This window comes from Callospermophilus lateralis, chromosome 20 (assembly GCF_048772815.1).
Source record: "Callospermophilus lateralis isolate mCalLat2 chromosome 20, mCalLat2.hap1, whole genome shotgun sequence".
Lineage (NCBI taxonomy): Eukaryota > Metazoa > Chordata > Mammalia > Rodentia > Sciuridae > Callospermophilus > Callospermophilus lateralis.
In genome coordinates this window covers 9,774,356-9,918,534 of record NC_135324.1, presented here as the reverse complement: position 1 = coordinate 9,918,534, position 144,179 = coordinate 9,774,356, and positions in this window count along the sequence as shown.

Genomic DNA, 144,179 nt, shown 5'->3' with positions numbered 1-144,179 from the left:
TACAAGAGGACCCACTCCCTCCCTAAAGAATGTCCCCTTTTCCCCTTTCCTATCCCTTCTAATGAACTCATCCCTGTTACTCTGAGTGGCATGACTGAAATCTTTTTTGGCATGATTGCAAGAATTAGGGTTTGAAGAGGGGAGTGTCTCTGTGCTACCTTAGTTTCACAGCAGGCTTCTGCTCTGTATTAGAAACGTACTGAAAAGTAGCTTGTTTTACTGTTTTCCTGGGTGTCTCTCTCTCTCTCTCTCTCTCTCTCTCTCTCACACACACACACACACACACACACACACACACACACACACACATATCTATATCTTTCTGTTTAATCTGGATGAATTTAAATTTTTTTCCTAATTAAAAACATGTTCTTGGGCTGGGCATGTGTCTCAAGGGGTAACATGCTCTTCTGGTGTGTGCGAGCCGCTGAGTTCGATCCTCAGCACCACATAAAAATAAAATGAAGATGTTGTGTTCACCTAAAACTGAAAAATAAATATTAAAAAAATTCTCTCTCTCTCTCCCTCTCTCTTCTCTTTCTCTCTCTCTTAAACAAAAACAAAACAAAACAAAAACATGTTCTTGGAATGTTCCAAGTTCCTAGTTCATTTATTAGATCCCATCTGATATCTAAATACTGACTGCAGTGGTTCTTGTCCTTCATCATTTATTAGTGTGAAGTATCTGCATTTTTTTTTCTCCCTCTCTTTTTCTTCTCTGGTTACTGGGCTCAAACCCAGGGATTCACAGAAGTATCTGTATTTTAAACAAGGCCTCAAGTGAAGCTGCTAGTTGGAGGACCATACTTGGACTACCACTGCCCTAAAGAACACTTTACATTTATAAAGGGTGAAATTTGAGGTCCAGGCATCCAGGAGACCAGTACATAAAATCAAAGGGTATCCATCCAATGTTCTCCTTAGCCTTAATTCTGAGACTAAGGAAGGCCATTCAGCACAGAAGTGACTCACATTCTATTTCAAATTCCCCATTCAAACATAATAGAATTTTATTTTACCAATCACGTTTTACCTAAAAGTGCTCTATTTTTTTATACATGGAGATGAAGCAAATTTTATTTTGAAAATTTTATGGAACATTACAGAGGTGTTACAAAGCAACACTGGAATTACCATGACAGTGACTCAGCTTCTTATTAAAGAAAAGAAAATGCAAAACGTTTGTCACACATCTCCAGATTTGGGTGATTTATTTTGAATGCCAAAGCAAGTGTTTTTATTTAGAAGCGTTTGGATTTCTTTCATTCTGAGACAGGACAGACAGTCCAGGCAGCAGTTTTGGTTTATTCCTTAACTTGACATGTAAGATGTCTAAGTTAAGATGTATGAAGATAGAACTGAAATAAATTACGTGTCCAAAAGCCATATCGATTTTTTTTTCTTCAGGAAAACTTTATCCTAGCATCAGTTTAGACGAAAGAGAAAATGAGAGAGACTAGGAAAATATAGTGGCTTTGGAACTATAAATTTTCATCACTCTTTTACTGTAGATCATGGAGTATTTTTGGTCCTTTTTATTTTTCTATGTTAGTTCTATCCCCATTATTATTTAACTGTGTGAATGTGAGAAAATGAATTGCAATGATTCTGCAATTCAGTTTTCATTTGTCAATCAATGTTGAAATTGAATTATATTTAGTTTTTAAGTTCCAATCTGTTGTTAATATTTATTCATCTAAAAATGATTGAAGTTAATGTTCTGGTATCCTATTGTTCTGACACATTTTGTTGAAATTTGTAAAGAAAATTTAAACATTGCTCTTATTCTCACAGAATTTATAATCTCACTTAAGTTTACAAGTTTGCTCCTTCTGAATATATTCTTCAGATTCCTAAGCCAAAATAATATCTTTTTACGCGAGTACAGGTAAATGCTGTCATATTCTTACCAACTGTCTCTCTGGAGCAAAGAGGTGATAAAAGCAAAGGAAGAAACATACATTTGTAGTGTTTGTTGATTTCAATGGAATAAATACCCCTGCCATGGCCATATGTTCAGTAGAACATCATTACATAGCATCTGCACTATTATAAATAGGTTATTCCAAGAGCTGAGTAATAGAAAAATATGGTAAAATAAGAAGTAATGAGTTTTGAGTATGTTACTATTTTTCCAATATAATTAGTTGTAACAAATACAAAGCTGTTTATATAACAATTAAACATATTTTGATTAACATGCAATAGTTATACATGGCCTACAGTGTGCTATTTCACCACATGTGTACACTGTGTACTGAAAAAATCAGAGTGATTAGCCTTATTCACAATAGCCAAGATATAGAATCCACCATCAATCAATGAATGGATAAAGAAGATGTGGCACATATACACAATAACATATTATTCATCCATTAAAAAAAATGAAGTCCTGTCATTTACAGCAAAATGAATGGAACTGGAGGACATTATATAAAGTGAAATAACTATTTTTCATAATTATTATGTCCAAGCCTGGCTCAAAAAAATTCTGAAAATTTAATTCTTGGTTCTCAAGAGCTTGTATGAGCTGACTCCTGCACACCAGTGGCATGTCTTCCATGAAGATACTAGATAAAATGTACAAGGATTTTATTGAGGCCTGCCCATGACTGAAAATGTGCCAATCTGACCCTGAGTGACAGACAGAGGAGCAGAAGGTCATGTTTTCAGAAATAGGACTAGCCTGGTATTCCTGCTGTGCTCAGTCACTACCTGTGGAGCAGCCCATGGTAAGTGCCAATTAAAATAGCTGCAAGGAGGTACTTCAGAAGAGGCTGGGGCCCTTGGCCAACTCTGTTTCCTGCACTTCCGCCCCACCAGGCACAATCCTATGGCCACCAAACCCTCAGTGTTGCAGTGTCCCATGCCTTCCACACCTGGTTCAGCTTATGTCATCACCACAGGTGTTTTTTTTTTTTTTTTAATATGCACATATGATCATGTATTTTTGCTTCTCAAATCACTGAGTAGCTTCTGGATGGTTTCAGAATAGATATTGAGTTAGGATCTTGCTAAGTTACTTAGGTTCTCACTAAGTTGCTGAGCCTGGCCTTGAATTTGTGATCCTTCTACCTCAGCCTCCCAAGTTGCTGGGATTACAGTTGTGCACCACCATGCCTAGCCTGATTGTGGTTTTAGAAGTGCAGTTTAGAGTCTCATGGGACAAAGATACAAGTGGGTAGTACGTTTAAGAAAGAATGAAGCATTGTTAACCAGAATATTTATGGTGATAACCTAGTCATTTAATTAAACTTTGGTTAAGGAATAGATTTATATAAATCACACACACACATATATGTACATGTATATGCATATGTGTGTGTGTGTGTATTACACACATATGAATGCATGGATATATATTAAGTTATGTCTATATCTGTATCTTATATATTTTACATCAGGATAAAATAAACATATGCAGTCACTTGTTATTTTTGAGTCTACTAATTGGGATTTTCACATCATTTTTAGTTGTCTCACTTTAATTTTATAGCATATTTTGGTCACTGGATTTTTTTTTTCCTTTCCTAAGTGTTAATATTTATTTATATTCTCATGTAAGTGATAGTTTGTTTTTTTTAACATTTATGTGTGCTATTTTTTCCCACTTTACTTACTGAGTTAGGTAAAGACTGGTTAAGAGGAAGTGTGTAGAAGACACTATAGAGTATGGCTAGCAGCATGGACAGTGCAGAGAGCCTGTGTGTTTGCCTTGTGACTCATTATTGCATGACTTTTGGGAAGTTATTTTAACTTTTTATGCCATAGTTTGCTGCAAAGTAGAGAGGTAAAAATGATACTTTACAAATTTACGAAGATTCAATAGGTTAGAGTTTGAAAAGTTGTTTTATGAAAAGGACCTGGCACCTAATAAACGTTATACAAATACATATTAGCCATCATCATCATCCACACCATCATCACAAAAGAGAAATAATAATCACACTTTGCTATTGTTATGATTTGGATATGAGGTGTCCCCCAAAAGCTCACATCTGAGACAGTGCAAGAAGGTTCAAGGAGAAATGGTTGGATTGTAAGAGTCTTAACCCAATCAGTTATTTAATCCTGATAGGGATTAACTGAGGGGTAACTGAAGTGGTAGGGTGTAGCTGGAGGAGGAAAAAATTGGGGTGTGGCTTTGGGTATTATATTTGAATCTGAGAGTGGAGTTTCTCTCTCTGCTTCTGGATCACCATGTGAGCTGCTTACGTCTTCCACCCTCACCCAGCCTTACCCCAAGCCCTGAGGAATGAAGCCAGCTTTCTATGGACTAAGACCTCTGAAACCCTGGCCCTCAAATAAACTCTTCCTCCTCTGCAATTGTGCTGCTCAGGTCCTTTAGTCACAGCAGCAAAAAAGCTGACTAAAACAGCTATGGACCTACTGGGGCTGGACTAACTGGAGTGTGTCAGGCAGGGAAAGTTTCTAGGCAAAAGTGACACCAGAGTTGAGATCTTGAACCATCATATCACAGCAAGATTGTTGATGGGATCTATTGTAGCCTCAGTGCCTAATACAGCATTGCGCATGGAGAACATAAATGAGTACCTGTCAATTGTTAATCATCCAATGGGCTACTGGATGAGACAGGGCCAGGAGAAAATATAAATGAGTCCTAAGCAGTAAGGCAAAAAAAAAAAAAAAAAAAAAGCAAGAGACAAACATTGTCATTATTCTGTCCTACTAAAGCATGACATTTTACTTCATTATTTTCAATAAATTTTCTTTCATTTGCTAGATACATTGTTAGACATTAATTGGTGCCATACACCAATTAGAAGCCAAATTGCACAATGCCACCTCCTAAGAAAACTAATTTTTCACATGGATAATTGCCATCAGGCTGGATTTGTTCTTTTTAGCACAATTACTTGGCCTGCATTAGCAATTCAAATAATATTTCATAATTTCTTTGCCTGTGCAAGCATGTAAATTAACAAAGGGGAGAAAAGGTTTAATGTTTGATTGAAAAAATATATACTTTTAATGGATTTGGACTATAGTTTTGTTATTTAATAGTTTATACCAGTTTGGCCAAAAACTTTGTTTTAGATTTCAAAGCAAGCTCAATAATTAAGAATAAAATATTTAATTTATTTTTTCCATTGCCTTTTTTTGTGGACACACCAAAATAGAAAAGGGTATGTTCTTTGAATTTAGATAATGCAAGTATAAACGATGATTCCCCGGTACTTCAAAATATAATCTTTCATACAGTGTTAGGTTAGTGAATTCACATTTTAGAATCAATCTTCCATAGTTTGCTCTCCCCTGCTTAGTTAAAGGGGCTTAGTGTGGAATTACTTGCATGGAAAAGAAAAAGTAGATAGGATCTAAAATTGCTGATTCATGACTTCAACTGCTTCTACTTCTTAAACTATATCAAAAAGAGGTTGGAAAAATCATAATAGACCATTGTCCCTACTGACTTTAAACTTTTAACTTTATACAAGATGCAACAATGCATTATCTTTAAGTGAGTGAAACTGAGGTGCTTATTCATCTGATGTAGTAAGGTTGTATAACAAGGAAACAATTGTGAATCTGAAGATATTGGATGGCGTGCCTTCTTCTTTAGTCAAATGTCCTAAGTTTTTATTCCAACTCTATAATGTGTTAACTTGATGGCCTTATAAAACATTGTGCAAATGAGACCTGGAAACCTGGTACTGTTAGTCATTATCATTATTACTCTTGTAGGTCAGCTGCATGAAAGCCTTCAAGAAAGCAAAATGGTTGTACATCTCCAATACCTTCAAGTAATTGTGATTAAAACAGGAGCATCTACTCAGAGTAAAGAGTAGTGTACAGTTTAGTGAGTCTTGCCACAACATGAACCTTGCCACACAACTCAGGGGATATATGGAATTATTCCTGCCATGTCTTATTTGAGAAAACCTGAGCCCATAAACTTATAAGTAATCATTAGTTTTTAGTTTTATAGTGCCCAAATTAAACTTTCATGAGGTAGTTTATTGGCTTACCTAGCTAAGAATAATACAGGAGCAAATCACCTGGTCACAGAAGAGTGGAGGGCACAAATATATTATAAGGTCTGGAAATGATTACTCAGTTCAGTTAGGACTTTCCTTCTGTCTTTGATATTTTCTGTATCACAGAGGAACCTTTCCCATTAAGGAAAGAATCTCTTTCAGCATCCATCACTTCCTACTTCCATTTCCTCCCTAATTCCATTTCCCCAGTCCAAACATCATTTGTTTTTTCCTAAGTTGTAGGATGTAATTCCACAGATGCAACTCTCTTCACAATAATCCTTTGTAAGCAGCACTGCCATGTTATTCTTCGTAAATACCAATTTCTTACCTGACAGTCTTTAGTTACCATAAAACTAAGAAGAGCCTTTTATCTTTGCATTCAGAAACCCCTGTAGTATGACCTAGTTTACATTCTCTACACTTAACTTTTCCCAGTTCCTGTGTCTTCTGAAACTGGTCTAATCACTGGGACCTCCTGTAGCTCAAGATTTTCTGTCTTAAATTTCCCCCAAGTTACTCTCCTTTCCCCACTCAAATATAATTTCTCTAATTTCCTCTTAACATAAAGAAAAAGCAGACTTTGGTACAAAATATCTTCTTGCTGGTATAGTAAATTCAGCTGAAGATTCTTGTACTCAAGATATTTTATAGTCTGTAGGCAGTAATCATCAAACTTGTATTTATTCCATTTTATAATTATAATAATTTTTCCAGTTAGCTTAACTGGTTCTTTTGTGGGTTTTTTTGTATAAAAATTCTTAATGTAGAGTTTCTTAAAAATTCTCAACCTAGAATTTCTATAAAACACATACTTTCCTATCATATTTTTAAACCCAAAGAGTTTTATAGTTTATTTTTATGATACATTTCCTAAAACATACTTATTATGTATGGCCAATATAAGTGTCTATAAAGGTAGGTAGTGTTATTTTACTTGGAATATATTTATTTTGTTTATATATTCAGTAGCTATTTTAATTAGTATCTTAGAGTAGCAGGCTGGGCACAAAGGGCCATGACATGAGGAAGACAGACAAAATTTCTTCCTGGAAGAGGGGGAAAAAGACAAGAAACAAAGATATAATTTTCTCTGATCTTTTAAGCTGACCTAATACTTTTCTGAGTTAATACAACTTATAAATTTTTTCCAGCTAATTTAATTTGGATGTGGTTACTTGCAACCAAAAGAATTCTGTCTTTCCTCAGTTATAAAATGTCAAAGATAATGATGATCCTATACATCTCAAGAGGTTTTGTTAAACCTCCCTCATTGGCCTTTGATAGAACATTGCCAAACTCAACTTCCTTTTACTGTATTATTCACTTGTTATTAAGTAGCTCTAATGTAAATTCAGGATATGTGTTTTCAAAGTATAGAAATGATCATATGAGTAGCTTCCTGATAAGTGATGAGAATCATCTTTAAGTATTATAATCCTTGGTCCTTTCAATGCAAGGATATCAGTTTGGGCTGGCCTAGGAGGGTGTCATCCTTATTGTTCTATAGTCATCTGATTTAAATTTCCATGCCAAGCCAATCCCATCTCTCTTGGAATTTCTAGGTCTCCATCCATGTGGCACTTGCCTTAGGTCTCGTACTACTGGTGTAGTATGGGTCCATCTGAGGCAGGCCAACCTCACCTTTCCCTTCCCGGGTGTTATTAGACAACTTTATGTTTGTTCTCCAGTCCCTTCCAGGGCCAGATGAGGTACCAAACCACCCAGGTACTTCTTCATCCTGTTACCCAGAATTTATTGATCATGGAACCCACCCCTTTCCCCCCACTAAGTAAACATACTAACATAGAAGTTGGGGAATGATGTATCATACAGACTCTATTTTATAGTTATTGGCTTTGTTTTTCAACTTAATTCCCATGCTTAGTAAGGGCAAGGCACACATCACATTTCTCTTTTGGTGTTTGACAGAACTTATTTCATTGGATAAATGTAGCATGTAATCAGTTGATTGTAGTTGATTATTGAAAGCATGAAAAAGTGTTTATTGATTAAACAGTTGGGTTAAGGGATGACTTTGACTTTGTAGTTTAAATCAAACTTTAACATTAATTAGACGTAGTACTTTAGAGAAATGACCCAATATTTCTGATCCTTGCTTAGTTATCTGTTCATTAGAGAACTCACTCATATAGCCACAGTGTTTTGGGGAACATTGAAAAAGTTACATGGCAGAAGCCTTGATAAATATTTCTTTCCTCACCTTTTTAAAGAATAGTTTTCACTGTAAAAAAAAATGAATTTGGTGAGAAGCATTCGTACTTGGTAGATTTCAGGACTAATTAGTGGGAAATTTTCTGTTGTTTTAAATGAAAATATAACCTGTTCACATGAGTGATTGAATATAAAAACTACAGAAGAATTTGTTAAGTATGCTAATCCTTAGAAGCTATCCAGATGTTCTGAACCCAAAAGTCTGTTAATCAACCTCTAGTGTAAACAAATTACCTAATGGTATTATATAATGGCCCTTATCTTGCTTTGGGACCTCCTTGCTCTATGTGGTGGAATGACTATATCTCCATTTACCTCATTGATTTCCCATGTGTGAATGTAATCATAGTTTATTTCTTTAACAATATAACCATTAAATAGTAGAAGACAGTCTTTGGATTAAGCATGGTATAAGAACATAGGCATTTATTTCCTCTGGTTAGTGCTGACACTTTAATAACACCAGGACATTAAATAAAGATAGATCTACTTGATCAATGAGAAAGGGAGAAGAGACAACAGCTGATGGGAACTGTTGACCTGTGTTGGAAGATGGAGTGAGGATAGATCCCTGCTGAGAGGGAAAGTCAAGAGAGAGAGCAGAAGACGGAGGACTCAGAAGCAAGACTTATATAAGGAAAATCAATATAAGGAAAAGTTCAATTTTAAAATTACAGCTTTACTCCTTGAGGCTAAATCTGCGTCCTTCTCTTTTCTCAGAGAAGCTCAGAGATACCAGGTAAAGGGGAAGACATGGCTGAGGTAGCAGTCTGATAAAAGAGTAACCAAATCACAGATTCAGAGGCCTAAAACTCCTGAGCACTTACTTCTTTCTTAGTTACCATGATCAGCTGCATATGCCTTGGAGATACAGCCTCAAGCACAGAAATTCAGCTTTCTCTCCAGGAGAAGCAGTTGACTTGCTGGTCACCCCACAGCGAAACATCCACAAACCAGCCATCATTTAATGGGCATCCAAGAAGCTCTAGTACCTTCTGAGTAAAATCAGGTAGGGAGCACATTCCATCACATATTTGTGGTAGGCCTTTGACAAAAAAGGGAAACCAATTCTCACAGAGGAACAGGAAAAATGTGAACCTGGAGGAATAACAGTGTCCAAGAAAATTACACTTCTCAATTGATAACCTTAGAGAAAGTAGAAAAAGATATTGTATCTATGAAATAAGAAGAAAATACCTCTTTGGTAATGATAATTTTAATAACTGATGTTTAAAATAATTGAAACATATTTGGAAAATGATTTCAAAAACATAGATTAGGAACTGTAAGAGAAAAGATAGGACAGATATGGGGTTATTCAAGGAACATTTAATAGTGTTTCAGAAAAAAAAGAATGAAGAAAAGGTAATGGTGAAATTTCAAAAAAAAATAATACAAGAAAGTAACCTTGGAATACAAGATTAAGGAGATCCTGTTTTTGTTTTTAAACAGGGAGATAAAGGACTATGTAGTAGGTTATATATAAGACTAGGCATCACAATTATAGTCAGCCAACTCTGAAAAAGACACAGAGAAATGTTTTCACTAAACAAAGGTATGTAGTGAGGGAGAACATTAAATTCTGACTTTGGTTAGTATATTTAATAAGGATGTTTTAAGATGAACAAAAAAAAATTTTTTTTAACTTCCTGTTCCATTCTTGGAAGACTGTGTTCTACCTAAATGAAAGAAGAAGACAGAGGCAAACTTGTAATTCCAGAATTAGTAATAGTCTACAATGATGAGAAGACCTGGAGAGAAGTGGTGTAATGGGTCCAGAGAAAAACCAGGACTATTTGGAACAGAAGGTCAGAAGCCTTCTGGAGGAAGAGTTCTTTAAGGAAAAAAAAATGAAAATAATGTTTGTCATCATGAAAAATCTTGTGAAGAGGTTTTGCATATTGGTGGAATATGAAAGAGAGCTATACAGAAAAATATAAAAATGTTTTTTGGGCTGGGATTGTGGCTCAGTGATAGAACACTTGCTGCCCATGTGTGGGGCCCTGGGTTCAGTCCTCAGCACCACATAAATAAATAAAATAAAGATGTTTTGTCCATCTACTAATTTTTTAAAAAAATGTTTTTTAATATGTGCTTTTGAACTCTAGGAATTAGAATATTGCATGAGAGGAAGTGTTAGAAATAGTGCATACCTTTGTTTAGAAATGAACAGTATTGACAGATAATAGCCAAACTCCAATGACATGCTGCATTGATGAGTATACTTTTCAAAGAGAATGAAGAGTACACATCTAAGGCAGGCGAAACCTTACCCGCCTTAATATAAAGCCAACAGATAATTTTAAAATTAATAAATTCAAAGATAGCAATACAAATGTGTTATTGTGCTTTGTGGTGGTAAATACTAGGAAAAGCTAACCCTGCTTACCTGGGTAGTTGAGAAGGGTGAAGCGTGGTTGAACAGAAACACTGTTTTTTCATTTTTTTGTTATAATTTCTTACTGACTGAAAAATTACTATGATTAGCAATACAAGTTAATTTTAAAAATATACAAACCCACTAATTAGTGGGAGAGCACACTTTATTTTATTTTATTTTTTGTCCTGAAAAGTAGAAAAATGAGAAAAAAAAGAGAGAGAGAATCATGCAATTTTACATCTGCTGGAAGATTTTCCAAAGCATGCTCTTATGTGTTGATCTGCATGACAGTTCACAGCATTAGCTATTCAGAGAATTAGTTTTCTGTGTTGTATTTATTTTTAACTATCATAAGATCTTGTTATAAGTGAAAAATACTTCAATAGAGACTCTTACAGCAATTGTTCTTTGGAGATGGTATCTACAAAATGTGATTATCTCTAATGGCAGGATCCTAGGAGGTAATAAACCAGAGCAGGGCTCCTGTTGAGAGAGTCCTTTAAGGTGATTTAGAGTGGAAAATGCATATGCTTTCCTCCAAAGGAATGTGAGAAAGGGTTTACAAATCATTCATTCAAGACACGTAATTATTCTCTCCCAAGTTCTGAAGTATGAAATGGAAGACAGGGTGAATAAAGGAGAATGATTAATACAGAAGGGGAGATTGTTTTAAAATGCAGGTTTGGTGATTTTCCAGGCATGGGAAGGACAACAAGAAAGACAGTTTGCAAAGGGGGTGGCCATGGCAGGCCTCTAGGCAGAGCCACCTGGGGAAGCACAGGGTTGGTCAGGAGGCATGTCAGGAGCCTTTATTGTGGTTCTCAGGGGAAAGGCAAGGCAAACCAGGGTGAAAACAAGTTTAGGATTGCCTAGTTTGAATAACTCTGGGTATGCTAAGGAGCAGGAGCTGCCTCTCCTTGCCTGATACCTGACCCCAGAAGGATTAGGCCAGAGAAAGATTGTCTCTACTAGAGCCAAATGAAGGAGGTGGTTTGGAGTGTGGGTTCTGGATTGGTTACTTGGCAAGTACAGAGTGTACTCTGATTAAGTGATCTCTAGGGACTGGCTAGTACTGGGAGAGACATACCTTCCATACAAAGACCCGCATGCCAGAGAAATAAAACTATAACAAATAAAGGGGTGGGATGTAGCTCAGAAGTAGGGCACTTGCCTGGCATATGCGTGACCCTGAGTTAAATCTCTAGTACTGAAAAAAAAAAAAAAAAAAAGGTGTTTTTTAAAAAGTAGAAAATCCAGTTAATGTATAAACAGGCCAGTGTGCAACAGAATGAATGAAAGTTTTAGGAAGCTATAAGAATCAATTGACAGGGACTTACTCAAACTAAAAAGTTTTTTCTCAGCAAAAGAAACAATAAGAGAGGTAAATAGGGAGCCTACATCCCGGGAACAAATCTTTACTCCTCACACTTCAGACAGAGCCCTAATATCCAGAATATACAAAGAACTAAAAAAATTAGACAATGAGATAACAAATAACCCAATCAACAAATGGGCCAAGGACCTGAACAGAAATTTCTCAGAGGAGGACATACAATCAATCAACAAGTATATGAAAAAATGCTCACCATCTCTAGCAGTCAGAGAAATGCAAATCAAAACCACCCTAAGATACCATCTCACTCCAGTCAGATTGGCAGCCATTAGGAAGTCAAACAACAACAAGTGCTGGCGAGGATGTGGGGAAAAGGGTACTCTTGTACATTGCTGGTGGGACTGCAAATTGGTGCAGCCAATTTGGAAAGCAGTATGGAGATTTCTTGGAAAGCTCGGAATGGAACCACCATTTGATCCAGCTATTCCCCTACTCCCTAAAGACCTAAAAAGAGCACACTATAGGGACACTGCTACATCCATGTTCATAGCAGCACAATTCACAATAGCAAGACTGTGGAACCAACCTAGATGCCCTTCAATAGATGAATGGATAAAAAAAATGTGGCATTTATACACAATGGAGTATTACTCTGCATTAAGAAATGACAAAATCATAGAATTTGGAGGGAAATGGATGGCATTAGAGCAGATTATGCTAAGTGAAGCTAGCCAATCCCTTAAAAACAAATGCCAAATGTCTTCTTTGATATAAGGAGAGTAACTAAGAACAGAGTAGGGACGAAGAGCATGAGAAGAAGATTAACATTAAACAGGGATGAGAGGTGGGAGGGAAAGGGAGAGAGAAGGGAAATTGCATGGAAATGGAAGGAGACCCTCAGGGGTATACAAAATTACATACAAGAGGAAGTGAGGGGAAAGGAGGAAAAATATAAGGGGGAGAAATGAATTACAGTAGAGGGGGTAGAGAGAGAAGAGGGGAGGGGAGGGGGGAGGAGGTATAGTAGAGGATAGGAAAGGCAGCAGAATACAACAGACACCAGAATGGCAATATGTAAATCAATGGTTGTGCAACTGATGTGATTCTGCAATCTGTATATGGGGTAAAAATGGGAGCTCATATCCCACTTGAATCAAAGTGTGAAATATGATATATCAAGAACTATGTAATGTTTTGAACAACCTACAATAAAAATTAATTAAAAAAAAAAAAAAAGAATCAATTGACCCTTCAGTATTTGATGGCACCTGTCCAAGCAGAGCAGGATTGCAGATGGGCTAACACCATGTTCTCCTGAGGAAGGGCTTCCTGTTGCAGACACGAACCATTCTCAAGGCAAAAGAAAAAGTTTATTTAAATAAGTTTATTTAAATAAAGATAATATGAGATTGGGTAACCTCAACTAATTCAACAAAATGTGAGCGCATATGGTATGCGAGACACAGTGTTACAGCAAAGGATCCAGATTTGAGTAAAATGGAGCCTGTTTCTTCATGGAGCATAAAGAAAGAGGAGAAAAGTCAAAGATGAAAATAAAGCAGCAGTGGAAGAAGTCAGGCGACTTGATGATGTCACAAAGGAGGGAAAGGGCAGAGGTGACAACGTGGATACTATCTTCCAGTGCCCACTGTAAATGTGGCCAACAGGTCCTGCTGCTCCTATCTCTTCATCTGATCTGACCTCCATACAGTGTGCATATGAAGCTGCCACAGGGAATCAGGTCATGTGTTCGCCCATTCTTCCGTGGATGCTCTATAAGTCAGGAGAAAGATACTGGCTTTACTGAGGGGAGCTGGAAAACCATCCTGGACAAGAAGTAATGCTTCAGATAGCCTAAGAAGGATGGATGTGTTTTCCGAGGCTTCCAGATTAGGGAATGTGGATTTCAGTGGCCTAAGCAGCAAGAGCAAAGATATGGAGGTGGAAATGGAGGAGAACTGGGTTAACATTAATTAGGGAGCAAGGTTGGAATTTAGGCTGTGTATATGTAAGGAAGGGATGACAGACAAAATCAAGAAGGCAGAGTGGGCCACATGGAATGCTGGCTGCAAGGTAAAAATTGAAAATAAGTAATATGGTATTCCCAGCCATGTATGCACATGCACACACATATAGACTGCAAATATATATTCCTTTAAATATAACAGATATAATACTGCATATTTTATTAAACAGTTTATTTATTATGTTATATATTAATAATATAGTTTACTTATTACATATACATTTATGTGTGTATATAACAAATATTTATGTAATAAGATATTCATAGATGTGTAGATACCATATTATATATGCTTTGCTTATAATATGCCTACATATATATAACATAAATACATTATAACTTCACTCACCGTACAGATAAACTAAAACAGAAATGGCCTGCCTAGGTATACTCTCAGAATAAAGGGCAGAGACAGATTCAAAGGCAGCGGCCTGATTCTGGGAGACCACAGTCTTAACCATTATATCCTACTGTATTCTAATATTTTATGGAATATCTGTACAAACTGTGAAACTATTGATCTCTGAGGTAGAGATGGGTGCTCATAAGGCTAGATAGACATTAGGAAGGCCTTCCTGGAAATGGTGTATAAAAAGAGAATGGAAGTGGTGGAAGCAAATCCCTGGACTTTGAATGTGTCATTTTACTAGGCTACAATATAAAAGTGCTTCTGTGAATTGTTTTATGAATAATTAAGAACCTCCAAATCCCCTCTCCCACAGGAGGGCCTTTGTGTGCATCAGAATAGGAGCAAGAACTGATGCTTGAGAGGTAACTGAGCAGCTCTGTGTCCTGTCTGTATTCAGTGGGAAGTGAATTCCTGATTTCCTCCAGTTCCAAATTACATGAGCAGTACTTGCCTCTGCAGAAATGACCTATTCACATGCTTTATTCAGGGAGATGAGTAATTCCTTGGAGTTGTGGGGGAAAGTTCAACCATTTCTTTGAATGACAGTGTGATTATACTTATGAATTCAGTGAAGTCAGATGGGACAGTCATCCATCCCAATGGAAACAAACGTTGCTCTGATTTTCTGCTTGGAATTGCACACACAAGAGCTCCTTGTCTTGGACAACCCTCTAGAATCTTCCCTTGATTCCAAGTGAATGAGCACAGGAGATTGTCTTCCCTTGGCAGAATTGGAAACCCTGAACTGACCTTACTGAACCCTAGTTTTAACACTTTCTTACTCTTGCTACTCCCATGGGCAGACTCTGGATCTGGCAAAAATGCTAATTGAATAAAAAAGAATTGCCACTTTTGTTAGAATGTCACAGAAGCTATTGCAATGGGGAATTTGTAAGGTGCTACTTGACTCTGTTATTGGGGACCTATAGATCCAGGTTTCAATTCTCACGGATAACTTTTCTGCTCCCTCTTGTCCAAAGTTTAACCAGGAGCCTGGGCTTTGAATGGTGCTCCCCATGGGTTTCCATAGAACTCACCCTACAAGTCCCCCATTCCCTTATGTTTTCAGTCATATGATTACTAGACATTGATAGGATAATGTAGATGGGGTTGGGGATGAGCATGCTGCTTTGATGTTATAAACTTTAGACACAAACAGGAAAATCAGTATCAGTTGACATGACAGGACTTTTAACTCTTGTCACCTTGCACTGCCCCTAGGAAAGGGGTAACATTCTGGGAAAGATGACAGGTTATGTATGCCTTTTCCCTTGGGGAAAATTGGTTACCTTGGTCCTCTGCACTATCACTTTTTGATTCTGTAGAAATGCAATGAGTTTATGAGGTAGCTCCCACTGGACCAGACTGTGAGTCTAAGGAGGTCAGGGGCTGTGCCTCCTTCACTGTGGTGCACTTAGCCTCACAGTTAGTCTGCTCCCTGTGCCCTCAAGTAAAAATGAAAACACACACTCAGGTAGTTCGTGTTCTTTGATAACTTGAAAAACTCCTTATGCCTGTTGCTTTGGTCCTTACTTCTTCATTTCAATACTGTACTTGGTCTTTAATTTGTACTTTGAAAATCTCTGATGCAGGTAAATAGTTAACTGTAGTTATGTGTATTGCAAAAATCTAAAGCACATATAATAAATGAAAATAAATCCAAAAGGATCCCTTTGTCCTTTCTTGGCACTCCCTACCCTTGATCCACACCCTGCTTCAGAGGTGGCCTCTTGGCTGGTCTGGCAAGGGTATTGTGTGTGTATTTTGAAAATCTCAAGTTATCATCACAGTCCAGGAAGTGCCAGGTCTGCCCACTCTCTGTGCAGAACAAGGACAAATGCAGGGCGTTGGTTTGCAATGAGAACAGGGAGACAGGATGCAGAAAACTTTAGAGCAGTTTGACAGTCATTTTTATGTTTCAGGAACTTAATTAAAACCCAAATCCTGAACTTGTGTTTATTTTGTATGTCTTTTCTTTTTCATTTCACTTTTACTAGTAATTCACATTTATTGTATTTTTAAAGTCTCAGTGCATAATGAACTAGAACAAAAAAGGAAAGAAGCCAAACATGTCTCCAAGTCATGAGGAGTGAAAGTCGCTGTTTTGTTGCATATTCACCCCTTTTGGGGAGAAGAATGGTAGTTTGATGTGATTTATATATTCAGAACTCAGGGAATTGGAAGCTCGTGGGGAATTAGAAATCTCAGCAGTAGTTTCCATACTGCTTGTACAGAACACCATAAAATAAAATAGAAGTTTCATGCCTGGGACCAAATTATAACCGCTTTGGGCATAATAACTTTTAGCACCTTGGACAGAGGTTTTATATTATCCCCTGTAATGTTGCATTAATGTGATCTGGGGATTATTGATTTTGGTGAATATGTTCAGTTACATGTTTTTTTCCTGGAAGCTTTGCTGTGGGCCCTCAAGAAGTCTGAGGCTCTTTCTAGATCTACTGACGTATGTCTTCCTCAAATGTAGGTGTCACTGTGGCACCAAATTCATATTGTGTTTTATCTTTAAAGATGACCAGAAATTTCCTTGGTTATGCCTACATGGAAGACTTAGAAAGGGTTTTGTGGACACATGCAGTATCTTACCCAGAGGTCAAAGAATAACTGATGTTCTTCTCTGAAAAATTCTCTTCCTTCCCTTTTCACAATAAGCATCATGAACACAGAGGAAGATGTGAATGATAGGTCATTGTGCTGACTCCATGTCATGATCCTGAAGCTGTTTTTAATAACAGCAGAACTAACACAACTACTATTTAATGAACATTTACTCTATGCCTATGTTATGTTAAATCTTTTGCATATATATTTTTTTTCATGTAAGCTCTACAGTGTCCACTTTTCTATTATGTAGTTGTATTCACATTTCACAAAGGAGGAGAATGCTATATAAAGGCCAATGGCAGAACAGATTCAGTTCAGCAAATTTTCTCTTAATGAAGGGTCATACAGGAAATACTTTAGGTTTTTTGGTCCAATTAGACTTCTGTTGCAACTACTCATCACTGCCACTACAGCTGCACAGCAACCATACTAATGAGTGAATGTAAATGAATGAGAGAGTGTAACTTTGTTGTAATAGAACTTTATTTTCAAAAATAAGCAGTGGTCTGGGTTTGGCTCTCTGAGCACAGTTTGCCAATCATTGTCTACATGTCTCATGTATAGTTGTTTATTTATTTTTTTTAAGAGAGAGTGAGAGAGAGAGAGAGAGAGAGAGAGAGAGAGAGAGAGAGAGAGAATTTTTTTTTAATATTTATTTTTTAGTTTTCGGTGGACACAACATCTTTGTTTGTATGTGGTGCCGAGGATCAAACCCGGGGCGCAGGCATGCCAGGCAAGCGCGCTACCGCTTGAGCCACATCCCCAGCCCTAGTTGTTTATTTTTTTGAGATACCAGGGTTTGAAGTCAGGGGCACTCGACCACTGAGCCACATCCCCAGCCCTATTTTGTATTGTATTTAGAGACAGGGTCTCATTGCGTTGCTTAGTGCCTCCCTTTTGCTGAGGCTTGCTTAAACTCGTGATCCTCCTGCTTCAGCTTTCTAAGCCACTGAGATTATAGGTGTGGGCCACTGTGTCCAGCTACATATCTAGTTTCATAAAGGGTGTTGCTAAGACCAAGACTGAACATGGATCCATCCAGAGGCAGTAATGAGAAAGATTTATGTCTTTCAGATGTCAAGTCTTTTGTCACTTGGTACCTTCTGACAATAATCCTTAAGCATTTTGCCTAATGTGATACATACTATTTTTTTTCTTTTTTCAAAACATTTTTTAGTTGTCAATGTACGTTTATTTTATTTATTTATATGTGGTGCTGAGAAATGAACCCAGTGCTTCACAAGTGCTAGGCAGGTGCTCTGACAGTGAGCCACCACCCCAGCCACTATTTTCGACATTTACATATGTAAAGGGGTATACTCCTATGAGATTATAATGTAACCTTTCTCTCCCACTCAAACTTACGTTTTTAATAAGAATAGTATTACTACAGAAATAACTCTGCATTTATTCTGATTTACTAAATGATATTAAAGCACACATCAATGTCCAAATGTATTCACTTAAAAATAGATTGAAACACATTTTTCAACTGATTATGACTTGTAGGAATCCTAGTAAATCAGGAGCTGAAGAACCACCTGTCTTGCTCAGTGTCAAGTGTAGACACGTTGATTCTGGCCACTCATGTCCTTAGAGATCCTTTTTTTTTTTTTTTTTTTTTTTTTAACCGTCATGTCATTCAGGTTTCTCACATTTGTCACAGAAACCCACTTTTCACTAACTACAAATTTTTCTCAATGACACCTGAAGATAATTATGATAACCCTTTGTAACTGAAGGGAAATAATGTGTATTTTTAATATTTGTTATATCCCTTCATAGATTGCCCATTACAAGTTTCCAAGATACCTTGCTTGTTCTTGGATAGGCATTAACAATGATGTTAGTACAATTTTTTTTCAATGTTTAAATAGAAAATTGATGAAGAGGTGAAGCCTTTTAATTATGACCTTTTAAAACCTGAATTATTTTTCTTAGAGAGTGAATAAAAATTTAAAAGTTTATTAACAGCCTAAATGTTTATGAAAGCCTCTGAGATTCATTGAAATTGCTGCTTGAGAATTTATATATTTCAATCTAGAAAAGGAAATAATTGAGCCATAATTTTTGTTCTTCATTTTATGCTTCATATCATAGTAAAATTCTAATGGGGATGCTGACATGAACCATCCCCTTAAAAAAAGTTTTTGTGGAAAGAAAAAAAAAGTTCTCACAAGAACTTTTATACTCCAGGTGGCAAACAGACATGGTACATGCCACTATAATTCTGGTGTTAATGAAGGATTTCCAGGTCAGCTTTGCTGGCCAGGCTGGATTCAACTCTTATTTAAAGTCTACATCTCCTTGTTTAGCTGGGTCTTAGCTGTGGTTGGAACATCAGAAGGGACAAATAATTCCAAATACAGGGAATCATCTCTTTCCTTCATCTTTCCATAAGAATGGGGACTCTGTTTACTACGAATTTGAGTGACATTGTGAAACTTGCTAGAGAAAATGAGCTCAGAAAAGAAAGTTGCATAAACCATCTAGCATTTTTGAGAATTATTTAAATCTAAGTTATTACTTCTTGAAGATTCCTGATATGCAACTAATTCATGGTCCCTATGTTGTCCTCTTTGATCCTAATTAGGGATCTTGGGAATAGTATATTCACAAGACACTCAGAAGTTCTCTTTTTCTGTTTGTGTTTTTTCCCCATTGCATACCTATCTGAAGTTAACTTTTTTTGTTGCTTTTTCTTCTATTTTTGGTTTCTGAATATCAAAATATTTGCCAATAGATTTTATTGTCTCTGAGTGACTTTGTTGTTTGTTTGTGTGTGTGTGTGTGTGTGTGTGTGTGTGTGTGTGTAAAATTAAGAAATATCTAAATATTCAGGGAATGTACCTGGGGCCTAACTATTAAAGCATATCTTGCAAGCTTACTTATTCTGTGCTGAAGAAATATCTTGAGAGCTAATGACTTACCTTTTAAAATAAGATATATCTCAAGGTCAGCTGACCTTCACATACAGGGTGGTGGTATAGAATATAGAGTATGGACTTGAGTCAGATAACCTAGCTTGGAAGTCAATGACTGAGCCTTCCCAGTTGTATGAATCTTAACACAATTTGAGGATTGTTTATCCAAAATTCTTGGCAACACAAGTATTTCAGGCTCTGACTTTTTTCAGATGGCAGGATATTTGTATATCTACAATGAGATACCTTGGGGATGAGACCCACATCTAGAGAGAAAATCCATTTATGTTTCTAATACAACTTATACACATAAACCCTAAAGGTAGTTTTTTTAAAATATAATTTTTAATTTGTTATACATGACAGTAGTATGTGTCTATGCACTTGGATATACCATACGTAAATGGGGTATAATTTCTCATTTTTCTGATTGTACATGTTGCAGAATCACATTGCTCATGCAGTCATATATGTACATAAGGTAATAATGTCTGTTTCATTCTACTATCCATAAGGAAGTATAGAATTACTTCAAGTGAAGTAGAGAGGATTGAAGGTAGTTTTATACAACACTTTTGGTGCCCTTGTGTTTTGACTGTGATACATCACATGAGATCAGGCCATCCCTTCTGGCCTCCTGTTGGTTCTCAAAAAGGTCTGGATTTTAGAACATTTGAGATTTTGCATTTTCAAATTAGGTAGGTGAATGCCAATAATTCATCTTATCAGCTTGGGCAATTATGAAGACAATAGGAGGAATATTAGTACTCTTAGAATTCAGTAAATACTTGGTATAATTCTGGGTTTCAAGAATCTTCAATATTTTTTTTTTCATTAAGAGATGACACTAGGATCTAGAAATGTGTCCACATCTCTTTTATTACATGAGTGTAAAGTTGTGTTTTGAATCAGACCATGTGCTTATTCATTTCAGATTCAGATATGTGTGTTCTTTCGGTTGGGATCTGATTATTGCTCCTCAAAATGAATTTCCTTATGATTTGCTGGAGATGCCTTTTTAAATCTGGTTCTCTCCAAAGTACTAATGGCTCCCAATTTCCTTGTATCCTTTGCTAATCCATCCCTCTTCAAAAGTTGTTTGAAGACCTAAACCTCTTGGATAATAGGTCTAGGGAATTGCTAGTTAAAAGAATAGACTCCTTTGTAGATTTGAAATTGGACAAAAGGAAACTGAGAAGGACAGTAGGTCTCTCTCACTGGCCTTTTCCCAGGGAATGACCTTGACCTAATTGCATGAGAAGCTGAAGAATGTTCCATTGTGCCAGAAAAAGGAAAATGAAAAGGGCACTTTGCATTGTCTCCTCCAGCCAAGATTTTAAAAAGAAGCATGCTGTATCTCAGTTGTTGCTCTGATCTCAATCTTAACTTATATTTGCCTTATACACAAAGCAACCAATCAATTTTTCAACACAGAACTTTATGCTCAAGGAGGCAAAGAAGGAATCAAGTTTTAAGAAGATTACATTGAAAAAAAAGATCTATAGTTGTCTAGATCATGGCTTTAGTTGGCATCCTTTTAAATTTCTATGTGACCATTTTATTTCCAATGTCACTGAACACACACTGTGTTAGTAGGCAGAGTTCTCTGACAAAGGCCTGTCACATAACATAAGTTGATAATGGTTATGAGAGATGAGATTGAAAATTTTTGGCTTCAACACAGAATTTTAATGAAGTGAAATTATGAATTCAAATTGGTCACCTCAGAAATTATGAAAAAAATATCAAAACAAAAAATGGACTTGGCTCCAGTTCCATGGTTGTTATATAAATACAATTATCCCTCTTTTATTTCTTTACAAGCACCTAAAAAAAAATCCTGATTTCATTATGATCAATAACCTCTTAAGTTTCCCATCTCCAACGGATCTTTATTCTCTGTTATTCAGCATTTTCTTTCTCCTGATTCATTCCCTGGCTGTTTCTAAATGTCCTGCCTGTTATCCCCCTCTAAAGTTTCTTCACTTTAGTCCTGTCTCTGCTTATGTGACTGTCCTCCCTAAATATGCCTAGATAACAAGGTCCTACTCAAGGTGTAAGTCTCGGTATGGCCTTCCTCCAGAATTCTCAAGCCCACTTTAATTCTTTATATGTGACTTTTTAGAACTTTTGTCTGTGTGTCCTTGTAAGAAAAGTCCTTGCCTTATTCATCATTTTATCCCTAGAAGTAGCATGAGACAGAACACAGAATGAGTTTAATACCCATTTGTTGGGAAAATGAATTGTTTAGTCCTTATGTTTGTTTTACTGATTTGGATTTCATATTGCTCTGGACAGACTAAGTCATTCTCCCAAGTACTGGCTGAGGAAAACAAAGGCTGAATGGTAGAGGACTTGCCTAGCCTGCATGAAGGCCTTGACTTCAAACCCCAGTACTGCTGATAAACAAACAAAACTCAAAGACACTGCATGTTCTTTGTGGTTCAGTTGGGCCAGGGATGCATGTGATATTTCCTCTAGTCCCAGAGTTGATGGTGCCTCCTCAGTCAAGAACATTCTGATTGTTGTCAGCATAAAAAGAAACATGGCACCCACAGCCTCATTCTAATGCTTCTGCCTAGAAAAGACATATGTCACTTCTGCTCTTTTTTTTTTTTTTTTTTTTATTAACCACAGTGAAACATCTTGAGTTCAGTAGAGTGGGGATATAATAATTCACCCTCAGGGAGAAACACAATGCAGAGGAAATTTTGGGCAAAGAGTAATATAATCTACCATTGGAACCTAAGCATTTACCATCTAGAACATTTATTTAATCATTTGAGTTGTGAAACATACACAACCAGATTGAAGAATTGATATAGAAGGAAAGTCCCTTTCTCAGGTCAGCAGCAGGCTATCCACAATGAGTAGAGAACATGAACTTTGCCATGTGTGGTGGTACACACCTGTAATGCAACTCAGGAGGTCAAGGCAGGAGGATTGCAAGATCAAGGCCAAACTTGCAACTTAGCAGGCCCCAAGTAACTTAAAGACACCCTGTCACAAAATAAAAAATAAAAAGGGTTGGGGGTGTAACTCAGTGTAAAGCATCCCTAGGTTAAATCCTCAATGTCCCAAAATAAATAATAATAATAAAATAATCTTCAAGGACTATGAGCTAGTATAGATGATATCATTTTTGATAGCCTGGACCACAGTTTTTATATCATCCCTCTGATGAAACATAGACACAGAGCTGTTCTTGTTTGTTTTGTGGCATGGATAACCTTGTTCCCAATTTTACATTCTCTCAAATGCAAAGACCAGGATGTTGAATAAACTACCTTCACTGTTAATGACTTTCCAGTCTGGTGCTTTTCTCCACAGTCTGCTCCCTTCTTCGATTCTTGCTGTAGCCCAGACCATTTCAGATATCTGAACATTTGGGCAAAAATTTCCATACTGCAGGACAATAAAGTGATTAAGCCCATCATCATTTGTCTTTCTCTCTTCGATCTGTGTGATTTTCATTAGCTTTAATTTAATAACAGCATCTCTTATTATTGAACACACTTAGAGTTCACTTTGTTGGTTTAATTTTTAATTTTCCCTTTTGCAAAACTTCCAAAATATTTTGTTTGAATCTGTGGCTTTCTGATGCTCACTCTGTCTGTTTTATATGTCCTCCATTTCCTCCCTCCCTCCCTCTCTCCCTTCTTTCCTCTTTGCTTCCTATCTTACCTCTCTCCCTTTCTTCTTCCCTTCCTTCCTCCTTTTCTCCCTCAATGGAAAGCAGACAGGAGTTGTGACTGGAAGAGTCCTTCATTTATTGAATGTCTGCCTGATACCAGGTGCCTTGCTAAGGAGTGGGGAGTTTGTACCCTTCAGATCAGACTAAATATGGCACATTCATATGCACAAAGAATACACAAAGTTTATTCTTCTAGTGCAAAAAAAATGTTGTAAACTGATGGCCATAAGGTATTTAGAGCCTTGTCTGAGGAATCCAGACATCCTTATTTATCTGAGTCATTCTTAGCAAGGATAAAAAAAGGGATAGCTCCACCTTTCCATCTGCACTTATTACGAATGCACCTGAAATAACTTTTTTTATTTTTAATTTTGAGTACCATGGATTGAACCAGGGGCACTTAACCAATGAGCCACATCTCTAGCCATTTTTTATATTTTATTTTGAGACAGGGTCTTACTGAGTTGCTTAGGGCCTCACTAAGTTGATGAGGCTGGCCTTGAACTCATGATTCTCCTGCCTCAGCCTCCTAAACTGCTATATTACAGGTGTGCATTACTGTTCTCAGCTATAACTTATCTTTAATAGGTACACATAGCTCACATTTGCTTTTGTTATTGACATTCTAACTCATCACCACCTTGGGCCCTTTTAAATAATAAAACAAGGCATACCCTGTGCAGTTCCAGTCAGGGATCCTTAAAGGCAAAGTGATAGCAGCTGTTTTTCAGAGGAGTTCACGCTGATCATCAGCACCCCAGACCTCCTTTCTCCTCAAGCTTGGAAATGTGCTAGTTTCAGGACTGATGTGCATTTGCTCCCATTGATGAGATGTACTCCCTTACTCTGTCTTCTGCCAAGTCAGTGCAGTTCATGTCCTAGGGCAAAGTCGTATACTCACCCATTCATTATCTAAATATTACAGAGCACTCCCTATTTTGCAGGTAATATTGGGTACAGAAGTCCTATAGTTAAAAACTCTGTTATGGCCCTCATGGAACTCCCAGTTCCTTGAAGATAGAAGCAGCCTAGGAAATGATCAGGTTGAACAGAGAGAGACAGAAGCTGTAATCCAAGGAATCCACATGGTCCTCTGAAAGTATGAAGGAGAGTCATCAACCCCACCTGGGGGAATGTCATGAGAAAAGGGATATGTTCCCTTGATCTGCACTGTACACTCTTCATCATCTCCCCGCTCCAGGCAGTATTTGTAGAATGTCCTGGTGAATCTTTTACATTCCACTTAGGAGAGCAGCTCAGTTGGTTGCTAGAGTATGTGTTTGCAGAGAGGATGTTTTTAAAGCAAACATTTCTTTGAAATCTAATATGCATGCAGAAAAGTTCACAGATCACAAGTGGACAGCTTGGTGCATTATCATAATAAGACAAGGGTTAATGCACAAAGCCTCGCCAGCCCCCAGAAGTCCCCTTTGTGTCCCTGTCTGGCATTATCTCCTGTAGGGTGAGTGCTACCCTGACTTCCACCACTGATTAGCTTTTCTCGGTTTTGAACTTTATGTAAGTGCAGTGAAGGCTGATGTCCTGTTGTCTTTTGTGTCTCTTTTCTGAGCCAGCTTATTTGTGAGATTCTTCCATGTTGTGAGGTTTAGATGGCTGCATATATTTTTATGATTTGTAGGTTGGTCTAATATTACAGTGTATGAACCTACCACAATTTGTTTATGTATTCCAGATTGAAGGCTATTTGAGTTTGTGGGTTTTGTATACCACCATCATATCCCTCTCTCTGCTCAGGACCTTGGCAAGCAACAGTAACCACCTGGCTTTGATGATGTTTTCATTTTTGTACCCTTATGTGATACTTTCTATTAAGTTGCAAGTTATATAGTGTCTTTTTTTGTTGTTTGCTTACTTAAGTAGTCATATAAAGTTTTTTTTTGTAACATGTTTTTTATTGGTTGTTCAAAACATTACAAGCCCTTGACATATCATATTTCATACATTAGTTTTATCTTAAATTGAAACACCTTTTTAGCATTCTTAGTGATATCAGAAGTAGAATGTTAACACAGTGACAAACATCATAGAGGTGGAATTCAAATAGATAAATTGAAGATAGTTTGGCTCAGAAATTTTTTTTAAGGAATCCAATAGTTTATATAGTTTGGATGTTAGCAACCATTATGCTAAACCTGCTGGTTTAATAATTTATCAGAGTACGGGTGATTGATTAAAGCTTACTTATTAAGGTTCAAGAAAGAGCTGGATTCTGGATGCCAAGAGTGTGATTAGACCCAGACACAGTCCACAGCAAGAAATCTAGCCATAGGGAAGGGAGCAGGGGAAGAAATGCAATGAGGGTTTTCATTTGGGAATGGGATTGACAGGGAAACATAGGAAGAACGGAGCAGCAGTGCTAAATCTTTTATACGTCTCACTGAAACCCAGGACCCTGATGCACAGGCTGTGTTAGGAAGATAAAATGATTGGTTTTCATTTCTTCCTTCTTTCATCATGAATGCCAGCATCATGGAATGTGCAAGGCACCCTCCACAGTCTGTTCCATTTACTCTATAACAGCAAGCCTACAGGGCCAATGTGTCTGGCAGTGGTGGGCATAGAATGGCCCTCATGCTTGGAACCTGTAAATTTGTTGCCTTACAGTTCAATTTGCTAATCTGCTGACCTGATGATAGAGAGATTTTCCTGGATTATCTGGCTTATTCTGATATAACACAAAGGTCTTTAAAAATAGAAGGTAGGGGGTGAGGTTAGAGGGAAGTGATGGCAGGACTTGACCTACTCTTGCTGATTTTGAAGCTGGAAGAAGTGGGCAGGAGGGTAGGGGATGAGGAAGGTCTTTAGAAGATGGAAAAGAATCCTGCTTGGAACCTATAGAAGGACAGCAGGCAGCCCTGCCAACTTTAGGGCAGTGAACCCATGTTAGACTTTTTTTTTTTTTCTCTTTTGGTACTGGGGATTGAAACCAGGGGTGCTTAACCATTGTGTCGCATCCCTAGCACTTTTTATTTTGTGACGGTCTTGCCAGGTTGGTTAGGACCTCACTATATTGCTGAGGCTGGCCTCAAACTTATGATCCTCTTGCTTCAGCCTCCTGAGTAATTGGGATTACAGACGTGCATCACCACACCTGGTCCATGTCAGACTTCTGCGCAACAGAAATGGAAGATAATAAATTTATGCTGGGTACACTACTAAGTTTGTACCCAGACAAATTCATTATGGTGTGCCCTAATAAACTACTACAGTTCCTAAGAGAAGCTGAGACAGAGGCAATATAAGTAACAAAAACAGACTGTAGCCTGTTAAGTAAAAAGGGCTGGATTGGAAACCCAGTCTGTCTGACTCTGAAGCTAATAGTTTTGTTTGCTAACTCTAGTGAGCCAAGACTGGAACACAGACTGGGTCATTGTGTGCTTTAGATGTTTTAATATGCCCATTGGATATGAGAACAAAGTCAGAAGAACTCTAGGAACTATAAAAGAAGATTATCATTTGTACAAAAGGATTTATGGAATTGTAAAACCTTTCCAATACAGTTTTATATAAAGTGATATCTATGAGACTATTCATGATGTATGTAACAGAAAAACCAATTCAAAGCAGCTTAACAATAAAGGGACATTGTTGGATTACATAATAAAACAATTCAGGGGTGCCTCTAGCTTGAGTGTAGATTTAATCTAGCATTACAATTGAGTTAAGATTATCTCTTTCTTTTTTGCTTCTTTTCTCCCTCTCTTCTTGCCCCCTTTACCAAATCCTCCTCTTCCTCCTGCTCCTTCCTCTCCATAGTCTGCTACCATTCTTTTCTTTCTTCTCTCTCTCTCTCTCTCTCTCTCTCTCTCTCTCTCTCTCTCTCTCTCTCTCTCTCTCTCTCTTTTTAATTTTGGTTCTGGGGATTGAGCCCAGGGGCACTTACCACTAAGCTACATTCCTACCCTTTTTTATATTTTATTTAGAGACAGGGTCTCACTGAGTTGCTGAGGCTGGCTTTGAACTCAAGATCCTCCTGCCTCAGCCTCCTGAGCCACTGAAATTATAGGTATACATCACTGTCTTGTTTTATTTTAAAGCTACCTCTCACTAGGTCCCTGGACAGTTGCCTCCATCTCATGATGCTGGGTACTCTCTTTGTGTATACATTCCCTTTTACAGGAAAAAAGAGGATGCACTTGGGTTACTAGAAAAGCAAAACAAAAATGGAATTAAAAAGTAAAATGAAATTCCCCATGATGGAAAGAGTTTAGACCATGCCCACAGCTGTCCAGTGTAATTAGAAGTACGTCTTCCCTAGGTCACATGTGACTCCAGAGAAAGGATGCACTTTTCCTAAAGTCACATTGGTCACCACATAGAGAATCCACTGGGAAGGGGGACTGGTTCACAATGATGGAGAGGCAGCTGAAGACACACCCAGGCGGAAAAGGGGATCTTCCAAGGTAGCAGAAGTGATCCATCAGACCAGGAGGCCAAGTCCTCCTTTGATAAGACAGAGACAGAATCCTTTGTATTTACAAATAGTTTGTGTCATACCTGTTCAACTGTGAGGTGGCTGAATTTTCTGTTTGGGCTTAAGGATTCATAGGAACATTGGATCTAAACATTTCATAGGATATGATCTTACCAATGTGTTGTAACCATTGGAATCCCCGATCAAAGGACTCTAGGATTTTTTTTATAGTATTCGCTCTCTGTATCCATTTTTTTTCCCCTGTTCAATTCATTATTTCATTATTTCTTAAAAAGCATGATTTGGCAGGATACCATAATGACAGAGAATCCTGTTATTTACTTAGTAGCTAATATTCTACCCTAAGTCACAAGATTTTTTTCCTATTGCCTTAAGAAAACTTGGTAATTAAATAAGCGAGAGGTTGACAATCTCTGGGTTTCTATTTATAAAAACTCCAACTCCCCATTAAACTCACAGCCAAGAAAATATTAATCAGTTGCCAACAAACAGTTCTGTGCTGGAGTTCACATATGTTTCTCCTAGAAATAGCATATGCTTGGGTGAATACCAGAGAGCTGTACTCACTAGGGGAAATATTTTTGTTATTAGGGGTTCCTTTATACTGTGACTGCGTGTGTGTGTGTGTGTGTGTGTGTGTGTGTGTGTGTGTGGTGGCTGGTTAAAACACCAAAACTCACTTGGTGGTCGGACAGGAAGATAACTGCTTATTCATTTCAGATTTTTACTAAGTATTCTGCTTGCTGATTACATAGAGGGTGAATTATGCTAATATCTACTCTGAAATCTGTATTTAACCAGCAAAAAAAAAGAAAAAGGTAATAAAAGTTCTCTTAATCAAGAGCAAAATGTATAGTTACCTGTGCCAGCCAAGTGATCATCACTGACCCCTCTGATCCTAAAAAGATGGCAATAGTGTTAAGATTAATTGTACCTGTTGGGATTGCTGTAAAGAAACAAAAATGAGAACATCCACACAAGGCATTTAGCAGATTGAGAGCTCACAGTGAGTGAAGCTCATCTCATTATCATTACAGTTTCATCTGATCCTCACATCTGATTGCACAGGGAAGGAGACTGATGTTCACAGAAGTTGAATGACTTGTCCAAAATTTCACAGTCTAATGACTGACAGGTTCATATCAGTTTCCCAAACTCCACCTTTTGTTCCCTTAAGTGGACATTTTTCTTCCCTTGGGCATTCATTAGATAGTCACTAGTCTGTCTCTCATTTTACAAATTTAATTTTTTAATTGGAGAAAATTATGGTTGATTCACAAAATAATTTTTTCAAGTATTTTTTTTAGTTGTAGATGGACATGATACCTTTATTTTATGTTTTTATGTGATGCCCAGGATCAATCCCAGTGTCTCACACAAGCTAGGCGAGTGCTGAACCTCTGAGCCACAACCCAAGTCCTCCACAAAATAATTTACAAAGAATGATAAACATTAATTTTTGATGTATTCCATATGCAACTTGTTGGCACATTCCATATACCACAAAATCAGTATTCAGCCATTCACAATATATTTGTTAGTGCCATACACATTTTTGTAATTATTATGTTGCATTGTGAATTCTGGCACCCACATTAATGAATCCAGAATTTTCTGCTTACACACAATCTGAACTCACAGCTCTTAGTTCTCTATCTGACAAAGCAGGGAGAGTTATTACTGGGATGTAAAAATGGGTGATGTGCTGTCATATATGCAAATGAAATAACTGTTTTCAAAATAATGATATTTGCTCATTGGGAGGATTAATAGTTACAGTCTGCCCTCTTTATCTGTTGAGGTTTAATTTAATTCTGTGGTGTGTATTCACTGAAGAAATTAATTTGGGTTTAATTATTGTGTGTGGCTGTTAATGTGCATGCTTCCGATGAGTATTTAGTTTCAGTGAACCACCAATCCAGCAGTGATATTTACACTCATCTGCTGATGGTGAACATCTGATGGAGAAGGTGGCATATGCTGGATGGGTTCCAAGTGCTAGGTCATCAGTAATAGGTTGCTGTAATTCAGCGGGGAAGAAACACCAGGCCTGGGGTAGAGGGGCACAGCAGTTTGGGTACTGACTGTGCTATTAGCAAGCTATGCATAAGTTTCCACTAAAGAAAGTCAAAGGAAAGCCAATTTACCCTAGGGATTTGTTTTAAGAATTAAATTAATTAGTGTATGTGGAAACAGATTTACGAGTGGCAAACTGCTGATTGAACTGAAAGAAATATCTGGAATAAAGTTCTTGTGTATTCATTTAATGACAGATTCATTAAAGACTCAGGTAAGATTAGACAGGTACTTACAAGGCTCTCAAGAAAGCATTTGTTGATGAATAGAATGCAGGTTGATTAGATCAACATCCTCTCTACTAAAAATATTAATGTGAATAAAAATTCTTTATAGCGCTCTGGGGATGCAGCTTGGTGATAGGGCACTGGCCTAGCATGCGTAAGACCCTGGGTTCAATCTTCAGTAGCAGGAAAATAAATTCCATATACCAAGAAAGATGGTTGAATTTTCTAGAACTCTGCTCATTTCAAACAATAATTATCCCAACAGCTCAGGAGGTTGAGGCAGGAGGACAGTGACTTCAAAGCCAGCCTCAGCAAAAGTGAGGCACTAAGCAACTCAGTGAGACCCTGTCTCTAAATAAAACCCAAAATAGGGTTGGGTATGTGGCTCAGTGGTTGAGTGCCCCTGAGTTCAATTCCTGGTACCCCCCATTCCCCCACCCACCGCCCAAAAGAAATTCCCATGTGATTCTTTGTTACAAGATTAAGATACATGGATCCCTGAGCCAGACAGAGGTGGGTGTAACTGTGTCATTCGCCAGCTGGGTGATTAAGCTTTGTGCATCAGGGTTCAGTTTCCTGATCTAAAACCAGTGGGTAAGACTTCAGGCACTTTTATGAGGATTAACTTTGACATTGTTTATAAAACAAACCTTAATCCATGGAAGTTTCTCAATAAGTGTTCGCTTCCTCTCCAGTAAGAGTTTTATCATTTTAACAGGATTTTTCGTAATGGCACATAATTCTTTCAAGAGAACCAACAAAGATGACAAATTGTCTCAGTATCGACCATTCGGACTACTGGATGTGGTCCTGGGTGTGTTTCAAGTTCACACTCCCGTGGCCTTTCCTTTCCCTGCTTGGTTCCTAAGCTCAGATTTTCTTGTAAGTGAGGAAAATAATGATGTTGGGCTGTCCAGCCTCACGCTGTGGTCCTGTTGGCTAGGCGAGGTCAGTTGCAACTCTATTTGTCCTTTGTTTGCTCAATCCATCCCTGTAAGGTCCAGAAAATAAATGTCTAGGGAGGGGAGACATAGAAGAGGCACAATGGGAGAAGCTGACCTCAAGTTAATGGAATTTGGGTCCTTTGAAAGGGAACACATTGCCTGGGGAAGCAGGCACAAGCTGCGTTCAGCAGCCAGGCGAGGCCTTCTCCTTTCTTCCTGTGTCCTTTCATTCTCATTTTCTCAACACAGAGTACATACCCAGCCATTTCTCACACCCCACACATAGCAGGTCTATTTAGACAGCAGTTAACTCTTCCATGCATTTTACACATGTCTGGCATCAGGACAGTTGGCAAGTAAATCTTTAAAGTTCAGCAGAGTAAGCCATTCATGCAACCTGTTAGCAAATATTTATTGATAATTTGTCCTCTGTTCAAAAGATTGGGGACAGAGGAGAGGAGAAAATAGGTCAAATGAATATCTAATTTTTTTTTTTTTGTACCAGGGATTGAATCCAGGGGTGCTTAACCACTGAGCCACATTCCCAGTCCTTTTTATATTTATTTAGAGGTGGGCCTTGCTAACTTGCTCAGGCTGGTTTTTGAACTCACAATCCTCTTGCCTCAGCCTCCTAAACTGCTGGGATTATGGGCAGGCACCACCATGCTTGGCAATGTCTAACTTTTTTGAGTGATTATTTATTTATTTATTTATTTATTTTTAAGTGCGCTATCATAGTGCTCAGGCTTAAATAAGTTCATTAATCTTTGCAAACCTATGGGGTAGATACCATTATCACCAATTTATAATGGAGGAAACAGACTCTAGGAGGAGGTTCAAGAACTTGTTTAAGGATCTAGAGCTGGTGTAGAGTAGAGCTGGGAACTTACCACATTGAACTTGCTGATCATGTGCCTCCTGCCAGGGTCTCTGTAAGAGCTGGAAAATAGGGGCTGGGGTGGTGGCTCAGTGGTAGAGAGCTTGCCTCCAACATGTGATGCACTGGGTTCGATTCTTAGCACCACATAAAATAAATAAAGGTATTGCATTTAAAAAAAAAGAGCTAGAAAATAGCAAAAAGCTGTTAGAAATTCCAAACAGCCCTATATGACTTAGCAAGTGTATAGAAGGATGTTTCACAGGATTAGTATTGAATATAATGATTCTCCAGAAGTCTTTCTTTTTTTCCTTTTCAAGGCTTTGTGCTACTCAATTGACTGTACATCCTACAAAGTATATGTGTTTGCTACACAACTCTGAGGAGTGGCATTCTATTTATTTTTTTTATTTTTATTTTTTTATTAATTTTTATTGTTGGTTGTTCAAAACATTACATAGTTCTTGATATATCATATTTCACACTTTGATTCAAGTGGGATATGAACTCCCATTTTTACCCCATATACAGATTGCAGAATCACATCAGTTACACATCCATTGATTGACATATTGCCATACTAGTGTCTGTTGTATTCTGCTGCCTTTCCTATCCTCTACTATCCCCCCTCCCCCACTCCCCTCCCCTCTTCTCTCTCTACCCCCTCTACTGTAATTCATTTCTCCCCCTTATATTTTTTCCCTTTCCCCTCACTTTGTATGTAATTTTGTATACCCCTGAGGGTCTCCTTCCATTTCCATGCAATTTCCCTTCTCTCTCCCTTTCCCTCCCACCTCTCATCCCTGTTTAATGTTAATCTTCTTCTCATGCTCTTCGTCCCTACTCTGTTCTTAGTTACTCTCCTTATATCAAAGAAGACATTTGGCATTTGTTTTTAAGGGATTGGCTAGCTTCACTTAGCATAATCCGCTCTAATGCCATCCATTTCCCTGCAAATTCTATGATTTTGTCATTTTTTAATGCAGAGTAATACTCCATTGTGTATAAATGCCACATTTTTTTTTTTTATCCATTCGTCTATTGAAGGACATCTAGGTTGGTTCCACAGTCTTGCTATTGTGAATTGTGCTGCTATGAACATCGATGTAGCAGTGTCCCTGTAGTATGCTCTTTTTAGGTCTTCAGGGAATAGACTGAGAAGGGGAATAGCTGGGTCAAATGGTGGTTCCATTCCGAGCTTTCCAAGAAATCTCCATACTGCTTTCCAAATTGGCCACACCAATTTGCAGTCCCACCAGCAATGTACAAGTGAACCCTTTTCCCCACATCCTTGCCAGCACTTGTTGTTGTTTGACTTCCTAATGGCTGCCAATCTGACTGGAGTGAGATGGTATCTTAGGGTGGTTTTGATTTGCATTTCTCTGACTGCTAGAGATGGTGAGCATTTTTTCATGTACTTGTTGATTGATTGTATGTCCTCTTCTGAGAAATGTCTGTTCAGGTCCTTGGCCCATTTGTTGATTGGGTTATTTGTTGTCTTATTGTCTAATTTTTTGAGTTCTTTGTATATTCTGGATATTTGGGCTCTGTCTGAAGTGTGAGGAGTAAAGATTTGTTCCCAGGATGTAGGCTCCCTATTTACCTCTCTTATTGTTTCTTTTGCTGAGAAAAAACTTTTTAGTTTGAGTAAGTCCCATTTGTTGATTCTAGTTATTAACTCTTGTGCTCTGGGCATCCTATTGAGAAATTTGGAGCCCGACCCCACAGTATGTAGATCGTAGCCAACTTTTTCTTCTATCAGACGCCGTGTCTCTGATTTGATATCAAGTTCCTTGATCCACTTTGAGTTAACTTTTGTGCATGGTGAGAGAAAGGGATTCAGTTTCATTTTGTTGCATATGGATTTCCAGTTTTCCCAGCACCATTTGTTGAAGATGCTATCCTTCCTTCATTGCATGCTTTTAGCCCCTTTATCAAATAATAAGATAGTTGTAATTTTGTGGATTGGTTTCTGTGTCCTCTATTCTGTACCATTGGTCCACCCACCTGTTTTGGTACCAGTACCATGCTGTTTTTGTTACTATTGCTCTGTAGTATAGTTTGAAGTCTGGTATCGCTATACCGCCTGATTCACACTTCCTGCTTAGCATTGTTTTTGCTATTCTGGGTCTTTTATTTTTCCAAATGAATTTCATGATTGCTTTCTCTATTTCTACAAGAAATGCCGTTGGGATTTTGATTGGCATTGCATTAAACCTATAGAGAACTTTTGGTAATATCGCCATTTTGATGATGTTAGTTCTACCTATCCATGAACAGGGTATATTTTTCCATCTTCTAAGATCTTCTTCTATTTCTCTCTTTAGGGTTCTGTAGTTTTCATTGTATAAGTCTTTCACCTCTTTTGTTAGGTTGATTCCCAAGTATTCACAATATCCTCAAAAAAAAAAAATAAAATACTTGGCATTCTATTTATGAGCAAATATGTTATCCACCTTCAGGATGGTTCAAATGTGATAGAAGCACCAATCTCCTTCCCTGTGTTCATTACTTTTCCCCGTGCGCATGTGTTTTTCCTCAGCCATATTACATGTGACCTCTCTATTGTAACGTGAAGACCATGTTGTAATTATTAGAAATCATCTTACCACTTCTGTCTTATTCCCTTCAGTTACTGCCTATTTAGATGTAGTCAAGTAAATATCGTCAAGTAGTATCAGAATCACAGAGGGGGGGAAAAATCTTTTCTGATTGTTTTTCCCCCTCTCTGTGATTCTGATACTACTTGACTACATTTTCCATTTAGACAAGATTTGGTGGAAATAATCTAACATTTTCTCAAATTCCCAAAGACTGGTCTTATCTTCAGTACAAAATTAACCTGGATGAAGAGCTCTCTTGATTATTTTGACCATTAAGAATAATTTCCTATTATTCTATATTTAAAGCTCACTCATTACTCCCATGAAAAGCAGCTGATATTCTCCTCTCTCTCCTATGGGGGCAAATAAAATAAAAGATAAAGAAAAGAAAAGAAAAGAAAAGAAAACCCTCGTACTTCAGCTAGACTTGAGTTCCATGGCCAGCCATTTTCAGTTTCTTCCAGGGGAGTCTTCCTGCCTGGCCCCCAGGAGACCTTTTTTGGGGGCTGTCTGCACAAATGTTAAATTTTACTACCTGCAGTTGGTAGGATGTATTCATAATGAGTATGCAAATGTTTCTTTCCTTTCCTGAGCATTTAAAGAATTATTCTCTCTTTCTCTCCTGCTTTCCTTTTTTTCCCAGCTAAAACGCAGACTGAGCTTGTCAAGAGCAGTAGGCAGCAGCTTCAAAAGCTGAGGCCCCCTGGGCCTTCAGGAACGTGAGCCTTGCCAACAAGGAACTCACATTGTCTTATGAATTCTGATAAGGCCTTTGAGTTTGAGGAAACTAGAAACTAAGTTCTCTTAGTTTTCTTTTAGTTTTTTGGAAAACTTTTTATTCTTTTTAGATCTTGATGCTCTACACTTCACTAAGTGCTACTGTTGGCCACTGTTGCCAGCTCACCTCTGATCAAGAAATGGGAGAGTCACTTTGAGATAAACTGAGGCTGGGTTTTCGGAGTTCTGATTTCTTTCATTCAGAAAGATTTGAGCCCTTGACTTTGAATCCACTTAAACTTTGAACCAAAATAAGATTTTTTTTTTTTTTTGTCAAAGATTTCTTTGGGACAGGTGCAGTGGTGCACACTTGTAATCCCAGCAGCTCCGGACTCGGAGGCTAAGACAGAAGGATCACGAATTCAAAGCCAACCTCAGCAAAAAGCAAGGTGCTAAGCAACTTAGAGAAACCCTGTCTCTAAATAAAATACAAAATAAGTCTGGGGGTGTGGCTCAGTGGTTGATTGCCCATGAGTTCAATCCCTGGTACCCACCACCAAAAAAAAAGAAAAAAAGATTTCTTGGTACCCACCTCTCCCTGGGCTTGAAGACTTAATTTTTTTTTAAATTTTGTGTATATATAATTTTATATATAAATAAAAATAGTAGTTTTATACTGGGAAGTGAGCCCAGGAATGCTTAACCACTCTGCTATATCCCCAGCCCTTTTTATTTTTTTATTTTAAGATGAGGTCTTGCTAGTTTTCATAGAGCCTCTTTAAGTTGCTGAGACTAGCTTTGATCCTCCTGCCTCAGCCTCGTGAACCACTGGGATTGTATGCTGGGTTCTACTGTGCCCGGCAAGACACAGCATTTGAGCACTTAGAAAACTAAATTTAGAGACTCAGAAATAGAAATGCAGTATGTCCAGAAAGTCTCAAAAGATAATGACATTTACCTTCTGTCCTTTTTCAAATTTCCTATTCTCACCCATCAGGTTATGGTGACAAGTAGGCTATCATATCCTTCCTTTCCAATTTAATCTAAAAATCAGTCTCGGATGGTGACTCATGCAATGTAAACTTGAAAGCAACTCACAGGAAAACATATGACTGGTCACTTGGACAAGGGGAGCTGTCATGTGAATCATCTGAGTGGCTCCTCTCTTCCTGCTCTACTTCACTGCTTCAAAAGACAAGATGATCTCATGTGAGGACACGTAATAACACTCAGGATTGGAACAGGTACAAGGATCTCAATACACATCTACATGGGACACTTTGGGGCCCTGGGACATTTTCTGTAACTCTCTTTTAAAAAGGTGAGGGAATTAGACCTGGATTCCCGTTGTCCCATCATTTCTTCCTCGAGGGAAGAAGTCAAGAGGGTGAGAACACATGCAGTCATCAAGTGGTGGCCCAGTTGTGGGGCCAGGTCCTCTGTAGCAGGCATCCATCACCATTCTGTCTTTGGACACCAACATCCCAAGAGAACTCATTTATCTTAGGCAACCGAAGGCTTCAAACTTCAAACAAGACTAGGGAACAATGTTAATATTTTGTCATGGCTTGACATTAAATATTGCGAAGGTTAAAGGGTTTTTTTTTTTTTTTTTTAAGTGTGAGAGACAGAGAATGGAGGAAGAGAAAACAGATGGGAGAGATGATAGAGGAGATGATTATACCTCATCAGAAATAGGTAATAATAATGGAAAATTTGGGGCTGGGGCTGGGGCTCAGGGGTAGAGCGCTCGCCTTGCATGTATGAGGCACTGGGTTTGATCTTCAGCACCACGTAAAAATAAATAAAATAAAAGTACAACTAAAAAAAGAAATAGAAAATTTGCTTGATAATAACTCCCCTGTAAAAAGGATTTAACTTTGTAATAGAATTGTTGCTTGTGACTGAAGTGTTCTTGGTAGTTTAAAGGAAGTGTATTTTGTTTGTTTGTTTTCTTTGACCACAGAGCACAGAGAAAAGAAAATAGGATAATACTGGGCTTTGAAATTTCATAAAAGAACAGAATATTTAGGAGCCAGACTTGATTATTTTGTTCACCTTCTACCTATTGGTCCTCAAATTTAACCCTGGAACATTAAAAAAAAAAATCAGAGAAAGATGTTACCAAAAAGATGTTGTTGGGTCATTTTAGCAGATCCTAAAACACAGAATTTGGAAAGAAGAATAAAAACAGTTGGGTTATTTAGCTTGGAGAGATAAGAACTCAGAAAGGGTTAATAATTAAAGTAGCTGCTGTAGTACCTGTGTAAGATGCAAATCCATAATAACCATGAACATATACCAGTTTGCATTAATGAGATTTAGGGTGAATTTAAGGGTACAATCATAAAGACTATTCGAGTTCCTTTCACTGTTTCCCAGACCCTTGTAACAGCAGGATCCATTGGTATTAAACCTTATTCTCAATGAGGAGAACAACATAGGTAGAGCCTTTTTTTATTGTAAATGTACATTTATTTTGCTTATTTAAATGTGGTACTGAGGATCGAACCCAGTACCTCACACATGCCAGGCAAGTGTTCTACCACTGAGCCCCCAGCCCCAGCCCCAGAGCCTTATTTTTTTATGCAAGAAGAATAAGGGGGCTGGGGATGTGGCTCAAGCGGTAGCGCGCTTGCCTTGGCATGAGTGCGGCCTGGGTTCGATCCTCAGCACCACATACAGACAAAGATGTTGTGTCCGCCAAATACTAAAAAATAAATATTAAAATTCTCTCTCTCTCTCCCTCTTTCTCACTCTCTCTCACTCTTTAAAAAAAAAAAAAGAAGAATAAGGCTCTGAAAAATGCCAAGTCTTTATATCAACCCTGAGGAGACTGTGACTATTGTTTGCAAAAGTGAAATGGCTAGTTTTGCACTTTTAATGAAGCTTGGAGGCAAACAGTTTATAACCCTGGAAATATTTAATTTGAGGAAGTTTATGTTAAGATAATAAAATAATTAACTTTTTCTCATTAGATGCATACAGAGTGGGTAAGGTTATGTGTTCTGGAAAATTACATTTTTGCTCTCTCATTGACTTAACATGTGCGGATTGATGCAGATCAGATAGCTAACTGACAGGCACTTTACAAGTTTACCTTGTCTTAACTAATTGCCTGTTCAGAGTCACTGGAGGTTCATTTTAAATTAATGACTGTGAGGTATTAAATGCAAACATGTATCTTGAGAAATTAGGAAGAGAATAACAAACAACATACTGTATCTTAGCCCAGAAAATAAACAGTTCTTAGTGGTCTGATACATTAAAGCAAGGGGGAAGGAAACTGTGCCCACTACAGCAAACTTGGCCCACAACCTGACATTTTTGTTTTTTAAATAAAGTTTTATTTGGAATATAGTTGCTCCCATTTGTTAGAGTGCTACTGGGGCTGCTTCCACATTCCCAGGGCAGAGTTGAACAGTTGCAACAATCAACTTGCAAAGTTTAAAATATTTATTATCTAATCCTTCATAGAAAACCTTTGCCGACCCCTACAATACAAGATCCTACTGCAGAGCAAGATTCTGTAGTGGTTCGTAATGCAATGTAGTTTTGGCTGGAGGGTGGTCTTCCCAATGCAAAGTTTACATTTTCAGCAGTGAAAACACAACTTGAGCATTCTGTTGCAGTCCTTTATTCTAGTCTTTGTGGCTCCTGGCACTTTTCTTTGGATAAGTGAAGTCTGCATGACTTGGTGAAATTCAGGATTAATTTTGGAAACTGATGTAACATGGCTTCTTTTGGCATCCCTATGCTTCACGATTCATGCTTTCTTTGCCACAGGACTTTATATAGATTATCTTTTTGGCTCATTACAGGTACAGGGAATTTGTAGGCAGGCTGTTCCATCCATTCTCTCACATCAAAATATTGTTAATGTGTCACAAAAAGAGGAAAATACATGTTAATTTGCTCCTACAACTAGAATCTTGGCATGGCTAGTTTTCTCTCTGGGTAAAAAAGAGGACTAAACTCTCTTTGAATCAACTCCGTACATTACTCTGGCCTCAAGGAAGGATTAGTGAGAGTACAAAAAATGTAATTTTTCAGGCTGAGGCAGGAGGATCCTAAGTTCAAGGCCAGCCTCAGCCAGTTAGTGAGGCTCTAAGTAACTTAATGACACCTTGTCTCAAAGTAAAAAATAACAAAAGCTGGGGATGTGGTTCAGTGGTTAAACACCCCTGGGTTCAATCCCTGGTACAAAAAAAGAAAAACAAAGAAAGTAACCTTTCTATCCCTAGCCAAACACTTGATTTAAACATAGTATTCCTACCTATTCTCCCTTAGAATTAATTCTTGTCATTTGAATAAGAATGGTGAAAAGAATTATGCTCTGTGTTTAATATAAAAGGAGAAACACACTGGATTTATTATCGAGGAGCTCACAGTCTCATGCACTCCAGGCTGAGAAACTGTCAAGGTGATAACACCAATGCATTTGAAAAACAGTGTGGTGTGGAGAGAGTCCAGGAGGCTTGAAGGAGCAGACAGGAACCCATCCTGAAGGAATATACAGGCCAATAAAATCATTCACTGTATGTAGAAAATGGGTTTTAAGAATGGCAGCTCAAATTGAGGGTGAACTGTCAGGAAGGCAATATTTAAATAAGGTGTTTTGCTAGAGACAGAAAAATTACATTTTTCATCTTTTGACACGTTTTGGCTTTAAGTGTGTTTGGTACTTGAGTAAATTGTACAATTGGTACTAAGTTGCCTTTTTATCACTGTGACAATGATACAATGCAAAGAAAAGAAATATGGATGCCTCTCATTTATTTATTGGTGAGTTTTATTGTGCCAGAGTCAAAATCTCTCCCCAAGAGTCTTAAGTTCTCCCTTAAATCATTCATGTATTTAATGCATTCAATTCATGCATTAAACAATGATCATATGGGATCTTTGTTTTATTTAGTTATTTTTTAGTTGATGCACAATTGCATGGTGTAATGTTATAATGCATGTACACACTGTGTAGTAATTAGGATATTTACCATATCTATAAGCTCATATGTGTATCACTTATTTGTAGTAAGACTGTTTTATATCTTTTCTGCTAGCCAATTTGAAGTGTTCAATATGATATTGCTAGTCATGTCTCTCCAATTGTGCAGTAAAAACAAACAAACAAACAAATAAACCAGAACTTATTCTTCCTCCTATCTAACCACAACTTCTTGCTTGTTCAGGATAATTGCTGTTGAGTAGTGGTTCTCCATGCGTCTGATTTTACCTTCCCTTTTCCCCAGGCACCATTAGTAGTATCTGGAGACATTTTTGATTGTTACAACTAGGGACAATGGGTATTGTTGTCATCGAGGAGGTGGGAGCCCAGGGATGCTGCTGAGCATCCCATAATTGCAGGTCAGTCCCCTTTAGCAAATAATTATTTGATCCAAATGTGCATAGTGCCAAGATTGGGAAATGCTTGTTTTAGAATTATGTCTTCTGGTTTCCTGTTGTTAGCCTGTTGGTGTGTGTGGCCCAGGAAGTAAGCAGGGTTGAAGGTTTACAATAGATACACAGGGCAATTATGAGATCAGATAAAAGTTCAATATTCTAAATATATAAGCTTCATGCACAGCATGTGATTGAACTCTTCCATCCCCAGAGGACAAGAAAGTGAACCCTACGTGCCTTCTCAGTGTATTTTTTTTTCTAAGTAGCATTTGTGGAGCATTTTAATATGGAAATTCAGATCTGGGATTCAACTAAGCTACCTTTCATTTAAAAATAGAGTTTCTGGAGGAAGACTCCATCTAAATAATTGAAATCCATGTTTGGTTACGAGGTACTTTTCTAATTAAAAAGAGAAAAGAAAATCACAGACTCTCTTCTGTGCTACACTGTGAGTCTCCCAAATTAGCCCTGCAACTTTGTGCTCAAAGAAGTTTCTAAGATTTTCCTGCTGTAATGTGAAGTTGCTTTCATTATATTCTTTTTTGAAAAGAAATGGCATTGACAGTACATAGAAATTAAAGAATTGTATTTTTTAATGCCCAGAAAGGAAAGGATCACCAGTGTTCTATTCACGTATGTATTCCAGGTAATTCATGGCGTTTATGATTTATGTTGAGTCAGAGTGAAAAAAACGCTGACAAATTCTTTTTTTTTTTTAATTGTAGATGGACACAATACCTTTATTTTATTTACTTATTTATGTGGTGCTGAGAATCGAACCCAGTGCTACACAAATGCTTGGCAAGTGCTCTACTGCTGAGCCACAATCCCAGCCCTGCTGGGCAATTCTTAACCATAAAAGAAGGAAAGAGTAGGGGTGATATTTCACACAGAACTCTTAGGAAAAGCAATGCTAAGGCATGGATTTGTCTTCCAGAGGTGAACAGCTGGCAGTGGTATAGCTGTACCCTTTACTGCCTATTACCCCCACAATTAAAAAAAAAAAATCAATAAGCCCCTCATAAAATTTGAGCTAAAACAATTACATTGAGTCCTCCATCTCTGTTTAATCAAATTTCTTATAAACATATCAAAATCATTTTATTTTTCCCACAAAGAAGCCAGCTTTTACTCTGGAACCCTATGGGTGGAAGAAGTTGCCACCTCCCAGGAGAACTGTGGCCTCTTGGCCAACAGGTCCTGACTGAGTCAAGTTCTCTACAAGGCATACTCTCTTAGCTGTTTGAAACCCTTTGGAAGATAAGTCCTGTCTTCATCCTCTAAGTTGCTGTATGTGCTGTTCTTTTCCTCATCTTCTTAGAGAGGTTGAAAAGAGAATGGTTCGTGATTTATTTTTCTGCCTCCCAGGGCATTCTTTAAATACTGACATCACGACTCTCTTCTTCGTGAGTCTAGACTGTTATAGACTGCCAGAGTCTAGAAATGAAAATAAAGGGTTTTCAGAACTCAACTAGGGCTGTTCTGCTTACTTTGCAAACAAGGAAACTGAGGTTTAGGAGGCAACGCCACTTAGAATAGCAGATTACCAGCTAGTAGTAGAAGTCCATGGAGACAACCATCTTCAGTACTGCAGTCTTCTCCCAGGACAGACCTTGCTTCTGATGCCCAGATGTCAGCATTCCCAGCTACATTAAATGGAAACACAGAGCTAGGGCTATGAGATTATCCATGGTTTACCTGAAATTCAGATTTAACTAGGCTTTCTCATTTTATCTGGCAAAACAGCCTGAGACTATGAGAACCTTGTGTTCTTGGTTTATTAGAGCATTTGACCAAACCCACACCCTTAAATATGGCAGAACCCTAAAATTTTATCCTATCTGTGGTCTTTGGTTGTCGTTGTTATGGCTTTGTTCTTTTGTTTTGGTCTCAAGGCTTGAACACAACATAGAGAATAAAAGTTGTAAAAAGAGAAAATTGAGGATATTCAGGAATAGTTTTTCAGTTAGAAGCACTGGATTTATTGGTAGTGTGGTATATGTGATATACATTCTTAGGCACCCAATTGTTTCAATAATTTTAAAATTATTTTTTATTTTGTTCCATTGGCAAATTCCTAACTCATTTATAAAGTACATAAATAATTAACTGTTTATGTAATATTAAAATAACTAGTTAAACCATAAAGTCATTTATTACTTGTTCATTTATCTATTCATTTATTCTATCGTCATTTATTCCTTTTAACTCCATGCTTTATAAAGATAAATGCAATGCTTGGCCTCTAATGTAAGAGAGCTCAGATCTGCATAGTTGCTTGGAACATGTCTGATATAGAATAGAGCTTTTGTCTACCTCAAGGGCTTCTGGGTTAATCAAATATTTTTCTAGAAAGACATGATTTACTTTCTGTGTAGCCAAATGGATGTAGATGCTCCCTACCCAAGTGCCTGGTCCATGTCCTAATACCTTGGGTAATGTCTGGAATAGAGCTCAGCCCTAGGAAACAGGAAATAAATGTGTTGTTTTGGGTAGTGGTTTCATGTGATTAAAGGCACAAACTGTAATCTACACTAACACATGTGATCTTGGGCGAATTAGTCCCTCTCTCTATATGCCTGTCTTCTCTTCTGTAAAGTAGGGGTTATAGGATTCTTGTTAGGCCTTGTTAGGCTTAGTACCATGCAAGTTTCCTACTCCTAATTTTGTTTTGTTTATTATTATTTTGCTTTTTTGCTCTGTTTGCATTTTTATTTTTTTCTTCTAATAATTTCTTCTGTACTTGTAATGCTCTTTTTTTTTTTGACATTGCATGCTGACTTTGGGGTCTCTATGAATCCCAGTCCCACAACCATGAACTAAGCTTAGCCCAGTGTTGCATCAAGCCCCAGCCCTCAGAACATAAGCCCAGGTCAAATCCTCAGGGCCTTTGGTTTCATAAGAAAGGAGCTTAGGGTAGTGAACTCTCCTGTGTATTGTTCACTTCTTGGTCTCTCGCTCCTATGAGAGGGACTATTCATAATTGGAAGGTGGCACATACTTGCTAAATGAGGGAAGAAATAGGTCCTTTTAAGTGAAGATTGAGACAGAAATTTTCCTGGGATAGGAGACACTATTTCATTTAATTAGATATCATGAGAGAAGAATCTTAGAGCAGATGATCAAACTTACTGAGATCCCAAATATGGCATTTACATACACAGGAAGACCCTCAGATCACTTAATTTTTCATTTTATGAAGCTGAATAGCATCATTCAAGAGATGGGATATCCCATAGTCATTAAGATTCTCATTTTCCTTTACTAGCAGGAACACAAACATTGAAAATAAAGTTTCTCTTGAGTAGGCATTATTGCGTCTTTCTTAAAGGAAGTCTGGATTGACTCATGAATTTTCCTGTGCTGTTTAGCTCATTCAGTGCTACCCTCCAGATTCCTTTGTTGGGCAAGGTCTCAGAACTTTTCTATTAAAGTATTCTATTTTTAATTTATTTTTATTTATCTTTAAAAAAATTTTGTAGTTGTAGATGGACACATACTTTTATTTTATTTGTTTATTTTTTTAATGTGGTTCTGAGGATTGAACCCAGTGCCTCACATGTGCCAGGCAAGCGCTCTGCCACTGAGCTACAGCCCCAGCCCCTATTTATCTTCTTTTCTTAAAAATTATTTTTCAGTTGTAGATGGACACAATACATTTATTTTATTTCTTTCTTTTTATGTAGTGCTGAGGATCAAACCCAGTGCCTCACAGGTGCAAGGCAAGCCCTCAACCAGTGAGATACAACCTTAGCCCCTTCATTTATCTTCTTAAAGGCCTCTCAAGATCTATTTTTAAATAAGAATTACAGAGCTTCAATTTTTGCTTGCCAACAAGGATTTTTGTTTGCTTTGGTTAGGGTTTGGTTTTGATTTTGCTAATAGGAAGGAAGACCTATGAGAATATACTCTGATAATATTCAAAAAAACTTCTTAAATCTTAGTATCCCATTTGGTTTCAAGTTAAAATTCAAAATCAGCCCAGACCTTCTTCTGATGGTAGTTTTTCATTTAACTCTGCATCTGAAGAATGCTTGTGTGTGCTAAAGGAGTATTATTCAAGTGACGGGATATGTGGCCTAGCCACATAAGTAAAGGCATAATCCAGGCTCCATGTGCTTTTTCATTATAGTTTATCCTCTGGGAATACATCTTGTTATATACTATAATTATGCAATAGAAATATCAGTGCATATAGTCAAAATTTCAGCAAGCCTCTGATAGTGATTATTCTTCTTCTCCAGAAAGAGCTGCAGATTTTCAGGTCTATAATTCTTTGTGTGTTCTTTGGTGGTGTTTGAACTCAGAAATCTCTCTTTCTCTTAACTCAGGATAGATGAGGTGCCTATTTGTTGGTTATTTCCTGGCATATTTCTGGAGACTATTCACAAATATCTTAGCTTTCCCTTTTCAGGAATGGGGTCACACTATAGTTCCCCACTCTCTTTGAATTTACATGCAGCTGTGTGACTTGCTTTGGCTGATGGTGTGAGATCAAACCTGGTGTGAAGAATCTTTCAGAGTGACTACATGCTTCTGAACATTCTTTTCCCTCTCTTAGCTCATCTGTCAGTGTTCTCGAGAATGGTTGTTCTGTCCACCTAAATCCTGGAGCGAGAGCAATGATCACATAGAACAGAACTCCCAGCTAGCAGTGATGGAATATTAGTAGGAAGTGAACATTTATTATTCTAAGCTAGTGAAATTTGTGGATCATTTGTTACCACACTATCTTCTATTACTCTATTCTGTCTAGAAAAACTTCCTCAGCATCCAGCCTGCTTTATTCTTAGTAGTCTCTCTTAGTTATTTGTGGGTTTATGCAGTTTTTAGAAAATCGACTTCTTTCATACTCCAAGGCTAAAGAATATTATTAAGGTCAAATCATCAGCACATTCCATCCCCTGAAGGGAATAATCAATCCAGACCTGGGAGTGACATGCAAAATCGTCTGTTGAAAATGAATCTCAGTATATTTGTAAGGATTTGGGGGAAGCAGTTGTGTTTTAGTCAACATTTTTGATAGACACTTCCATTGCTCTGGCTGGAGGTAAGGCAGAACGTCATGTGGAAAGGTCTGGAGGAGGAAAGCAGTTAGGACATGGTAATCAGGAAGCAGAGAGAGAGAGCTCCACTTACCTGTGACAAAATAGAAGCCCCAAATGCATGCTTTCAGTGACCTCCTCTAGCCACATCCTATCTGCTTATAGTTACCACCCAGTTAATCCATTTCAGTGGATTAATGCACTAATTTGGTGAAGTGTCTTATAACCCCATCATTTTACCTTTGAATGTTCTTGCATTGTGTCACACATGAGCTTTGGGAGGACCTTTATATCTGAACAAGCTGCTTTCTTTATTTTTCAATTTGAAAGTGGTATCATACAATTCTGGGCATTTTTTGTTTTCTGTCTTAGGATATTGAAAAAATCCAAGCATTAGGATAAAATGGAGATTGTAGAAGATAAAAGGAGAAAGCTTTAAAAAAAAACACAAGGTAGTTGGAGACATCATGGATAAAGATTTACTAGAAACCAAACCTTATGCTAATTATGTGTGCCAATAAATTACCTTTATTATGCTGCCCACTTCAGATCCATTTTTGTCTGATGCTTGTAACTAAAATTATTTTGATGTGCATAGTGTTTGAGTATGAACTCCCTGATGTGATACGTTTGGAAAACCGGAAAACCATCACCACTGATGTGCAGAAACCAGGCTACACTGTGTCATGGCTTATAGGAAGACCTGATGGGGAGGGAAGAGTAAAACATGGCCAGAGACCATATGACCGTCAGACCAGAAGCAATGTGAAGTTCCTGACAGATGTATGTTCAAATCCTGTGTCTGCCACGAAACATTATTTGACTTCTCTGAGACTTGGCTCTCCTATCTATAAAATATTCACTATCTATAAAATATTCACTGCCAGTCATGAGTGACATAATGTGGATTTCACAGGTTAAGTTCTTTTCATTTGTGAATTTTGGGATTCAACCATCCCAATAAACATAGTGTATGAATTCCTATTAATCTCACAAAAGCCTTGGTTCCCCTCTGCAGCTAGCCATTTACCCTTCCTATTCCCACAGAATAAGATACTTTATTACTTACACCTTAGAGCATGTCAGAGAGACTATGGAACCCTTATCTCCTCATACCATAGAATAAATTACCCCATCTAAACGAAAGCTCTCATTGATTTATTTCTTTTACTGAGGATGTGGCCTGTGTATGAGGAAACAATTTTAAATGCTGGAAAGATAGCTGAGGTCTTATTTTAAATACAGTATTTCAAAAAAAGAATCCTATTTATGTGTCCAGTCTTGTACATCAAAGTCAGAATGTTGTCTCCACTACTTTATCACAATGACTGACTTGTCCAAGTTTGATCTACAGGTGTAAATGTAAGGCAGAGAACACCTGTAGCAGTTGTGATTACAAGTGTTTCATGGTAATTTTTGTTTCTAATTCTTTCATCCCCATTATCCTCAGTGGTTATCACTGAGGAATTCTGAGCAAATAACAATTTTGATTCTGTTAAGTGTATTGCTAGAAAAAGCCCAAGCTCATCCCACTCAAAAATAAAACGGAAAAAAAAATCTTTTTTTCTCACTCTGACCTCCATTATAAAGTCTTTATGTTGGGAAGCGGGAAGAAGAAAGACATAATTGTGCCATATAGAGTATAGCAATCCTGTGCTCATTTTAATTAACTTTACCGTCCCATAGGAGCTATTGAACTCCTCAGAGTCATCAGAAAATCCTATAATATTTTATTTCTGTTCCATGGCAATATGGAGATTGGTTGGTTTCTCCCATGGGACCTGAGACATTATACACAAGAGACATAGAGTGCTGTTAAGAATTAATCATTTTGAGATAGAAAACATTATTGGGAGCAGTGCTATTGTTCTGAAGATTTATTAACTGTCTGGCACATAGTCATTTATGCATAGAGCCAACATGGCGCTTTTATATTTCCTACTAAATATTTCTCATTGTTTTCTCAAAGTTATTAGTGTATGGCTAGCACTGAATGCACATTGAATTAAAATAATGTGACATGGCACATTTGCCTGCCTCAATGGGTTCCAAAGATAGTTACATTATGGGGATTTGTGATTGGATATACCATGGATGGGGGTATTCAAGAGCCTAATTGTAAAGGAACAAAGTTAACATTTAGATCTGTGAGGTCAGAGAGACCTGTATTTGAATCAGAGTCCCAAGCACCTGGCAAACTGTGAGCTCACTAAGCTTTAGGGCAGGATATATTTTCCACATTTATTCTCTCTTTATAGAAGCAGCTGGGGGGATCAACAAACTTTGGATCAACAAACTTTTTGTGCTAAGAGTCAGTTAGTAAATATGTGTGGCTTTGTAAACAGTAAAAACTCTGTGGAAACTCTTTTATTCTCCTGTTACAGTGCTCAGTGAACAAATGGCCCAGCTGGGTTTCAATGAGACTTCCTTTATTTAGGGTCCATCCCTAAATCTTGAATTTTATGTAATTTTATGCATCATGAAAGTATTTCTTTTCATTTTTGAAAACTATTTTGTGAAAAGTCTTCTTGGTTCATGGGTCATTTAGAAAACCAGGCAGCAGCCAGATTTAGCCCATAGGGCTGCTTTTGGGGATTTTAGACTCTCTTGGTAAAAGGAGTCTTGATAACTGAATTCCCATGTGGAAGAAAACTGCTCAGAAACTTGGAATATCTGCCTGATTTTCCTATAGGAAATAATCTCAATTATATAATCTCACAAATCATGCTTTTTTTTTTTCTGTCAGAGCTGATAGAGATACCTTAACTATTATGCCACCCCAAAGGGATATGTGAGAATAAAATGAAAAAAAATGTTTGAAAGTAATTAGTGATAAGTGTTTAATGTTGTGTTCTGGGACCCACACAATGCTGGCTTAGTCTGCGTGGAAGCAGTAGACCTGCCAACTCTGAAAAATTATGCCATATTTAAGATGTTCATGACAGATAAATGACAGGTCTCCATTAGAATTTCTCCTGATCTTGATTTAGGACTGGTTTAGTGACCATTCTGCAAAGGTGACCGCTGTAGTTTAAAGGCCCATGTTTCTAAGGCTTGGTCCCCAGGATGGCACTGTTGGGAGGTGGTAAAAACTTTAAGAGGTGGGGCTTAATGAGAGGTCTGTAGTCCATTGGGGTGTGCTCTTGAAGGAGATTCTGCGACTCCAGTCTGTTCCTCTTTCTCTCTTTTATCCTTTCTATGAGGTGAGTGGTTTTGCTCTGCCAGGTATTCCTGACCATGATGTGCAACCTAGACACAGGCCCAAAGCAACAGCCTAACCAACCATGAACTAGAACCTCCCAAACCTATTCTCTTTGTAAGTGGGTTGTCTCTGGTGCGTTAAGTGATGGAAAGATGTCCAACATAATAGCACAATGATCCTAGGTATCCTTGCATATGGTACCCAACAGGTTGGTCAAGCTCTCCTACAATACATGACACACTGATCCATCTTTGCTGCCAAGATTATAACCAGGATATTCTTAAGGACAGTTTTATACTTTAGAAAATATTTCCTCTTGTGTAGAGCAGAAAACCATACAAAACCAGGAGGCATTTTTTACTACATTTTATTAAAAGTGTTAATATGTGAAAAAATATGTTCAGTATTTTATTGCTATATGCTTTGTGCATGTTCTCATAAAAATAATCATTATTATCAAATGCTATTTGAAGTCACAGGGCAATTGATACCTTTTCTCATAGAAATAATTTTACATTGTCAAGCTTGTTCTCAAATCAATTCAACAAATTGCCTCAGGAAATTCCCATCTTATTTTCTGAGATTTATTATTTTACTTAGGTACAAAATTTAATTACCTACAAAATATTTTACAAAATGATAATTTAAAAATTAGTAAGATACCTTTACATGGTACATTAATTTAGATCTTTATGCTTAGCTTGGAAGATTAAAAAATAGTTTAAAAATCTTAATTTGTATGAATAAGTAACAGAATGAAGAGTAGTAGAATATTTAGGAAATTTGATCTTTTGGTCCTCTTGTGGCTGGGTGATTTAAGGAGACTTACTAATGTCTTTGTGCTTTAATTTTCTTATCTGTAATTTAGAGACAATAATATGCACACTGCAGGTATGTAGTGGTGATAGAATGAAATTATGTCAGAGCAAGTGCTTTTATAAACTGCAAATCACCCTAATTATGTGAGCAGCTCTTATTTAGTCAGGAAATTACCAAAGTATTAGCTTTCTGACACTGTGATTAAATACCTGAGAAAATCAGCTTAAAGGATGAAAGATTTTTTTTTTTTGCTCAGATTTCAGCCTATGGTCACCTGGCCCCATCACTGTGGGGCTTTGGTATGGGAGAACTTCTTGACAGGGTGCACACAGTGCAAGAGAGGTGTTCACTCCATAGCATCCAACAAGCAGAGTGAAAGATAGAGAAAGAGGGGCTGGGAATAATATACCCTTGGAAGTAGGCCTCAGTGACCTACTTCCTTCAACCTGGCCCCATCTCCTAAAGGTTGTTCCACCTCTTAACAGTGCCACAGGCTGGCTGTCAAGACTTCAGCTCATGGCCTTTTGGGATCATTTTATATTTAAACCTAACAACTAGTTCATAAGACTTTCCTTAATCAGGTCCTATTCCAATGGATGGTCTATTTTCCAGAAGCTGTCTCTATCTAACTCTCTCCACACAGGCATGCACACATCGTGATGCTGCATTGAGAGAAACATTTTGTCCGTTGCTTGAAAAGCAACTTCTGACCATATTTCCTCTTTTCTCTGTGGGTGGAATGAGAAGAAATCTGGATAGAAATGTTGAAAAATGAGAACAGCTGACTGGACATTGGCATGCATCCATTGAAGTTTTATTCCTTCTGGCTTTGAACTCAGTTTGCTAACAGGCAAAATTTAGAGCAAAATAAAATAGTTTCTCCAGTGGTTTCACATTATCCATTTGCAATGATATATTTTTGTTGAGAGTCACAATAAGAAGTGGATAGACCAGCCGGGTGTGGTGGTGCACACCTGTAACCCCAGCAGCTCGGGAAGCTGAGGCAGGAGGATCCCAAGTTCAAGGCCATCCTTAGCACCTTAGTGAGGCCCTAAGCAACTCAGCGAAAGCCTGTCTCAAAATAAAACACAAAAAAGGGTTGGGGATGTGGCTCAGTGGTTAAGTGCTCCTGGGTTCAATCCTAAGTACAAAAAAAATTTTTAAAGTAAATATACCATAAATTTTGGAGCACTTCTGATATTTAGGTATTAAAAAAATGACTGTTTTCCCATATGTTCCCAAATACTCCGTCTTTCTCACAATTCTTTCAGGTTCTAACTTGATCTGTTGTATTACCTGTTGGTGTTTTTACTAAGAAAACTTGCATTTGGTGATTTTGAAGTTAGTAAGTCACAAAAACTTGACATTCTCATTGGGAATAAATGACTTATTGTTTAGTGATGTTGATTTAAGTTTAGCATGGAACAGGATTACCAGGTTAAACCCAATGGAAGCTACGTCACTGAAACAACCCCTCAAACACCTCACTGACACAGGGGAATCAGCCTGAATTCTAATGTTGCTTTAAGGAACATAGGCCCTCATTCACTGTTTTGAAACTTGAGTCCTTTATTTGTTTGTTTGTTTGGACTGGGGATGATTTCTTTATTTGAAAGGCCCATCTCCAGCTGTCTCAGTCATAGCTGTGACATCTGGGTCAGTTTACTCCAGGAAGGGCCTTCTAGAATCACTGTGGAAACTGAGAACTCCTAGCCAAAGTGGGTTTTCAGTGATTGGCCTCATGGAGTCAGCCCTGTTCAAGATCTCACTGGGCCTTCACAGCCTGTAGTGTGGTATTGAAAAAATGGGAAGGGAATGGAGAGGAGGACACTGTGGCTGACTGTCCTCACTCCTCGCACTGGTCTCACAGAAGTTAGTACCTCATCATAGATTCTACTTGGGGAATTTGTGCATGGCTCTTTTCCCTGATTTTCTAATAATGAAGGTGGAGAATTATTGAATACATGGAGACCAGGGATGATTGTTCTACAATTAATGATCCTGTCAGGAACAAATAAGAATTGTTCCCTATCTTGAATAACCTGAACTACTCTGCCTATGCTCATCTGAACTCAGCACCCAATTCCAACATGCATATAAAGAGAAAGGGGTTTTGCCTCATTTCAAAATACACTGATTTCTTTCTTTCTTTCTCTCTCTCTTTCTCTCTCTCTCTTTCTTCTTTCTTTCTTTCTCTTTTTTCTTTCTTTCTTTCTTTTTTACCAAGAAAAATAGTTTATTTTTTATATGGATAAAAGTCATATGGGAGTAGGATACAACTCAAACAATATCAATATTTTCAATAAACTGCAATAAACCTCATCTCAGCTATGTAACTGAATTTTTACTAACAAACATTTTGTTTTGTTTTTAGATATACATGACAGCAGGATGAATTTTGACATATTATACATACATGGAGTGCAACCCATTCCAATTTTTTTAAAAAAAATATTTATTTTTTGGTGTGGATGGTCACAACACAATGCATTTTATTTTTTATGTGGTGCTGAGGATTGAACCTGGGTCCAGCCCATGCTAGGCAAGCGCTCTACCGCTGAGTCACAATCCCAGCCCCCATTCCAATTTTTGATGCCATTCTTGAGGTTGTACATGATTTGGAGTTACACTGGTCATGAATTCATATATGAACATAGGAAAGTTATGTCCCATTCATTCTCTTGTCTTTCCTATTCCCATTTCTCCCTCCTTTCCCTTTGTATCCCTTTGTCTGATCCAATGGACTTCTGGCATTATTTATTTGTTTTGAGATTGTGTATATAAGGTAGGATATATTGTCTATGAATCTCATTTCAGGGTAGTAAAGAAACATTTCAAGAAATTTATTATCAAAAGGAGACCCTGAATCCAATAGCTTGAAAACCCCTGGGATTCATTGTCATGGCTTTATAATGCTCACATTTCAGAGAGGACCATGAGACTCAAAAGAGGTAACCAAAACTTGAAACTTCTGATGTAGGTAATATGAAAAACCTCTGAACCAACCACTATCATTATCACAATAAACACAGACTGTTTTTATGATGGAGTGTCAGTCTAGCCAGCTCAGAGAAATCACATTTTCTCTCTTAGGCAACCAGTGGCTCTTTTGTAATGAATTACTGAATAGTAAAACAGTTCCTAGCTTCTTAGAGATGGAAAGAACCACAGAAGTCATTGAACTTCCTCACAGGAGAATACTGTCTTATGCAATATCACCTACAAGTTCAGCATCTGTTGCCTTAATGCCTCCGGGGGTTGGAAACTTCCTATCATGCAGGAGAATTTGTTTTCAGTGTTCTGAGATCAGTTTTTGAAAAGGTCGCAATAAAGTCTCTCTACTTAAAATTCTATCCTCTCTTTCAAATTTTGTCCTCATTAGTAAGACAGAACCAGTTTTTACTTCCCCATGTAACAGCCCTTCCTAGACTTGAAAAGAATGCTCACATAGTGATGGAATTAAGCCAATACTACAGCCAAAAATGTTCAGGAAAGTGTGAGCATGATTATCCCTGTACTCAGGACCCTATAGCAGAAACCTGGGTTGAGGACAGAGCCAGAGGCAAGAGGAGATTTTCTCCAGCTCCTGTGCATATTTGCAGATTCCTGCAGCCATTTCTCCTGTCGCATCAGTTTAGTTAAACCCACCTGCTCAAGGCTTAACTGGAAATTTTTAGAGGCAAGAGTACACAGGGAAAAGCATTTCAGTAGAGAAGTTGAACTTTCTGAGCTCTAGTCTCTTAGATATCAGGTTCTTGTGCTTTCTGTGAAATCTGGAAGGCATAGCTCAACACTCTCTGTCTTGGACATCTTTGGGGACTAAAAAACTTTTCTATGAGAGGCAAAGAAAAAATTCTCCTCCTTCTTGAGTCATTTTCACTAGTATCCAAGATTCTAAGCTTGTCTTTAAACCGATAGATGTAAGTGTGTATATGTGTGTGCATGTGTATGAATTTTCCTAGTGACACCCAACTTAGCTGTGTGCTAATCTGAGAAGCTTTTCCTTTGCACCCCTATCCTTGTTTTAGGTCACTTTGCCTTCTCATTCATTCAGGTGGTTAAGAACCTCTGGGTTCAATCCCCTGTACAAAAGAAAAAAAAAAGTATGCATTGATGTAAACATTTTTCTTTCTGAAGTTTCTGTGACAATGACCATTGTCATATTCTTCATATGCTCTATGATCAGCAATAGGACTTCTGAGCATCTACTGCCTGTGTGCATATTATGTGTCAATCACACTTTCCATTGTGTCTGCTAACTGGTAACTTTGTGACTGTGCTTATCTCTCAGGCCATGGCCCAGAACATGGCATATCTGACTGGTGACTAAGTGGTCAGTAGAGCAGCAGTGTTGAGCCAGTATCCCAGCACTACTGAACCTTACAATATCTCATTATCAGGACCCTGCAGAGTGTGCTTGAAAGTGAGGTGTTAATTATGTTGCATCAGAAAAGTTTCAGGAAAGATGACAGAGGTTGTAGTATTAGTCTCTTGAATTTAGCCACATGTTAAGGCAAGAACTCTGGTCACTATTCACACACCACTAGAAAAATTCTGTCCGAAGCTTGAAATATGAAGTAGAGATCTGTTAGTATCACCCATAACCTTTTCACTGCAACTCTAAGTAATACTACTTTATCCTAAAAAGAATTCCAGATGACTATTAGGAAGACAGGTGCAAAATGTGATGGCTCTGGGTGCAATGGCATATGTGGTCACCCTATTATACCCGTAGCTACAGGAAAATGATGACCTCTCTCTGCTCTTGCCCTCCAACCACAGCAAAGATGAAACTGAGTTTTCATCTTAGGCACTAAGTCACCTGACAAAGTTCTCCTATATTACTTTGTTTGGATACTTATCTAAAAATCTAAAATTGAAGTAGGTATAGGTTCACAATAGGGCAGACTTTCGAGGGCCTTCAAGGAATCCTGCACAGCACTACTTTCTGTTCCTATAGTATGAAAGATACCCCAATTTATCCCTTGTATATTTTAGGATCTCTGCGGCCTTGGCTGACATTTCTTTCTTTTACAGATGCTACTTAGTTTGGTACCCTATTTCTGAAAACGTGGTGTGCAGACCAATTTGGTTACTTCAAATTATACTTTAATTGCACAACAACTTCATGATTTAAATGAATCCCACTGTGGATATATGTGTAAATAGTCTCCAATTAATTTTATTCTTATGTAACCTATCTTAAAATGAATTAACTCCCTTTAGATATAGTTATAAGCACTGTTACATAATAATGCCTCATTATTAATCACTGAGAAAAAAGGAGACTCAAGAACTTGCTGAAATGACCACAGTTTGAAATTATGCTTTACTAATACTTTTCTGTATAACTTGGTCGTTGCAAAAGTCAAGTACTGGTCAATAATTATTTTCCTTTGAGAAAGTCAATACATTGTCTTTGTAAGAACTCTCCCTCATCACTTAGTGCCCCTAATTCATTGAAATGGGTTTTATTGAAACTAGTAGATGTGTTTGTATTTATTTGCTTTAATGATGATTTACCATTTAGTCCCAATTGTTTAGTGAGCCCTTTTGAATAAGATTTTAGATTAAAAACAAGTATCTATGTGTATATTCACCCAGTTATTTTGAGTGGATTTAGACAGTGGTGGATATGCTACTGTTTTTTTTTTTTTCCTGTATCAGGGTTTGAACCCATATCCCCAGCCACATAGATAGATAGAGATAGACAGATAGATAGATAGATACATACATATATACATTTTTATTTTATTTAGAAACTGGGTCTTGCTAAGTTGCTCAGGGCCTTATTAAACTGCTGAGGCTAACTTTGAACTCGCAATCCTCCTCCTGAGCCTTCCAAGCTGCTGGGATTACAGGAGGTTATGGTGACACACATCAATATATGCTACTTTTAAAGCTTAAATATAATTAATTACCATCCAATGTTGACATCTATGTACTGGGTCTCAAACTTCATTTATTATAGATCAAAGCCTAACAAGGTGAGAATAACTCAAGGCCAAGATTTTCTTCTGCACCCTTTGTTTATGGCAAGGATCTGAATAGTCCTTCAGATGGATTTTTCCAGTCCCACAAAAGGAGAACATTTTTTGTGTCTGTTTCACACTGTGGTAAACCATTTCTGAGTTTGATGTTTGCTTCTCATTTTAATGACCTGGAAAACAATGCCTTCTTTTTTAGCATGTCAAATCCTTCCTTCTGCCCCCAAGTTTAGGCATCTTTGAAGAGGATTTATTGGAGGACTTATCCAGTTCTTTCCTAAAGTCATATCCTCTTCTGGAAGAAATACTTTTTATTAATTACCTACTATGTGCTCAACAGTATGCTAAGAATGCTTATTTGATTTATCTTAATTAATATCTCTAGTCCTGTACAGCAGGTTCTATAACTGTTCTTACATGAGAGAAGCAGAGATTGCAGATGTAAGGAATGTGTTCAATGTCATAAAGCTAATTTATAGCACAGCTAATTTATGGCAAGATCATTCAAGCAATAGCGTTTATTGGTCCTGGCCATGTTAATCAAATTAAAGATTATTACAGTCTATGCAAGCATGGAGTGGTGAGAGAGGTCTGTAAATACAGATGGAGATGCACCTCATATTTGAGCGAGGATATTGTCAGATGAAGTTGGGACTGGGACTTTTTCTGAACTATGTTTTAGCTAATATTGGACCTGCATTTCAGGAAGAAGCAGGATACAGGCTTAAGGAATCTCTGGAACATGAATTAAAAGTCCAACCATTTAAAAATTTCAGTCAAAGAGCATTCATTATGACTAACTTGGTGTTCAACACTGGATTTAGCACTGGGCATGAAAGATAGAACAGATGATCAAGTCTAAAGAGTTCTGCGATATTCACCAGGAAAGACAGAACTGTGTAGATAATAACAGGAGTGTAAATTGGTACAATCATTTTGGAAGCAATTTGATAATATTTTGTGTTCACCTAGAAGGTCCAGCCCTTGAGATACTTCAATATGTCTGATTTTCACAAACACTATGAAAATGTAGGTAATAATTCGTTTTGTTGAATAAGAAAGTTACGACATAAGGGAGCTTAATCCTCTTATCCTGAGCCATTTAGCTCAGTGTAATGGTGGTGGTGGGATGTCAGGATTTGGATCAAAGTCTATTTGATGGTAAACCCATAGATTTTTCTCAATGCAGTCAGCTAAGGTCTTGCTGATAAGGTAAAGATCCAAGACTTATCAGTAATTTACTTCTTATCCTAGGTGAGTTTATCAGATCTTCCAGAAGTACTGATCCTATCAGGAAGTAGACAAACAATGTGTAATAAAGTTGGGAGTTAGGGCTGGAGTTGAATGGCTTCATGAGAAGCCAGCTGTGGTGGGCAGTAGGAGCCTGAGCCTCTAGACATTGGTGTTGGATTCCTTGGCAGGAAGGGAGGGGCAGATATGAGCTAATGTGGAAGAAAATGTCTATTAATGTTTAATGTTGTCTTTTCTCTCTCTCTCTCTTTTTTTTTTTTTTTTTTGCATAGGACTCAGATGAGAAGAGGAGAGGAAACATAACTGAGCCACCAAAGACCAATGTAAGTGCTAACTTTTTTCACCCACCTGCTTTCTGAGACCTTTGTTCTGAGTTGGCTTTTGATGCATAACTAACTCATAACTTACTGGGTTGAATCAACTCTTTTATCACTTTTTAAAATTCTACAAGTTATTTGAATAGTTTTTAGTCTAGATGGTTTACCTAGGAATAAACAATTTGAGATTAACACATTCTGGGGCTCATCTTGAACTACCTTGTCTCTTTCCACATGTTCATTTGTCCTTAAGTTGGCTAACCCAGGTTTATCCCCATGTTGGCTATGTTCCAAGAGGACAAAAGCAGAAATTTCACTTGTGCTTCATTCTGTTGGTCAAAGAAAGTCACAAGGCCATTCCATATTGAATGTGGGATGGAGAAGTGGTATCCTCTTCTTGATAGATAGAATTGCAAAGAATTTTGGAAATTTGTAATAGACTACTCCTTTGTTGGAGAAGTGAAGCTTCCTGGTCTGTGATCAGTGTTTGCCAATGGCAAATGTTTCCTGAATGCCTGGCTCATACGCATCAGTTTTCACTTCCTATAATTGTGTCACTAAAGAATCTAAGGAAACAGGGCTGGGGTTGTAGCTCAGTGGGAAAGTGCTTGCCTACCATGTGTGAGGCACTGGGTTCAATTCTCAGCTCCACATATAAATAAATTAAAAAATTAAGGTCCGTTAACAACTAAAAAAAATTTTAAAATAAAAAATCTAAGAAAGCAGTATTTCCTGTAGAGAACCATGAAAGTCTTACAAAAGTAAGAACATTTGTTAACGTTGTATTTCTAGATAGTTGAAAAGTTCAAAGATGGTATTCCCATTTTGACCAAGGTTTACATGTTTTTTTATGTGCTTGACATCGAGGAAAATATTGCCATTTCTGTAACAATGTTCTTTGAATTATAAAACTGAGGCATAGGTTCTGCCCTAAATTGACATGATATTTTCAAAGGAAAAACTTGTACAGTTTAGAGAATATTATCTTTTAGGAATTCTGATTAAATTCCAAAAACTTCACATGTGAATTGAAAGAGAGTACAAGTTTACTTTCCTAGGTCTTTGAAAATAGAGTAAACAGCCTCAAGTCCCAGAAGCTGCTAGCTGTAATTATATACTTGATCATTTTTTTTAAACATTCTAATTTTAATGATATAAGCCATTGTACACCTTGACTTCCATGTGTTTGATTGCAAAGATGGTTCCCTGAAAGTACCCTGAAGTTTGGGGAGTTATTATCTCAAAGAATGTTTCTTTGTGTGCCCATACCAGTCTGCCCTGTGTTTTGATTCACATACCACTTCATGTTCTGTTCTTCCAAGACTCTTATAACGAACCACTTCCAATGGCCACTGTAAGAAGACCATCATTTCTACCAACGGTACCATCTCCAGATGGTTCTTAAATTCCCAGGTCCATCGAGAAGTGATTAGCCTCTTTATCAGCTTTCTAACATTTATTGTCTGGATATCAGAGTAGTTCTGCCTGTGGAACCCAAAGTCCATCTCTCAACCCTACTACCTTTGTGGCTTAACAGTCCAAAAACCTCTCCCTGCTCAATCAGTATTTTGAGGCCCCTTGTGGCAAGTTGGCTTTGTCCTAGGTGCTGAAAGATAGTCGTGAACAAAGAGGCAAGACCCTGTTCTCTTGTATGTTAAATTTGCCCAACTATTCATTTCTCTTCTCCTTCCTGCCCTGTGCCTGGTTTAGACTGATCTCTCCTTCCAAAGTTACTAAAGAATATCTCCTTAGGATAGGAGTAGATATATAAAACTCCTGAGGATTGCAAGTGGAGATGATTGGCATAGTTACAGTAGCAATCTCTGGCTACACCTGCTAAAAATGCCTGCTTACATTTTTAGGACCACAATTCAAAAACATTTAGGCATATTGTATTTAAGTAATGTCAAAGACATTGGTTGAAAATGGGAAAATCCAGCTCATTTTGTTTCATTTATTGCCACTACTCAGCTCAAATATTTTTACATTCTCATTTAATTTGGATGAATGTGTGGGACATCAAGCAGACTGGGGTTTGGTCTCTTGATTGAGTTGAAACAGAGAGCTTGATGAAATCCCAAACAAAAAGCTAGATTGCATCTTTCACATTCCATCTGGGCATCTCAGTCTTTTATCATAAAAATCAGGGAGTAAGCCTAACTTATCTTTAAGACAGCCCCTACCTGCATTATGCCTAGGAAAAAATTATGTTCATTGAGTTACTTAGTATTTTGAAAAAAATTGAACAGTTTGGGTGAATTTATATGACGTTTTTCAACATGGTGGGACCCTTAAATATTTTAAAGTAAGAAACCTGAGAATGTGGAGCATATGGCTTGGAATAAGAGAAGAAACAGGGTTTTACCCAAGAAAATGGCTCTGGAGATGGGAAAGAGAAAAAGTAAGATATTTTTCCCATGTGTTTATATATATAACCAAATGGAAGGGGCAAAACTTGTAATGTAAACTACCATTTATTCTGTGCTTCTCATGCAACAGAATTTAATGTCTGAAAGTGCATTACAGTGATCTCATTTAAACCTCACATCAAATAAAGACATTTCTATTAGTATTCTTATTTGTGAGGAGACACAGGCACAGAGAGATTAAGAGACTTGAAAAACACTGCATAGTTACCAAACGATCGATATGATTGATCATTAATTTAAAAATAGATTCCTAATCTGTTGTTTCGTTTTTTGTTTTGTACTGGGGATTGAACCCAGGGATATTTGCAACGTCCCCAGCCTTTTTTATTTTTCATTTAGAGACAGGATCTCATTAAGTTGCTTAAGGCCTCACTGAGGCTGGCTTTGAACTCATGATTCTTGTGCCTCAGCCTCCCAAGCCACTGGGATTACAGGCATACACCACCAAACCTGCCTAAGCTGTTGTTTTCAACCAAGAGCTGCTATAGCACCCCAAAATTTTTATTGTAAAAACTTTCTGGATTTTGAGTTACATGTCTCATGTTTTCTTTGATATAAGGAGGCTGATTCATAGTGGGATAGGGAGCGGGAGCATGGGAGGAATAGACGAACTCTAGATAGGGCAGAGGGGTTGGAGGGGAAGGGAAGGGGCATGGGATTAGAAATGATGGTGGAATATGATGAACATTATTATCCAAAGTACATGTATGAAGACACAAATTGGTGTGAATATACTACGTTGTGCTCTATATATGTAATAAGAATTTATATATATATATATATATATATATATATATCAACAGAAGGGATCCCCATTGTGATGGAAATGTTGTATATCTTGATTATCAATCTCAATACTCTGACTGAGATATTGTACAATAGTTTTTTAAGATTTTGTCATGGGGAGGAGACTAAAGGGTACACAGGATCTATCTGTATTCTTTCTCTCTCTCTCTCTCTCTCTCTCTCTCTCTGTCTCTCTCTCTGTCTCTCTCTTGGTATCAGAAATTGAACTCAGGGGCATTTAACCACTGAATCACATTCCAGCTCTTTTTGCATTTTACTTAAAGACAGGGTCTCACTGAGTTGTTTAGGGCCTCACTAAATTGTTGAGGCTGGCTTTGAACTGGTGATCCACCTGTCTCTGCCTTCAGAGCCGCTGGGAATATGGGTATACGCCAATGTGCCCTACTTCTGAATTATCTCTTACAACTACAAGTGAATATACAATTATCTTAAAATAAAAAGTTGAATTAAACTATTTGTCTGCAAAAAAATGGCGGTAAGAATGACCATTTTGAACAAAACAGTGAAATAATACATGTAGAAGAGAAGTGGAAGAGAAAAAAAAGCATGCCACTTTTGCAACCTCAAATATGATATAAAGGAACGTTTTCATGTGATTTTAAAGCTGAGTTTTTAGGGGAGATGGAAAGTTTAGAGACATGGTAACTTCAACTTCAACATTTAGAGCTCTGCCAAGTCTGAAGTATAAAACAGAGATTAGCATTGTTAAGAAGAACTAAAAGATGATTCAGCCCATGAAAGTCAACAGAAGGTTTGGGGAATGTTGCTTCACAAAGAGAAGGAAGTAATTTAAAGATCTGTGTATATGCATAGCAATGGTACCTTAGCTGTGTTTTAAAGAACAACATGAATATGTATTCTAGGGATGAAATACTAATTGAAATGTTTCTTGTCTGTAGTCATCTATTTGTTTCCCTCCATAGAATGATGTTACAAGTAAGCCAGTTTTCTATTTTAAATCAAGTGGAATCTCATTAGTGTAGAAGACATTATTACCTGATTTGGTCAAAATAATAGATAAGACTTACCTTTGAAACATAAATAGTTGTCTGCTCGTCATCACATAAATAGCTTAAATCACTATGACTCAGCCTATTAATGAGGTTAGCATACTGCCTTTACACGTATTTGCTTTATAAATCAGAGCATGGTATTCTTGACTCCTAACTGTGTCCTATGAGGCATAGTAGGCACCAGTGACGTATTCCCTGGAGAGAAGAAGTCCTGGGGGACACATCATTGGATACAGATATGAAGCACCGTCCTATTACAAAGGGAATCCAGTTTTGTGTGGCCACAGGAAATGAAGCTGGGACGGTGGAGGGAAGCCACAGGATGACAGATTTCAGTTGCAGATAAGGTAGAGGTTCCTAATTGTCTCCACTGTCCAAAGATGCCTCAGGAAGCAATAAATTACCCATCTCCAATCTCTGGATCTGTACAAGCAGACAGGATTCTAGCAGCTTAAAGGATATTGGCACCTCTGTGTTTCAGGACTTCTGAGGAACTTGACAAAGTCAAAAGCTGATCAAAGGTTTCTTCTCTCTGCCCATGGTGAAACCTATTTTTTTTTCATGGATGGATGGAGATATCTATACCTATAAATCTATATTTATATTCATACATCATATATATATATATATATATACATATACATATATATACACATACATACACACACATATATGTATGCCTTGTATCCATATGTATTTATAGTTTGCTACCTATTTATCCATATAAACAGCTTTGTTTTGATCAATGCATAAAAATTATGTGGCACCAATGTCCAACTTTCTGCATATATAGTTGCAGTATATTACCTTGATCAAATCAGAGTAACAAGCATATGTATCATTTAAATGTGGGTCATTTCTTTGTGGTGAGTACACATAAACTCCTATCTTCTATTTCTTTGAAATATATGTTACATTGTTTTTTATGGATTATTTTTAGTTATACATGGCAATAGAATCTCTTTTGACATAATTATAAAAGCATGGAACAGATCTTGTTTTTTAATCATAGTCACCCGGAGGTATGGATCATGAGTACCCATTTGGAATGCTACAGCTTGCATCCCTTTTATCCATTTCAATTCATATAAAAATCATGGTAACTAGAAGCAGCTGGTGCCTGGACTTTCCCAGTGAGTGTTTTTGTCCTGGAATAAAAAACCTCCTGTAGCCATGCTTTTTACCTCCCTTCCCTAGTTCTTCCTGTGCTCTGATCTTTAACTGTTATTATTCTTGAGAACTTGGCTTTGTGCCTCTTTTCATATTCCATCTTTCACCTTGGTAAACCCACATATCCCTGTAATTTTTTTTGTACTGGGGATTAAACTCAGGGACACTCAATCACTGAGCCACCTCCCAGCCCTATTTTGTGTTTTATTTAGAGACAGGGTCTCAATGAGTTGCTCAACACCTTGCTGTTGCTGAGGCTGGTTTTGAACTTGTGATCTTCCTACCTCAGCTTTCCAAGCCACTGGTCCCCATAATTTTAAGTGCTATCTATACTGTGAAGACTTTGAGATTTTATTTTCTGTATTTTGTAAAAGCTTCAGTAAGTATTTTCTTTTCCTTTGTGCCTTATTAAAACAACAACAAGTAAACTTTTATATTGAAATAACCATGGACCTATGGGGCTGGGACTGGGGCTCAGTGGTAGAGCGCCTGCCTTACACATGTGAGGCACTGGGATTGATCCTCAGCACCACATAAAAATAAATAAATAATAAAGATATTGTATCTATCTACAAGTAAAAAAAATATTTTAAACTGAAAAAAAAAAAAGAAACAACTGTAGACCTGTACAAAGTTGCAAAATTATTCCATAATGGTCCCAACGTAATATTTAAAAAGTACCTATCTGGTTGTGTCCCTGTCTTGCTTCAACTCCTTTAGAGTTTTCTCAGGAAAGTAAACACTGCCTTTGGAGCCTGGGAATCCCTGCATGGTCTCTGCCCTTCTGTTTCTTTCTTCTGCTTCCTTTACATCTACCGTCTTTTAGCCAATGCATGGTGCTTCATTTATGCTGACTACGTTTATTTTCTAGCAGAAATTTCTTCCAGCCCAATGTCCTCTTTATGTATTTCTCTGATACTCACCCTTCAACTCATCATCTACCAGTTCCACAATCTAGGTTGGCTCTCTCTTGTGCCCTCTTATTTATGTCTCATTTTCCCCTACACAGTACAACAATATTTGCCTAAGTATTTGCTTAATTTCTGTCTTCCTAACTCTTCTTTAAACACTCTTGTTCATTGTTCTAAGTTCACTACCTTGCTAACAGTAGGAGCTTTATCAGGTTTTCAAATCAATGAAAGGTAGTCTGAGCAGAAGGATTGCGATCCCTGTTTGGAATTCCATCTTGAGAGGGCTGTCATAGGAGCAGTGTGTTAGACTTGGATCCAAATATTGGTTCTGTCAATGACTTGATGCGAATCTTTCATCAGATTCCTTAAACATACTGAGTCCCTGTTTACTCATTCAAAACTGCATAACATCTTATGGGCTGAGTAAAAGCACAGTATGTTCAGTATATTATCCCTGGTTATCCTGTAAATCTTGGACTCAGGGCTTTTTAAACTTTGTTTATTAGGACAGCAGACATATGCATGGCCCACACACATATAAAACTCAAAAAGATAGTGTCTACCTATATCCCAGAATACAGTGTAAGCTTTCTTTCCCTTTCCAAATGATAGCATGCATATGTGTGATCTCAGATTTTTTTGTCAGATTTTTAAATATTATTTTCTTTTACAAAGATTGATTTTAATATTCAAAACATAGCTTTGGGCTTCTTTTCCTCTTGCCTTCTTCTGACTATGAAATACATGATAAAAACAGATTTTCTGGGTGTAAGATTCTTGTCGATTTTTCTAAACCAAACAAGGCTGTTTTGCTTGAAGAAGAACTTTGGGAATCGAGGCTTAGGCAGACTCAGTGTTAATCCTTAGCATAGTGAGAACACAAGAATATATCCAATTTCTGAAAAATATGCCAATTTTTATAATTGATGTTGAACTGAGGGATCAAAGACATTTTGAAAAATGGTTGTGGTCTTACAAACCCAAGAGAAATGGTGGAAAAATAATGCCTGAAAATTCTTCCATAGAAGCAATGAAAAAAAAATACTGGCAAAAGCTGTCAACATTGACTTTTTCAGAACTCTGGGAAACCAGAGGCTTCCAGCAATTCAAAGAGTGTTAATTCAAGAAAATGGCTTTCTTAAATAACCTCAGTAAAAACAGAAGGCTTTATTGCATTTTAACTTGCCCAGTCCCTATCACTCCATCTCTCCATCAGCCTTGAAAACCAACAGCCCATGTCATGGTAAAAACCAGCATTCTGGAAAACACTGGAGGTGGCGGAACTAGGTTTGAACTGTTTCAAAACAGTATTCAGAGACTTGTCATTTTGTGACCTGAGTGTTGCCTAGGAAACCCCTTTCACAAATATGTTTGTATTTGACTTATAAAACTCAAACAGTTCTTTTCCTGGGGGCATTTATCAAAAATGATCAGAGGCGGTTGTTTAACATTGTAGATGCCTGAGGTGGTTAATAATAGCAGAGCCATACACTTAACAGTGGAAAGAATGAAAAGGAAAACTTGGGAAATAAGATGTCCATAGGGAATTTTGTTTCTGTGAGTCTAGAAGGCCTTGGGCATATGGCATATGTAGACTCATGTACATTCCATGGACAAGTAGGTCCTAGAGATCTGATAAGGACATAAACTCATTACCTCTGGCCAACCCCAAGGCATGTTGCAGGAAGTAAAGGCTAAGGCAGAGTTGTCAAAAGTTCAGTAACCGTTGAAAGAACATCCCAGGATGCACACAGAGTTCTCTGCAAAGGTGGGACAGTTGAAGTTTACAGTCATTTGAGAAAACCTGCACAATTGTTAGCTGATCAATAAATGAACCAAATAGGGAACAGTGACTATATATGACAAAGAATGCAGACTTTTCAGAATTTGTTCAGAAAAGCTATTAACCAAACCGTACTAGTATAGTAATCACAGATAGTAATAGCAATAAACCCAGAGAAGGTGACAGGGAAAGAATCCAATGTCCAGATTTCTAATAGAATATTATTTTATCTTATTTCATTTTATTAATTAATTTATTTTTGGGTACCAGAGACTGAACTCAGGGACACTTAACCACTGAGCCACATCCACAGTCCTTTTTTATATTTTATTTAGAGACAGGGTCTTGATGAGTTATTCAAAGCTGCTGAGGCTGGCTTTGAACTCACAATCCTCCTGCCTCAGCCTCCTGAGCCACTGAATTACAGGCATGTGCTACCGTACCTAGCAGGATATTATTTTAAATGATCAGTTTAAAAAACTTATGAAACATGTAAACAGTAAAATAAGGCCCACAAAGAGGGAAAAAAGGGTCAATGGAATCTGTCAGAGAAAGTTCAAAGTTATATTTAATAAACAAAAAACTTTAAATCAGTTGTTTTCAACAATGTCCACATAGAACTAAAGGAAAGGATGAGGATAGTGTCTTCCTAAAGGTTTTATAGGTAAAAAGATAGATTCAAGCTATAAAAATACAGAACCAAATGGAAGTTCTGGATTTGGAATAATAAAAAATTCATTTGGGGCTTAAGAGTGTATTTGAAAAGAGACAAATCAGTCAGTTTAAATATATGCCAATTAAGATTATCTCGTCCAAGAAACAGAAAGAAGAAAGAATGAAGAAAAATAAGCAGAGTCCCAGAGACTTTTGAAACACCACCATGTATACCAACATATGGATAATATGAGGCCCATAGGAGTCCAAGGGACAGAAAGATACTTGAATAAAAAAATGGCTAAAAATTTCTCAAGGCTTATGGAAACATTAATATGTATATCCAAGAAACTCAGTGTCCTTCAAGTAATATAAACTGAAAGAGATCCATAAAAAGACACATTACAAATTGTTCTTAAAGCCTTGGAGGGGGGAGCTCAGCTAAGAATTTTACATCTATCATAAACAAAGGATAAATCAGGACATTTCCAAGTTAAAAAAAGATAAAAACTTTAAAAAAAAGACAGAAAAGCTGAATTCATCCCTAATAGAGCTAATAAATGTTGTGGAATCCCTTTAGCTGTAACGAAAGGACTCTAGGTAATACATTGATTCCACATGAAGAAGCAAAGCACACCAATAAAGGTAGTTACCTAGTTACATGAGTAACATGTAAGTTACATGAACTTACAGTATATATACATATATAGAGAAGACATTTGTATGCAAATAACAGCATAAATGAAGGGAATGTAAAGAGGATACGTGTGGATACCTTGTTGCATACTACTGAAAATAATATGGCATTAATCCAAACTAGAATGTTTTAAATCAATTTTAATCTTTGGGAAAACCACTAAGAAAATAACACAGAGGAAAAAAAAATAGCAAAGAGAACAAGGGAATTTCTAATGCAAGAAGAGGTCTGTTCAGTAAAAAAGAAGCCAGCAAAAAGAATACAAAAAGAATATATAGAAAACAAACAAAATTTGTGTTAGATTTTTCATTGCTTTGACAAAACACATGAGAAAAATAATCAAAGGAGGGGATATTTATCTTGGCTCATGGCTTCAGAGGTTTCAATCCATGATCAACTAGTTCTTTGCTATGGGCCTGTGGTAAGGCCCATCATGGCACCGATGGTTGGTGGAACACCTTATGGTAGCCAAGAAGGAGATAGAGAGGAAGAAGGGGGCTCAGGACGAGATACAGTCCCCATGGGCATACCCTGCAAGGACCCGTTCTCTTCTACAAGATTCCACCTTCTACAGTTTCCATCCCCTACCAATAGCCCATTCAGTTATGAATCCATCAGTGGTTTAACCCGTTGATGTAATTGGAGACCTTATGATCCCATCACTTTCCAAAAGTGTCCGCCTCTGAACATTACTGCATTGGTGAACAAGGCTTCAACATATGGGCCTTTTGGAAGATATCCCAGATCCAAACCATACCAAAACTGGTAGTGTAAGTTCCACCTACCAAAAGTTACACTAAATGGCCGTTGAAAATGACCAACTAAAAGGAAAAGATTGGAAAGATGGCTTTATCTATAAATTCCAAATGTGTGGTGTTTACAAGAGGTACACTTTAGGTTCAAAGACACAAATAAATTGAAAGTAAATGATTAGAAAGAAAAAAATATATACCCTATGTAAAAAAATGAGCCAAAGAAAGCTGGAGTCATTAATATCAGACAGAATAAACTATGGGGAAAATGTTGCTAGTGATGATAAGGGGCATTTTGTAGATAAAAGAATCTATCAAAATATTTAACAACTATCAACATGTATGCATCCACAAAGAGAGATCTGAAACACATGAAGCAGAAAGTGGTGGAATCAGAGTAACAGACTATTCAACAACAGTAATTAGAAACTCCAACATTCCACTTTTCATAACGGATAGAGCAATAAAACACAAGGTCAGCAAGGAAGGAGAGGATGTGAACACTCTAATATAAATATTTATACTATGATATCCAAATGGATATTTATAGGACTTATACCCCAAAGTAATACACATTTTTTTGAGTGTATATGGAACATTCTCCAGTCTAGACGATGTTAGGCTGTGAAACAAACCTCAATAAATTTAAATGGATTGAAATAACAAAAAGATGCCCAGCTTGAGTTCTACCGTATTTAAAGAAGAATCATAACCGACTAATTCTATGGGGCCAGTATCACACTGATATTAAAACCAAAGACTTTATAAGAAAATCTATCTTTATAAAATGTGAATGCAAAACTTTTCTACAAATATTAGCCAGAACCACCTAAAAAGGTTTCTATAGCATGACTGAGTGGGTCTATTGCAGGAATTCAAGGTTGGTAAAGCAAAAAAAAGAAAAAAAAATGCATGTAAATCACCATATTAACAGAATTGAAGGGAATGAAGCTTATGATCCTCTCAGTAGATAAAGAAAAGGCAGTTGAACCAATCCAACATTCTTTCATAATTAAAACACTCAACAACCAGCAATAGAAATAGATTTAACCTCATAAAGGGTGTATGGGAAAACTCCAGGTTGAACTTGAGAATTAATGGTGAAAGTGAATGTTTTCCCCCTGAGGTGAGGAACAGTGTAGGACTTTCTACCCTTGCCACTTCACAACATTGCATTAGGAGCTCTAATAAGCCAAGGAGAAGAAATAAAGACCACCATATTGGAAGGAAAGCAGTAAGCCTATCTTTCTTTGCATGTTTTTCCATATAAAAGACCAAAAGGAATTCACTAAAAAACCAAGTTCATCAAGGTTCTAAGATTCAAGATGAATTTCCAAAAAAATGATTATATTTTTACAGACTAGCAATGAGAATTCTGAAGATGAAACTAAGAAAATATTTAAACATATTTAAATACACATTACATCAAAAAGAATAAAGCACTCAAGATGAAATTTAACAAAAGTGCAGGATTTTCACATTAAAGTATTTCTCCAATTTAAACATACATTAAATTAAATTTTCAGCAAAATTGCAACTGCCTTTATATAGAAGTTGGCAGGCTAATTCTAAAATAATATGGAAATACGAGGGCACGAAATAGACTAACAATTTAGAGAAGGAAGAACAAAATTGGATGACTCCCTGTCCCTGATTTTAAAATTCACTTCAGAGCTACTGTAATCAAGGCAGGTGGTCCTTGCTAGGATAAACATGTAAATGAATGAAGAAGAATAGTGAGTTCAGAAACAAACCCACACTTCCATGGCTAATTGACCTCTACCTCTTGCCATACACAAACCCTCAATATAAGAGCAAAAACTGTAAACTGTTAGAAGAAAATAGGACTGTAAACCTTTAGGACTTTGGCTCAGGAAGTGTTTCTTCTTTAGCTATAACACCAAAAGTGGAAGCAACAAAAGCAAAAATAGGTAAGTTTAACTTCATTATAATTGAAAAGGTTGGTTCTTCAAAGGACACTGTCAATAATTTGAAGAGATGGCACACGAATTAGAGAAGAAATTTGTAGAGTATCTGATAAAATCTTGTATTTAGAATATATAAAAATTCCTACAATATTGTTAGGAGTGAGAATCTGTGTCAAATTTGTGTGTGTGTGTGTGTGTGTGTGTGTGTGTGTGTGTATAATGTGTGTGGATATATGTATATGTATATATGTATATGTATATATACAGAAAAGATAAATACCATGTTAAAAAATGGGCAAAAGCATTTGACCAGACAGTTCTTCAAAGAAGGTACTAGTGGCCACTAACCTCCCAAAGAGGTTATCCATGTAATTAGTCATTAGGAAAAGGTAAATAAACAGTGGAAATCCAAACTGCCTTGAGATGCCCTGCTAGCTTACTAGGATAGCTTCAATAAAAAAGACAATAATTAGCGTTTGTGAAGTAGTGGAAAAATCAGAACTCTTGTACATTACCACTGGTAATGCAAAATGTTGCGGCTGATTTGGAAAACATTCTGTAGTTCCTTAACAAAATTATGTAGAGAATTACCATGTGACTCAGAAATTCCAATTCTATGTAAAGTCCCAGTAGAGGTGAAAAAAAAAAAAAAAACATTGATGCAAATACTAGTGCATGAATATTTTGAGAAGCATTGCTTATAATAGCCAAAAGTGGAAACAATCCACCTTCTGCCACTGTGGACAGATTCGATTTTCATTCGACAACAGTTCTGAGGATGCAAGAATCAAGGGTTGGGTTAGGGAGAAGGAGTAGAGGTATTTGTCTTTTCTTCTCTCAGTGGTGGTTGATGTGTGAGTTGTGTTAGAAACTTTGCAAAGGTTGTAGCTTGTTTAAACTTCTCCCAAGTCTCCTGTATTTCTGCTGATGCTATGAATCACTGGTAGAAATATATTGGACTGTACCTCTGCACCATTCAACAGGAATTGATATAGCCAGAAAAATGATCATATGTAGGAAATTATTCTTTGTCAACAATTCAGTATTGCTTTTCAAATTGTGTATGTGTGTGTGTGTGTGTGTGTGTGTGTGTGAAAGAGAGAGATTAACTGACTATTGGTGAACAACTTGCCAAAACTCAGAATTTGGCCAGGGTCTTTAGCTAATATCTCATTCTGAAAGTATTATAGAAGCTTAAATAATTTCAATTTTATGTTTTGCTTGGAAGACATTACTTGGGTGGATGATTCCCTTGAGGCCATTCTTCGATTTTATTTATGTACCAACTCTGAGTCACCATTTCCCTGTCCTTTTGAGTTCTTTATTTTTTTCTTTATTTTCCTTCTTGAAATCAGAAACTCAAAATTTTTTTTGATAGCTGGCAATTGCCTTCCTTGATCAGCTAAATTTTGTTTAGTGTGTTCTGAATAAACTTTGAAGGCTTATACAATAGAAAAATAAATCCTACATAAGTTTCAGCATCTCATTAGCAGTGGTTTGATTATTCCTTGAGGGCCCAGGTTGTTCTGCTAATTTTTGCTATGGCTTCATTCTTCATTCTGATTTGTCTCATAGTTGCAAGATGGCTACCAAGAGGGTGCCGCCAATAGTTTCTTTCTTTTGGTCTAAGCGAACTTAGGATGCATATTTCTACCTCCCACTCATACCCAAATCGATAATAGTTGTCAGGGGAGTTCGTGTACTAAGCAATTTAGAATAATGTGGCTTTACCCCAGAGTCTGATGAGTCAGACTTTTTTTTTTCTTTTTCTTTTTTTTTTTTTTTTTTTGGTAAGTTTGTATTTTTCCTAAAGGAGAAGAGAATAAATTTGGATCTTGATAAAAAAAAAAAGAAAAAAGAAAGAAAAAAATATCTTGACCTGTATAGTTGGATTTTTTATCTAAAAATAGGACCAGGGCTAAATTTTTGATTATCTGAGTTATAAGGTCGTTGTATGAGGTAGAAACTATTAAGTTTACGCTTGCTAAACTTTAAGCTTAGTACCAAATTTAGAGGCATTGAAGATTATATTGAATGCATCCATGGGAACATTTCTTTTAATGGCTTGAGATAATATGGCTTGTTTTGAAATCTGAAAGACATGGCTTCAAATATCTTTTCATCTTTTCCACTCTATATAGCTGGGGACTGCAAAGGGAGGTGATTTACATCTGTAATCCCAACCACTTGGGAGGCTGAGGCAGGAGGATCAAAATTTCAAGACCAACCTCAGCAAATTAGCAAGGCCCTAAGAAACTTAGTAAGACCCTGTCATGAAATAAAACATAAAATACTGAGGATGTGGCCCAGTGGTTAAGTACCTCTGGGTTCAATCCCCAATACCAAAAACAAACAAACAAACACAAACAAGCACAATACATAGTTTTTAGCCAAGTTCTTCAAATTCCCATGCTCATCTCTATAAACAGGAGAAAATGACTTCTAATTAGTTGGATTTAAACGTGACAGTTCTCAAGTTGCTAATGCAATTTTTTCCCCATTTTTCTAAGTGTTCTAAGGCCTGACCCAGGACCCATCAATGCAGGAAGTATTAGGAATCCTGTGTTATGTGAGCATAACAGGGAGCTAAGCCTCCCTGGCTTTGTGTAACTAACTCTGTGGGAAGCCTGCACAGCTCAGGTTGCAGAGCAGAGCTTCACCAAGGAGCTCACTAATACTTGCCAGCAAAAGTCCACCATGGAACCGATTTTCTTTGCATCCCATGGACACTACTTTGTATCACATGGAAACTCCTCAGCATTTGCTAAGGCAACATCCTAACAATGTGTGTTGAAAGCAAGGCCCCCAGCGAGCCGTGGGCATCCCATCAACTTGCCTGGAAGAGTCTGTACCTCAGGTACAGTGGGAAGCAAAAAGGGGACCAGGTTTCAAATTAGGAAACTGTGGAACTTGGGCTTGAAAGGGGGTGACCTTCAGTGTGGATCCAGGGAAATGAACTCCTTTATTTTATCTTTGATTATTCATTCAATTTAAAAAGAAGAATATCCTTTGCCTTATGTATCACAGAGTAAAAATTTTATGCCTTGCAAACCATGTGAATTTTCCCCATCATTTTTGAAAATCAGCTGGTTTGGGATATATATAGTGATATGAATGAAGTATTTTTAAAAAATCTACATGCCTTCAAATTGCCATAGCAAACTTTCTCCTCCTCCTCCGCCCCTCTCTTATGCACATATGGAAGTTGGCTTTACTTGGTGGCTTCACTATTCTTTTTGTTTGTTTGTTGTTCTTGTTGTTTTTGATACCAGGGATTGAACCCAAGAGTGCTTAACCACTGGGCCACATCCTCAGCATTTTTTTGTTGTTGTTGTTACAGATGGACACAATACCTTTATTTTACTTATTTATTTTTATGTGGTGCTGAGGATCCAAGATCCCCAGTGCCTCACATGTGCTTGGCAAGTGCTGCACCACTGAGCCACACCCACAGCCCCCTAACCCCCTAATCCCCCAACCTTTTTATATTTTATGTAGAGACAGGATCTCACTGAGTTGCTAGCCATTCTTTACATATTTTGGAAACAGCCTTTTGAATTAAGTCACATCAACTAGGTATATGCAACTATTTAAAACTGCTTTAAGCTTCAGCCAAAGCAGCAATTTAAAAAATCTCTCTAATCCAGCACCACCACATCAAAGCTATTTCTTTTTTGTAAGTAGTTTGCATTTACTGTGACACACTGAATGTGTTCAGCTAGAGATGAGTCTCCAAAAAGAAAGCAGCCTGTGATGGAGTGGAGGGAGATGTGCTCCAACGGGTATTGTTGGGGAGCTCTGCATCTGCTTCCTGTCCCTGAGGCTGGCCCTCACCACAGCTGCTCACCACTGCAGAGATCCATGCAGGATTGGAGCTGATGGTACATGATGCTTTCTAACTCCATCTTGGGCATGTTTGTGTGTGTGTACACACACATATGTACATTTATATATACAGTTTTACATAGAATTGTCCCATTCTGTTTGCATAGTACATAATAATACACACAAGAGTATTACAGGGGCTGGGGCTGGGGCGGTAGAGCAGTCACCTCGCACGTCCAAAACCCTGGGTTTGATCCTCAGCACCACATAAAAATAAATAAGTGAAATAAAGGTAATTTTTAATTATTAAAAAGTAAATATTTTTAAAATATTTTAAAAAGATTATTACAGACTTATTGTTCCATTTCATAGCTGCATAAATCAGTGAAGATATCCCCTATAATGGAGAAGTTGTATCTGTGTAATGTACACACACACACATACAAATATATATATATATATATATATATATATATATATATATATATATATATATATGCATTTATATAAATTCTCCCAAGTGAAACATTAAGAGGAGAAGTTGAACAAGTGAGAGGGAAGGGTAAATTAAAATGGGAAAGTATTCTTCCTCCTGTGTCTAAAGCATGGATAGACCTGGAAAGCACTGTGGTCATGGATGATGTCACTCACCGGGGACTGGATGTCATGTGACTCCAGCTACATGACTTACCACAAATAGGCAAATCTATAGAAATAGAAATTGTTGGTATCCAAGGGCTGGCTATGAGACGCGGGGTGCTTTTCTATCTTAATGAAAATGTTCTAAAACTTGTGGTAAAATTTGTACAAATCTGTGAATATATTAAAGCCATCGAAATGCACACATTTATCAAATAGGTGAATTTTGTGCATGTGAATATCCTCAATAAAGCTATTTGAAAGTACCTATTTTTCTGTGTTAGGATCTTCACATTTCTGTCTAGTAATGAGACTTTTCATTTTATTCAACAGGCACAGTACTTCACAGAGTTATTCCATGTTAGGAGTATTTTCTTGTGGTAATGTAATCTTGCAGATCTAAGAGTGAAATTAAAAGCTGGAAAAGGGTACATTCATACATTGCTGGTGGGACTGCAAATTGGTGCAACCACTCTGGAAAGCAATATGGAGATTTTTCATAAAACTTGGGAAAGGAACCACCATTTGACCTGGTTATCCCACTTCTCCGTATATACCCAAGGGCCTTAAAATGAGTATACTACAGTGACACAGCTACATCAATGTTTATAGCAGCTTATTTCATTTTAGCCAAGCTCTTGAACCAACCAAGGTACCCTTGAACAGATGAATGGGTAAATAAAATGTGGTACATATACACAATGGAATATTACTCAGCCATAAGGAAGAATGAAATTATTGCATTTGCTGGTAAATGGATGGAACTGGAGACTGTCATGCTAAATGAAATAAGCTAATCCCCCAAAACCAAAGGCTAATATGGGGATGCTAACATACAACAGGGGGGTGGAAGGAGAATTGAACTTCAGTGGTTTGGCAAAGGGGAATGAAGGGAAGGCAGGGGGATGGGCATAGGAAAGACAATAGAATGAATGGGACATCACTTTCCTATATGAATACATAAATACATGACCAGTGAAATTCCACATCATGTACAACCACAAGAATGGAAAGTTATACTCCATGTATGTTTGATATGTCAAAATATATTCTATTGTCATGCATATATAAAAAGAAGAAATAAAAAATTTTTAAAAAACTGAGATCATTAGACACAAAGTTTCATGTGGGAAGACCCCTGGTAGTAATTGGATATTCATGTGAACAACACACACCCAACATGCACACATACCAACCACATTTGGTAGAGAAGCAGTCAAAAACTCAATAAATCACTTTCAAACTGTTCTTGAATTATTTAAAGTGAGACCAAAAGTCTCTCTGAAGAGAGTTTCATTTCACCTGGGTGATGTCTGAAATGGCAAGAGTTTACAGATGCATGGAAATGTAGCCGTGTTCCCACAGTAACACAGTGATCCTTGGATAGTTTAGGGGCTGTGGTCATATTGTCTCTGCTTAAAACAAATAGTTCACATCAGAGTGAAAATTACTTGAAATTACTGTTGGGTGTATTGTCTAACTTTATTTGGATGATTCATTGGCTAGATTTCCTTCTTCTCTCATTCAAAAAGACTCTACCTTCTTCATCGGGTATGAATCTTACTGTGTTCCAGTGAAATTCACAGATACAGTGTGAATCCCACTAGAGGGATTGGCTTGACTAATATCTGACCCTTTCAAAGCACTTTGACTGACATTTTTTAAAATTTTATTTTTCACAGGGGTTCTTCCCCTGGAAAAGTGAGAACAACAGTAGAAATGCAGAATGCAGGTTAGCCTGTCTATAGATTTTTGCCATTTGAAAAAAAAAATACTGTAAATACATTTGCCCCTATAAATCAATGTGTTAGCTCATTATGGGAATTGGTGCTAAGAGGCCCCCACGAATCCAAGATCTAGGATTTTCAGATTCCTTATATGAATGAAGGATTTGCATAGAACCTGTGCACATTCTCATGTGTATTTGAAATCACCACTTAATTATCTATAATGCCTAATACAGTGTACATTCTATGTAAATACTGGATACACTATATTGTATAGGAAATAATGACAAGAAAAAAACTGATACATGTCCAGTATACACAGTTTTTTTTCTTTTTCAAATATTTTAAATCAGTAGAACTCAGTAGTTGATGATATATATATATAATTTTTTTTCAAACCAGGGACTGGGGCACTCAACTGTGGAGCCACATCCCTATCCCTGTTTTATTTTATTTTATTTTTTTAATTTTTGAGACAGGGTCTCCATAAGTTACTTAATGCCTCGCTGAATTGCTGAGGCTGACCTCAAACTTGCAATCCTCCTACTTCAGCCTCCCAGTTGCTGGGATTACAGGCATGATCCACCATTCTACCATGCCCGGCTTGACTCTATCTTTCTTTGTGATAAAACACAGTAGATAAAAACACTGAGAATTAGGTCACATGGCTTGTGAGTGGGAAAGCTAAGACTCAGACCTTTCTTACCCTTGAACTGTTTTATTCTAATCTTACACCCTTGTACACTGAGCTCTGGACAAAGGCAGTGTTGATACAGTGCATGTGGTGCTAGGCACTGAATTTGTCTTTCTGTAACATCTAAGAGCCTGACTTTTCCCTTTTGCAAAAATCAGGTATTTGCATTAGCTCACATTTCCTGTCTCTCCTTTATCTCACGAAGGAAGTATTATTCAGCATGCCTTTACAAAAGAGTTAAATTTCAGAATGACTAGTACTTTTTATCACTCCTATTTTAAATTGCCTTAAGGATGTAAGAAATACTTTCAAGTAATAAGGCAATTTAGACAGTTTAAATCTACATTTAACAGCGTCTAGCTTTTATCTACTGAGGATGCACCTTTTGAAGGAAACTGAACACTACAAAAGTTCCTGAAGGGAGATTTTTATCCAAGCTTATCTGACCCAGACGAGAAAGTGACATTTCAAGGGAAAACTGAATTATAATGTTTTGCTTTTGATGAATAGAAGGAACGATTAGAGACAGATTAGTAATATAAGCCACAAAGGTTGTACAAAAAAGAAAATTTGCCAGGTTGGTGCTTGGTGGTTGTATAATATATTTGTTCCTGGTATACAATTTTGTCAGATCTGTGGGCTGGTCCTCCCTAACAGTAGATCAGCTGTCACAGTAACTTAAATGAACTTGGTTGAAAACCACCTCCGATTCCCAGTTGATGTATGTGCAGAGTTTCAAAATTCAGAGAAAAAAGGGAACATTTCTCCTACAGAATTTCATTTCATAACTTGATGTAAAGAATTTTTTTTTCATCCTCAAACCTCAGTAATTTTTAGGAGAACTTGAAAAATTGCTCATAGAGAAAACAGTGGCATCAAACTGGTTAAAAATTAAGAACTCTTTTTCTCGTGTAGCATGATTTCTATTTTAATAGCACAATGGCTGCTTTCTGTGATTGCAAAGTTCAGACCAGCGATAAATTATTTAATTACGTGCAATGATTTTCTGAGTGCTACTCTTCATTTTGTTTTTTTTTTGTGTGTGTGATTTTTTTAAAAAAATTCACATCCATTTCTTTTTCTTGCACAGATCTTATCGAATAGATGGGGAGGAATTCAGTGCAGTGTTTATCACTATACATAAAATAAGGTAACTTTTTCTCAAAGGGTCTGCTTAGGAGAGGTGAGCCAACTTACCCTCCCTAAAGCCAAAGAAAGCAAAAAGAAGCAGCCATTGGAGGGTTAGTGCCATCAATCACTCTCTCTAGTTTTATGTCTAATATTTCCATTTGGAAACTTAATTGTACTGGATGCAGCATGTGTAGGCAAAACCATGTATTAGTTTCTTTCTTCATGGGTTTATAAACCTGCTTAAAAGAAGGGCTGCTTTGTGTGTGTGTGTGTGTGTGTGTGTGTGTGTGTGTGTGTGTATGTGTGTGTTTGTGTTTTGCTGGTGATAGAACCAGGGCTTCCCACAAGCTGGGCAAGAGCTCTGCCACTGAGCTACACCCCAAGGCTGCTTGCTTTGTGCATTTTAAGCTGTCATGCAAAACCTAATCAGAAAAATGTTCCCTTTTAGCAATTTATTCCAAGGAGGCTTCTAAAAAGGAGACTGTCTAACTTGTTTCCTAAAAGAGGGCCCAGGCCTGGAGGGCTTGTATCTCTGCTGCCCAAATCCTCACCCCTTAATGTCACCCCGTCGCTCCCCCCGCCAGCTTCTCAGTCCTGGTACTGTGTGATAACTTGCCCAGAAATTCTTCTTATGGAATGCGCCTTGACATGGGAACAACTTGGCAATATTTGTACAGCATCTGGAAGAAAGGCCTTTTTTTGAGAGGAACAAAGAGGCAGAGTGTGTGTGGATCACTGATTAGACAAGGCGAAGAGAGGGTGGGGGCAAGGGATGGAGCAGAGCCCTACACCTGTCAAAGGAAGCCATTTGACCTGTGTTAACACTCCACTGGGAAGCAGAAAAGAGTGGGCAGATTGAGATTTCACAGTACAATGTGGTAAAAGAATCCTATTTAAATAGCACTTACAACCATGGTGGTTGACTTCTTATGACGTTGGCAGAATATAAAATGCCCTTGTATTGCCCTGCCATGGCAACTTTGATATTTCTGATGTTTGATGAATTCTTTACAGAAACGTAAAAACAGTGTTAGGAATGGGTCCATTAACAATGTCCCATTTTGAATCAGTGGGTTCCACAGAGAACATTATAACACATTTAAAGAAAGCAGTCTTTAAAGAAGAGTTTAGTATAAATACAAAATAATATATGTAATTCCATTATTAATAGAAATAGTGCTAGTCACAGAAATTACTGGTTACAAATAGAGTAAAATTATATTCAACAATATACTTCTTTATGTTATTATTAGACTTACTATATTATTAACTCATTATACTTAGGCTTATTATATAGCATGTTATTATTAATGTACTTAAGTATAATTAAATTATATTAAATGTTTAATATTTTACAAAAGCCTGACATTTATGGTTTGAATTTTTAGTCAAAATTCTCATGCCTGTTATTACATCTGATTTTTTTTTTGTCACCTGCATTTTCCAGAGGTGTAAGCTGAGATCTGAAGAAACAAGTCATCTTCTTCCCCTGTACCATAATTTTGCTTTTTATCCTATGCATAGAAAGGGTACAATTAATTCTGTAGAATATGGAACCGAGTCATCAACACTTAAACCACTTTATACTTGAACTAATGAACAAATGTAGAAACAGAAATCTCTGAAGGAAATCAGGAAGCAACAGGGCATCACCAATGTGGAAAAAATCTCTTTCATCCACTTGAGTCTTATGACTTGGGGAAAGTTGAATGATGATTCTGTCTGGGTACAGTGGTGCACACCTGTAATCCCCTGGTTTTGAAAAAGAAATGCCAGGGTCTGGGGTTGTGGCTCAGTTGTAGAGCACTTGCCTAGCACATGTGAGGCACTGGGTTCGATCCTCAACACCACATAAAAATAAATAAATAAAGTTAAAAAAACCCCACTATATTAAAAATTTAAAAATGAAATTCCATTTATATCTGAATATTTTAAAATCAGCAGGGCAAATGAAAATAAATAAACAAACAACCTTTATGACCTATACAGAAAGAGCCTTAGAATTTTTCAATCTAAAGTCTGATTCTGACTCAGGAAAAACCTATTTTCTGTCAGAAAATGACTGGATCTTTCTTTCTCATTCTAAGCTTTAACTGATGCTGTTCTCTGGAAGATGGCTTCCTCTGTGAAAGGTGCATAGAAAGAATAAATGTATCCCACCTTGGATGTGTGAGCTCAGAAGCTCAGTAACTGAGATACATCAGTCCTTTTTGTAAAAAAAAAAAAAAAAAAAAAAAAATTGAAGACAAGATCTCACTAAATTGCTTAGGGCCTCGCTAAGTTGATGAGGCTAGCCGTAAAATTGTGATCCTCCCTGCCTCAGCCTGCTGAGTTGCTGAGACTATAGGCTTGCACCACCATGCCCGGCTTTATAACTGAGATACTTCAAAGAGTACCTTCCCAAATCACAATCATTAGGAAGAGCTCATGAGTTGTCATTTTTAAACCAAAGAATGTGTTCAGGAAATCTAGTGCTTTGTGGAAATAGGCTGACCTTTTAATTTTTAAGTTAGAAGATGCCACGCGCACCGTTGGAATGAAAAATATTTTTCCTCTTCCCATCAGTGTTGTGCCCCTTCCAAATCATTTGGTGAAAGCGGAAGGACATAGATACTGATTAGCAATGCAAAGTCAAATGCATTGATGACTTCAGGAATACCTTGGTTTCTGGAGAATACGCGGATATGAAAATTAGGCTTTCCAGACAGCAATTACAGGATTAGAGAGAAAAGAAGGTGTCTGTAGATTGCAAACCGAAAACAGCCTATGTTTAGAGGCATTCCTATACATAGTACATAGGCTTTGGCTAACTCCTAGGTTGATTAGCTTCTAAATGACAGCTATTCTGTGAGCCCTCAGCACCTCCTGGTGATATGTGGTACATCAGCATTAATGGTGGACCTGGTCATTCACTCTTTCCTTTATCCACGCCCTGTCCATTAAACTCTCCTGGGCCTTCTCACAGTGGTAAGGGTATAATTCTCTATCATTGAGTTTGGTTTTCTAAGTAGCTGGCCGACAAAAGGAAGCCAAATTGAGGGTGTGTGATGTCTGACTCTAATTCTCATGAAGAATGGCATCTCTTTGCCATCTTACTCTTCACCATTGCCAAAAGAAAGACGAGTGGATGGGGAGACATGTGCTACAGAGACCCCAGCCAATCCTCAGAGGCATGGTCCATCATAGCTAGTATCAGCATTGCTTAGAATTGATTAGGTGAAGCCCAAGTATGCCGAAGAAATGAGTGATTATTGTTGGAGTCCCGAGATCTGGGATGGTTTGTTACATGACACAAACCAGTTGGCAGAGCAGCCTTCCTGAAGTTCACGGGTCTTCATTCAGCGCTCCTTCTGCCCAGGATGCTACCGCTATGATCTTCCTCACTCCTCTCCCTTATGAGTAAAAGCTGCTATTCAGCCTATCTCAGCTTAGATATCACTTCTTCCTGAAAACTTCTCTTTAATGCCCCAAGAATAGATAAGGTACTCCTTCTTTTATAACTTTCAAGACCTATTTCTATCAGAGCTATTCATGATAGTCAATGAGGCAGGCCAGTCAGCTCTATGATCTAGATCTTAAATGATTTAAATCATAGTTCAAATATTCCATAGATGTATAATCTTGGACACATTCTTGAAATGACAGTTTTCTTTTTCTTTTTCTTTTTTTTAAAATAACACCTACCACTATGATAGCTCATGAAGTTAGAAGGAGATGATGTATATAAAAGATTTAGAGCTGTGGCCTATGTATATATTAAAGCATTCACTTATTGATGGGAGTAATTCTTGTTATTCTATATGGCAATATCCTGTTTCCACCAAAGTTCTGGCTTTAGCTACCTTATTTCAGTCTATAAAGACAAGCATCCCTGAATTAAATATCTGGACACTCCCTGATATACTTCAGATACGTAGGATGAGTTAAATGTTGATTCATCCCTTTTACTTCTCATCACCCCATTTTTTTTTAAAACTGCTTTGGAAATGGTAAGTTGTTTCACTATCATTCTTCTCGAAAGGAAAAAAAATGTGGCTTCTTTTCTTTTCTTTTTTTTTTTTTTTTTTTTTACTATTTTGCACTCAAGGACTATAAACTACTTGATATGTGTCAGTGATCACAATTGTTCTTACTAATGTTGACATTCTCTATCTCTGGCCGTAGGAAATCTAAGTTAGGTGCTGAGCTCTTTTGCATGACTCTAGTACCTTTGACTTTATTTTCTCTAGTCTTCATTCAGCCAGAGAGTAAGATGACTTATATCCTGGATGTTCTTGATGGGGAGTGCTGATTTTATTCTTCACCAGGAACAGTTGAGATTGGTGTGCTCTTTCCAAAGGATGGAGGGGCAGACTGAACAATCCAGAAAATCCTGATTTTAGATGAAATTTCAAGAATTGGAAAAGATCTGTCCTGTATCCCCCACAAACTTCCACTTCTATCAACTAATCACATGGCACCTTGACATAGAGAAAGCATTGAGAGTCTGATAAAATTTAGATGAACAGCTAAACGTAATTCATTACTGGATTCCCAAATCATAAACAGGAATATTTAGAGAAAAGCTACACATGATACAATCAGACTGGTGTGTTCCCTGATGCGAGGTATAAGTGACATCCTCCCTAAACATTAGTGGTATGATATTTAGTAAAACTAGGTTATATTTGTAAATTAATTTGAGTGTATACCTATCTTTGATTCAAGGGATTATCCCCCAGAAATATAGGTTAACTATGTCATTTTTTTTAAAGAGAGAGAGAGAATTTTTTAATATTTTATTTTTTAGTTTTTGGTGGACACAACATCTTTATTTTATTTTTATGTGGTGCTGAGGATTGAACCCAGCGGCCCGTGCATGCCAGGCGAGCGCATTATCGCTTGAGCCACATCCCCAGTCTCAACTATGTCATTTTTTTTTAAAAAGAAATGAGGTTATTCATTGGTAAATAATGAAATCAACTAGAAAACACTCATAAAACTTTACAGAATTAATTTAAAATTTAATTTTCTAATTTTAAAAAAACAGTTATTAGGGTTAACTGCATGTGTATAAACCCCTAATTGTATGCATGTAGGTAGGCATGTAGGTACATATTTACAAATGTGTGTATCAATATATGAATTTAACATTGGTGGAAGATCTATCTTTCTTATTCATAACTAATGAAGTAGAAAACATCCTTTAGAAATGAATCATACTTAAATAACTAATATCTCCCCCATCTCCACTCCCTCTCTGTATATCCATCAAATACATTTGCCTGAGTCTTGAAGAATTGAAGGGTATTCTGCCTTTGACAGTATGGAACTTTATTTTCTGAGGTGGACAGACCATAGCCACATTTTGGAAGGGGATGGACCTGCTTCCATTCACAGGGGTGAAACAATTGAGACCTCCCTGGAGGGTAGAAGCCCTTTGTCATTACCCTGGGATCACTCACCCAAGGTTTAGTTTTAGTCAGTGCAAGGTATTCCTTAGTTTCAGGGAATGGATCACAAGTGAGCCAGTCAGCAACATGTTCTGGGGCCTCTGTTTGATGATTACAGAAAGTGGCATCATCTTTTATTGTCTTTGAACCTAGTTGCTGCTACAGAGCATCTTACTCTTAGAGTGCAGCCATCCTCAGGATAAAGCGGACATTGGAAATGGCAGCACAAGAGCAGGGCCCTTGGTGACCTTGGATAGCTGTGTCCATCCCCCATTAGTCTGTTCCACCCTAACTGTGGAATGCCATGTTCAGCCAATCTCCAAATATTCACTTGCTTCCCTGGGTTATCAGCTTCTACCTAAACAAAGCTATGCTGCCCCTTTAAAGTAGGTGGTTTTCCAAGCTTCTAATTGACTACATGTCTTTAGTGTCTTCTAAATGCAGGTTGCATCTTCCAATTATTTATGAATCTTAGGCTACAATCAGTGTCTGAATTCTGACTCCATACATTACTCAATAACTGTCCATAATTACAGTTTTACATCCTCAGGTATCATGGTAAATCAATATAGAGTTCATTAATATTATAGTCCAACTATTGAGCAAATCTGTGGACAGTCATTAACATAAATTACAATAATTATGAAAGCCAGGGATATTGATCCTTACTTACCTCATTCATACTGTACTAATGACTCATAGCTATAATTAATGCTGGTTGTATTTGGGGTTTAAGTATTTCTATTCATATTATTTAGAAACAGAAGAAACACAAGCTGCTTCCCCCCGCCCCATTTTCCTCAGCATTTGTCTTAGCCCAACACCAGTTTAGCCTTAATGTTGACTGCTGTCAACTGTGCTCATTTCTCTGAGCCAGTCTCTGATGATGGCAGGAATCCACAGGTTGTATTTTTGCACTGCACAGCTGTCCTTCGGCTCTCTGTAGGCACAGATAACGTTTCTTCAAATATTGTCGATAAAGCAGAATTCCTTAGAGCTAATCCAATTTTGCCATTAACTTATATAAGTTGAGTTCCTGTAGCAGCAAAAGTATTAGCCTCAGACATGTTAGCTTGGGGAAGAAACTTGCCAGAGAGAACTGGGTTTCTTAGAGAACTAAAACCTCCTGCAAGATGTGTCTGTGGGCCAATTCCCAGCTTCCAAGCTCTTCATTGTCCAATTTTGGTTTTTTAGTGTCACTGCAGGTTCCTGAGAAATCAGGTTTCTCCAGTAAACATTTTAAAGCTGCCAGAACAATATTTTTTGGATTTCTGACTACCCCTTCCCAAGATTAGCTTAAGAAGAGAGCACCTGTCCATCGAGATCTGCTTTCTTGGAACATGCTTCCCAAGCCTACAGTTCCTTTCTTTTAAGGAATATATAACTCACCTTAGATGAAGAAACAGTTTTACAAAAAATTAGCATGTTAGTAAGTTATCATTTCTATTCCTGGTGTCAATAGTCATCGTAACATAGAAAAATGAGCACTAATTTTGAAATCTCAGAGACTTGAGTCCAAATATGAGCTTAGCAGTTGCTGAAATCCTAGCAATAGTATAACTCCATGTTTTGTTTAGCCTTGTGTGTAAAATGGAGATTATAATACCCACCCTGAACTTTTCTGTGAGGATTAGAAACGTTATGAATTACCTAGAACCACTGAATGTTCAATTAAAGTCGCCTGTTATTCCTGGGCCCCTTGCATTATTGTAGAATACAAGGTCAGATTTCCTGGTCTGTGATGAGTGGATGAGTTGATCATAGTTAAGGAGTAAGGTAATGGGTCATGTAGCATTCAAGTGACATGAATTAGAATATGATTATTTCCCGAAGCATTCTTGACTTCAGCATTCTGTCTCAGTTTATGCAGCTTGTCTTTGAATTTTTGTGCTTTGTCACTCAAGTATCTTCCCAAGTGATCAAATCACTGTTTGCAGAGTTGAAGTGTCATTCATGTATATATATATATATTTGAAAAGGGAGTCCTTTTTTAGGGACACTGGTTGTATTGGTCCAACTTGATATTGCCATTAGCCATTAGTAACATTTACTAGGATAGGTTTTTTTCTGGAATGCTTTGTTGAAAATTAGTTGACCAGAATCATTAGATGATTTGGAATATAATTTTGAAACATACTGATTTAAACAGATTTATTTGAGTAAGGACTTTTCAGAGGCTTTAATATGCTCATGTCCAGAAAAGGATTGTTTCTTGTTCCTCAAGTTTAGTTTTATGGCTACCTGTATGTAGCTAATGCTTCTTTGAGTGTGTAGTTTATGCCTATCATGGTTCCAAGTTCTGTACATGTATTATTTAATTCCTTTTTTAAAAAAATTGAATTTGTTTTAACTAGTTATATATGACAGTAGAATGCATTTATGCACTTTGATATATTATGCATATATGGGGTATAATTTCTCATTTTTCTGATTGTACATGTTGTAGAATCACATTGTCATGCAGTTATATATGTATGTAAGGTAATAATGTCTGTTCTATTCTACTATCTTTCCTATCTCCCTCTCCCCTCTCCTCCCTTCTCTTTCCTCCCCACTACCTAATCTAACTCTATTCTTCCCTAGAGCCTCCCCACCCTTATTGTGAATTAGCATCTGCATATCAGAGAAAACATTTGGCCTTTTGTTTTTTGGGATTGGCTTATTTCATTTAGCATGATATCCTCCAACTTCATTACCAGCAAATGCCATAATTTCATTCTTCTTTAAAGCTGAGTAATAGTCCATTGAATAATATATACCACATTTTCTTTATCTATTCATCTGTCAAAGGACACCTAGGTTGGTTCCACAATTGTAAACTGAGCTGCTGTAAACATTAACATGGCTGCGTCACTGTAGTATACTGAGTCTTGTAACAACTTTTTAAAGTAAATACTCTTTGTTATTCACATTTTACAGTAAGGGAATTTAAGCATAGAAGGGTTAACATATGCCCAAGGCTGGATGGTTGAAAGTATGATATTGAGTTCCTAATGCAGGGAATTTGAGTTCAGCTCTATCCATTCACATGCTTATGAGTTTGTTTCATCAAAGAACTATTCTGGGGCGCCTTCTTTGGAAAGAACACTCCGAGACCATTTTGGGAGGCACTTTGTGAAATGTAATTTGGTAAATTTGGGTCATTATCATCATGGGTTTTAATTATAAAAATAAAGCTTTGTCAGTGGGAAGCTATTGAGAAAAATCACTGTATTGGAGGTGTCTCCTGTTTCAGTAGGGTAGTTTTTACTTTTGAGTCTCTCTCCATCCCAGGTAACTTAGTCACCTTAGTCATTTAGTCTTTGCTAAGTATAAGAATAATTCCTAGCATTTTCCAGCAACCTCAGACCCAAAGCATACCGCCAGAGAGACCCCCATGGTACTGTGATGGCCACCTGGGGACACATGCTGACTGCATTCTGATAAGAACATGCCATCCTAACATCTTTACTCACAGTGATCAATCCAGTTTTATTTCTCTAGCATCTCTCTCAGGGGGATTTGCCAGAATTCACACAATTTAATTTTAACCCTTCTGACAAACATGAGTTAGTTCTACTGGAGCAATGTCAAAAATATACCACTGGCTACATCAACAATAAGTGTGCTTAAAATTTGGGGGACATAGCAGATTTAAAGGTGCCATGAGCTTCTTCATAACTGCTAACCTCTGAATTTTGATTGCATACCTCTGAAGCTGTGATCTTTAATTGCTTGTGAACTATTAACACTGTCACTTTCGGGATAAGTTTTAACATATTGTCAATCCTGTTTCTCTGTTCTGTGTAGAAAACTATCAAAAGTATTTATTTAGTTCAGAAATTGAGCCCACTTTAAATTTTATTTGGTGTCTTAACTGAGGGGAAAGTACTTGTGCAGGATCACTTTAAGACAGACTTGACCATTAATAAATTAGAGTCCCTAAACAGACAAACAACAAAAAAAAATGTTTTAAAAGTGACTTATTTGGCTAGGTGTGGTGGTGTATGCCTGCAATCCTAGTGGCTCAGGAATCTGAAGCAGGAAGATCACAAGTTCAAAGTCAGCCTCAGCAACTTAGCAAGGCCCTAAGCAACTCAGTGTGACCCTGTCTTTAAATAAAATGCAAAAAGGGCTGGGGATATGGCTCAGTGGTTGAGTGCCCCTAAGTTCAATCCCGAGTACTCCCCCCCCAAAAAAAAGAGGTGACTTCTTTGAACACAAAGTCCTATGGGACAAAACAATGTATTGTCATTTTTTCCATTAGCTGGAGAATTGTATTCATTGCTCAAGTTAGAGCCTTGGCTGAAATTTCATTAGCATTACTTTTTGTGATGAATTATAATTAAAATATAATTAGAAAACACATCACAGAAAATAACTTTTCTTATTCATTTTCCCTTGGTCACCTAACTATTGGCAATAATTTGAGTATGGATTTAAGAGGGATATAAACAGAACACCAAGCAGCAGAAGGTCCACAGGGCGAGATAATATCTGGACATTAATCATTATAATTCAAGGTATAAATATTTTAAATGCCACTAGAAGGCTATGGAAAGACAGTTTCAGGAATTTAGAAATGAGGACAATTATTTTAAATTTGGAGGAGAGAAGAGGTATGTGTGCTTCTTCCAAGCTGAATATTCTTTAGTTGTTAATTATTAAAACATTATCATAGCCAAGGTTGGCTGGCTAGTTTACATGTTACAGAAGAAAAATCTGTGTTGAGAAATACAATAATTTCTTTGAGATACAGTTGTGTTTTCAGTGTTTATTATTTGTTTAGCCTGAGAGTTGTGGGTTATATAAAACAGTATTCTATCTGTGTTAAAATATAATCTTTAAATTGGAGTTAATCAAAAGTGTGAAATCATTTGGTAAATGACCTTGGGAAAACTGCTCAGCCTCCCTAATTCTTGGTGGACATCCCAAGAATTCTGAAATTTAAAGAAAATACCCAATCTGAAGCTCATAGCACATGGTGGGTCACCGAAAAATGAAGATTTCAGGTGTTCTTGTTATTGTGATTTCTTTCTTGGTTATCAGTCACAATCATCTAAGATCAACTGGAGTTGTGTTTTAGGCTGCTTTTTCAATTCTTTGGCCAAAAGACCTGACAAGAACAATTGGAGGAGCAAGCAGTTTATTTGGTGTTCATGGTTTCAGAGGTCTCAGTCCATGGATGGACAGCTTCCTTCCTTGGGGCCTGAGGTGAGGCAGAACATCGTGGTAGAAGAGTATGGTGGAGGAGAACATCTCCAGACATGACACCAGGAAGCAGGAAGAGAGACTGCACTCAACAAGGACAAAAGATATATCCCAAAGGCACACCCCCAGTGGCCCACTTCCTCCAGCCACACCCCACCTGCCTACATCTACCTCCTAGTTAATCCCTATCAATCAGAGAATTAATGCACTGATTAAGTTAAGACTCTCATAACCCAATCATTTCACCTGTGAACTTTCTTGCATTATCTCACAAATGAGCTTTTGGGGGATACCTCATATCTAAACCACAACAACTTGCAAACAAACATAATGGATTTGTTCTTCTGGTAGTTATGTAAGCAAACCTTGAGATTGCATCCCTTGCCACTTTGTGTGCTGTATCATTCACTAATGTCATTGGAAAGCCTTATAGAAGTTAATTCTTCCAGACATCATTTAATATATAATATGCAATGATAATGATGGCCTTGGGCCAATTCCACTGCCCCCACAAACTCAATCCCTCTTTATATCATGTACACCTAAGCTTGTCAGAATAATGCAGAGGAGGGCATCGACACTGTAAATTACTAGAGGGCCGTTACAGAATTTTCATTCATCACTAAGTCATTTTCATACTTTGCTCGCTATGGGATTGGCACCATTCAATCCTGTGTCTGCTTCCCAGAATTTGAAATATTAGCTGCATTCTCCCTCCCTCCCTGCAGAAGTATAAATTACTTGAAAGTCTTCCAAGGTTTCCTTCTGACATCATTTCTGCCATTAGTCAGCTGGTCTGGAACATTAGCATTGGATCTCTGTGTCATGGAAGTGATTTAATGCTGAAAAATATTGGAAAAGGTTGAATTATGGCATGAGGAATTTCTCGTATATCAAAATGCCCTAACAAACTGAGTGTGGATGAGACCATCCTGTATTCAGAGGTTTTGGGAATGATATGAGAAGAATCACTCCAAAAACAAAACAAAACAGAAATTGCCATAAATAATAAAGACCAACTTACCCAGTGCTCACCAGCTGGAAGGCCCCCTGAAAAAATTCTTTATGCATTTGCTTAGCGCCAAACTAAGCAAAGTGAAGGATGTGCAGCTTTGTTCACTTACTCATGCCCTCAGATCCATCCAGTCCCTAATACATGAGACATCTCATGATCACGGGACCCGTGCAGATGTGACAACCTTTTCTGTATTCCAAACCAAAGGAGCTGAGGAATTTGATATATAATATCAAGAATGCCTGGAAAATCTAGATGTGTATTTTGAGAATACATGATATACATATTAATGTGTGTAAAATGCAGCTGTCCCTCAGTATCCACCTGGAGTTCCAGGACCCAAATGATGTCAAAATTCACGAATGCTCAATTCCCTTTACAAAGTGTCATAATATTCACATTTCAACTTTGTGTGACCCCCTGTATCCTTTCATCTCTACTTATAATGCCTAATACAATGTAAATGCTCTATAGTTATACTGTATTGCTTAGGGAATAATAACAAGGGGGAAAAGTTCGTACATATTTTATACAGATGCAATTATTCTGCCACAAATATTTTCCATCAAAAAAAAATAAAAGTCACAGTGATTCATTTTTTTTTCTCTTACCTCTCAGCTGTCATCTTAGTATTTGGGCTGTGTGAACCATTGTCTCTGCCACATTCTCTCTGATTTATCTCTTTGGTAACTTTTGTCATAAGAAGTGATAAGAAGAGGTTACCAATCCAGGTATGATGACGTATGCCTGTAATCTCAGCCACATGGGAGGCGGAGGCAGGAGGATTGTGAGTTCAAAGCCAGCCTCAGCAATGGCGAGGTGCCAAGCAACTCAGTGAGACCCTGTCTCTAAATAAAATACAAAATAGGGTTGGGAATGTAGCTCAGTGGTTGAGTGCTCCTGAGTTCAATCCCCAGTAGACACACCCCCTGCAAAAAAAGAGGAGGTGACCAGAAAGCTTCCCGTTAAACTCATAGGGAGGATGATCTACCTGCACAATTTCTAAATCAGGCCTTCAGCCCTGGTACCTGGATTCATCTCCACCAACCTGTTTTGAAGCATAGAATTTTAGTTCATGATGTGCAACCAGCCAGGCTGCTGGCCTTTAATGAGGCCTGTAATCCATGCCTGCTGAAGAGTAAGAGCAGAGCATTTGCCTCAGGGCACTGGGTTGCAGTCAGAATCCCTAAAGATTCTCCTGAGCTGTAAGTGCTTCTGGGTATTAGGCCTTGGTAGATACCTGTGGAAACAAAGGACAGGTTAAGAAGAGGGCCCTGGTAGAGGATTTCAAGTTGGTTGTCCAATTTGAGTTCTAGTGTATTCATTGTCTTCTAGACCCTTTGAATACTCCAGACATCTTTGCTCTGATGCAGCATTCTGCAGAGGCAGATTTGGTACTTTCCTAAGAACAACATAGGCAGTCTTAATTTTACATAGTGGCATATGCAAGAGTTTCCTTTAGTATAGTTTAAATGATAATAGTCCTCCAGTGGGGCAGGGGTGGTGCATGCCCGTAATCCCGATGAACTGGGAGGCTGAGACAGGAGGATCTGAAGTTCAAATCTAGCCTTAGCACCTTAATGAAGTCCTAAGCAACTTAGCAAGACCCTGTCTCAAAATAAATGGTAATAATAATAATACAGGCTGGGGATATGGCTCAGTGGTTAAGCACCCTTAGGTTCATCACTGAGCACCCCCCCCTCCAAAGTTAATAGTCTTCCAGTAGCACAATAAAAATTTTAGTTAACAGGGTTGCTACAGTTTGGATTTGGAGTGTCTCCCAAAGGCTCATGAGGTGCTACTTGGAGGCGGTAGAACTTTTAAGAGATGGGGCCTAGTGGAAGGTCTTTTGGTCATTGGTGATGTGGCTCAGGGGGATCCTGGAACCCCAGTCCAGTCTTATTCCTCTTTTTAACTCAGCAGGAGGTGAGAGATTCTGACAGCTCCCTCCTTGTGTAAGTGCTGCCTTAACTCATCAATCATGAACTGGATCCTCCAAAACTGTAAGCCAAAATAGGTTATTTATCTATGGTGTTTTGTTTTAGTGACAGAAAGCTAACACAATGCTGTAGTGACTTGAATTATTGCATAAAGAATATATTTTGCCATTATCTCTTCTGTCTGCAAATCCCTAGGTTAGTAATAGATGTGCATCATGATGACTGAGCCATCACGTCAGTTATTTCAACATCTATTGTCGATCGATCACTGAACATCTATTATTTACTTCAGGCTCAGATAGTAAAGTGTGTAGGTATGTTGCTTTCTTTTCTTAGTGATGAATGCATTTTGCAAACAAACAAATAAAAAAGGATACTGGAAAGAAGGAATTGGCCCCAAAGATGACAGTACAGACAAGATATGAAAACTGACCACATTTGAAGTAAAATTGGACTTGAATGTAGAAGGAGATGAGGAAGAAGTATCTGCAAGAGGAATGACACTAGGGTCATTTAAGAGATTCAGTGTGTACAGTCAGAGGAGGTAGTTGAGATAAAATCATTGGTATAAATGAGAAAAGGTCAGAACGAAAAAGATGATGTTCTAGAAGAAGTGATGATGAAAATCTAAAGAACAAACAAAAAATTCTATTTATATTAAAAGAACTCTCAAGAGATATTGCATGATGGTGAAAACACAAAGAATAAATCATGGGAAGCTGCTTCAAACATAGATGGGAAAGCTACGGGATCATGGTGCTACTCGGGAGACTGGAGGATCAGTTGAGGGTAGAAGTTCAAGACCATCCTGGGAAAAAAGAAAACAGACTTACAAGGAGAATAACAACCTGCATACTCTTTTTCTCCATTTCCTGAGTTATACAGCAGGAAGACAGCAAGGACTATTCCACCACTCTTGATCAGTTATTTTTCATTAAACTTTTAAGGTTATTGTGGGTTCACATACAGTTGTACAAAACAACACATCAAAATGACCTATATCACTTATTCAGTCTTCCCTACAGGTAGCATCTTTCAAAACTGGTTCCATAATAGCACAGCTGGTATGCGTGTATTAATACAGTCCAGATACAGAACATTTCCCTCTCTATGAAGTTCTCACATATTGCTGTAGTATTTCTCTCTACTTCCCTACTTCTCCCTAACCCCTGAAATGTGCTTTTCTAATTTGTCTTTTTTATAAATTGGTCATCTCCAGAATGTTGTAGAAATGCAACTAAATAGTAGGTAGCCTTTGAATCCACTTTCTTTGCAGTTCTTGGGAAACTCATGCAAGAGGCAGCCTGTCTCAATCACTTGTTCTTTCTTATTTGCAAATGGTAGTCCATGGATGGAGTTGTATCATGATCTGTTTGAACATTTATTCACTAAAGAACATCTGGATTATTTCTAGTTTTTAGTTGTTATGAATAAAATTGAAAAAATATTCATTCAGTTTGATTTTTTTTTTTGTCACTGTACATCTTCATTTCTTTGGGATAACCACACATGAGTTCAGTTGCTACATCATAACATAGTTATATGTTCCCTTTTTCGAGAGACTGACAAACTGCTTTACAAGGTATTTGTACCATTTTACATCCCCATCAGCAATGTGTGATGGTACAGTTGTTTTCTTCCCTTTTCTATGTTGACTTTTCCAATCCGTGAATACAGGATGATATGATTACACAATGATATGATTTATCTTTAGCCTGTTATTTGGGTAGATTATATTTATTGATTTTTTAATTATTCACCCATTCTCATGTGCCTGAAATAAGCTCTACATAATTATGATATAGAATTATTTTTATATATTGCTAAATTTCATTTGCTAGCTTTTTGTCTCTCCTTATGAGGGCTGTTTGTCTATAGGGTTTCTGTTTTGTTTTCTACCATCTTTATCTAGTATTGGTTTCAGGGTAATCATAGCTGAGTAAAACAAGTTGAGAGGTGTTCCTCTTCCTTATTTTCTGGAAGAGATTGTGTATAACTTTTATTGTATAATTTTTGTTAAAAAATTCTTCACATATGGTAGAATTCTCTGGTAGACACAACTCCATTTAGATGGGGGAATTTATTGGGGGGAATTTAAAATTAAATATTTATTGTCTTAATACAATTTAAATGACCTATTTCATTTTAATGGAATAAAATGAATTAAATGAGTGAGTCGTGTGAGTTATGGTACTCTGTTTTTTCAAGAATTCATCCTTTCCACCTAAGTTGCTAACTTTATGTGTGTAGAATTGTTCAGGGTATTGGCTATTTAATGTGTTAGGACTTGATTCTGTCTTTTTATTTGTTGTTTGGTGTTTGTGCTCTGTTTCTTTGCACATCTCATTTTTTTCTGTCTTCCTTTGTGTTACTTGGACCTTTTAATTAAAATTCTATTGTATCAGTACTGCTTTTTCTTTTGGTACTAGCATTATTGAACCCAGAGGCACATTACCCCTGAGCTACATCCTCAGCATCCCTAGTCCTTTTCTTATTTTATTTTGAGACAAAGTCTCACTAAGTTGCTGAGGCTGGCTTTGAACTTTTGATCCTCCTGCCTCAGCCTCTCAATTCACTAGGATTACAGGCATGCACCACTATCCTTGGGTATATTGTGATTTTTTTTAATGTTTCTCTTTGTGATGGATTTTTGTTCCTGCTCTAGATATATGCATGGGCATAGCTCCTGAGTATGCTGGTGTAGTCCTTTAACCTATCGAAGTGAAGTCATTATGTCCCTCTACTTTCCCTGTACAAACTGTAGTTGTCATATATACTTCCTTCATATATATTAGAAGCTCATGGGATAATGTTATATATATTTTTTGCTTTCAATATAAGACACAATTTAGAAGATGAAAAAAGATGGACTATCTATTTTACTTATCCACATATTTGCTTATTGTGTACTTTCTTCCTCAAGTTCCAAGGTCTCTTATTTCATTATTTTCTCTCTGTTTATAGAACTTCCTATAGTATTCTCCCCTGGACTCCCACCCCTCCCCAGAATTAGGGATTAAATCCAGGGTCTCCACATGCTAGGCAAACCCTGTCACTCAGACACATTTCCAGCCCTTCCTATAGTATTTTAAAGTCAGTCTTCTGGTACTAATTATCTTGGTTGTTGTTCATCGGAGGACACCTTGATTTCCTCTTTGTTCTTAAATTTTTTCAGAGTGGAGAAATCTGGGTTCATTGTTTGCTTCATTTGGTATTTAAATAATGTTGTGCTGCTTTCTTCTGACCTCCATGGTTTATGATGAGAAATCCTTTTCTGCCTTGTAGCTTTTAATATGTATTTTCATTTTCTTTTAAGACATTTGACTATGATATGTTTGGATGTGGATTTCTTGGCTTAATAATCACTCAGTTTTTTTGGATCTGGTGTGTGTGTTGGGCTGCATTTGGGGAGTCATACAATTATTTCTTTAAATACTTTTTATATTTGCATTCTTTCTCCAGTGATCTATTATATCTTTCGTTGATTTCCCACTGGTCACTGAAGTACTGTTTTTCTGTTTTGTTTTTGTTTTTCATTTTAGTTAATTTTCTTCTCTGTTGGTCACATAGGGTGACTTTGATTGATCTCATAACTTCATGGTTACTGAAGTTGTGCTCTGTTGTTTTTTTGCACATCTCACTTTTTTTTTCTGTCTTCCTTTGTGTTACTTGGACCTTTTAATTAAAATTCTATTGTATCAGTACTGCTTTTTCTTTTGGTTCTGGCATTATTGAACCCAGAGGCACTTTACCCCTGAGCTATATCAGCTCTGTCCTTCTGTTCTATCATTGTCCATTATCAATTACCTTTTTTTTCCTAGTTTTTTATTTACACATGACAGCAGAATGCATTACAATTCATATTACACATATAGAGCACAATTATTCCTATCTCTGGTTGTATATAAAGTATGTTGACACCAATTTGTGTCTTCATACATTTGCTTTGGACAACGATGTCCATCACATTCCACCATCATTTCTAACCCCATGCCCCCTCCCTTCCCTTCCTACCCCTCTGCCCTATGTCTATTCCTCCCTTGTTCCCCCTCCCACTATGAGTCAGCCTCCTTATATCAGAGAGAACATTCGGCATTTGTTTTTTGGGGATTAGCTAACTTCACTTAGAATTATCTTCTCCAACATCCATTTACCTGAAAATGCCATGATTTTATTCTCTCTTATTGCTGAGTAATATTCCTGGTGCAGCCAATATGGAAAGCAGTTTGGATATTCCTTGGAAAACTGGGAATGGAACCACCATTTGACCCAGCCATCCCTCTCCTCGGTCTATACCCAAAAGACTTAAAAACATCATACTACAGGGACACAGCCACATCAATGTTTATAGCAGCACAGTTCACAATAGCTAAACTGTGGAGCCAACCTAGATGCCCTTCAGTAGATGAATGAATAAAAAATGTGGCATATATACTCAATTACCTTTTAATATATTGGTTGCTGTGTTTTTCAGGTCTAAAATTTCCATTTGGTTCATATCAATCTATCTACCTACCTACCTATCTATCTGCTCGCCTTCCTGAGATTTATCATTTATTTGGTGAAGGTTTCTATGTCTTTATTTGTTTCAAATATGTTTGTAGTTCCTCATAGAAACATGTTTATCTTGCCACTTGAGAATTGTTGTCAAGACAGCTCTAAGGTCACTATGATCTTAATACTAATATCTTTTTTGTTTTCCTAATTTTTTATTGAAGTCCCTATTATTTTGTTTATTTTTCTTTTTCTCTACATTTTTTATTTATTACTTCTTTTGAGTTATACATGACAGCAGAATCCATTTTGATATAATTATACAAGCATGGATTATATTTTATTATAATTAGGATTCCATTATTATGGATGTATATGATGATAAGATTCACTGTGATATTTCCATATATGTACATGGGAAAATTATGTCAGATTCATTCTAATTTCTTTCCTTTTCCTATCTGCCTTCTTTCCCTCCATTCCCTATTGTCTAATCTACTAAATGGACACAGCCACATCAATGTAAGCTATGGAATCAACCTAGGTACCCTTCAACAGTTGAGTGAATAAAGAAAATGTGGTGAATATACACAATGGAATATTACTCAGCCATAAAAAAGAATGACTTTATGATATTTGTTTTGTTTTTTAATTTTAGCTAATTCATTTAATAAAGAAGAATGACTTAACTGAGTGGAACTGGAGACTGTCATTCTAAGTGAAATAATCCAGTTCCAAAAAGCCAAAGGTTGAATGTTCTCTCTGATATGTGAAAGCTAACCCACATCTTTTGGTGTCCTTTTTATACTGACTTTGAAATCTTCCTGAATCTTGTTATGATGCATATTTTTTATTAAAGTTTGGATATTTGGAATATTTCCACACAAGACTCTGGGTCTTGCTTAAAAATTTAGCTTTAGTTTGATTTTATTTGTCTCTGCTCTGACAGGCCAATGCCAGGTGAAGTCCTGCTTCCCATAGCTGAGAGGAGAGTCTGCCACATTGAAATCTGAGGGGAAATGGACCCTCATGTTTTCCTGGGAGCAAGTGAAAGTTCAGCCCTCCTTTGACATCATCCTAGCAGTGAGGGAAAGGAAAATCTTGTTAGTAGGTGGGAAGACAGGCCCAGCTTCCTTTTTGACCTTCTTTGGATCAACTCTGGTCAGAGGTTGGTATTTGGCTTTCTCTTGGGTGAGGATGCTCACTTCCTGGCCCTTTGAGAGAGCAGACTTCTCTTGCAATTATTTATTTATTTATTTATCTATCTTGGTCTGTGCTCACTGGTGTTTTAGGTTGCTGGCTTTTCCACCTCCCAGACTGGAGGTAAAATGAAAACCTAGGAAACTCATCACCAAATTTTTCTCTGAGTAGAAAGTCCTGAGCTGGTCTGCCTTCTCTCACCTTTGAAGGTCTCTCTGTGGTTTATTTTTTATTTCATTGAGGGAGAGTTTAGTTACAGATCATGGGAAGGTGGGGATAATTATGTCTGTTCCTTCTTCTCAGAAGTCCTGTATAGATTCTTCCCTCCTCCACCAAATAAGTAGAACACTTTAATTCTTAATTTTTCTAATGTTTTAAATTATAGTAATTATAGTAATTTACTAATATTATATTCTATAATATTATACATATTTTATAAATTATAGTAATTATAGTAATATACTAAGTTGCTATTTTTTACTTCTTCATAAATTTATAAGTGGTTTTTTATATAAGGCTTTTAAATATTTCTTATAAGTATGAGAGGATTTTTTTGTGTTCACAGTAAATGTTTACAAGTTACAAAGCAATTGTAATTTCCCCCTTTATTATTAAGATTGCTTTGCACAGTTTCGCTTATAATCATCTTTTTTGTTCTTTCATTACCACATATAAAGGAAGGATGGTATACAGTTTAATACTTTGAGATGTACTATGTGTTCCTTCTTTACCATCTTTTCTCTTTTCATGAATATTTATTGTGTACCAGGAATTCAATAAATCACTGGGAATGCACAAAAGACTAAAATGTTTCTTTACCTTCCTAGAGCTTACCATCAGAGGAAAGGCATAGGCTCTTTATGGAAAAAAAAACATTCTGGATCAATTTATTTTTCTCCATTGTTTCTGCAATAGGTAGAAACATAAACCGTGCTATAAACTAGAAGTGTTATAGGGTATGCTTAGCAAAAAAAAAAAAAATATATATATATATATATATATATATATATATATATATACACACACACACACACACACACACACACACACATACACAAATGAATTCAGCACAGCTTCAGAAACACATCAAAGTACCAAATAGGGGGCTGGGGATGTGGCTTAAGCGGTAGCGCGCTCGCCTGGCATGCGTGCGGCCCGGGTTCGATCCTCAGCACCACATACAAAGATGTTGTGTCCGCCAATAACTAAAAAATAAATATTAAAAAAAATTCTCTCTCTCTTTAAAAAAAAAAAAAGTACCAAATAGATCCATCCTAAAATTATTGATAATGTTATTATTATTAATAATAATATTAATAATAATATTATTATGACATTGATTGACAACTGAACACATTCCCTGCTCACATTATCTTTTTTAGTCCTCCAAACCACCCTACAAGGCAGGTTCATTATTAACCCCTTTCAAACAAGAGAAATTTTTTTTTTTTTTGTCTAAAAGATAAATCACACTCCAGAGATGGGGGGAACCTTGTACCTTAAAAGCGCTTACCTGTGTGCCTCCTGGGGTCTGTAGGAAAGTTATGAGGTTTGTTTTTTCCTGCCGTTTTGTGAGTTGGTATGTATTCAGGATTATTTGCCCAGTGCTTATGCTTCTTCGTATAAGTTTGCAACTCATGACTGAGGCTGGTCCAGCTTGCATCTGTCCTGCAGCTCCTGGCCGTGCACCCACATCACTGTCTCCACCACGTCTGAAAACTTCCAGTTCTTCACCTTCCACTTCTCCTCCACCTCTTACAGGACAGGGAGCCTCTTCAGCTGCAGTCAGCCTTTCACCTCCTCTGTAAGATGGCTCTTATTGTAAGCCTTGCTCTTGGTTATGAGATGAATGTTTTTATTCCCTTTGTAAAGTAACTTGAAACTTTCCAAAGGAACGCATACATCCTAATTCAGCCCTGATCTGCACCTCCAGACTCCTCTCTTTAATCTCAGTCCCTTTCTTTCTAACTGCATTGTATCACATAATTACACCAAGCACTCCCCTGTCTCTGAGCCTTTGTTTCCAGTATTTACTTTCTGGAATCATGTGTCTCATTTTGTCTTTTACTGTGTGGCTCTAATGTCCCCTCTTTAATGAAGCATGAGGTGTTTTCTGGGTAGCTGTAATAATTTTTTCTATCATCATGTTGGTCTTGATGTGCCTGGGGGAAGAATTTGAGTTCAGGGACCCTGTGTTCCTGTACTTGCATGTAGTAGTTGCTCAATTAATGTTTGCAGAATTAGGTTGAAGAGCATTTTTCAGGGATAGCTAAAATGCATCCCTCAGATTATATTTCTATGACTCCATTATGGAGTTTTCTTCACCCCAGGCCTGTATATATTTTAATCACTGATTGGAATACACAGATGATTGATTTAATATTAAATAGCATGTTTTCTTTCTTTCTTCTTCTTTTTTTTTAGAAAAGATACATAATTTTTCCCTAATAAACAAAAATATATTTGGTGATTGTGACTTCATCCTGGACAGATATTTCTCATGAAGCATACATCTTTTATTAAACTAGCAAATGGGACAGAAGGATACTGTGAAGTTGTAAGGGTAGCTTCAAGCATTAAATCCTACTGTAATATTTTCATTGTCTTTAAGCCCTCCAAATTGAAAAATGCAATTATTTAAATGTCTAACTAGTTGAAGATTCAGGAATTTTTCAGCACCTGTTGAGTTCTTATTGCTGGCAGCTGCTGAATTTTATGGTGTAATTAAGCCCAAGCAAGGCATCACATATTTATTGAGAATTTTGATGTTCCAAGAAAAAGCCTGATATTTGAAGTGTCTAGTTGCACAAGATAAATAATGCTAAAAGGCATGGGCATACTGCTAGGGAAATAGAAGTTTGGAAACATCCAAGAAATCATAATGCCATTCTACTCCTGTAGCCTAATGATATTCAGACATAACTAGCTGCAGAAAATTCCTCACCGTTAACCCCCCAGCTCATACTGCAGTGGACATCTTTCAGCATTGTCTTCATAAACAAGAACACGTTCTTGGAAGGGAGAATTTCTGTGAAGATTTAAAAACATCACTCAACAATATTTCAGTTTTTTTGATGTTCTCAGTTAATCCTCCAGTTGAGTGGTCTATAATTTGTGAATTGGTCAAGACATGTTTTTTTCTGAGATAAGAGTTAATCTTATTTGACTTGTTTTGATAATCGTAGTTATTTAAAAGTAAAAGAAACACAAAATCTTGAGTTAGAAGGACTGACTTAATTCCAAGTTGCCATCTGGATAATGTTGCTTCTCTCTTTTGATAATTCCTTTTCCTCAATTTCTACGGTGTTGCCAATAATTTTCTCTCTTGATACACTATACAGGTGCAAGAAGAATCAAATGAGACAGTGGTTTTAATTATTGATTTTGTGAGATGTGTGGAAATATTTCCAGGAGGGTTTATTTTTTGCAAAGTTTGAATTAGTACATTAAATTGAGGTATCATTCTCTTTAGATAGATAATTACCCAAATCCCTTGGTCTTTTAAATAATACTGCTGAAGGCAGCATTCTGCATACAGTAGATGCAGTTCCAATGTTTTCAGAGTTAGAGGATTAGTTGCATGGCCCATCCATACTGAAGTTATACCATTCTTTGCAGAAGTTGTATTCAGGAACTTTCTGCTTCTCATTCCTTTCCATTGAAACAAGGCTGGCTCTGTAATAATGGAGCTTATCCTTTACTAGCATTCTCTAGTTATTTGATCATTTTGTATTAGAAACATATAAGTTCTGCTAGGGAGGGACTTTGTCAGTATTATTCACTACAAAACCTTTACTGCCTTCTCAGTACTGGTTACAATAGCAGTTCCTAAAGAGATGTTGAATTAAGTAATAGGTGCTTGGATGGATGGATGGATGGGTAGATGGTGGGTAGATGAATTGAAGATATTTCCACCAGTGCTAAGAACTCACTGAGGGCAGATCTGATATTTATTAATGTGTGTACCCAAGTCACTCAGGAATGAATGAGTAATGTTGTTACTATAAGCTGACAATAGCAGTAGTAAGCCTTCTGATTAGGCAAACTAATACCTTAAGTAACTGTTAGGCAGGAGATATTTTGCAGCAGATCTTGTGGCACCTGTCAGCTTTTGTCTTGTTAATAGTTTCTATTTCAATAGAAACCCAGGGGACTTTTTAGCTGGGAGGTAGACTACTCAGAGAAGTTAGTTATTACCACTGTCTTTAAAACAATATGGGGAGATATCATGAAGTAAAATCATATTTCTTCTGTGTAGCCTTATCTGAAGAAAATATAAGGTGGAAATTGTTTAATTTAAACCTAAACCTTATAATAATTATAACTCAGTTATTTCTAAGTCAGTGAATTACCCATCACTCATAGTATTCCAATAGAAACTGCATGACCATCTGGTGATTTTCAGTTGTATATTGTAGGGTGTTTGGCAGAGAATGAGATGGGTTATTGTCCAAAAATATATTCCTACTTAGAAACAGCTCACTATAATTCAAGCATCACAAAAACAAATCAGAAAACGAAAAGCTCCATTTTTGCCTATATATAAGTCTGGACAAATGTAACAGCATTGTAAAACTGTGTTTTCACTGGAATCCCCAAATCCTACTCCTAGTATACTGATGCCATTATATTGATATTTAAATTTGATAATTCCAGAGACAAAAACCACTGATCATTGTACATTGAACATTATATAAACAGCTAAAGAGCTGAGCACCCAAGAAGAGTCGCCCAGAAAATATCATTTCTTGATCGAATTTAGATGAAAATTATTTCCATCTTGCTTTTGTTCTTTCACAGTGTGGAGGCTTTGCATCTCTGATATGTAAACTCTTCAGCAAGAGCAATAACATTTCTTAGATGAATCTGACCAAGTTGATGTAATAAAAAGCTCTTTAAATCTGCTGCAAAGAGAGCTCCATAAAGGGCAGATATTTCTTTCTCCCTCCTCCCCCTTTCTCAATATTGTATATGGCAGCTAGATAAGGATCTGGAACATAGTAGGTGCCTAATAAATATTAATTGCTTGGGGAATTTTGATTTATTAAGTGGGTCAGAGCTGTAAAACATTACCAGAAGTTTTTATAGACTTTTGCTTTAGCTGTTGTCTTCGTGCCCTACACCAAATCATGCCCTTTATGGGAGCACTGAGTGTATTAAACTGATACCAGAGGCCATCTTACCATGCCTAAAAACCCAAACCAGCTCCAAGTGAGCAAGCAGGCAGAACAGCGATCCAGAGTGATATAATTGCTTCTTGGATCGCATGGCCCATGAACAGAGTCCAGGCACCTGCTGCCTTCCATAGGAACTGATTTGACAACCAGCCGGCTTAGTAGGCAACAGAGGAAAGACATTCTCATCGGATAGCCATTCCAATCAAGCTTACCATTGGAGTCAAGATGGCAGCATGCTTTGATTAGGGCTGAATCCTCTTCTCATTGGGTAGCTCTAGGAATCGAATCAGCCGTGGCTGATGGTTTTTTTCCTCTAGTTTCAGTATTCTCCAGGGGGGACACAATAAATTCATTCATATTATACACACTTACTACCAATACAATTCAAACATTTAGTTGCATATATTATTGACAGAAGTGCCAACCTTTAAATGGGGAAACTCAATCTCTTTTAGGATTTAATAAAAAGAATTACTCTACTTTAGGATTTAATACATATAATTACTCTATATTAAACTCGTTTTATTCGAGTGATATTCAAACAAATTCTGCCAATGCACTGTTCAGTTCAACTGATTGAAACAATGTGTTTACAACTTCAAAGCTTACTGACGATCCTTGGAAAACATCATTCTGAGGAAATGATAAATGGTTTTCTTCTCAGGAGCAAAACTGTGTGCTTGTGGATTGTCTTGAATGGCCCTGATGGGAACAGAATCCTGGCTCCTCCTTTAAGCTTTGCCTCTGACTGTTTGACCTTACATGAACCACTTAACATCACAGGGTTTCCTCCCTCTTTGTGTAAAAGGAGGAGATTGGAACACAAAGCCCCCAAGATCCCTTTTGCACGAAAGCTATGATTCCAGGTTTTATTACTCACAATGATATCCCTTTAGCTCTACAGCTATGATTCTGACTTATATCACTCACAAGTGATGAAATAGCCCTCCAACGGGGGTTCAAAAGAGACCAAGCGTGAGCCTTCATGGGAAGTGCTCAGGAGAATATTAATAACCTAGTGGCAATATTCCTTTATGGCATGGAGGTTCAAATGGCTCTTGAGCCACACTCCAGTCTAATAATGTTTCATTCTATTATTATTTTTATCAGTGACATAAGTGGAGGACATTAGCATAGGTTTCACTGCTGTCAGGGTTGCACAGGGATTTGTAGAGCTGAGCAAAGGAAAAATGACTGACTGGTACATTTAATTTATTACTTTTATTGACTTCTGCAGTACCAGTGCAGTTGTACTCAGAAGGGCCATACTAGCTAATAAAATAGGACTTTAGAATTGATGTAGCAAATAAAATGTCGAATAAGAATGCCATTGTTATTAAAATGTAGTGACACTATTGATTTAAAATAAATATATTAGCCAGTTGGCTGTGCATTTAGGACTGGACCCAGCTGTTGAAGGCACCATTTGGGTTACGGGTTTACATGACAAATGAAAGGCTTCTTACCGAGAGTAGTAATGCAGTTTTATGTGGCAGAATTGCCATGGAAACAGAAATAAATCCTGAAGCTAAATAGGGCTGTGAATATCCTGTCTTCTGAGTTCAGCTTGCAGTGTTCCATAGAAGAAATTCACAGGAAGCTTACCCTGGTTTTCCTTTCAAATGAAAATTTATAGACTTGATATTTCTCAACTCATATCATTATTCAACGTTTTCTGTTCACTGTAATTGCCGTCAAGATGGCAGGGTTAGAACAGATCCACTTCTGCTTCTCACACCCCTGCTTGATTTTTCTCTTACACACATACACGCCTCACACCTCTACTTTGCAATTCCAAGTGTTACATAATTGTCCATTTTTTAGTGCTGCATTTTAGGTATGATCCTGAGTGGTCACAGGAAACACAGGTGGCCTCTGAAAGGCCTTGGTGTTGTGTCACCAAGTTCTGCAGGCACCTCTCATTGTTTTTCTGCTGTTTTAGTCAGCTTTTTTGATGCTGTGACTAAAGGATCTGACCAGAACAACTATAGAGAAGGAAAAGATTATTCAGGGGCTCACGGTTTCAGAGGTCTTAGGCCATTGAAGGCTGGTTCCATTTCTTAGGCTCAACGTGAGGCTGAACATCAGGCAGGAGAGTGTGGCAGAGGGAAGCAGCTCACATCATGGTGACATGGAAGCAGAGAGAGAGACTCCCATCACCAGATACAATATATACCCCAAAGCCACACCTCAATTCCCATTTCCTCAAGCCACACCCCACCACTTCAGGGATTAATTCATTGATTAGGCTAAGGCTGTAATCCAATCATTTCTCCTCCAAATCTTGCATTGTCTTACACGTGAGCTTTGGGGGACACCACATCTAAACCATAACATCCCACCAGACAGCAGGATGTGTGCTTGCCATTCAGTCCTTCTTGATACATACCTGTGTTTGTGTGTGTGTGTCCTGTGTGTGTGTGCACACGCAAGTGTACGTGTGTGCATGTGTATCATTTGCATAAAATGCCCCCAAATAAACAAATTACTAAATTCTTGGTATTCTACCCTTGGACCTTTCATTCAATTAAGAAAGCTGATGGATGGCTTGCTTTTCCCTCTTCCTATGCTCCTGAATGCTTTGGAACTGTCATGTATTCTGCAAGTGCCTACCAGCCTTGAGTGACAGCTTAAGACATTCTTTTGAAGGCATCCACTGGAATCTGTTTGCTCTTAGGACTAATTTTTACCTTTCCAAAGTAGCTTAACTCATGAAAAGATAACCTGGAAAAAATTCTTTGGCTTTTAGTTCTTTTAAATCTAACTTACCTGAGTGTTAGATATGATGAAGTTGCTTGTTTGCCTCTGTGAAGATAAGAATCCCTGATCCTTGTTCATCACTGTGGCAAGAGTGCCTCAAACTGTGACTGAATTGTAGTAGATACACAATGCCTGTTACTGTCATCACTGAATGTAGCTGAACAGGCAGAATTAGAATTGCTCTTCTCATAACTCAAGGATCCATAGGAAATAAAAGGAAGTGCTGAGATTGTCTGCAGACAAAGCCTATTTGGGGTAGATCTGCCTCTGAATTGGTCAGTGCCTGTTGAATGTGGTCCCAGCTGCAGAGCCTGAGTATCTGTGGGTCTTAACTCAGTTTCTGGTAGAAACTCTGTGGTGGAAGAGATCTTCCCCCTTGTCTACAGTTGTGCAGCAGAGATGGGCTCAAAGATTACATCTTCCCAGTGAAGTACACTTGGAAATGGATTTTATTTTTCTTTTTAATATAATTTTTTATTTTTTAATTTGTTCTAATTAGTTATACATGGCAGTAGATGCCTTTTGATACATTGTACACAAATGGAGCACAACTTCTCTTTCCTGTGACTGAACATGGTGCAGAGTCACACTGGTCATGTAATCATACATGTATATAGGGTAATAATGTCTTTCTCATTCCACTGTCCTTCCCATCCTCATACCCACTCCTCCTCACCCTCCCCTCTGCATAATTCAAAGTCCCTTCCATTATGGATCAGCATCCACTTATCAGAGAAAACATTCGGCCTTTGGATTTTGGGGTTTGGCTTACTTCACTTTAGTATGATATTTTCCAGCTCCATCCATTTACCTGCAAATGCCATAATTTAATTCTTCTTTAAGGCTGATTAATATTCCATTGTGTATATATACCACATTTTCTTTATTAGTTCATTTGTTGAAGGGCATCTAGGTTGCTTCTGTAGTTTAGCTATTGTGAATTGAGCTGCTATAAACATTGATGTGGCTGTGTCACTGTAGTATGCTAATTTTCAATCCTTTGGGTATAAACTGAGGAGTGGAGTAGCTGGGTCAAATGATGGTTCCATTCTAAGTTTTCTGAGGAATTTCTGTACTAGTTAGGAAACTGATTTTCTGTTTATGGCCCTGTATCTTTTATCTCAATTATGTCTGTATTTTATGTGTCAGGATTAGAAAGGACCAGAAATCCAGCAACTTGCACATATTATATAATTTGCTTGGGATGACTAGACATAACCTTGAATACAGAAAACCTATTCCTACTTCATGAACTAAAAGTTATAGTGGTTTTAAAAATATGAAAATCAGGTCTGCTGTCCTCCCTCTACATTCTAATTCATTGCTTAAAATTGCACTAAAGTTTATTTATGATTTTATTCAGTAGTTATGTCAAAATAACTCTTGAACTTGAGTTGATGAGTTGGATTTTTTTTAAGTACTTTAAATGTTATTTTAAAAATCTGGTTCAAAATATAATTTCTGAATTAGCCTTCTGAAATTAACTAATGAACATATGCTTTGCCTATTTTGTGCTAATGAAATAGAGAATTGCCCTAGAGTTCAATTAGGAAAGGAAATGAATGGACAGTTTATCATACTGTGGTTTTCAACCCTACCATGTAAAAATATGTGCATTCAAATATTCTGCATTCATGGGTGAAAATTTAAGATGCACCTAGAAGAGTTAACAGTTAATGAGAGTAAGACAAGATGACAGGTGGTAAAATCCATGGGATTCATTGATTAAGCTCTTAAACATCTCTCTTAAGCAGGACACTTGCTGTTGCTGTCATTAGAAACTCTTACTAAAATATGCCCTATAACCCTCCCCAAAGATATTTACTTTTCAAATATATTGCAATGGCAATGAAGGTAAATTATTTCCATGTTTATGATAAGCAGAAGGTATTTGAGTGTTGATTGTCTTCCTGAGACAACAATGTTTTACATATATATATATTTACATACACACACACACACATACACATATTATTTATATATCTATAGAATTTTTTTTGGAAGAAACTTTTGGCAGAAGTTGGTAATCACCAATTTTTCAACCAGAGTCACAGATTCTTGTCTAAGCTCACTAGGAAAAGCTCGTGTTCATCCTAAGTTTCCACGGAGGAGCTGAACATGATGCATGCCTGTCTTTAGGGACTGGGATCTGAGCCCACGTGTTTGCAGATCTTAAGTTTGTACCTAGTAGAAGGACCCTTCCATTTGTAGCCACAAATAAACCAGCATAACTGGCAGTGCTTGCCCAGGGCATGTCAAGGGAAATCAGCTGTACAGTGGGAACTGTTTCTGATTCGCAGGAAGGGAAGGGAAAGATGTCTCAGAAAAGAAATGCAGAAAATGACAGGGGAAGGGAAGGAAGATGGTGTAATGAAGAGAACCGAAGACTAGGGCTCAGGCGTGCTGTTGGTTGATTAGGGGTACACATTCATTATAAGCATAGGATTCTCGTTTTTTGCAAAGATAATAACAGTACCTTCTTTACAGCATTGTGGGGTGCTGATGGCAGAGAATTGTGTGTATGTAGGTAGGTGTGCATATACACTTATGTGCATACACACACCCCACACACCCGCTGCCACACTGCAGATGGGCCATAATTGTCTTCTCCTTTCCTTCTTGAATCACAGTTTGTTGATTTTTCAGAAAATAATACTTGCCCATCTCCCAAAACCTCTATGATTTTTCTTAGATAAATATAAGTTACTCATAAGGAATGTTGTATTTATTTTTTTTTAATCATTGCTTTCAAATGTCTGTGTCTAGAGCACTAGTGTTTAGCCGTGGGGGACACAGCTTATAGTAAAATCTTTCACCTCAAGGAGCTCCTAACCTACTTGAGCAATCACAGCAGAGGTCTGCTGAGATTTAAAGCAACCCCAAGAACAAAGTGCCAATGCTGCCCTTCCATGAGCTTCTCAGCATCTCTGTGTAAGACATCAGGCCCTTGGTGACTGGCCTCAGCTCCTCTTGCTCTAGACCTCTACTGACTCATATCTGACCCAAAGGAATGGCTCACCAATCCCCTCAGATACTTGTATTTATTAAAGTTGTTCAGATCCTTCTGACCTTAAAATCTTTCTTTCCATTGCATCATCTATCTCTGATTCAGACCACAGAAACCCACCCCCCCTTCAAAACAATGTGATTCTACATGCCTTCTTAAAACAGGAATTTTCACTCATATCCTGCCACATTTAGAAACACGCCTTTTCCTTCGAGCACATTCCATGACTTACTAGGCACAGAGGGTTTCCTTTAGTATGAAATATCTGCTTATGCCCTTTACCACTTTTGCATTTGGTAGTTCCCACTTTATTTTTGACTTGTAAAGTCTGGACATTGATTCATAGACTCTAAAAGGCCACTAGAAAAACCTGTAGATCAAACATTACTCTGTGTATCAAGCAGACTGCACAAAGGAGAAAACCACATGTGCAGAGCTGCTGTCATTGTGTTAGAAGGACTTTGGAGGTTGTAGGATTGTGGGCTCTGCCTTGAGTGACTGGAAGGCAGACCTTGCAGGGTGCAAAACTGCTTGGAATTGGGCAAAGCTTGAGATAATGGCTTCAGATTTGTGGGTACAGTGAGTGGAGTCTCTTAAAATAATATTGATGAGAGCAAGCTGTCAGTTTTGAAAAGGGTACTATTTTTATTTAGTTGAAAGTACATTTTGAAACTTCCAGAAGTACATTTTCTAGAGTAAGAAACTAAGTTGTATTTGCTCATTCTCAGTTATCTTTTATACAGAGACAGTGAAAGTATATGGTCAGTTTTGTATCTCAAAACTAATAGCATTGATTTTTTTTTCTTTCTTTTTTTTTCGGGGGGGGGATACTGAGGATTTAACTCAGGGGCGCTTTACCACTGAGTTACATCCCAGCACTTTTTATTTTCTTATTTTGAGACAGCGTCTCACTAAAGTTGCTTAGGACCTCGCTAAATTGCTGAGGCTGACCTCAAACTTATGATCCTCCTGCCTCAGTCTCCAGAGCCACTGGGATCTCAGGCATGAACCACTGTGCCCAGCTGATCTTTGTGTACCTTATACAAGTTTGTGTGCTTCTTCCTCCTCTTCCCCCACCCTCTCTTCCCTACCCTTTCTCCTCCTCCTATTTTTCCTTCCCCTCCCAATCCCTCTTCTCCAGCTCCCTTTCTCACCCCTCCTCCTCCTCCCTCTCCCTCTCCTTCTCCTTCTTTTTCCTTTAAAGATGATCCCTCCAAAAGATAAATGTGGAGAAAGCAGCCAACATGATTTTTTAATTATAGGAGATCCAATGAGAGCATCAAAGGGTCAAATACAAGCAGGGCTTACCCTTAAGAAAACCCAAGGTCACCATGGTCTTAGGAAACAGAACTTGCTATCTCATGAGAAGAGGGCAATGAAGAATTGGAACTGGACATTTTGAAAGTATAAAGCCGAGGGAACTCCAGTGATGTTGGTGGTAACCCGTACCAGTTACCCCTCCTACTGGTCTTCACGTGGCTTCTGATTTGACACTAAGTAAGAAGGCTTCCTTCTGGTCCTGGCCAGCTGGTGTAATATGAGTCATGCAAGTTAACCTCAACCTCTCATGAATAAAGTTAGAACCTGCCTGAAAGAGTGGCCTCCCATAATGCGAAAGAATGTAAATAAGAGCCATGACATACATTGTTTTCTAGCTTGTATATATTTTTGGGTATAATCTGGCAATATTAATAGTAATTCACACTATAAGTGTGTTTGACTGTTCTTCTGGTGAGACAATTCTCAGGTTATTTAAATATTTCATTAAAGTAATTTTTTCTTTCTTTCTTTCTTTTCTTTTTTCTTTTTTTTTTTTTTTGATACTGGGGATTGAACTCAGGGGTACTTAACCATTGAGCCACATCCCCTGCCCTACTTTGTATTTTACTTAGAGACAAGATCTCACTGAGTTACTTAGCACCTCACCCTTACTGAGGCTGGCTTTGAATTTGTGATCCTCCTGCCTCAGCCTTCTTAACTACTGGGATTATAGGCATGTGCCACCACACACAGCAAAATTAATTGTTTTGTAACAAAACATATGTAATAATCACATGGAAGCTATTAAAACACTGGATGACCACTTTTCTTTAACCTGAACAAGATAGTGGAGGCTTCTGAATGAATGGCCTCATCCATCTGAAAGTATATATTTGAGTATTTATTTTTAAAACATATATACTATTTAGAAAAGTTGTAGGGGTGCTTTATTATATTCTTAATCTAAGTCTTTTGCATATCACTTAATTAAAAACTGTGTATCCACTTTTGGGGGGTACTGGGGATTGAACCCAGGGGTGCTTAACCACTGAACTACATCCCAGCCCTTTTTTATATTTTATTTAGAGACAGGGTCTTGGTGAATTGCTTAGGGCCTCACTAATTTGCTAAGGTTGGCTTTGAACTTGTGATCCTCCTGCCTCAGCCTCCTGAGCTTCTGGGATTATAGGTATGCACCACCACACCCAGTTTGTATATCCACTCTTACAAAATTATACAGTTAATGGACATTAGATTCCTTAAATATTATGCAAGATTAGGTACATGATCTACCTCTTAGGAATGCTCTTGTCAGTCCAAGAAGGATTATATTCTGCATAATTTAAGCACTTATTTTAAGTCTTATTACTTCTTGTGTAACCTATAATTACTATATGAAATGTGTTAGGTATTTTTAGTAGACCTATTTGAAAGGTCTACATAATCCCCAGATTTGGTACTCTTTTAGGCATCTAATTCAGTTAATTGAAGAATATTCTGCAAATATACTTGAGTTGTTAATAAAAGTAAGAGAAAAATGAAATATTACTGTCAAGGAATATTTTGAGAATCAGAATTTGCTTGGTTTTGGAGTATCAAAAACAAACATAGCAGTAATTGGGATAGTGAACCAAAAAGAGACTGTCATTTTCATGTAGATACCCAAATTCAAATTTTATGTTTTTTAAGAAATTCTCAATTTTGCTACTAATTTCACAAGAAAAGCTACAGTTTTAAAAATATTTTTATCCTCATACACTACCATTTTCTCACGAAGATTTCAATGCAAAATAAAATTCCTGATGCAAATTGGCTAAAGCTCATTGAGCTTTGTGGATGGAGTAGGGAGGTTCCTTTACTCCCCCTGAGGAAACATATCATCGTAGAAAGTATTATTCCAGCAGGTGAGAGAAAGAAACTTCCACAGAGTCTACCTTAGGTATGAGCCTCACAATCTTTAATATTGTAAAAATAAACATTTTCAACCTCTGTTGCCAGTGGAATTATTCCCAGTCAAGCTTTAAAAATATTAATATCTAGATCTTACACACCCAGAATCTCATTTATGTGGCTTCGTGGACAGACGAAATCCTAGGACATTTTAAGCTCCCTGGGCGATTTCAGTATGCAGACACAAGCCAAGAACCCCAATAAGAAGGGTTGGTTTTGAAGAGGCCATCCCATATACTGAAGCTTTAATTTCCATTTGTATGAAAACCTCTTTGGAACCAGAATGTTGACCTCATGATAATGACCCAAAGCATAACAAAATATTTAATATTTATTCAGCCTTTGCAGTTTTGTGCGAGGGTGGAAGGTTTTCCCTGATCAATCTCAATTCATTCTCTCAGGGTCTCTAAGAATGCTGATTATCAGCATTTACTCACTTACTAAAAAAAGAAAAAAATGAGTCTCAGAGAGGTTCAATGACTTACAAGCTCACCCAGCTAATAATAATGGTGGTGCTTGGTTTTGTGCCCAGGTATACTTATTCCATTTTAAATTCAGATGAGAAAATATGATCTGGTCTGAAACCATGCACAAACAAAACATTATTGAGTAGTGCTTAACAAAGAGCAGAAACTGCTGACAGGTGAGAACAGATCCCTGGTTTTTCTGAAAAGAAATTGACTTGTTTCTCATGAGAAGCTCTGTGCTTGAGCAGAGTCCCCTTACCCATCAGCCAGTGCCCAAAAGGCTCACAGAGAGTGTGTGTCTACTTGAGAGCTGATTTAGAAGGTGACCATGATAAATAATCTGCACTGACTGCACAGCAGCAGATATTAATCAATGCCTTCCTCAGCACCTCCTAAGAGACAGCATTACCAGTTTTCAGAGTACTAGGTTTCAGAAAGGGAGGAGTCATCAATATCACAGAAAAGACAATAACAGCCCAATGTGTCTTCGTCTCTGCATAACAGCTAAGTAGGTACATGTTGAATCTTTTCTGATGATCTGGAAAACGATGTCATTCCCTTTCAGTGGGACAGCTGCCAGAGAAGCTGGACCAGATAACACTTTGGTGCACAGCCTCGTCCATTTTTATCACTCAAGGCTTTCTCCATCTGTTCCCTACACTTCTCCCACTCCCATTGATTTTACTCGAGGGTTCTACTTTGACTTCCATTGCATCTTAAACCTTGTTTGTTCTCTGTATCTGAGGCTTATTCCAAAGGATCATAGTATAAACTGGTGACAGTGTTTTCTTTCCATCTGTAAATCTGGACCCAAGGTTGTTCTTCTGTTTGAAGAATTTTGTCATCACCTCTGACCACGATTCTGAGGTCGAAACAAAATTATGCTTTTATGTTTTAATGGCCCATGATTCAGGACAGAAGAAAATAAAGGGATATTTTCTCTTCTGTCTGTGGTCTTTGTATAATAGTAGAAAAACAAGATCAGTAGTTCTCAGAAGGACCTGAAGAATAGGTGTCATAAATCTTCAAAGAAAATCCCCTGTTATGAGTATAAAGCCTGGGATTTCCGGGTAAGATGCAAGTTATGATCCCCTGATTGTAGGTCACATAGGCCAGGGATGCTCAAGTCAGAGAGGAACTGATTTACAGGAGAATAATATTGGTTGGCCTGGCTCTTAGTAATAGAGAGAATGGAAGACTGTATAGCCAGCCAGTCACATATTATTATTCCTGATCATCTTGACTTGAACCATCAGAACTTGCAAGAAAAGACAGCAATGCCTCCATTTACATATGAAGGGAACTTTCCATTAGATCTATGCATTTGGGATTTGGCATAGGGGGTTCCAGAGATTGAATTCAGGGGCACTCAACCACTGAGCCACCTCCCCTTCCCTATTTTATATTTTATTTTGAGACAGGGTCTCACTGAGTTGCTTAGCACCTTGCCATTGCTGAGGCTGGCTATGAACTCACGATCCTCCAGTCTCAGCCTCCCGCCACGCTGAGCTCTAGGTTGCTTTTAATACACTCTAGGTATTAGAGCTAGGTTGCTTTTAATACACTGTAAATACTTTGTAAATAATAATTATATTACATATTGTTTAGGGAATAATAGCAAAACAGAAATTTGTGTACATTCAGTACAGGAGTAATTTTCCTACCCAAACATTTTCCACCTATGGTTGGTTGAATTCATGGATGTGGAATTCTCTGGGACACAGGGCCAGGTATATTTGAGCAAATTTATAGGCTCTGGCAAAAAGCTGCTCACCTTTCTTCTGTTTTCTCTTTGAGGTTATGTTCAGGTAGAGGGGAAAACCGGCTCAGGGATTTCAATCCAACCCCACCTTCCATTGATTTGGTGTTTGTGGACCTCTCACTGGATGTGCGGGACCCTCTGCCTCTTGACAAGGGAAGCCTACATGTTAGCGCAGTTTACATCCACGGCTCCTTTCTGCTTTACAGGTTGGAATTTAAACCATAATGCCTGTAGTGGAAATTTGAAAAATGGAAGCACTTAAACACCAAAAACTCTACTCCTGGGGCTGGGGATGTGGCTCAAGCGGTAGTGCGCTCGCCTGGCATGCATGCCGCCCGGGGTTCGATCCTCAGCACCACATACAAAGATGTTATATCCACCTAAAAAATAAATTTTAAAATTCATTCTCTCTCTCTCTCTCTCTCTCTCAAAAGTGAAATGTGTCTATTGTGTGGTTCATTTCACTTAAAAAAAAAAAAAAAAAAAACCTCTACTCCTCCTAACACTCTAGTTTTCAAAAAAGTACTTGGAAAAAACCAACAAAATCCTGTTAGAACATTTGGAGAGAGGACCCCTTCATTTTATGTAAACTCATTGATAGTGTCACTGAACTGTAGGCTTAGAGTCTGCTTTATTTCCTAGAAATTCAAGAAAGAAGCAATGTTCTTCAAATATATGGAATAAAATATGAATACTTAAGAACATGGCTTGAAGCTATTTTTTTCTTAAACAACATAGGCACTTGTTTATTCAGGGACCTTATTGCTTAGTAACTTATTAATTTATCTCACCCTGTGCCCAGCTCCTTGAGAATACAAAATGCTCTCTGCAGGAACTGGTGGTTTTAAATTACAGTATTAGGCAAATGAAATATACATTTTTCTTCACCTTCTTTTGACATTAGCCACATAAAAATGGTGTCATAATATTACTTCGTATGTTTCTAAAAGTGTCGTCAATGTTTATTTGTGGAATTTCCACTCATAAGGTATACGAAATTATGAGATTTTCTTCAATAGATTTTCATATATGTGTCATCTCAGGAACCTTTGTAGCCTATATGGTCCAAAGTTAAATCTAAACACTTTACAAAATGAATAATTCTAACCAGGCATGGTGGCACACACTTATGATTCTAGAGATTCAGGAGGCTGGGGCAGGAGGATTGCAAATTCAAGACCCGTCTCAAGAACTGAGTAAAGCCCTAAGCAACTTAGCAAGACCCTGTCTCAAAATAAAAAATAAAAAAGGGAGCAGGGGCTGGGGATGTTGCTCAGAGGTTAAGCATCCCTAGGTTCAATCCCTGGTCCAAAATGGGATAATTGTAACTTGAAAGAAAGAGATTGTGTTTCTTTGACTTTTTGTAAACATGGGCAAGATTCAGTATTCCTCTAAGTGAGGTGTCTAAGGTTCCTGCTTTAAAAATTCTAAGCTTGGTTATGAGAAATCCAAATTTCTGATCCTAATTCCACATGCACTATCAGAATATCTGAATGTTGAGATTAGGAAAGGACATTATAAGCCAGGTGTGGTGGTGCTGCTCAGGAGGCCAAGGCAGGAGGATTGCTTGTGTTCAGGATTTCAAGGCCAGTCTGGGCAACATAGTTAGATCCTCTCTCATAAACAAAGAACCAGAAAGGAAATTCCATTTTAAACAGCTCCCCAGTCAGGGATGCTGTTAGAGAACAGAGATGAGAAATAAAGACTGTGGGTAGATTGTAAACGGGGATGCAAGAAGACTTTAGAGAAGAAGCTCCGGAGAACCTGCCAGCTATGTGCTGCCTCAGCAGACCTAGGTTTATCCCTCATGCTTTGTCTCCTCCTCCGTGAAGTAGGCAGTGGTCCAGAGTTACTGCGCCCCCTTTGCCTCTTATGTGATACCTGAGTGACTCTCAGGCACCTTCCAGCATGGTTTATTTACTCACCAAGGTTCTCACTCCTCCCGTGTGAACTAATTGATACCCTTCCTCCTGTTCTGAAGGTGAGAGAACAGAGAAGGAGAAAAGGGACTCACTAAAAATTCTGGCTTCTAAAAGGTAACAGTGATCCATCTCTAAATTAATTTCATCCCAGACTCCCTTTTCAACAGACTCTCTTATTAAGCTAGTATTTTGTACCATGGGCACTATGAGCATGGAGATTCTGTGGTAACAGAGATGATGGCTGTTGGCATTCCCCTCTCAGTTATCAGATCATTAAGAGTCAACCTGTCCAAAACAGAGTGTCCAGAGCAGAAGAGCAGATATCTTGGCCTCTTTGAGTAGTGCTTTTCAAACTCTAGCATGCATCCAAATACGCTGACAAGGTACAGACTGAGATGCAGGAGGTTGGGCGGTGGGTTAGGGGTGTGCTGGTGAATATGCATTTCCAACAGACTCTAAAATCAAGGAAGAGTTCAAACTATTGCTTTATGACTCTAAATTTCATTTTGTAGAATTCAGCCACACTCAGTTTAAAATTTACAAGGCTTTCTATTTGGGAGCATTACATACCCAAAGTTGTATTTTATTGCAGAATTGGCAAATATTTTATTTACAGATCTTTCACACTGCAGACTTTTATTTTAAGTACTGTTGGTGGGATATACATTGGGGGGATATATATTGGTAGTCCAGAGAACCTGGTCTAGTAGCCCAGGGATCCCTAGTGCAGCAGGTATTTCTAGAAGTTATCTTTATAAGAATTTGGTACTAGCTGGGTGTGATGGTGCACAACTATAATCCCAATGGCTCATGAGGCTGAGGCTGGAGGATCACAAGTTCAAAGCCACCCTTATCAAAAAGTGAGACATTAAGCAACTTGGTGAGTCTCTGTCTCTAAATAATATAAAATAGGGCTGGGGATGTGGCTCAGTGGTGAATGCTCCTGAGTTTAATTCCTGGTACCAAAAAAATAAAAAATTTGTTGGAAAAGTTACATCTGTAGAATGATAAAGTCTTATGACTTCTTATGCTCACTATTGATTGCAAAAATAGAAGTAAACATTTTGAACTTAGGTTACACATGATAAAAAACAAAATTCAAAATGATGTATGTAAAAGGGGGGGATTTAGTGTCCCCCATGACTTAAAATTTCCTGATTTCTTTGCTTTAGGTATGGCTGGTTCCAGGAGCTCAGAGGATAGAATCATAAATTGGTTCTCTCCTGAAGTTCTAGATTTTTTTTTTTTTCATCACCAAGCAGGGTCTCCCTCTGATTGAAACAAACGAATGCTGGCAAGTCAGACTTAGATCCTCCCTGTTGTCAAATTGAAGAGAAAAATTTCTCATTCTCATCATTTCTAGGGAAATCCCCAGGTGTTATCCTCCCAATGGGATGGGGATATGAAAATTGACCAGGTGCCAGGGAAATGTCCATTTCTGTGCCCAGAAAGCAAGAAGGGACAACCTGCACTTTCCTTGCTGAGAAAGGGAGAGGGAGGGATGATTTACACTGGCAGGGAACACAGCCCAGCTGACCACAGCAGGTGTGATAGGTGCTGGCTCAGAGCAAGCACTCACTCAGTGTCAACTTGCTGTCATTATTGTATCATCCACATCATCTTAGTAAAATCTCAATAATTACTGCTACAATAAGGACTGCATTGAGAGATCTGTTCATGTCTTTCTTACAGAAATCAGCTATTTTTAAAAGGCATGGAATGGGAAAGGTTGACTATTGATTTATAAATGGTGGCTGCACCTGGCCTGGCCCTAAGATCTGTAACCAGTGTGATAGGTGATTTATTAGATTTGAAGTCAAGTTTGCCCTTTCCCACCTGGCCTCTGCTTAGATGGGGCTGAAGGTTTACAAGGGTTCTCTGTGATGTCTAAGTTCTCTGTCTTCTTCCAAGATGTTGGGATATTTGTAAAATGTGTTTTCTGTTTATTAAATAAGTTCATCATGATATTATTCATAGGGTTTGGATGCGAGGTGCGCCCCAAAATCTCACGTGTGAGACAATGCAAGAAGGGTCAGAGGAGAAATGATTGGATTGTGAGAGTCTTAACCTAATCAGTGAATTAATCCCCTTATAGAGATTAAGGGAAGTGGTGGGATTTAGCTGGAAGAGGTGGGAATTTGGGGCATAGTTGCAGGTGTGTATTTTTTATCTGGAGAGTGGAGAGTCTCTCTCTTTGCTTTCTGATCACCATGTGAGCTGCTTCTCCCTGCCACACTCTCCACCATGATGTCCTACCTCACCCTGAGCCCTGAGGAATGGAGGCTGCTGTCTGTGGATTGAGACCTCTGAAATTGTGAGCCCCTAAATAAACCTTTCTTCCTCTGCAGTTGTTCTGGTTGGGTCCTTTTATTCACAGCAGTGAAAAAGATGACTAAAACAATTACTAATAAATGAGAAGTATTGTGTGCATGCCAGATTACTAGAGAAATAAGAACAAATTAAAATACTTGGATAGTACCTTTCCTTCTGAATTTTGTTCTTCTTCATGTCATCATTATTGTATTATAAATTTGATAATTAATACTACCTTTCAGATGAGGAAACCTCAGTGGTAAGGGCCTTCCTTCCTTCCTTCCTTCCTTCCTTCCCTCCCTCCCTCCCTCCCTCCCTCCTTCCTTCCTTCCTTCCTTCCTTCCTTCCTTCCTTCCTTCCTTCCTTCCTTCCGCAAACGTGTTTTGAGCTTGTCCAAAGTGGCAAGCTATAAACTACAACTCCAACTGGGACTTTCCTCATATACTTATTCCTCCTGTGTCATAGAAATCCTTAGGTAAGACGGTGGGAATCCTGACACCCAGACCAGATCCGTGTTCCTCTTTTTCCAGATCACATCACCACAAAGAACAAAACTGCAGACTATTACATGTTAATGAAAATCCCTTTATTCCCCGAAGAGACTAGCTTGGTTTATAACAGCCTCTTGACACTCTCCCACAGGAACAATTCCCAAGGTAATCTCTTTAAGGAATTAGTTTCAATTGAACCCTGTGTTTGCTGCTTTTATCAGGGAACTAATAGAGAAAATTAGTCGGTGAAGGTGTTTCTGTTGAACAATCGATTCTCTGACTGCCAGGTGGAGAACACACCAGCTGGTGTACCATCTTGAAATTGGGGAAAAAAACAGGGCAACTAAAAGAGCTGTCCTGTCAGCAGCTATCCCAAAGAGCACCGTATCATTGAAAATGCATTCATCAAAATAGAACACGCTACCAAAGGATTGTTGGGACTTTCTTATATATCCAGTATGGAAAATAATTCAGAAAATGTCATTGCTGTCTTTCACTTTGTGCTACACTCAGAATATTAGTAATAGCTAAAGCCATGTGCCTGACACTGTGCCAGTGTTTTAGATGCCTTAGTTGATTTATCCCCATAGCAACCCTATATGCTGGAAGCTGCTTTCATCCTAGGAGTTGATACCACTTTGCAGATGAGGAATCTGAGGCACAGAAAAGATCTTTAATTTACCTGAAGTTTCCTGAGTAGGTACTTTCTGGAGTTGGGGATTGAACCCAGGCAGTTTGCATCCAGACCCTGAGCTCCCCCAAATCATCTCTCAGCCTGCCCTCATCTTTCCCCAAAGAAATGGGTTGTTTCCATCGTGGTATTGGTTTGTTATGCAAACTTGGTAGGCTACAGTATTTTTAGTCATCTTGTAAAGTATTAAAATGTCTGTCATTGAGCAAAGGGGATAAAAGGTAGCCTTTTAGAATCTTTAAATAAGCACAGGATTTTTAAAAGAATTATATCTGGTTGTGCTAATAAGTTTATTTTAAACACTGGTGTCTTTTCTGGAGTAGTGAAGAGAATCCTGAGAAACCTAATACAATACTGACTAGTTGACTAGGAATTACCTTATTCTTCTCCTGACTAAATACAAATATGTGAATTTTGTACAGCTGTTGCTTTTGATATGAATAAGTTATCATTTGAGTATCCTCTGGATTACAAAAATTATAAGAAACTTAATGAGCAAGGAGTGTTTTCACATTGAGTGGAGGAGAAAGATGGCATTAGCTGAAGATTTCCTGGACCTGTCTATCAAATAATGGTGTTTGCAGCTGGCAGCCTGCACTTTGTCTGGCCTCCTGCTTTGGAAAAGATCTGACAAGAACAACCAGGGGAGGAAATGTTTATTTGGGGTCGGTAGTTTCAGAGGTCTCAGTTTATAAATGGCCTACTCCATTGCTCTGGGACCAAGGTGAGGTGGTAGGGCTGGGAGGAGAACAGACTGTCATGGTATCTCTTTCTTCATTCTTTTCTCCCCACTTCTGATATCCTGATGTCCTCCAGAATTCTGTAAAGCTATTTTGTATAAACTTATACAGTTTTAGATATTCCTATGAAGAACAGGTCAATTCATGGTTCATGAAGCAGGAGGGTAAAAGAGGGGAAGCCAGCAACATTACAGTCTTCTCATTCTGCATTTATGTCGCCTCTCTGTTTAGGTGACTATTCCCTGAGAGAAATTCCACATTCATAGGGCTCCTTGAAGTGACTGGTCTTGCTGCTAAACCTAATATTAGCATTTGGCTAATTTTAGATTTCCGGTGGTTTTTATTTTCTTGTGCCAGTAACTTTTGGTGTTTATTATAAAGAGTTTTGTTGTAGTGAATTAATGAAAACTTTCTCGGCACAGAGATCCTAGAGTGGTGGCAATGATAACATTTGCCATGACTTAGATATGAGACATCCCCCAAAAGCTCATGTGTGAGACGATGCAGGAAAGTTTAGAGGTGAAATGATTGAATTATGAGAGCCTTAACCTAGTCAGTGCATAATCCCAATAGGGATTAACTGGATGTTAACTGCAGGCAGAGTTTTTGACCCACTGTTATGTGTAGCTTATAGGTATGCAAACCAGTATAGAAAGAATCCAGAAAGTAGAAAATTATTGGGACAACAATAAAAGTCTGAATTTGAATACCCTCCTCCCAACAAAAAGAAAAGGAAAATAATTTGAATTTAAATTCCAACTCTACAATTTACTTGTTGAGTAATAGTGATATTGCTAATTTTAAAATGGGAAGCATGATGCTCCAGACACATTATGATATTTAATCATCATACTGCATTAACCTGTCTGTTTCAATGCTTTAAGTCCCATAGGTCCCTCAATCTTTAACTTGAATCTGAAATATACAGTTTTTCAGTGGTAGAAGTTTTACTAATATTTAATGTTTTTTTATAACTATATGATGTTTGACAATATAGAGAATATTTCAAGGATCGAACTGCCTAATAAGTAAGAGCTGTTTTAGCTTTTATTAATCTTATGCTTCTCCTATTCAAAGTGTTGATGCATACAAAGACTTATGATATTAGTATTGAGATTTGCAATGGCGATTTGTGGATCACAAAATATTTGTCATACTTTTTTATTATGCGGCAAGTGGAGGAGGGGTTGGGGGTCAGGTGAGGTGAAGTCTGATTCTCTTGATAGACGTTATAATTTTTCAATAGTAATTTTCAAGTTGAATGTAAGTTCCAATCACACTAAGTTCTTGGTAACTAGATCACGGAACCCTAGGTGTATAAATGATGTATAAACCCTAGGTGTATAATGTGTCTATTAACCAGGGTTGGCTAATTTTTCCAGGAGAGTCCTTTGGTAGGTTTGACTTTGGTAGGTTTGGTAGGTTTGACAACCCTGCCATTGTAGAGTGAGGATAGCTTTTACCAGTGGGTGTGGCTGGATTTTAATTCAACTTTATTTGCAAAATAAGGGCTGGCAGGATTTGAGTCTGGCACTTATTATGAATGTACATGTCCCCAACACCTAATTTAGTGACTTTTTCAAACATAGAATCCTAAGCAAAGGGGAGCTGAGTTTGGAATTGGAGGGCTTGACAATACCTCATGTCCCAGGCCATCTGTCTGCTGGGTGTATGTCTCAGAGCAACAGACACAGCTTCTCTGAGCCGCATTTTATTTTATTTTTTTTGACTGTAATAGTTAAATGCACTGTTACTCTCTCTTTTTTTATTATTGATTTTTAAAAAATAAATGACAGAGGAATGTATTACAATTCTTATTACAAGTATGTAACACAGTATTTCATATCTCTGGTTGTATATAAAATATGTTGATACCAATTTGTGTCTTCATACATGTACTTTGGATAATGATGTCCATCACATTCCACCATCCTTGCTAATCCCCTACCCTCTCCCTTCCACTCCCACCCCTCTGCCTTATCTAGAGTTTGTCTATTCCTCCCATGCTCCCCCTTCCTACCCCACTATGAATCAGCCTCCTTATATCAGAGAAAACATTCGGCATTTGTTTTTTGGGGATTGGCTAACCTCACTTAGCATGATATTCTCCAAAGCCATCCATTTACCTGTAAATGCCATGATTTTGTTCTCTTTTATTGCTGAGTAAAATTCCACTGTGTATACATGCCACATTTTTTTTAATCCATTCATCCACTGAAGGGCATCTGAGCCCCATTTTTAATGTGGAAAACTGAAATGATCTTTTCCAACTCACAGTTGTTGCAAAGATTTAATGGACAAAGTCAATGATGCAAGGCTCTGCATAAGTCTAGATTTGAGAGGCAAGGTAGCCATGTGGTGGTTTTTGGAGGATGACACAGGATTATCATCTTTTATGTGCAGGGAGAAAGGAGAGGAAGGAGTCACTCCATTCTGCTCTTACTTGCCTCAGTAAATGACTTGATCCAGGAGAGCAGCAGGCCTTGGATAATCAGCAAAGCAAGTCCTCTAGGCAGGTAATCTAATGACTTCACATAATTGACAGGTGCCAACCATAGAAAACAAGAATTCTTTTCTTAAAACAAAAGAGCATGTAGAAATTATAAAAATCAATGAGAAAACAATGTTGTGAACTCGGCATTGTAAATATTAACTGGCAGAAAAGCAATGAGTGAGTAATACTTAAAAACCTTGTTTTATGCACAATTACATTCAACAAGCAGGACGACTGGTTAAATTTTAGGGGGTGGGCACGATTAAGCCTTTGTTTCCTTTCAGTGCTTATTAATTCAGTTGTTACAGCTTTCTTAATATTTGAAATATATATTCTTTATTTTTTATTCTGTTTTTACAAAAAAACTTAGTTTGAAGGCATATATATGTCAAGGTAGAAAAATCAAAATCAATTTCTGATGACCCAAGGGCGGAGAATAAGTCCATGAGTTTTAAATTAAATCTCACTGAGCCAACAGCTGGACTTTTTTCTGTGGCTGAAGCTGGTTTTGCTGGTTCTTTACGAGGAGATACTTTTGATTAACTGTGAGGTATGATGGCTGATGTTAGGCTAAAGAGGGGGAAGCCAAGCATATGAATGATGAGGGCCTTCTGGGTGCAGATCTTGAAATGTGAGCCTGAGAAAGAAAGAAAAGGAAGCCAGCCAACAGAATAAGTCCTAAGGATCAAAGTATAATTCATTTCCTGTAATTCAGTATGGAACACTTGAAGAGCCATACTTTCCAAATATGTTGTTTGTACAGCAAATCTAATTTACCTCTGAATGTTTAATTCCCACAGATGGCACAAACTTGACTAAAAGTTTGCTTCTTTTAAATAATGTCATAATTAACCTGAATTTTGTTTAAACCATTCACAAATGTTTTTTTCACAAATCTTATTCTATATCATCCAAGTGTTCATTTTATTTAAGAAAATCATTGAATAATGGGAGGAGAATTGTATTAGTTTTCTTTCTGTCACTGTGATAAAACACCTGAGATTAAAACCTTATAAGGAGGAAAGGTTTGTTTTGATTCATGATTTCAGATCTTTCAGCCCATGTGACCGTGGGCTACATTGCATTTCAACCTGTGAGGAGGGAACAAATTGTGGCAAGATGCCTGCTCACCTCCAGGCAGCTTGGAATGAGGGAGAGAAAGAGAGAAAGGGGTGGGGGAAGAGGGAGAGAGGGAGAGGAGAGAAAGAGAAGGAGAAGGAGAAGAAGGTAGGGTTGGAGAGGAGAAGGGAGGAGTGTAGAATGGGGAGAGGAGGAGTAGAGAAGGAGAGAGGTCACAGAATTACCTTCAGTGGCCCCAAATGATCTAATTTCAGGTTTTGCTTTTAAAAGTTTCTACTACCGGGGCTAGGGATGTGGCTCAAGTGTTAGCACGTTCGCCTAGCATGCGTGAGGCACTGGATTTGATTCTCAGCATCATGTAAAAATAAAATAAAGATATTGTGTCCACCTAAAACTAAAAAATAAAAAATATTTAAAAAAAAAAGTTTCTACTACCTTCTCATAGTGCCAGAGGCTGGCAACCAAATCTTTAACACATGGGCCACTGAGGGACATTCAAGATCCAAATGATTGAAGGAAGAGAAGAGGGAAAGGAGAAACACTGAGGAATTACATTGGCTGGCTTATATTCTTATACTGTGTGCTTGATCAAATAGGTGACAACCAGTTCCACCATTATAATGCACCAATAAAAATGTGGAAAAAATTCAAATGATTGCAGGAATATAGCTTTAGTTAAGATAAGAAAGCATTTTCATTATGAATATACTAAGAAATAGCAGGATGCTTAAAAGGCAAGAATATGACATTTAATTTTGTGTTACTAGAAAGATTTTTAATTTCCCAGTCTTCAGATTCCTGTTTTATATAACTAATATAAAACACAGCCCTTTGGGACACAATAAATTCATACAATGTATTAGATGTCATTTTAATTTTTCCTTGCTCTGACATTACAAACTCAAATAGACCTACTTTCATTTATCATTTTTATTTTTAAGAATTCCAAAACAACCAACTCATGATGGTATATCTTTTCAGACAACTATAAGGAAAAGCCTCTTTAAATGATTTCATTATTACTTATAAAACACATTTTTATTTTTTGAGAAATTCCCACCCAGATTCAGAAAATAGAATCAGTGCACTGGTTTGAGGTTCTTGTTTGTTTTGGTCTGTTTTTGTAAAACTTAATGGGAATATTCCATCTGTAGCCTCAGATTGATTTTTTGAGTTCTATCTGATCATCCAAGAACGGTTAGCAGCATTCACAGGGACATGCATCCAACTCTTTCCCCATCCTAATGTGTATATTATTGACTATCAGATCTTCATTCCAAAGTAATTTTATTCCCTTGTAAGTTGGTTTTAAAAACCTATTTTTTTAAAAGTTGTATCATGCTAAGATTCTCCATTATAACAGTAAATTAACATAGAGACCAGCCCCAAGGAACCCCTGAGCATTCAAAGCTAGGGAGGCTCCAAAAGTGACCTAATCTTGCTTGATTTACAAACATCAGTAAAACTTAACTGGAGCTATTCATTAAGGGAAACTGAAACTTCATGCTCTCCAATGAGAAGCCGCCAACCATCTAACAGTTACTGTCACAATTGACTCCCCAGCAGGATAGGCTAAATCAGGCAACTGCATAAGCCCAACTAAGCAAGCATTTTCTTTGCTTCACTTCCCTGTTTATGCTACAAAAGCCGCCTCTCCTTGCTTTCCCTTAGTAGAGCCCCTGAGCTTCAGATTTAGAGCTCCCTGGTTTATGAATCATTGTTTGATTAAATACATTGTGTTTACTGTGACTCAGTTTACCTTTTAATACTATGAGCAATAAATAGAATTGACATTGTATCAGTCAGAAGAGAAGCCGGGTTACACCGAATTCACTAGTGACTACGAATCTGTGTGGCTTAACACAGTAGCTTTAATACTGTAATCAAAAGCCGGTCTCATTTCTTTGTTCTTTCCAGGACAATTTCCTTTTGTGTAGTTACTTGGGGAGCTAGGGTTTTCCATTCTGTGGTTGCTCCATCTCAACAAAAGTCTCCTCAAAACCCTCTTGACAGGGGAATAGAGAGACTAGAAGAGCCTCTTGCAACAGCTATTACTTGCCATGTCCTGTAAATGACAAGTGTCTCTTCTGCTTCTATTCCATTGTCCGGACAAATTCGAATGACATAAACAACAATAAGCTGTTTTGTTCACGATCTTGTATTTGAACAGGGCTGGAAGGAATGGCCCCACTCTTCTCCAGACAGCCCAAGGGGCTCACCTTAGCTGGAAAATGCACCCTCAAGACAGCTTTCTTATATTGCTTGCATTTTTAGGTTTATGGGAAACTACAGACCTCAAGGTGTGGCAACTGTATTCCAAGAGAGCATTCCAAAAGACAGGGAATGGCTGCTGCTAGTGTCTTAATTAGTTGGCATGGCACCCCTTCCACTGGTCAAAGCAATTGCTGCGACAGCTAGATTGAGTGAAGAGGACATAGGCACCTGCTCTTGAGGGACAGAATGTTAAATAATGTGTGGCCCCAATGACTATAGATTTCAAGAACAGTTCTCTTATCTCTAGAGACAGTGGTCAAGAAAAGATGATGACATGAAGTCCTTGTTATTGTATCAGTCGTTAAATATATAACTTTGACAAAGTATGTAATCAATCAACATCTCTTCATATATGTAAAGGGGACTTTAACAACTAGGTGCTGGAAATACTGGAAGCTTTCAGTGGGATCAAAGGGAGTGAATCATGAAGCAACAGATAAATGTTGCTAGAGAAAATGGCACTGAACATGAATTACCACTGATATTGTGGGTGAAGAATTTCATTTAGAGTGAATGTGATAGTAAATATTATTGAAGAAGACATCATGGACTTAAGTTACACCACTGAGAGGAGCTCAGATCTGACTTAAATACTTAAACATATCCTGTAGGGCTGGGGCTGTAACTAAGTGGTAGAACACATGCCTCGCTCATGTGAGGCACTGGGTTTGGTCCTCGGCACCATATAAAAGTAAAGGTATTTGTCCATCTATAACTAAAAATATTTTTTTAAAGATTATACTGTAAAGAATATATGGAACAGGTAAGTTTTGAAGATCCTCACCTGCAAAGGGGACTGTGCTTTATTTGATCTACTTTGGACATGCAAATGTTCAAATAATTTTGAAGATACTTAGATAAACATTGTAAGACTATGAAAAAGTTGTCTGTCTTCCTGTGATTAGGCTTCCCTTCCTCTCATCTCTTCAGCTCTGAGGAATATTTCATTGCCAATTTCTATTTCTGGAAGTTCTACATCCTCCTCTGGGTTTTTCAGAATTTACTTCCTGCCCTGTTGTAGTATCTCCACTCCAAATCCAATGAAAAAATTAATGTCCTTCTGAAATGTCTTAAAAAGTCCTTGTGATTTTGATTTGATGGCATTGTACACCTGTGTTCTCTCTGTTTGAGGAAATGGCTCAGCAGTTAAATCTAAGAGGCACAAGTGTGTTTTTTGCTTCCTTGGTCATTTTTTAAATAAGAAGATGATAAACTGCGTAGATGATACATTGACGACTGACATTTATCTTCCCCTTGCATTCTGAACTCGCATTATCAACTGCCCTCTTTGTCATCTTTTCTTGGTGGTTAGTCACATGAGACTCAACACGTTCAAAATCCATCATTTTCGAGCACCTCTTGGTCCTTTACATTGCTGAACCCGCATCCAGAAGGTCCTCAAATGGAACAGCCAGTGTCCAGAAGATGAGTGCTGGGGAGAAAGTAAGGATTTACTCAGTGCCAGAGAGTGGGGAAGTGGGAACCCATGCTCCCAAATCAACTTTTCAGCTTTCAGGGGTTGATGGGCGATAAACCTAGGAGAGGAACAATGAGGGAAGAGCTAGGCTAATCAAAGTAGGAACAGTCAAGTCGTCTCTGGAAATATGCATAGATCTTCCAGGAGTTCAGATGCTATCTCTTTTCACTCCCTTCACATTCTGGTGTTTTTGTTCATGGTGTCTAGTGGTTGTCTTTATAATTGAAAAGTGAAAAGAAAGGCAAGGCAATCAAATGTAGGCCAAGTTAAGCCTATGTTACAGCTCCAGACAAAATATTTCTCAAGTCTTCAACACATCGACCTGCAGAACTGAGCAGAAATCTGACCCAACAGTTGAGGCAACAAAAGAGATGGACATACTGTGTAGCCAAGATGTCAATCATTTTCATCCTATTTCAGCCACCCTTTTGGATGGATCACTGCAAGTCCAAATGATGAGTCTGTGTGTTCAGCAGAATAGCCTTCAAATTCCTACAAAGAAACATAGTGAACTTTTATCACCATTGCCCACATATCACAAGTGTTACCTATAGCAAAGCTAGTGAGAAAATAATAATGAATTTCCCAGCTATGTTTAAGTCAACTAAGAACAACTGAAGCTGCAAGTGGTGACTCTAGTTAAGATTAGTTTAGCATTTTAATAAATTGCCAGATTATCTCTCAAAGTGGAAAACTTTATAATCTTTTGCATTTCTACTTCCAATGAACAAGAATTCCTGGGGCCCTGCAACCTTCTTATCCTTTGTTCTTGATAGTGTTTGGGATTCTAGCCACTCTAAAAGGCATTTGTAGTATCCTGTCTTTTAATTTCCAATTCCTAAAAACACACAATGTTGACTATCTCTGCATGGTTTGTCATCTGTCTTCCTCGTCCATTCAGTTCTTTCTGCACATTTGTAAATTGGGTTGTTTTCTTATTGTTTTAATAGGTCTTTGTGTATTTTGGATAAAATTCTTTACCAGACATGTGCTTTGCAAACACATTCTCCCAGTCTGTGGTTGTCTTTTTTAAAAAAAATTTTAATTTTTTAATTATAGTTGGACACAATACCTTTATTCATTTATTGTTATGTGGTGCTCAGGATCGAACCCAGGGCCTCACACATGCTAGGCGAGTGCTCTACTGCTGAGCCACAACCCCTGCCCTGTGGTTGTCTGTTATCTTAATAATGTCTTTCAGAGCAGAAGTCTTAATTTTATGCATTTTTACCCTACATCATGCATCATGCTTTTGGTGTCCTGTGTAAAAAGTCATCACCAAAGTCAAGCTCACCTGGATTTTCTCCTTTATTGTCTTTTTAGAAGTTTTATAATTTTGCTTTTTGCAGCTAGGCCCATGAACCTGAACTGTGGAATTAATTTTTGTGAAAGTTTCAAGTTCATTATCTTAGGTCCTTTTAAAATTATTTTTATGTGGATTTACAGTCATGGTGACACTATTTGTTGAAAAAACTGTCCTTTTTACATTTGAGCTGCCTTTGTGCCTCTGACAAAGAGCAGCTGATTTAATATGTGGGTTGATTTTGGTCATTCTCTTTTGTTTCTTTTGTTTAATATTTATTTTTTAGTTGTAGTTGGACACAATACCTTTATTTCACTTATTTGTTTTTATGTGGTGCTGAAGATAGAATCTAGGGTCTCGAACATGCGAGGCAAGCACTCTACCACTGAGCCACAACCCCAGCCCTCTTTTGTTTCTTCATCTATACCACCTCTCTCGATTCCTGTAGCTGTGTAGTAGGCCTTGAAGTTCAATATCATCAGATCTCTAACTTCCTTTCACTCTTGGGTTGGCTATCCTGGGCCTTCTGCTTTTCCCTACAAACTTTAGAACCTGTTGATATCCAAAAAATAACTCGCTTGGGTTTTGGCTGGAATTGCTTTACATCTATAACTTACATTGGAAAGAACTGATGTCATGATAATATTGAGTCTTCCTCATCATGAGTCTTTAAATAGCTTTTCATGTATTGAGATCTTAGGTTGCTCAGAATCAGTTTTATAATTTTAACCATATAAATCATATACATATTTTGAAAATATATACCTAACATTTAATTCTTTGTGTGTTGATATGGTGTTGTGTTTATTTACAAATTGCAATTGTTTATAGAAAGAAAGTGATTGAATTTGTGTATTAACTTTGAAACCCTTTGCCTTACTATAATCGCTTAATAGTTCCATGTGGTTTTGTTGATGTTAATTGATTCTTTTCAATTTTCTACATGGATAATTGTGTCGTAGGTGAACAAGCATGATTTTATTTCTTCTTTCCATACTGGCATGCCTTTTATTTCCTTTCCTTTGTTGGGTTAACTAGGACTTCCAGTATGATGTTGAATACATATCATGAGGGGACGTTGTTCCTGGTTCCTGGTCTAGAGAGAAAATATTTAGTTTCTCTCCATTAAATATGATGTCAACTGCGTATTTTTTAAAAGATGCTCTTTATGAGATGGAAGATATTCTCCTCTATTCCTAATTTGCTGACAGTGTTTTATTATGAATGCGAGTAGGAGTTTATCAAAGGCCTTTTCTGCATCTATTGATGTCCTCATGATTCTGCTTCTTTGGCTTGTTGAAGGGATAGAGTATGTGAGTTGATTTTTCAGGGTGGAACCAGTCTTGCCTATGTGGGATAAATCCCACTTAATCATGACATGTAATTCTTTCATTTATTGTTGGACTAGATTCGCAAGTATTTTGGTGAGGGTTTTTACATTTATGAGTGATATTTGTGGCTTTCCTTTTATTTAGTATCTTTTTCCATTTTTTTAAAAAATTAGGGTAATGCAGGCCTTGATAGAGGAAGTTGGAAATGTACACTCTGTTCCTATCTTCTGGAAGAGTTTGTGTATTGTTGGTGTCACTTCTTAAATGTAGGTAGAATTCAACAGTGAATCTCCCTGAGCCTGTGCTTGCCCTTTTGGAAGTGGTTTTTTTTTTTTTTTTTTTTTTTCATTTTTTTTGTGCTGAATTACCTTAATAAATATCAGTTAATTAATTCAGATTAGTTAATTCAGAGTAAATATTAGTTAATTATCTTTTTCCCCTTCTGTGAGTTTTGATAGGTTACTTCTTTCAAGGTATTGATCCATTTTATCTAAGTTATCAAACTGATAGCATATAACTGATCAAAATATCCCCTTATTGCTTGTATGTCCAGGATTTGCAGAGTAATGGTGTCTGTTTCAGTTCTGAATATTACTTATTTGCATCTTTTTTATTTGGTGAGCCTGGCTGGACATTGATCAATTTTATTACATTTTCAAGCAATCAGCTTTTGAATTTGTTGATTTTTTTTGTTTATAAAAAGTCATTGATTTCTGCTTAACTTTTTTTTTTATTATTTAATTCATTATGTCTTATTTGGACTTAAATTTTTTTAATTTATTTTCTAATTTCCCAAAGTAGAATTTTAGATTACTGGTATCATATCTTTCTTCTTTTATAATAGATACATTCAGTGCTCCAGATTTCCCTCTAAGCACTACTTTTTCTGCATCATATATATTTGGGTCAATTGAATTTTTATTTTCTTGCAGTTTAAATGTTTTTGAACCTATTTTGAGACTTTTTTTTTTTTTTTTTGTACTGGGGATTTAACCTAAGGGCACTTTACCACTGAGACACATCCTCAGCCCTTTTTGTGTTCTATTTTGAGTCAAGGTCTCAGTAAGTTCAGAGGGTCTCCTTAAGTTGCTGAGGCTGGTTTGAACTTGCAGTCCTCCTGCTTCAGCCTCCCTAGCCACTGGAATTACAGGTGAGCACCACTGCACCCAGCAGTGATGACATTTTTATGGACCCAGTTGTTATTTAGAAGTGTAATGTTGAATAACTGAATAGTTGGGTTTATTCAGCCATGTTTCTGTTATTGGTTTCTATTTTAACTTCATGGTCAGAATGCTTACTTTATATTATTTCTAGTCTTTTAAATAGGTTAACGTATATTGTATCTTCCAGCTGTAATCTGTTTCATAAGTGTTCCAGATCAGCTTGTAAGGAATGTGTGTCTTATTGTTGTTGGATAAATTAGTCTATAAATATTACGATCAGATTGATTGAAGATGATGTTTTAATAAGTATATACTGACCAATTTTTCTGCCTGCTTGATCTGTCAATTACTAATAAAAAGGTATTGAAGTCTTAGATCTTAAATAATAGTGAATTTGTCTCATTGTTTTTACACTTTGGTCAGTTTGGGGCTCACATATTTTCATACTCTGCTGTTAGATACAGACACATTAGGATTGTTGTATCCTTTTGGAGAAATATCCCCTTTATCATTGAGCAATATTCCTCATTATCACTGATAATTTACCTTCCTGTGAAATTGACTTAGCCTAAAATTTATATAGCTACCTTAGCTTTCTTTTGATTAGTGTTAGCATGATGTATCATTCTCTGAGTCTTTACTTTCAATCTCTCTGTGCAATGATATTTAAAGTAAGTTTCATATAGATAACATATTGTTACGTATTATTTTTAATGTACTCTGGCAGTCTCTGTGTTCTAATGATATATTTAGATTTTTCATATTTAAATTAGCTTTTGATATAGTTGAAACAATATCTATCATATAAATAACTGGTTTCTTTATGATACTCTTGTTCTCTTTTTCTTTTTTAATTTTTTATTATTTTTCTGAATTCTCTCTTTTTAAAATGTTTATGTGCTTTTAAATTGTGATAATATATGCATGCCATATATGTCTACAGTTCACTGGCATTAAGTATATCAAGTGCTTGTACAATCATCAAAAGCATCCATCTTCAGAACTTCTAAACCCTTTATTTTTAAAACCAGGGTAAAATATACAAAACATAAAATTTGCTTTGAACCATTTTGTGTGTGTGTGTGTGTGTGTGTGTGTGTGTGTGTGTGTGTCAGGGTGGTCGGGTGCAGGGGGCATTCCAGGGATTTAACTCAGGGGCACTGGACCACTGAGCCACATCCCCAGACCTATTTTGTATTTTATTTAGAGACAGGGTCTCGCTGAGTTGCTTAGCACCTCACTTTTGCTGAGGCAGGCTTTGAACTCACAATCCTCCTGCCTCAGACTCCCTGCTGGGATTACAGGCATGTACTACCTTGCTGGGCCCTTTGAACCACTTTTTTTTTTCCTAGACATTGATGGACCTTTATTTTATTCATTTATTTATATGTGATGCTGAGAATCAAACCCAGTACCTTACAGATGTTAGGCAAGTATTCTACCTACCACTGAGTCACAAGCCCAGTCCTGCTTTGAACCATTTTTAAGTTTACAGTTCAGTGGTGTTAAGTTCGTTGCCATTACTCACATTATTGTATAACCATCACCACTATCCATCTCCAGAATGTTTTCATCTCCTCACACTATAAGTCTCTATGCATTAAACAAAAATTCCTCCTTTGCTCCTTTCCCGACTCTGACAACCACCTTTCTATTTCATAACTCTATTAATTGACAAGCCAAGGAATCTCAGATAATAAACCATATCATATTTGTCCTTTTCTGACTGGCTTATTTCACTTGCCTAGTGTCTTCAAGATTCCCACATGTTCCAGTGCGATGAACATGAAAATGTCCTTCTATTTCATTGTAAGCATATTTGTTGTGGTCTCTGATCACAACTATCTTTTGGATATTGTGAGTAATGTTGCTATGAATATGAGTGTGCAAATATGTGTAATATGCTTTTTTTTTTGTACCCAGGCACACTTAATCACTGAGCCACATCCTCAGCCCTTTTTTTATATTTGACTTATAGACAGGGTCTCCCTGAGTTGCTTAAGGCCTTGCTAAGTTGCTGAGGTTTTGCTGAGGCTGGCTTTGAACTTGCAATCCTCCTGCCTCAGCCTCCTGAGCCTCTGGGACCATGCTCAGCTTTATGATATGTTTTTTTCTTGCTTTTTTTTTTTTTTTTTTTTTGCAGTTTTGGGGATTGAACCCAGGGCCTCACTCATACTAGATGAGTTCTCTGCCCCTGAATTATACTCCCATTCCTGTCATATACTCTTGACATAAAATATTAAAGATCCTTAAAAGTAAAATTTGATGTCATACAAAGTGCATAATTTGAAGTGAGATACCTCAGCTAATTAGCTATGACACCTTTCAAAACAGTATTTAGATCCAGTTACATTGAAATTCCGTTTTCCCATTCACTTCTGCTTTGAGGTGTTATTTAAAAGTGCAAAGGTTTCCTGTGTTTGAATGGACAGGAGAGATGTTAACAACAGACTCAGGCATTTTATGAAGCCTTAGCTATTTAGAAATGTTCAGCCATTCATCATAACTCATACTGTGCAATATGCTAGTTACATTTTTAAATGAGAGAAAGTAACATTGTTAAGATATAACATAATGTTAATAAAAACTACCCAGGACTTTCATCCCTGTTGATGTCACTCTGGGTCCATCAACCAAGGCCTCTGTTGTTGGATCTCCCTGAATATACTCTTGGCCTTTTATCATCCATCAATGTTTTAAGGAGATAGTAAATAAAATAATGTTCCTTATTCTCACATGGTCAGAATCTATTGGGAAATATGACACAAGAGGTGATCATGTCATGATCCAAATGTCACCTCTTTTCCTACTTATTATATGATCGGGGGAATGGGTTCTATACCTTCTTTGAATTTACTCATGAATTTTATGTGATTTTATTTTTACCTATAATATGCTAAAAAAAAAAAAAGAAAGAAAGAAAAGAAAAACATACTGATTGCCTTAGAGTTTCAGTTGCTATGGACTAAATTGTGTACCCTCAAAATGTATATGTGGAAGCCCTCATCCTCAATGTGATTGTATTTGGAGATGGGGCCTTGGAAGGTAACTAGGCTTCGAGGAGCTCATGAGGGTGGGGCCCTTGGGATGGGATGAGTCTCTTATGATGTATTGTAAGACTCTCTTCATGGCTAAGAATTTCTGTTGAAAGTCGGTGCTAGAGTTTGGACCTGGAATGTCCTCGAAAGCCTCATGGGTTGACAGTTTGTTCCCCAGCCTGTGATGCTATTGGGGGGTTGAAACCTGTAGAAGGTGGGGCCTAGAAGAAGGAAGTTAGGTCCTTAGACATTGAAGTGGATACTGGAACCCTGGCTCCATATTCTCTCTCTCTCTCTCTCTCTCTCTCTCTCTCTCTCTCTCTCCTTTCCAGCCACCAAAAGGTAATTAAGCTTTCTCTGTCACACATTCCTGTTGGGATGTACTGTGCCACCACAGGCCCCAAAGCAACAGGGCCAAGCTATTATGGATTGACATCTCTGAGACCATGAGCCAAAATAACCCTCTCCCACCTGTAAGTTGTCCTCACAGGCATTTTTTCTAATGATAGAAAGTTTATTCCCGCTGTCACGACAGACGCAAAGGCCTTCAGTGTGAGGATAACTTCTCACCAGTGGTGAGGCCATCCTTACGCCTCTTTGCAAACATAGATGTTATTCTAGTCTTTCCCCTTTCTGCCCCTGCTTGTCTCCCTACCGTCTTTCTGTTTCCCAGGAGACGCCTTCTGCACTAGAAGCTGAGTCTTGTAGTTCTTTTCAGCTGCAACCTCACTGTTCCACAAGCCCTGTTGATGTGGTGTGGTAGGAAGAGGTGGGGAGAAGAGATGTTCTGCAGTCCTGTCATGAGGCATTGATCTTTCCACGGGCTGAGCCCCTTCCTAAGCGCTCACTCCATACCCACCTGCTTGGGCATTATAGCAAGGCCAAAAGAAGCTGGAGTTAAGTATTTCCCTTTCCCCATATTGAAGGCTAGAAGTTACTAGAGTTGGCTATTTCCTTTCTGTCTTGTTATTCAGACTCCAGTAAAATTCATGTTGGTTAGACTTTGGTTGTTTTTGTTTTTTGGATTGTTGTTTTTCATTGAGGAAAGACCTTCATGAATGAGAATATACTATTCTCAGTACATTTTAAGTGATTAGTTTTCCCACACCCCTACCAGAAAGAGGAAGGGATTTTTCTCTGCTTCTCACCCTGAAAACCTGGTGAGACTTTTGGAGACCAAATTCACAGTGAGCCGGGTTTGGTGGCACACACCTGTAATCCCAGCAGCTCGGGAACCTGAAGCAGAGGATGGCAAGTTCACAGGCAGCCTCAGCAACTTAGCATATAATTTCTTCCAAGTTGCATATGTGTGCAACATGGCCTCCCTTTAATAGATGAATAGAGTTTTACTCCCTTACTCAGCCATCAATAATTGGGTACATTTTATTTTTAGATTTAATGCATTAAAATCCCCTTGCTATTTGAAGATAAGTATCCATGTTCTTCTACATGTGAGTAAATTTGCTTTTCCTTTGGGCATTTTTAGCCTTCATTGTGATGAAGTCTTCAATATAGATGACTCAGAAATCTATTTAGTAGAAAAAGGATTAACATCAGACAGGATTAAGCTACACAGCTGAATGACCCAGTCTCTTTCCTTAATTAGCATGGTATACACACACACACACACACACACACACACACACACACAAATCCCCCAAGTAGGACAGTGAGTTTGTGCCTAATCCTAGGAAATGTCCTTACTCATTGATGCAAGAAAGAGATTTTTCAGCAAAATTTAGTCATGATTTGCTTCCAAGGGACTCTTCTTGTTTATTGACTCTTACAGAGTTGACACTGAAGGATCTAATAATATCTAATATCACATAAGAGTCAAATGATTTGCAACATTTTTAAAGGGTTTTTTTGGTGGGAGGTGGCTGAGATTTGTTTGCAAAATAGGAGGGTCAGGGATGAACTGTGAGCTCATGAAATAGGATTGTAATTCCATATCCCTATTTTTTTTCTTATCCTCTGAAACATTATACATTTGTTAACAGGAAGATATAACTTAACGATCTACATTTTTTTTAAAGAGAGAGAGAATTTTTTAATATTTATTTTTCAGTGGACATAACATCTTTTATTTTTTTGTGGTGCTGAGGATTGAACCCAGCACCCCGCGCATGCCAGGCGAGAACGTTACCGCTTGAGCCACATCCCCAGCCCAATGATGTACTTTTAAGACCTCATTTCTTAAGTCACTTTAGATATTATGCAGTAAGTGATCATCCTCACTTTAAAATACTTTATCATGAAATATCGAAGAATGTTTTGTTGACTGGTGATCACGTCATGCCAGATTATACTGGCATAATATAAAGTGAGAAAGAAGCTCATTTTAGATTTTTTTCCCTCCTATAACTATTTTACAGCTTTAGGAGCTATTTATCTTTTGGCAATTTTGCTTATTTCCTGTTTGTAAGAATGAAACAAATGAGAGAGAATGGAAAACCCATTTCCTCTTGATGGGCTTTAATAGATTGGGGCAGAGTGTGGGCATCTTGCTCATCTCTGTTTATCACCTCATAGAAAGATTACAGTTGTGGCAAAGGTCAGAAGACACATTTTTTTCCATATTTTTAATTGATGCATTGCAGTTGTACATAGTAGTGGGATTTGGTGTTACATATTTGCACCTGAACATGATAGAGCAATATAATTTGGCCACTGTCATTCTCTCTTCCTTCCCTCCTCCTCTGGTCCCTTTCCTCTACTCTACTGATATCTCCTTGATTTTTCTAAGAGTAGCACCTATCTTTCTTTTTCCTCTGTAGCTTCTACATATGAGAGAAAAAAATACAACCCCTTGGCTTTCTGAGTTTGGCTTATGTCTCTTCACATAATGGTCTCAAGTTTCATCCATTTTCCTGCAAATGACATAATTTCACTCTTCCTATGACTGAATAAAACTCCATTGTGTGCATGTACCCCATTTTCTTTGTCCATGTGTCCATTGATGGATGCTTTTCTTTTTTTTTTAATTTTTTAATATTTTCATTTTCTATGTGGTGCTGAGGATTGAACCCGGGCCGCACGCATGCCAGGCGAGTGCACTACTGCTTGAGCCTCATCCCCAGCCCTGATGGACACTTTTCATCCTTTGAACAAAGTGGATGTTGTAACGAAGGCTCCGTGTCTGGTGCTTTTTGCTTTGATGTGAAAACTAAAGCTGGCTTCTTTTTTGTGGGTCACCTCAACTATTCATGTAATTTTATTAGCCGTAATGACACTTTGTTCTTACTCTGTTTCTTTCATCTAAATATCTTTAAAGATATTGAAAACAAAATTTTTAGATTTTATAAAAAATACTTTGATATAAGCTCATGGTTTCATATATGGTCCAAAATCACTACAACTACAGAGGAGAACGGAGAGATTTCAGTTGAGGGGTCTCTATCATTTGTCCCCATCTCTGAGGGACCTATAGATGGACTTCCAGTATCTTATAATACTTTCCATTCTCATTTATGTTTTCCTTCTCTTCCTTTATTTCTTTCCCCTTTGCTTACAAGTTTGAAACATATATACACAATAAAAGCAAACAAGGCTATAAATCATGTGAAATTCAAATTACTACCACTAATTAAATGTGATAATCTCATCTGGCTGAAACAAAAGTGCTAATGTAGAGGTTAATAAGAGAAGTACTTAATTTATTTCTGTTCTGTCTTTTTTTTAAAAAACAGTACTAATACTTGCCTTCATAGCATGTTATATAAAATGTTATTGTAGCCTAAGGCTTTCTCAGCTAGATCAGGATATCCAAATTCATCTTTAACCCAAACTCTTCCATCAATTAGTTCTCAACCTCTGCTTTTAATGTACATACTTATGAATGCACATACTGTGTGGTTTTGTTTAACTGAAGAGAGTGGTTAGTATACCCATGTTATAAAAATAAAAATTAAATTAATATCAAGTCTGATTACTGAATGAATTGGAGACAAATTTTTCCTTGTATATTTATTCATATCTCTTTTTCTGTTAGTGATCTGGTATACTTGGCACAAATTTGACCTCAACTCAGTGTCTATAGTCATATGGATAATATAGACACATAAGTGTCTATAGTCATATGCATAATCAACTGCTCCCAAGCAGTTGATTATGCACTCAGTATGGCTATGCTAATGTTGCTATTCAAGTTTCCTATCTCTTCTTCCTTGCTCAAATCATGATGGTGCAAAAGACACTGCAGACACAGAGATGGGCAGGGTACCAGCAGCTATATAGATGAGGGACTGGAAGACTTTATTTATTTATTTATTTATTTATTTATTCATATATGTTATAAGTCAGAGAGTAAAAATTTTAGTTTTTGAGGGATGCTATGGCATATGGCTTTGTCACAACCACTGAAATCTGCCATGGTGGCATAAAAGCAAACAGAGAATACAGTTAAGTACATGCATGACCATGTCTTACCTATGCTTGATTTTATAAAAGCAGACCAAATATGACCCATGGCTGTAATTTGTGGTCCTTTGATCAAGACATTGTGTCATTCAATATGATAACCTTAAGCACATGTGCCCATTGACATTAAACTTAAATATTTGTCATTAAAATTTTTGTCCCTCGGTGACATGAAATACATTATAAATGTTCAAGGACCAAATATGGCTGGTAGGTACCATATTGGAACAATGAAGGTATAAAATGTTTCTATATGGAATATTTCTTTTATGGGAAAGGGAAAAGGGGACTGAATTGGAGTAAGTTATAGTCCATGCTTGCATAATTTTGTCAAAAGGAAACCTAATGTTATATATAACTAATATGAACTAATGAAAATCATTAAAAATAGAAGATTTCATGCTGTCTCTAATTATCATTGAACTAATCACATACAATATAAGAACATATGTCTAGGAGAGCTCATAAAATCCTTAAACACATTTTCAGTCATCCCCAAGGTAAATCAAGTCTGATTTTAGAAATGTCTTAAAGTGAGTTAAAAATCTTGGCTCTAAAATAAAAAAAATATTGGCTCTGGTAACAAGCATATTGTGATCCTATAGAAGTTGTATCTTTGTCATCTTAGCTGTTACATAGGACTAACAATACCCACCTAGTTTATAAAACTATGGTTTGAATAGGAATGTAGTTTTTGAAGCAATTGAAAAGTATTATAGGAAGAAGTAAGAACACAGAGGAAGAAAATATGTTAGGGAAGGAAAATGAGTGTGATCACTCAGATTATGGGAACACAGCTGGGAATTCAAATCCTAATTTTACCATTTTGCATTATGAACTTTAGATCCTTAATTTATTGAAGTCACCATTTTCATCAAAAGAAAGAAATACTTATGGATATTCCTGAATTGTCAAAAACATTCATAAGATAATTAAAACTGCTTTACACCAGCAAGTCCTCATATGACTACTGGTGCTGTTGCTAAGCAGAAGAAGGAGGAAAAATATCATAACATTAGCCATCAAGATTTCCTGCCAGGTCAGAAATATCCAAGTATAGAAGCACATTTAAAAAATAAAAGTAAAGACAAAAGACAGGCTACAAGCATGAAAGAAAACACAAGAAGTGAAGAAGATAAACATTTTAGTGAATGCAGATTGGAGGAAATGAATCTTATTGTAGGCTCATGGAATTTGGCCTGACTTCATGAGGAAAGTGTGAAAATAGATAAAATGTGTTCTTATGCAAAATATGCAAGGGTCCATTGAGTAAGATGAAGTTTCTAGACATGCCTTCATGTATATAAATGCTGTCCATACATAAGGGATTATTACAGCTTTTCCTCTCCATACATAGGTTGCTATTGATAACCTGTAGGCAGGCTCTCTGGAGACGCTCAGAAGTGGGTCACTGATTCCTGAATTATAGCAACTTGTCCATCCAAGCTCTTCCATTCCAAGAATGGAGCACACAGTGGGATAATGACATAAAATGCAATGGAGCCACCTCTAGGTGTCTGCTAGTTACCAGTGACAACTGTCCTGGTTTGCTCAAGACTGAGAGATTTCCTGGGACACATGACTCAGTCCCAGGCAAACTAGGGCACTTGATCTCCCCTTGATGATGAGGAATCTAGAAAGAAAAATGATTGGTTTAGATGGAAGATAGCATGGTATGATTAACATTAATGGTATGATTGAAATTCAGGCTGACCATAAATTAACATTAATGCTGGCCTAATTTTTCTCCCCAATGCAATAAGAATTCAGTAGGAGTATTTGGGCTCTGACCACCAGTTAAAAAATTCCAAACTTAGAATGTACCAGTTTGTTCATTCTTCACAGAACTCCTCCGTCCCTGGGTGTTAAATTTAGAAGTAACCTTAGAAAATGGCCTTGTAATTTTAAAACATTCTTTGAACAAAATCTCAGGTAAGAATGTTTTATGAAAAATGTTAAAAGTAGACAAAGGATCCCTGAGGCTTCTTGTGTATGATTCCATGTGACCTGATCCATGATCAAGTTGCATTTTTGTTGTCTAATAAAAAGAGGGTATTGAGGGCTTGGGTTGTGGCTCAGTGGTAGAGTGCTTGCCTAGCGCATGCATGACCCTTGGTTCGATCCTCAGCACCACATAAAAACAAATAAAATAAAGGTATTATGTCCAACTGCAACTAAAAAATAAATATATTTTTTTTAAAAAAGAGGGTGTTGACATGTCATTGTTGTTTACTGATGATTAAGTTGTTTCTTTCTCAGTGGGCAACTGTGGTGTTTGCTCCCAGGTTCTGAACTTCATGATAGTAGGAGGGATTATTTGTAATAGAAGAATTTTTAGTCTCTTTCCATTAGCCAATCCCATAAATATTTTATTTCACAATTGGAGCTAAAGGGTAGCCTTTAAAACTTTGAGAAATTGGGTCTCAATTGATCTGATCTGAGCAAATTCATGAAGGTATTCATCACCATGAAACAATCCCCCTTCATTATTTGTAAGGATATAGCAGATGTGCAATTGTTGCTTGTATAATTTTCATACATAAAACATCATGTGCATGGAAAATGGCATCAGGTAGTTTAATGTGCTGCATTGATTCTGTTATGGTGAATGGATGGCTGTCAGTTCCGTTTCCTTTGAAAATATCCAGTGGATTTCAGAGTCTTGCCAAATGTCTTATTTTATTTTTTAATAAGTTGTTTATCTCTTTATTTGATGAGCTTCTCATTAGTAGAAAATACAGAACCTTTTGTAAGAAACTGTTAATATGGTCTTTCAGATGCTAAAGATCTCAAATGGCTCCTTATCCCCTCTTCCCACTCATCTCACCTGAAATGAGTTCCAAAATACTAAAATACTTATAAGCAGATTAGTAATTTTTTTCCCATAAAAAAGACCCTGTGAGTTAAAATATGGAATCCATTTCAATGGAGCCATTGATCATTTTAAGACAAAAACTAAAAAATGCTTAAGTCACAAAATCTAATATAAATCCTGTTCATTGATGAATTTAACTTGGAGAGAACCTTTTAATTGAAAAGAAATAGTCTCTTGTGAGTAAGGACATGAAGGGAGATTTAGAAATGTGGAACTCTAGCTTCCTTTGCTGCTCATTTTCATACTGAAGAGGTGCTCCTGTCTCATCTTAACTCCTGATTAGAGCTTCCTAATAGTATTGTTTTTGTTTTGAGGAGATACTGTAATTAAATCATCTAGATAATCTCTATTATTTATCAGTAATTTCTGTGTATGGACTTTGTTCTTTTAAAAAATATCTCTATAAATTGAATCTGAAAATCCATGATCTACTTCCTCTACCATATAGTTATTTTCTGAATTGCACCAAAAGAGTTGTTTGCTGGGTGTGATATGCTCCTATAGAATTTTAAAAATTTCTTTTATTTCTTATTATTGGTGGTATTTTTTTTTATAATTTTTAATATTGAAATGTAGAAAAGTGTACCTCCCAGAGCATTGGGAAGCATTTGTTTTTGTTTTGTTTTGTTGTTGTTGTTTCTTTGTTTTGTTTTTCTCTTAACTCTTAGCAAATTGATGGTTCTTAGAATCTTAGAAATGCTACATTTATAATATCTACCTGCCCTTGGAAAATATGGGCCTCTTGAGGGTCAGGGTTATTATGTTAATCCAAATTGTCTATATGCTGTTCCAATAATTGGTTATTAGGTAATTATCAGTAAACATAATGGAATTATTGACTAAATGCAAACCTTTATGTAACATCTTTAGATGGGTTTGACAAACCCAAGAAGAAATAAATAAGAAGAGGTCACTCCATGTGGTGACAGTCAGATGCTAGATGGTTGGGACCGTCTCCTGCACTGAAACACTGCCTTTGGGATCTGCTTCTACTGGGTTATTTTGAAGGTGCTTTCTCTCAAGTTTCTTATGGCCGAAGATAGACCCTTAAAGACTCTGTCTTCTGTGAATACTGTGTGGGCTTCTTCTCAAGAAAAATGAATATTAATTCATCATCCATTTTTTCCAGATTGATAAGGTTCCATTTTGCAGTCCAGAGCCCACAGAGTCTTCTACAGTGGGTGGGAAATGTTTTATACTATATGTACCAGGTATGTCAGTTAATGAAGTCAAAGAGAGCTAAGCAGCACAGAATAGGAAGGATATGTGGGAATGGAGGAAGGGGTGCCAAAAAAGGCCAGAGGGGAAGACTGAGAGCTCCTCTGGATTTGGTTAGAGTGTCTAGATACAACTTTACCTGAATCATGGAAAACTGTCTTTTGTTTGTTTGTTTATTTAATTATGTTAGCAAATGGATTTATTTGTGGTAAGCCATTGTTGTAGATTGTGGCCGCCATTAGAAGATGGCGCCGGCTTCCACTGTGGCCTGTTGTAAACAACTCCTTTTATGGAGAGTTGGCACGCTATCCCTTGCCACCCTATGAGAAAGATCCACGTGGCGGCTTAAGATTGGTACGTGGGAGGCTTTATTAGGCTGTGCTTGGGCGCTCGAGAAGAGGGGGGGGGTCACTAGAAGATACTTTAATCAAGGCCTGAATAAACTGCTGAAAGAAGAATCCTGTGTCCTGTGTCGTGTGTTCCCTTGCTGGCGAGGGGTCGCGACATTTATTATCTCTTATATCTCTTTCTCTCTCATAAGTATTTTCCTCCCTCTCTGCCTCTCTCCCACTTCCCCCTTTTAAACAAGTATGGTTGCATTTCTGACACTATATTTCATACTGGAAAAATATTTTCATATCTCTGAAATCAGTTATTTAATTTTAACAAAAATTACAACCTGGAAAGGAAACCTAGTCAAGAGAATTAAGATGAAAGTGGCTTTTTTGGTGTGGCCTAGTCTTATCTTTTTTATGTTTATTTATTTGCAGATTTGGATGAAAGAAATATGAATAGAGAAGTTTTTTATGTTTTATCACATATGTAAGTTTTACATATAAAATATACTATGTGTAATTATATAGAGAATTCATTCATATATATATAATAACATATATACAGCTTCTCTGTATCTTATATAACTTACATGAATGTTAATTTTTATACATATAAACACTCTTATGTGAAAAACGAGAGTGCAATTAATAAATGTAGGGTGTAAAACAGTGCTCAGTAGTTATAAGAAAAAAATCTTTAATTTACTTCCCTTTTCCAGTACTAGCATTCCTTATGGAGCTTAAAAATGTGTGGTAAACACAGAAGGAAAGAAGTGGTTGGTGATCTTGAGCCCCAGGGGGAAGTGGACAGTGGGGTTTTCTGCAATCCTAGTCTTTCCACCACCTCCCATGTTCAACTGTTTCCGAGAATTGTTGCATTCCTCTTTGTCCCCAGTGGGCAAAATATTCCCATAACTTATAAGGCTCAGAAATCTCATTTTTTAATGTATTAAATACCCTAAAAGTATTTTGGCACGAGGGATAGAACTCAGGGTTGCCTAATCTCTGATCTACATCCACAACCCATTTTTATTTTTTATTTTAAGACAGGGTTTCAGCAAGTTGCTGAGGGCCTCACTAAGTTACTGAGGCTGTCTTTGAAGTTGTGATCCTCCTGCCTCAGTCTCCCAAGCTGCTGGGATTACTGGTGTGAGCCATCACACCCAGACCCCAAAGCATTTTTTTTAATTTTTATTTTAGATGTTGATGGGCCTTTATTTTATTCATTTATTTATATGTGGTACTGAGAATTGAACCAGTGTGTCACACATGCTAGGCAAGTGCTCTACTGAGCCATAACCCAAGCCCCCAAAAGCAATTGATGGCATACCTTTTCCTACTATTTAGAGACAGAATAATATGTTGAGAATTCCATGGACTATGGAAGCAGAATTTTTTAAAAGCTCTTTGGCTTATTTCATTTTTTTAACTTTATTGAGATATAATGGGAAAACATCCTGTATGTTTCAGGTGCACAGTTTGATGATTTAGAATATGTATACATTGTGAAATAATCACCACAACCAAGCTAATTATCATATCCATCATCTCATATCCTCATGTGCGATTTTAAGAAAAGAATGTGTTCTGTTTTCAATGCTACTCGAAACAGTAATAACAATATTCCCAAATCTATAGTTATTGAGAGGCTCTGGTGA